We start from the raw sequence: 101748 nt of genomic DNA on the forward strand, positions 1-101748 counted from the left end.
GCCGGGCAAGGTGGCTCATGCCTATAATCCCAGCACTTTGGGAGGCCAAGATGGACAGGTCACCAGAGGTCAGGAGTTTGAGACCATCCTGGCCAACATGGTGAAACCCTGTCTCTACTAAAAATACAAAATTAGCTGAGCATGGTGATGAGCACCTGTAATCTCAGCTACTTGGGGGGTTGAGGCAAGAGAATCACTTGAACCCGGAAAGCAGAAGTTGCAGTGAGCTGAGACCCTGCCATTGTACTCTAGTCTGGGCGAAAAGAGCGAAACTCCATGTAGAAAATGAAAAAAAAATTAAAAAGAAAAAATATTGTCTGACACATGCCAATCAAAGGTTTTTTGTTTGTTTGTTTGTTTGTTTTTGAGACACGCTCTTGCTCTGTTACCTAGGCTAGAGTGCAGTGGTGTGATCATGGCTCACTGCAGCCTTAACCTCCCAGGCTCCAGGGATCCTCTTTCCTTAGCCTCCTGAGTAGCTGAGACTACAGGTACATGCCACCATGCCTGGCTAATGACTGGTTTGTTTTTTTTTTAATATAGAGACAGGGTTTTGCCTTGTTGGCCAGACTGGTCTCAAACTCCTGGGTTCAAGCAATTTTGCCTCCTAGGCTTCCCAAAGTGCTGAGATTACAGGTCTGAGCCATCCAGGCCGGCCTAGCAAAGTTTTAAAAGTTAGTAATCCCTGTTGTCAGGGAAGGTACTGTGAAGCAGTCCCTTTCAGCCAGTGCTGGTGGGAGTGTTAAATCAGTACAACTCGCTGGACGCGGTGGCTCACACATGTAATCCCAGCACTTTGGGAGGCCAAGATGGGCAGATCACAAGGTCAAGACATCAAAACCATCCTGGCCAACTTGGTAAAACCCCGTCTCTACTAAAAATACAAAAATTAGCCGGGCGTGGTGGTGCGCACCTGTAATTCCAGCTACTTGGGAGGCCGAGGCAGGAGAATCACTTGAACCTGGGAGGCGGAGGTTGTGGTGGGCCGAGATTGCGTCACTGTACTCCAGCCTGGGCAACAAAGTGAAACTCAGTCTCAAAAAAAAAAAAAAAAAAAAAAAAAAAATCAGTACAACCTTTCTAAAGAGCAACCCAGAAAAAAAACCATCAACAATCATAAAAATCCCATTGTTAAGAAAGTCATTGTGCAGGAATAGTCACAAATGAGCAACAAGGTGTAAGTACAAGGATTTTTATCACATCCTCACATCATTACTTATAAAGTAGAAAAAACTAGAACTAAAAAGATCTGATAATAAAATTATTAAGTAAATCATGGTTTGTTCATATTAAGGAATTTTATTCTGTTACTAAGTGCTCCCAGCACTTTGGGAGGCCAAGGTGGGTGAATCGCCTGAGGTCAGAAAGTCAAGATCAGCCTGGCCAACATGGCAAAACCCATCTCTACTAAAAATACAAAAATTAGCTGGGCATAGTGGTGCACACCTGTAATCCCAGCTACTCAGAAGGCTGAGGCAGGAGTATCACTTGAACCTGGGAGGTGGAGCTGCAGTGAGCCAAGATCCTGCCACTGCTTTCCAGCCTGGGTAACAGAAGGAGATTCTGTCTCGAAAATAATAATAAAATAAAGATTTTCTCCTCTCAATAAGAATAAATATGTAACTATGTACTCTAAGATTATTTTATGCTTAAGATATAATAAGAGGAGAAAAAGTTCCTTCAGCACCACCGGGAAATAATGAAAAAAAGAAAAAAGAAAAGAGAAAAAGGAAACATAAATGGTATAACCACACATTTATGGGAATGACAATTATATAAAACATATTTTTTGCCAGGTGTGGTGGCTCATACCTACAATCCCAGCACTTCAGAAGGCCAAAGCAGGAGGATTCCTTGAGGTCAGGAGTTCAAGACAAGCCTGGGTAACATAGCAAGTCCCTGTCTCTATAAAAAAATTAAAAAATTATCTAGGCATGGTGGTGGCTTGTAGTCCTAGCTGCTTGAGAAGCTGAGGCAGGCAGATTGCTTGAGCCCAGGAATTTGAGGTTACAGTGAGCTATGATTGAGCTGCTGCACTCCAGCCTGGGTAGCAGAGCAAAACCCTATCTTACACACACACACACACACACACACACACACACACACACACGGAGAGAGGGAGAGAGAGAGAGAGAGAGAGAGAGAGAGAGAGCGAGCATTTATTATATATACCGCTTACTGTGCTAGGTGCTTTACGTCCTTTATTTCATTTAGTCTGCACTGAAATTCTACAAAAGAGGTATTACTGTGCCAGTTTTTGTTTTATTTTGAGGCAGAGTCTCCCTCTGTTGCCCAGGCCAGAGTGCAGTGGTGGGATCTCAATTCACTGTAGCCTTCACCTCCTGGGTTCAAGTGTATCTCCTGTCACAGCCCCACCCCACACCCCAACCCAGTAATTGGTACCACGGGTGTGTGCCACTGCACCCGGCTAATTTTTGTGTATTTTGTAGAGATGAGGTTTTGCCATGTTAACCAGTCTGGTTTCGAACTCCTGGACTTAAGTGATCCACCTACCTGGGCCTCTCAAAGTGTTAGGATTATAGGCATGAGTCACACCCAGCCACTGTGCCAGTTTTAGAGAAGAATAAACTGAGGCTTTAGAGAGTTAAGTGACTCGCCCAACCTGCCCGAATCAGATTTTAAACCCAAATCTGTTTGATATTAACCGAGATAGAATGACAGAGATTGGGTTAGTTTTGTCTGTTCTTGAACTTCATGGAAACAGAGTTGTATACTAGATACTCTTTGCATCTGACTTCTTCTGCATAACCGTTTTTTGAGATTCATCCATATGTTACTTTCTTTATAGTTGAGTAGTATTCCATTGTATAATAATCCACCTGTAATCCCAGCACTTTGGGAGGCCGAGGCGGGTGGATCACGAGGTCAAGAGATCGAGACCATCCTGGTCAACATGGTGAAACCCCGTCTCTACTAGAAATACAAAAAATTAGCTGGGCATGGTGGCACGTGCCTGTAATCCCAGCTACTCAGGAGGCTGAGACAGGAGAATTGCCTGAACTCAGGAGGCGGATGTTGCGGTGAGCCGAGATTGCGCCATTGCACTCCAGCCTGGGTAACAGGAATGAAACTCCGTCTCAAAAAAAAAAAAAGAAAAAAAAAATCCACAATTTATTCACCCATTCTCCCGTTGATAGACACGGGTTGTTGCAAACTCAACCTCCTGGGCTCAAGGAATTCTACTGCTTCAGCCTCCTGAAGTGCTGGGATTACAGGCTTGAGCCACTGCACCTGGCTGAATCTATCATTTTCTTTCATCATGAGTGCTGTTAGTGGCTTGTTGAATAAATCCTTTCTTATTTAGAAGTCATGAAAATATTATCTTATGTTTTCTTCTAAAAAGTTGTAGGTTTTTGCCTTTCACATATTAGTTTTTATCCACCTGAATTTGATGTTTGCAAATAGTATGAAGCAGAGTCCAATTTCATTTTCTTTCTATATAGGTAACCAGCTATTCTAGCACCATTTATTAAAAATATCTCTTTTCCTTATTCTCTATAGGGCTACCTTTGTAACTATATATGTGTAGACTTGTTTCTAGGGACATACAGTTTTTCAAAATTATTATTATTATTTTTTTTTTGAGGCGGAGTTTCACTCTCGTTACCCAGGCTGGAGTGCAATGGTGCGATCTCGGCTCACCGCAACCTCCACCTCCTAGGTTCAGGCAATTCTCCTGCCTCAGCCTCCTGAGTAGCTGGGATTACAGGCACGCGCCACCATGCCCAGCTAATTTTTTGTATATTTAGTAGAGACGGGGTTTCACCATGTTGACCAGGATGGTCTCGATCTCTTGACCTCGTGATCCACCCGCCTCAGCCTTCCAAAGTGCTGGGATTACAGGCGTGAGCCACCGCGCCCGGCCTCAAAATTATTTGATGGAATATTCGAGCAAAAAAGTGTGAAGAAACCACTTGACTAAACAAACTGTGTGGCGTTTATCTGGTTATTTAACTTCTCTGAGTTTCCTGCACTGTTGGTTGGGAGCATCAGATGGGACCATGCAGTAAAGCAGCTAGGAGACACTTTACATGGTAAGTCTCTGGGACCAGAGGTAGTGTCTTTTTTCTTTTGTTGTTGTATTTCAAGTGCCATGCAGTTCATGGAAACACCCACTTGTGACAGGAGCTGCTTGGGAAAGAGCTCAGAGGACGTGACATTTGGGTGGGTCGTGAATGATGGTGAAATCTGTCATCTCTTTTTATGAGTGTCATCTGTTGGCTGTCCATGGCACATTTTGCATGTGGGTTTTATCTGCATATTTTAACTGGTGTAGTAGGGCCCAGAGGGAGAGGTCTGTACCCTGTCCCACATACCAGCTTTCGGGGAACCCCTGGTAGAAGTCACCCAAGAAGATCTAGCAAGGGTGCCAGCTTCATTTTTACTAGACATAGATACATGTCACTGAGAGCAGGGCTGGGCCTTTTAAAAATTCTGGGCACTGGAGTGCTGCAGGATTCCCAAGTTTCACCCACACACTGCTGCTTCCTCCCCAACCCCCAGCCAGGGGCCAGCAGGTACAGCAACAAACGCACCTACTCACCCCAACACCGCCACCCTTGGGAGTGAAGAAATCCACACCACACCCCCAGTCCAGTCTTGCCTCTGGGAGAGGGAGTATAGGGTCTTGCACTCAGCAGGCACCCGGTAAGCATAGAGTGAATAACATGTGAGTAACCTTATTAAGATTAGGCTATATGAGCGCATTCCCAGCTGCTACTGCATGGCAGGAAATGAATAGATTGTGTGGCCCTTCCCAGTCCTGGGGGAGCACCATTACATACACAGATTCCCCAGTGATGGAAAATCTGTATATTTCCAATTCTTCTCTTAATTGCTGAATTAGGAATGATTCCTCCCCTACCTGCTAAATTAGCATAAAGGGGGGTGTGCAGAAAGGAGCTTTTATTTATTTTTTTTTTTCACCTGAGATGGAAAAGAAAGATCACTCCAGGCTGGAGTGCAGTGGTGTGATCTTGGCCCACTGCAACCTCCGCCTCCCAGGTTCAAGTGATTATCCTGCCTCAGCCTCCGAAGTAGCTGGGACTACGGGCATGCAACACCATGCCCATCTAATTTTTTTGTATTTTTTAGTAGAGACGGGGTTTTACCATGTTGGCCAGGATGGTCTCAATTTTTTAACCTCGTGATCTGCCCATCTTGGCTTCCCAAAGTGTTGGGATTACAGGTGTGAGCCACCACACCCCACCAGCTATTTTAAATTAAACTCTCTGTGAGATTCTGGTTTTGATGCCCTGTCAGATAGGGAAATGATTGAATTACATCCCTCATCAAAAGTAACAATTTGGCAGTATCTAGCAAAACTTAAAATTCACATGCAAAAAAAAAAAAAATTCACATGCATTTTGAACCTACACTTTCTTCTAGCTTCATCCTATGCCAACAACATAGGTACAAAAATATTCAAGGCAGCAATTTTTTTTCTGTTGCTTAGATTTGAGATCCCAACAGCACAGCATTTTTTAAACGGACAAATATTTGAGAGTTGGCAAATGTCTGTTCATTCATTAGACACATTCTGTTGACATATTCCCATTACCAGGGACAGCAAAAACAAAGTACCTATAATAAAGTCCCTATTCTTACAGAGATGTGCTTTTTAATCCATCAAAACAGCACTGAATATATAATTTATAATACACCCAAGCAATGGAATATTGTGCCTCCATCAAAAGGAATGCTTTTTGTCACTATATACTGCTTTTAAAAGATGTAAAAGACAATTTTTTTTTTTTTTTTTTTGAGACGGAGTTTCGCTCTTGTTACCCAGGCTGGAGTGCAATGGCACGATCTCGGCTCACCGCAACCTCCGCCTCCTGGGTTCAGGCAATTCTCCTGCCTCAGCCTCCTAGTAGCTGGGATTACAGGCATGTGCCACCATGCCCAGCTAATTTTTTTTGTATTTTAGTAGAGACGGGGTTTCACCATGTTGACCAGGATGGTCTCGATCTCTTGACCTCGTGATCCACCCGCCTCGGCCTCCCAAAGTGCTGGGATTACAGGCTTGAGCCACCGCGCCCGGCCTGTAAAAGACAATTTTTTAAAACTTATGGGTCTTTTGAATGTATTACCTATTCCAGAAATGAAAATAAAATGAAGAAAAAAGAGAAAAGCAAGTTTTGGCTGGGTGCAGTGGCTCATGCCTGCAATCCCAGCACTATTGGAGGCTGAGGTAGGCAGATCACTTGAGGCCGGGATTTCAAGACCAGCCTGGCTAACATGGTGAAACCCTGTCTATACTAAAATTACAAAAATGATCTGGGTGGGGTGGCACACGCCTGTAATCCCAGCTACTCAGAAGGCTGAGGCAGGACAATTGCTTGAACCCAGGAGAAGTTTGCAGTAAGCCAAGACTGCACCACTGCACTCCAGCTTGGGTGACAAAGCAAGACTCTGTCTCAAAAAAAAGAAAAGAAAAGAAAGTTTCAAAACAGGGTGTACAATATTATCTTACTCATGGATAAAAATTATATACATATGCATATATATACATTCATATAAACATTGTGAAAAAATGTTTTAAAATTGCTAACGATAAAACTAGAAAGTGGAACTAGAAAGGTAAGATTTTGCTTTTCTCTTTATACCCTTTCATGCTGGTTCAAAATTTAATTAATTAATTAATTAATTTTTTTTTTGAGATGGAGTTTTGTTCTTATTGCCCAGGAGCGATCTTGGCTCACTGCAACCTTTGCCTCCCGGGTTCAAGCGAGTCTCCTGCCTCAGCCTCCTGAGTAGCTGGGATTACAGGCATGTACCATCACACCCGGCTAATTTTTGTATTTTTAGTAGAGACAGGTTTCTCCATGTTGGTCAGGCTGGTTTCGAACTCCCAACCTCAGGTGAACCACCCGCCTCAGCCTCCCAAAGTGCTGGGATTACAGGTGTGAGCCACCGCGCCTGGCCAATTTTATTTTATTTTAATGTATTTTTTGTAGTGGGGCGGCGGGGCGGCGGGGCGGCAGGGCGGGGAGGGTGGGGTGGGGGTGTCTTGCTATGTTGCCCAGACTGGTCTCAAACTCCTGGTCTCAATTGATCCCCCTGCCTCAGCCTCCCAAAGTGTTGGGATTGCAGGCGTGAGCCACTACACCTGGCCTAAAAATTCTGACCTAAGGAAAGCTGTCTAATTTTTTAAACCATTACAAAAATTCCTTATAACCTTGAGAGTCCATGAGATCTTAAACTTCCAGCAGGGGGCAGCAATGATTCTCAAATATCTCTGACGTCAGCGCAAAGCTGAGGATTAGTGTCCACAGGTTTCCGTAAGGCCCAAACACTGTCCTTGCATCACAAGACTGTGAAGGAAACAAAATGCAGTAATCACCGAAGGTTTAAAATGCTGCAGGAATTGTGTAACAAAATATTTCTGTATGGCTCTTTGTTAACATATCTGTGAGTTAAACTGCCTTTTCTCACTCTGGAGTTCAGAGTTTTCTCATCCATTAAATTGAGGGGGTTTGCTGAGATCATCTTAAAAGTTCTCTTTCCATCTCCATAATGCTAAGATTTTATGACTTAAAAACCCAGCATCAAGAAGGAACAAGCCCCAGTGCCTTCTGAAATTAACTGGCTTATCAAAGAATCTGCTTTAAAACCCTCAGCTGGTCAATGAATTATTGCTGGTTTATCTTTAGTATAGATCAAAGAATACTTTTTTTCACGGGGGGAGGATGTTGGTATTTACTTAACTCACTGATGGAGAAAAAGAACTCTCCCACTCTATAAATGTTTAGCATGTGTGTAAAGGTCGTGGGTCTGGTGTTCAGAAATTACACACAGGCTTACGAAAGAATCTTCACTGGGTTGGCCAAACTAAACAACAGGCAGTTGTAGGGAAATAAACACAAGTTAACATTTAACCACAACAAGTCTCTGTTCTTGCTGCTCAGTTGTTCTAAGAGGGGCCTTGAGAAGGTCAGAGAGCTCTGGCTACTCTAGCGAGAGGGCTCTTCTGAGAATGTACTCATCTATTAGCTTTGTTACATATATAAAATAAAAAATCTACAGTATTATAATAAAATAAGTATAGTCCCTGCCTCACTGAATTCTCAGTATATCTATCTATAGGCTGGGCACAATGGCTCACGCCTGTAATCCCAGCACTTTGGGATTCCTCATCTGTAAAGTGGGGATACCGAAAACCTCTAAGACTGTGAATTGCTGTGAGTGTTCAATGATATAATATATTGTTAAATTGCTTAGCATAGGACCTGACAACTGGCAAGACTTGTTAAAATATTAGTTAATAGTATTGTTTAATAAAGATTAAGCAAAATAATATTCATACATACAGCCACATTTCTGGGATGTAGACACCCCTTTCTCAAGTTATTCAGAATCTCCCAGCACCAAAAGATTAATTTCCTATATTTTATAAGAAATGTATTCTTCCCCTGACATAGTTATCTTTTTTGAGACAGGAGCTTGCTCTGCTGCCCAGGCTGGAGTGCAGTGGCTCTATCATGGCTCACTGCAGCCTTGACCTCCCAGGCTCAAGTGATCCTCCCACCTCAGCCTCCCAAGTAGCTGGGACTACGGACGTGAGCCATCCCACCTGGCCCATAGATATCATTTGATCCTACTAGAATGTCTTCAGGAAAGAATGATGCAAAGAGGCCCCAGCCCTCAAACCCCAGAAGCCTAGGCAAGGTCCCAGGGAAGGAAAGCTGAGATGGAGACTAGACCTCAGGACAGACAAATCAAGACAGCCAGACAGGTTATCAGTCACCTGGGGGCATTTGTTAAAAAGTTTCCAGGCCCTAGCCTCCAAGATTTCATTCCGTTCCAAACTGGATTTCAATACATAGTTTAATATTTTCATAAAACTATAATCACAGGAAGGGTTTCACATGATCTTATTCTGCCACCACCACCCCCTCCCCGCCACCCCATTCCCCACCAGTTTATTTATTGTTTTCTCCCAAACACTGACTCACTTCCTTTATCCTCCGTCAAGGGCACTGCTTTGATTTGCTGCAGTGGCTGCCCCTCTCAGCTTCTAAGCCTTGGTATGAGGGCGTGTGAATTCTTCCATCTGAAGTCATCTGCTTTCTCACAGCCTAACACTTCGCTTCTCTTCTAAAAGCAACTGACAATTCACCTCCTTCTGGAAGCCTTCCCTGTTGCATTTTTTCACTTTGGCACTATGTTCTGTGCCACAGATGCAAGTGGGGTTGTGGGAATGCAACCAGGCGGTGCCCTTCTGTCTTTGCTAGGGGTGCGTAAGTTCTGGTTCTTTCCATTGGGGGCAGCATGGTTTTAGGGAGAGAGCAAGGACTCTGGAATCTGTCTGTCATGAACATTCAACAGCACTACTCAGGAGCTCTCGGATTCCTCCTGGCTGTCCTTTGTCACCTTGGGATCAATGCTTTCTTCTCATGGGTCATCCCAATTTCTTCAGGCAGCTTTCTCTTCTCCTCTTTATATTACTATAAGAGTGGACAAGAAGGCTTTTTTTTTTTTTTTTTTTTTTTTTGAGACGGAGTTTTACTCTTGTTACCCAGGCTGGAGTGCAATGGTGCGATCTCGGCTCACCGCAACCTCCGCCTCCTGGGTTCAGGCAATTCTCCTGCCTCAACCTCCTGAGTAGCTGGGATTACAGGCACGCACCACCATGCCCAGCTAATGTTTTGTATTTTTAGTAGAGATAGGGTTTCACCATGTTGACCAGGATGGTCTCGATCTCTTGACCTCATGATCCACCTGCCTTGGCCTCCCAAAGTGCTGGGATTACAGGCTTGAGCCACTGTGCCTGGCAAGAAGGCCTTTTTTTAAAAAAAATTAAATAGAGACAGAATCTTGCTATGTTGCTCATCTTTATTTCTTTTTCTTTTATTCTTTTTCTTCATTTTTTTTGAGGCGGAGTCTCGCTCTGTCACCCAGGCTGGAGTGCAGTGGTGTGATCTTGGTTCATTGCAACCTCTGCCTCCCTGGTTCAAGCGATTCCTCTGCCTCAGCCTCCCAAGTAGCTGAGACTACAGGCATGCACCACTACAACCAGCTAATTTTTGTGTTTTTAGTAGAAACGGGGTTTCACCATGTTGGTCAAGATGGTCTCGATCTCTTGACCTTGTGATCTGCCCACACTGCCCTCCCAAAGTCCTGAGATTACAGGAGTGAGCCATTGTGCCTGGCCTATTTCTTTTTAAATAAAATGGAGACTGAGTTTTGCTATGTTGCTGGTCTTGAACTCCTGGCTTCAAGCAATCCTACTGCCCCAGCTTCCCAAAGTGCTGCGATTGCAGGTGTGAGCCACTGCGCCCAGCCAGTCCTCTTTTAACTCTCCAATGCACAACTAAGATCATACCGTGCACCCCACCATGAGTATTGTGTCTTCATCTGTCAAACGGGGATGATTATAGTTCCTGCCTCACTGAATTCTCGTAAGAATGAAATGAGATCAGGCGTTTTTCCAGGACCTGGCACCTGGCAAGTCGTGGCAGATGCTTTGGACTCGGTCACTCGACACCCATCCCAACCCTTTTCTAGCTTTGCTTCCTGGACTGCAGAGGATGGAAAGCTAAATACGACATTTCTCAAACATCCTTGCAGCTCTGGTTCTGTTTATGATTTAGATTCCACTGTGTGAGACTTGATAACTATGAGTTATGTCGAGGGAAAGAGAGTGGGAAGTGTCCACTTTGCTGGCACTGGTCAGGGCAGAGGCAGCGTTATTCTGGAGCCAACAGCCGTGGTGGCTGCTTAGCAATTCTTTTTTTTTTTTTTTTTTTTTTTTTTTAGACAGTGTCTCATTCTGTCACCCAGGCTGGAGTGCAGTGGCACAATTATAGCTCACTGTGGCCTCAAACTAGTGGCTTCAAACAATCTTCCTGCTTTGGCATCCCAAAGTGCAAGGCTTACAAGCATGAGCTACTGTGCCCAACGACGGTGTCACTTTGAAACTCACTGCTGGATATTTATCCTAGAGTCTATTTCTTCAGCTTCCCTAATGATTCCGTGAGCCATCCATACTCCTTAATGAACCCTTTTGTGCTTAAATTATCAAGAGTGAAATGTGTTTTCTGCAACAAAGAAAACTAACACATACATTCAATAAGGTTAGCTGTTAAAGGTTTAGTAATAATGGAAGTAATTACATTTCAGAAAAGGAAATTTTAAACTGGCTCCTAGATAAGACCATATAAAAGAACTTCTGGAGTAGTACTGTCCCACAGAACTTTCTCTTTCTTTTTCTTTTTGAGACAAAGTCTTGCTCTGTCACCCAAGCTGGAGTGCAGTGGTGCCATCAATGCAGACTTGAACTCCTGGGCTCAAGTGATCTTCCTGCCTCAACCTTCCAAGTGGCTTCCCAAAGTGCTGGGATTACAGACATGAGCTACTGAGTCTGAGATGAACTTTTTTTTTTGAGATAGAGTCTCGCTCTGTCACCCATGCTGGAGTGAGGTGGCACAATCTCAGCTCACTGCAACCTCCACCTCCCAGGCTCAAGCGATTCTCCAGCCTCAGCCTCCCAAGTAGCTGGGATTATAGGCACCTGCCACCACACCTAGTTAATTTTTGTATTTTTAGCAGAGCCAGGGTTTTGCCATGTTGGCCAGGCTGGTATCAAACTCCTGCCCTCAGGTTATCTGCCCGCCTCAGCCTCCCAAAGTGCTGGGATTACAGGCGTGAGCCACTGTGCCTGTCCAGAACTTCGTTTAATGATGGAATGTTCCCTATTTACACTCATTATAGTAGCTGCTGATTATATGTGGCTGTTGAGCACTTAAAATGTGGCTTCTATAACTGAGGAACTGAATTTTTAAAATTTGATTTAATTTTAACAAATTAACTTTAAAATTAAATAGCCAAGCCAGGCACGGTGGCTCATGCCTATAATCTCAGTACTTTGGGAGACTGAAGCAGGAGGATCACAGGGTCAGGAGATCAAGACTATCCTGGCCAACATGGTGAAATCCCATTTCTACTAAAAAATACAAAAAATTAGCTGGGTGTGGTGGCACACGCCTGTTGTTCCAGCTACTTGGGAGGTTGAGGCAGAGGAATTGCTGGAACTCGGCCAGCAGAAGTTGCAGTGAGCCAAGATTCACGCCACTGAACTGTGGGTGACAGAGCAAGACTTCATCTCAAAATAAACAAATAAATAAAATAGCCCCATGCAGCCAGTGGCTACTGTGTTAGATAGCACAGTCTTGACTATCTCAGCCCTACCTTCCACAAGGGTCTCTCTCTCTCTCTCTCTCTCTCTCTGGCCAGGGAAACATCTTCATTCAGTTCTTCCACGACCCCCAGTCTCAGGGCCACACCATAATAATCTACAGAGGTGCAAAATGCCCATGATGATGACAATTTTTAAATGGTAAATTTAGAGTTTCATTGTCTGTAAACCTCATTCTAAGATTGCATATTGGCTTTCTATTTGTAGGATATAATGTTTATTGACTACAAGGTACTCGTACATGTGTATAATGAGAACTGTACAAGAATGTTTACTGAAGCATTATCTATAGTAGACAAAGGTTGGAATTAATCTAAATGCCTCCTGTCAAAAGAGGAATAGCCAAGCACAACGGAATATTCTATAAAAGTTAAAAAGGGCTGGGCATGGTGGCTCACACCTATAATCTCACCACTTTGGGAGACCAAGACAGGCAGATTGCGTGAGCCCAGCAGTTTTAGACCAGTTTGGGGAACATGACCAAATCCTCTCTCTGAAAAAAATACAAAAATTAGCAGGGTATAGTTGCATGTGACTGTAGTCCTAGCTACTCGGGAGGCTGAGGCAGGAAGGTCACTTGTGCCCTGGAGGTGGAGGTTGCAGTGAGCCAACATCATGCCACTGTACTCCAACCTGGGCAACAGACAGAGCGAGATCCTATCTAAAAAAAAAAAAGTTAAAAAGAATGACTATCTATAATAATCATATAAAGTGTTCAATATTATATTATTGAGTGAAAAGAATCAAAAGATAATATATAGAATATAATTTTTCTTAGAACTATGCATGTAAAAATACTACAAATTTATTTTCTATGAGTACATTTATATGTATGTAAAAGTATACTGAAAAGTCGGTGAGGATAGCCTCAAAACTCCTAGAAATGATTTTTTTGAGGGAAATGGAGAAAGGAACTGGTGTTGTGGGGAGTGATTAAAGAGAACCAAAACTTTGTCTGCAATGCTCTAATTTTTTTCAAAACAGACAAATGTATTCCCATATATTCACTAGTAATTAAAAGCTAATAAAAATACAAGAAAAATAATGGGAGACTTTTAAAGGGGTAACTTACTGTGACATAAGATGAATAATGATAAACTTGTTATTCAAAGCGAACTTTTTTTTTCATTTTGGCTGACTAGTGGTCACAAGGAGACAGCAGTCATAGAGCCATCACCCAACAAGTCTAGGAACCTTCTGGAACATAGACATTCACAAAAAGAGTGTAGATTTCAGTGAAGCTCCTCTTCCACGTGCCACTTTTCCATTTTATATGCATAAACACACATAAAGGAGCATAAAAGTTTCATAGACATTCCTTTTCACACAACCAAGCAAATACGCAGCTCAAGAGAAACCAGGAAAAGAGACCAGAGGTATCCAAGTTCAGCTTCGGGAGGGCTCTTTTCTACATGCTCCCACACCCCGCTCTTCCTCTCACACAGATGTTCCCTATAAATGAGCTTGGCTCTATGCAGTTCATATCAGAATGGGATTGTCCAAAACAGTTTGAAGAGAGGAACTCACACTTCCTGAAATGATTCTCTCTTGACATAAATTCAAATTTAGGAAGGAACTGTCTAAGCCTTTTATAAATACCCATGATGCCCATATGTGACTCAAGAATGATTTTGTTTCCTCCGGTCCTCCTGGTACCTCTTTTATCTTACTAGAGTGATGCTATGGCTTTGGTTCATGACTACAGTGAGTGACAGCTGGGAGCTGGCCCTTTCCTCCTGCCCCAATTTATAAATGGTGGGTGTTTCTCAGATCTTAAGGGCCCAGGTGCTTGGAAATACTGCCAAATATCTCCTTCAACTTAAAAAAAAGGTAATTATACTGGATTAGGTCGTGTATTCACATAATTTAATTCAGAGGATACAAAAGTGAAATTTGTTTCCCCATCCATGTTGTCCAGTTTCCCAGTTCCCTTTCCCAGTTCTACCAGTTCCTAGTATATCTTTCCCTAGATATTTTGTGCATGTTTAAAATAACATGTTTCGTTGGGTTTCTTTCTTTCTTTTTTTTTTTCTTTTTTGAGATGGAGTTTCCCTGTTGTTGCCCAGACCAGAGTGCAATGACTAGATCTCAGCTCACTGCAAGCTCTGCCTCCTGGGTTCAAGCGTTTCTCCTGCCTCAGCCTCCTGAATAGCTGGAATTACAGGTGCCCACTACCATACCCAGCTAATTTTGTATTTTTAGTAGAGACAAGGTTTTGTCCATGTTGGTCAGGCCGGTCTCGAACTCCCGACCTCAAGTGATCCACCCACCTCAGTCTCCCAGAGTGCTGGGGTTACAGGCGTGAGCCACCATGCCCAGACAAAATAACATGTTTTAAATCCTTTTAGGGCTGGGCTCAGTGGCTTACACATGTGATCCCAGCACTTTGGGAGGCTGAGGCGGGTAGATTGCCTGAGGTCAGTAGTTCTAGACCAGCCTGGCCAACATAGTGATATCCCATCTCTACTAAAAATACAAAAAATTAGCTGGACGTGGTGGTGGGTGCCTGTAATCCCAGCTACTTGGGAGGTTGAGGCAGGAGAATTGCTTTAACCTGGGAGGTGGAGGTTGCAGTGAGCCGAGATCTCACCATTGCACTCTAGCCTGGGCAGCAAGAGCAAAACTCTGTCTAAAAAAAAAAACCTTTTCAGTAGGGACAGGTTTTCACCATATTGGCCAGGCTGGTCTTGAACACCTGACTTCAAGTGATTCTCCTGCCTCGGCCTCCCAAAGTGCTGGGATTACCGGCATGAGCCACCAGGCCCAGCTAATAAATACTTATTGACTAAGTGAATGAGCATACACACTGTTCTGTGTCTTGCTTTTCTTCACTTTGATTGTCTCATTTCTGTACATAAGGAACTTCTTCATTTTTTTCATGACTGTATAGTGTTCCACTGTCTGGATTCATTATTATTTGATTAATCAGACCCTAACAATGAACGTTCGTTAATTGCTTGCTGTGACAATAAAGCTCAAGTTCCAGGGCCTCTCAGAGAGTTCCAAGACCTAGGATGTGTGCCATTCACATCCTTGTACAAATGTCACACCACGCATGTGTGAATACATCTATCTGTAAGATAAACTCCGCAATGCAGAATAGCTAGGTCAAAAGATAAGGTGCATTTTGCCAGCTTCTTTTTTTTGAGACACAGTTGCACTCTTGTTGCCCAGGCTGGAGTGCAATGGCACGATCTTGGCTCACTGCAACCTCCGCCTCCTGGGTTCCAGCAATTCTGCTTCAGCCTCCTGGGTAGCTAGGACTACAGACACATGTCACCATGCCCAGCTAATTTTGTATTTTTAGTAGAGATGGGGTTTTACCAGGTTGGACAGGCTGGTCTGGAACTCCTGACCTTAGGTGATCTGCCCTCTTCGGTCTCCCAAAGTGCTGGGACTACAGGTGTGAGCCATGGTGCCCGGCTTTTCTTTTTTTTAAGAGATGGGGTCTTGCTATGTTGCCCAGGCTGATCTCCAACTCCTGGGCTCAAGCAATCCTGCTTCAGCCTCCCAAAGCGCTGGGATAAAAGATGTGAGGCACTGTGCCTGGCTGTACCTCAATTTTTAAAACTTGAAAGAACTACGCTGTGGGGTCACAGCATGTTACTGTCTGTAGGTAGTAGCCACACTGGTCTTTTTCATTTCCCCAAGCATACCAAGCTCTTCCTGCACAGCAGCTTTTGTACATGCTGTTCCCACTGCCTGGAACACTATTTCTTTTCTTTTGCCAACACACAACGGCATCCATTCACTCATACACACATGCACATGTACACTCTCACCAACTCCTTTTTTATAATTCACTGTGTGTGAAAATACATATTGTATAGAAAAGGGGCTCATGCTTGTAATCCTGGCACTTTGGGAGGCTGAGGTGGGTAGCTTGCTTGAGCCTAGGAGTTTGAGATTAGCCTGGGCAACATGGCAAAACCCTGTCTGTACAGAGAATACAAAAATTAGCTAGATGTGGTGGTGCACACTTCTAATCCCAGATACTCAGGAGGTTAAGGTGGGAGAATTGCTTGAGCCCAGGAGATTCAGACTACAGTGAGCCATGATTACATCACTCCAGCCTGGGTGAGCAAGACCCTATCTTAAAAAAAAAAAAAAAAAAAGATGGCTGGAATGATGCACATACTCTTATAAGCTGTATGTATGAATTACCCTGCAAAACTCAAGCATAAGAAATTGCCCTTTTCTCAATCTTGCAGAGACTCAGATTTAGATTCAGTTCTAATTCTACCTTCTTAGTGGTCCCTCTTGATATAATCCCAGTCAATTTTAGCCACCTTGACTATTGGCCTCCTGAAATCAGAGAAGTGGCCGGGCTTGATAAGCATATTTAAGGCCGGGCCAGGTGGCTCATGCCTGTAATCCCAGCACTTTGGGAGGCCAAGGTGGGTGGGTCACCTGATGTCAGGAGTTTGAGACCAGCCTGGCCAATATGCTGAAACTCCATTTCTACTAAAAATATAAAAATTAGTTGGGTATCGTGGCAGGTGCCTGTAATCCCAGCTACTTGGGAGGCTGATGTAGGAGAATCGCTTGAACCTGGGAGGCGGAGGTTGCAGTGAGCTGAGATCGCGCCATTGCACTCCGCCTGGGCGACAAGAGCGAAACTGTGTCTCAAAAAAAACAAACAAACTGGGATTTAGAAAGTTCAGAAAAAATCTGGAATTTAGAAAGTTTAGAAAAATTGGAGAAGGGCCTTTGGCCCATGCGGTGGTTACGGAGATGCTCGTTGTTTCTGTGTAGTTGACTTCAAGACAGAAGGTTCAACCTCATTACAAGCTCAACTTCCAGGACCCTCTTGGTGACTTCCAATACCTAGGAAGTGTTTAGCATTCAGAGCTTCAGGAGCTATGGTCCTTCTACCTGCTGGGGTTTTGTGTGGGACTAGGGTAGGGGTCTTGTTACTCAGGAAACTGCCCTCCCTTCCTCCCAATTATATTTGCACTTTATTACTTTTTTTCTCTAGCTTTTTTTTGAGACGGATTTACACTTAAGAAAACCTGCTCTTGGATAATGGGTGGCAGGTGGGGCAGAGGGGATTTGGGAAGACCTGGAAAATTCCCAGGTCTCCACTAAATAAGAAAACTGGGGAGGAATGGGACTGGAGGGGAACGGAGAAATAAATGTATTTTCTTTTCTTCTTTTAAACAAAACAGTAGCTTACTATATATATTTTTTTCAAGCTTCTAGGAGAGTTTTGCAAACAATTGGAGTAATTAAAAGTTCTCAGAAGTAGCCGATGGTGCCCTTTTCACCGAGGGAATGTGGGCCAAGCATGATATATTAAAAGAGAGGGAGCTGCTCTATTGAAGTTAAAAATAATCTGTCACATGGCTAATTTGTTGGAATGCAGCAATAAAGGGCTGTGGGCAGAGGGAGAGCTGGAAGCAGCTGGGAAGTTTGCAGGCGGAGTGCACGCCCTGGGGACTGTGTTTGTAGGGAGAAAAAACAGTGTCACAGCTGACTTAGGGCACCTTATCAGAAAACCCACAAAATAGGCAGGAAGAAGGAAAAGTAGGTTTGAGTTCAGAGCATGACCTTTTGGGCTTATCGGACAGTGAAGAGATGGGTCAGAACTTGTCACCTGTGCTCACGGGATGCTGATTCACTCAACAAAGATGAAGCCTTTTCAGTTCCCCCTGCCTTTGAATCTGTTTCAAAGGAATACATAACCCAAAGGAGCCCTTTGATCCGAAATCCATGGGAAAATCAATCTATAGGGTTTTGAGCAAAAAAAGTTCAAGCCAGATATACAAATCCTAGTTTGGGTGGTTGAGGATTGTTTTAAATTTTGAAATGTTAGTGTCAAAAGAGAGAAAAAAAATTAATATAATCCCTGAATTTTCTACATGAGGCAACAGGCTCAAAGAGGTTGATGTGCTCAAGATCACTCAGTCAGCAACTGACAGAGCTAGATTCAAACCCAGAGCTAGAAAGGAAGGGCATCGTGGTTAGCAGACGCAGGATTCAGACAGCCCGATGTCAAATCCTGGCTCTACAAGCTGCAGGCCCCTTGGGCAAGTTTCTGACTCCTCTGAGTGTTAGTTTCATGTCTGTAAAATGGGAATAACAACAGTACCCCCCAACCCAGAATTGCACTAATGCATGTGAAGTGCTTGGTACAACATCCAGCCTGGAGGAAAGGCTTAATCAAACATTAGCTGTTATCATGCCACAGCTTTTTCATCACCTTGTATCAAATTTCTAGAGCTTTCCGCAGGTTAACTTGTCCAAACATCCTCTTTGATTTGGGTGGGATTCTCTCTCTCTCTTTCCCACCTCCCACTCTCATGCATTATATATAAAGAAAAAGAGGATGGCTGAACTTTAAGATAACCTCTCTATCCTCTCTGGTAGACACTCTCGCTAGCATTTCCTATACTCCCATGAGATTTGTTTTCTCTTAAGCTACATGCCCTCCGGCCTATATTTTCAGTATGGTTTCCAAGTTGCTGACATGCAGAAACAGTGCCAGCATGAAGAAGCAAGTATTACTGCCCCAAATGCAGTAGCGAAATGTGTTTGAATCTTTTCGAATAAGTTGATCATTTTTCAAAATCATAATGGGCACTGCTCACAGAGGGGGCTCTTAATATCCAAGGCACATTTGGGCTCATAGTTGGCACTTTTGGAAAGTGGGAGGCCAAATTCTGTGTGTGCACATCTCAAAGAATAGGAGCCTACCTCCCACAGCTTGGGCAAAAGCAAGGGTGAATTTAGTGGCTCAAGTAACCAGAAGACCAGATTTCATTGATGACTAGATTCAAGTGTTCACTAATGTCCTTAGACACATTTCTGCTTTGTTGGGCTCCATTCTTCAGACTGATTTTGGGCTCACTGCAACCTTCACCTCCCGGGTACAAGCGATTCTCCTGCCTCAGCCTCCCAAGTAGCTGGAGATAACCGATGTGTGCCACCACACTCGGCTACTTTGTATTTTTAGTAGAGACGGGGTTTCAGCATGTTGGTCAGGCTGGTCTCGAACTCCTGACCTTGTGATCCGCCTGCCTCGGCCTTCTAAAGGGCTGGGTTTGTAGGCTTAAGTCAGGATGCCCCACCAGGTTAATATTCTTAAGCAAATTATGTCACACTGCCCTTAGTTGTCTTTCCCTGATTGGCTGCTTTAAATCACGTGCCCATTCCTGAAACAATAGGGCCAGGAAAACAGGTTTCTCTGATTGGACAGATTGGATAATATGCCTAACCCTTGCTGCCAAGGGGAGGTGGAGCATACTGATTGGCTGTACCATTACTTCACATAGAATGGAAGAGGAACAGTTCCTAAAAGAAAAATTGTAGCTACAGAAACCAAAAGATAGGGAAAGGGAGGTGAATGTAAACCATAAATACCAAAGTCCAAGACAAGACCTACCTGTATTTTCCTGGGATGGTGGTTCACAGCTTGCTTCATATCCTCAAAGTTATTCTGTAATCCAAAAAATAGTAAGAATTTTGAGGCCTAGCACGGTTGCTCGAGCCTGTAATCCCAGCACTTTGGGAGGCTGAGGCAGGCGGATCATGAGGTCAGGAATTTAAGACCAGCCTGACCAACATGGTAAAACTCCGTCTCTACTAAAAATACAAAAAATTAGCCGGGTGTGGTAGCGCGCGCCTGTGATCCCAGCTGCCTAGGAGACTGAGGCAGGAGAATTGTTTTAACCTGGGAGGTGGACGTTGCAGTAAGCTGAGATTGTGCCTCTGCACTCCAGCCTGGGCAACAGAGCAAGGCTGCTTCTAAAAAATGAAAAATTGTTTGGACAAGAAAACGCTTCCTTCCACTCCAGATATTTCCTTCAGTGTGGAGGGCCATCAACTACCATAACGCTCCAGCCTCCTCTTCAGCCCTTACTCATGCACATAGGGAAAGGAGAGCATTAGGAAAAACTGGGCATGAGTTGCCGTTTCTTCCTCTTCCTGATATCTGAGGATGAAGAAGGGAGCACAAATTCTCTCCCTCCACATGGGAGGGTGCTCCAGTCCACTGCTGCTTGGGACTGATGGGATAGTCTGTTTCATTAGAATAGGAAGACACACTCAGCCACATTCTCCAGCCTATACAGCCTTTATCAGAAGAGAATTCATCTTCTGACTTTTGTCCCCCAATCAGCTGATTTAGAGCCTGAGTAGGGAGGAGGTCTGCAGTTTATTTATTTATCTTATTTTTTTGAGACAGGATCTCATTCTGTCACCTAGGCTGGAGTGCAGTGGGGCCATCTTGGCTCACTGCAACCTCCATCTCCTGGGTTTGAGTGATCCTCCTGCCTCAGCCTCCTGAGTAGCTGGGCTTACGGGCATGTGCCACCACACCCGCCTAATTTTTGTATTTTTAGTAGAGATGGGGTTTTGCCATTTTGGCCAGGCTGTGTCTGCCATTTATTGAATCCCTTCTGAAAAGTTGAAAAGAACAACCAACTTAGAGCATCAGGGACCCATACATAGATTTATCCTCTCACCTCTCCCCTTCCTTCCTGTATCCCCAGCCCCAGGAGAAGAAGTTGTTCTCCTTGGGACTCCATAGAGATAGTGGAGTGCTAGGAGTATTCTCAGAGGGAAATTACAAGAAAGGCAGGGAAGTTAGATTTACTTAATAACAGCAGGTGAGAGGAACTGGATTATTTCACATGGAGCGAGGCGGGGAAAAATGGGGCAGTGATTTAATAGTGGACTTCACCAGCACCACGAGCAGGGTGTGGCATCCCTGGTATTTTTCCACAGCCTCACCCTGACCGGGACCACAGTCACATCTGTCCCCTACCTCGCCCAACCCACTTGTATCCTTTTACGCCCACTTCTTGGCAAATAAATTGTTCCACTTCCACAGAGAGGGGCAGGAGTTTGGTGCATACACACCAGCTTAAATAACAGGATATTTTATTATTATTAATTCTTAATTACAGAAGTCATATACAATCTTTAAAATAACTCAGGATATAGAGAAGCATAGAAAATTATAAAGATGAAAGCTAAAGTCAACTCCAAGCCCTCAATTCTGAGATAGCTATTGTTAACCTTTTAGTTTATTAATGTTCAGCCTTTTTTCTATACATATTTTTAAATTTCTTTCTTTTTTTTTTTTTAAAGACGGGGTTTCACCATATCGGTCAGGCTGGTCTTGAGCTGCCGACCTCAGGTGATCTGCCTGCCTTGGCCTCCAAAGTGCTTGGATTACATGAGCCACCATGCCTGGCCTATTTTAAAATGTCTTCATATTACTTAAAAATTTTATAAAAGTAGTTCAAATAATATAGAAGCACATGATGTAGACGATGAAAATGGTTTATTCTGCAATTTCTTCTAATACTACAATGAACTTGTATTATTCCATGGAATTTCTGTTGTTGTCACCATATCCTTTTATCTTTCCTGGCCTCAAGATAGTGGCACACATGGCCGGGCAAGGTGGCTCAGGCCTGTAATCCCAGAACTTTGGGAGGCCTAGGTGAGAGGTGCTTGAGCTCAAGAGTTCAAGACTAGCCTGAGCAGCACAGTGAAACTCCATCTCTACAAAAAATTAGCCAGGCTTGCTGGTGCATGTCTGTAGTCCCAGCTACTTGGGAGGAGGATGGCTTGAGCCCGGGAGGTAGAGGTTGCAGTGAATTGAGATCATGCCACTACACTCCAGCCTGGAAGACAGAGCCAGATCCTTTGTCAAAAAAAAAAAAAAAAAAAAAAAAAAAAAAGAGAGAGAAAGAAGAAAAGAAAGGGCACTGATGTGAGAAGAAGGTACTGGTATTATGACATCCACTGTAGAGTTGAGGAACGGAGGCTCCCAGATTTACCCACAGCCACACCCCACTCTTGGTTGGGTGGCCAGATCCCTGGGGACAGGAACAGTTTCCTTACTTAATAGGCAGCTTGGTTAAGAAAAGTTGGTAAGAGCCAGGCACGGTGGCTCAAGCCTGTAATCCCAGCACTTTGGGAGGCTGAGGCGGGTGGATCACGAGGTCGAGAGATCGAGACCATCCTGGTCAATGTGGTGAAACCCCGTCTCTACTAAAAATACAAAAAATTAGCTGGGCATGGTGGCGCGTGCCTGTAGTCCCAGCTACTCAGGAGGCTGAGGCAGGAGAATTGCTTGAACCCAGGAGGCGGAGGTTGCGGTGAGCCGAGATCATGCCATTGCACTCCAGCCTGGGTAACAAGAGCGAAACTCTGTCTCAAAAAAAAAAAAAAAAAAAAAAAAGAAAAGTTGGTAAGAGAAGTGGCTTCCATTAGCCGGGGCTCTCGGCCTTTCTTCTCTGCTAGAAATACCCAGCACATTTGCCCTTACTCACACTGGCCTCTCCAGTTCCAAGAATTTGACTCTGGGTTGGGCAAGGTGGCTCACGCTTGTAATCCCAGCAGTTTGGGAGGGCAAGACAGGCAGATCACGAGGTCAAGAGGTTGGGACCAGCCTGGCCAAGAGTGAAACCCTGTCTCTACTAAAAATACAAAAATTGACTGGATGTGCTGGTGGGCACCTGTAATCCCAGCTACTTGGGAGGCTGAGGCAGGAGAAACACTTGAACCCGGGAGGCAAAGATTGCAGTGAGCTGAGATCACACCACTGCACTCGGGCCTAGATGACAGAGCTAGACTCTGTCTCCAAAAGAAAAAAAAAGAGAATTTGATTCAGGGAACATATAGCTGCAAGTGAACAAAGAGTCAAGGGAAAGTTCTTTATCAACAGGAGAATTATTTTATTCAATGTGTTTCCTTACAGAACTTTGGACAATACAGGGAAAGAATTAGAAGAAATAAAAGGCCAGTTACTTAGGCCACTTTTAATGAATCACCCCCCAATGTCATTACCCATCCTTAGTCAGGAAAAGCTTGAGTTTTTCCATGCCAAGAAAAACAGAGGGCAGGAAGAAACAAATTATGACCTTGTTTGTGTTTTGTGTCTTAACTGTTTGATTTATAGGCCTTGATCCAGCGATTATGGATGAAAGAAAATATCCCAGTGTCCCAAACCTAACCTGAACTTAACCAGGGGTGGGTCTCACGTCCACTGCTCAAGTTAGCACGAAGTTAAAATGCCTTAAGAAGAAAGCATCAAGGTTTGGAGCTGCATGTGGGCATTCTTAACCCAGCGGCAAGGCCAAATTCCTTTCCCACACTCCAATTTCAAAAAAACTCTGTTTAGAAACTTTACCCCTTTCTCCTCATCCCAGAAGTCGAGCATTTATCTATTCAGCAGATAGTTATCAAGCACCTACTGTGTGCAATGCATGATGCTGGACAGCAGACACAGTGAGCACACAGATCAGTCAACACACAAATCAGAAAATGTCATGTAGGCCAGGTGCGGTGGCTCATGCCTATAATCCCAGCACTTTGGAAGGCCAAGGTGGGAGGATCACTTGAGGTCAGGAGTTTGAGACCAGCCTGGTCAACATGATGAAACCTCATCTCTACAAAAAATACAAAAATTAGCTGGGTGTGGTGGTAGTAGAAGCCTGTAATCCCAGCTGCTCAGGAGGCTGAGGCAGGAGAATTGCTTGAACCTGGGAGACGGAGGTTGCAGTGAACCAAGGTCTTGCCACTGCACTGTAGCCTGAGCAACACAGTAAGACTCCATCTCGAAAAAAAAAAAAAATGTCATATAGCCATGAGCAAATGGAGAGAAAAGAAAACAGAATGATATGTTAGAGAGACACTGGGCAACTGCCCAGGAGAAAGTGATGAGTCTTGATCTTAGGAAGGCAATGACATTTAAACTGACATTGGAATAAGATCTGTATATGAAGCAGGGGTTGGGGAGACCATTCTAGGCAGAGGGAAAATCCTCCAAGACAGGATTGTGCTTGACATATAGAAATTAAGCCATCCTGAGGCCAGGTGCAGTGGCTTCCGCCTGTAATCCCAGCACTTTGGGAGGCCAAGGTGGGTGGATTACCTGAAGTCAGGAGTTGGAGACCAGCCTGACCAACATGAAGAAACCTCATCTCTACTAAAAATACAAAATTAGCTGGGTGTGGTGGCACACCCCTGTAATCCCAGCTACTTGGGAGGTTGAGGAAGGAGAATCACTTGAACCCAGGAGGAGGAGGTTGCAGTGAGGAGAGATTGTACCATTGCACTCCAGCCTGGGTGACAAAAGCAAACTCCGTCTCAAAAAAAAAAAGAAAAGAAAAGAAATTAAGCCATCTTGGAGACACATATGATGGCTGGGTGACAGCCGCTGATCTCAGGCTCAGCCTAAGGGGACAGGTGTCCTCACTTTCTGAAGGACCTGTGCCCACCTTGGCCAGAGCCCCATGGGACTCCACTGTACTCAAGGGCATGGAGGATTGCCCCTGAGGCCCCAGCATGGCCCACCATCCCAGCACCCCTTGATAGCTGCTCAAAGATTGCATTTTTTAAAAATTCTATTGCCTCCGCCTCCAAGGAGCTGGGATTACAAGTACCCACCACCATGCCCAGCTAATTTTTTTGTTTGTTTGTTTTTTTGAGATGGAGTCTTGCCCTGTCACCAGGCTGGAGTGCAGTGGCCGGATCTCAGCTCATTGCAACCTCTGCCTCCTGGGTTCAAGTGATTCTTCTGCCTCAGCCTCTTGAGTAGCTGGGACCACAGGCGCGTACCACCATGCCCAGCTAATTTTTTTTTTTGTATTTTTAGTAAAGACAGGGTTTCACCATGTTGGCCAGGATGGTCTCAATTCCTTAACCTTATGATCCGCCCACCTTGGCCTCCCACAGTGCTGGGATTACAGGCGTGAGCCACCGTGCCCGGCCTTGTATTTTTTTTAAGAAGAGATGGGGGTTTATTTTTTTTCTTTTCTTTTCTTTTTTTTTTTTTAATCCTCGTATTTATTCTAATGGCAGTGAGACGTAGGTTTCACCATGTTGACCAGGCTGGTTTTAAACTCCTGACCTGATAATTTGCCTACCTCAGCCTCCCGAAGTGCTGGGATTACAGATGTGAGCCACCAAGCCAGGCTGCAAATACTGCATTTTAAGAGAACACCCAGGCCCTGTCTCTTAAGTTGATGTCATAGAAATTTGAAAGAAATGGAAGAAAAGGAGCAACGTGACCAATTCTGTTTGGACCTCCTACCTTGAGGCCTGGTTGGCGTTTTCCGAGAGGAAAATATGGCAAAATTGTATTTTTTTGGAGGAGGGTCGGAAGGGAGAGTAAGAAAAAGGAAACAAGGCTTCACGTTTTCTCTGACTTTCCAAAACTCTGCACGTTGACAATGATGGCAAAATAAACTAATGCCGAAGTTGTTTTTCTATTGAGAAGAAAGTGGAGGTGGGTTTCATTCCCTTTTGTTTCCAACCTTTTCTACCACTGACAAAGTATAAAACATGGACGCTAGAGAATAAGGTGAATCACAGAAAATACTGCGAAGCTTACCTTCTTCCTCAGGAGGGAAGAGGGGGATGTTTCTATCCCTTCCTGGAACCTAAAATGAAAAACACGAGTTGTGTGCGTTGGAATGGAGACAAGGCCGTATCTGAATCATCCGCATTGCAATCATGTGAACGTCATTATGGCAGCACTTCAAACAGAAGGCTATGAAGTGTTTGCGCAGAGCTGCAGGTGCCATTGATTGAGCTCACTAGCGGTATGGGCTCCATGGATATGGACTTCAGCGGTACAGGAGCTCTGAAGATGCCTCTCAAAAGGCTGCACCAGATCTGTGCTCCAGAGGAGGCTGGGGTCTGCTACAACCTTGACTCCAAACTCAAGATGCCTGGGTGGATTGGAGGCAGGAGTAAGCTCCAGAAGTTAATTTCTTTTGCTTTTCCTTTTTTTTTTTTTTTTTTTTTTTTTTTTTTTTGAGACGGGGTCTTGTTCTGTTGCTCAGGCTGGAGTGCAGAGGCATGATCATAGCTCACTGCAGTCTCAAACTCCTGGATTCAAGCAACCTCCTGCTTCAGCCTCCTGAGTAGCTGGGACCACAGGCAACTGCCACCATGCCTGGCTAATTTTTAAATATATTTTTTTTTGCAGAGATGGCAGTCTCATCCTGTTGCCCAGGCTGCTCTTGAACTACTGGCCTCAAGTGATCCTCTTGTCTCAGCCTTCCAAAGTGCTGGGATTATAGAGTGAGGCACCACATCCGGCAGGAAATTTCTACAACATTATTTGCAAGGAAAGGACTGCAACGTCGTGCTGGTTGTACCAGAAGAGGAGGAGGCTCACCAGAGTTGTGGGACTGATGTGTAACACATTTCTGCCCAACATTCCCCTTGTCTTGGCCCCTTCAGTCCTCTGTGATATGCTGGAGCCTCTACAGTGAGTGGTCTGCCCTTGCCACTTTCCCAAACAACTCATCACAGCTCATCAGCTTTTTCCCTTTTGGATCTGACAGTGAAAAGGTTAGATGTGTAGACTGTTTAAAAAACCACAGTGTCTTACTCCTGGGAAAGGAAGGTAGGCGCTCTGCGCACTTAAGGCCAGTGTTCACAAACCCTTGTTTTTTTTTGTGTTGTTGTTTTTTTGTTTTGAGACAAGGTCCTGCTCTGTTGCCCAGGCTGGAGTGCATACCATGAACATGGCTCACTGCAGCCTCAACCTCCTAGGCTCAAGCAATCCTCTTGTCACAGCCTCACAAGTAGCTGGGACCACTGGCGTGTGCCACCACACTCAACTAATTCTTTTTTTTTTTTTTTTTTTTTTTTTTTTTTGAGACGGAGTTTTGCTCTTGTTACCTAGGCTGGAGTGCAATGGCGCGATCTCGGCTCACCGCAACCTCCGCCTCCTGGGTTCAGGCAATTCTCCTGCCTCAGCCTCCTGAGTAGCTGGGATTACAGGCACGCACCACCATGCCCAGCTAATTTTTTGTATTTTTTGTAGAGACGGGGTTTCATAATGTTGACCAGGATGGTCTCGATCTCTTGACCTCGTGATCCACCCGCCTCGGCCTCCCAAAGTGCTGGGATTACAGGCGTGAGCCACTGCACCCGGCTCAACTAATTCTTAAAATTTTTGTAGAGATGGATTCTCTCCGTGTTGCCCAGACTGGTCTTGAACTCCTGAGCCCAAACGATCTTCTTGCTTTGGCTTCCCAAAGTGCTGAGATGACAGGCATAAGCCACCACAACCACCTCCTTGTTTTATTTAAAGGGAGAGGAGAAAGAACAAAAGGGGAGGTCCTAGCTTGTTTTCCCTTTTCTTTTTTTGAGATGGAGCCTTGCTCTGTTGCCCAGGCTGGAGTGCAATGGTGTGATCTTGGCTCACTCACTGCAACCTCCACCTCCCAGGTTTAAGCGATTCTCCTGCTTCAGCCTCCTGAGTAGCTGGAATTACAGGCAACTGCCACTGTGCTGGACTAATTATTTTGTAATTTTTAGTAGAGATGGGGTTCTACCATCTTGGCCAGGCTAGTCTTGAACTCCTGACGTCCTGATCCACCCTCCTCAGCCTCCCAGAGTTCTGGGATTACAGGCGTGAGCCACTGCACCCAGCCTTATTTTCCCTTTTCTATAAGTACCTGATGCAGGTTCTGCTTGACACGGTACATACAAAGCCCATGTGACTGGCTTGAAGGATCCATTGCTTTAAGGGACTCTCAGAAAAAACCTCACAGCGGTACAACAGACTGCCTCCAACTTTTAAAAATTTTTTTATTTTTGGAGACGGAGTTTTGCTCTTATTGCCCAGGCTGAAGTGCAGTAGTGAGATCTCAGCTCATTACAACCTCTTCCTCCCGGATTCAAACAATTCTCCTGCCTCATCCTCCTGAGTAGCTGGGATTACAGGCATGCACCACCATGCCTGGCTAATTTTGTATCTTTAGTAGAGATGGCTTTCTCCATGTTGGTCAGGCTAGTCTCTAACTCCTGACCTCAGTTATCTGCCCACCTCGGCCTCCCAAAGTGCTGGGATTACTGGCATGAGCCACTGCACCTGGCCTGGAGTTTTATAATGAAAATGCTCTCTAATTATTGCAAGCTGTGTGGCTGAATCCACATGTGACAGATTGGTCCCTAAGAGGATGTGGCTAATACCAAACTGGGGCAGTCATGGGGTGGCTTGTTTTCTTAATTCCAGTTTTGTCCCTACCATTTCACTACACTGATTAGGAGGCTCTGGGGCAAAAGACAAGTGGAAGAGCAGTTTTCACAATTGGCCCACTCTGGCAAAATCAGAAAAAAAAATTTGCCTTTGACATCAAATTCAACCAGTTTCGTCTGGGTTCCAGCATTCTGGGAGGCTGAGGTGAGAGGATTGCATGAGCCCTGAGGCTGAGACTATAATGAGCCGTGATTGCACTACTGCACTCCAGCCTGGGCAACAGAGTGGAGACCCTGTCTCAAAAAAAAAAAAAAAAAAAAAAAAAATTCCACTCGTTTGGGACAGAGTTGGGTAAGGAACGTACTGTGAAGAGAAGCTTCTCAGAAGTTAAGAGCAGCTGGAATCAATAGAAATCCTAGGCAGGGAGGCTGAGTTGCCATAGCGACAAACCCTCGAGTTGGGTGGCTATGTGCAGTGTTACAGGACATGGGTTTTTCATCTTTACAAATCAACTGAGGCTTGACCTGCCCCTACTTCTTGAAATAGTTGTGGGCCACTTTCCCCTGTAACTTTGGAAAACAAAAAAGGAGAGGAAATAAGTGTCATATGAATGCCATCCACAGGTTGCCAACATGGTTGTGGTTGCCTCAAGGCAGGTGGGCAGGTGGGGATGACCTGCTGGCCCTCCCAGATCAATGGTCTCGGTAGGTTTGAGGGCCAGACTTCTTTCCAGCAGCAAAGCCACCCCAGAATTTGCATGTGGATTCAGGCTTAACAGGGTGAAGCTGAGGCTTCCTCCCCACTGTGAGAGGAGTGCATGTTTACACCAGGACTTTTTCTGCATTTATATCTTCAATCCAACAAGGCCTTTTGTATGCCGAGTAACAGGCCATCAAGCAGCTACTGCATTGTGCCCTCTCAGCAGCTAGCCACAATCTCTTCTGCACTACTTTTTCTTTTTCTTTTTTTTTTTGAGATGGCGTCTTGCTCCGTTGCCCAGGCTGGAGTGCAGTGGCACGATCTTGGTTCACTGCAACCTCTGCCTCACAGTTTCAAGTGATTCTTTTGCCTCAGCCTCCAGAGTAGCTGGGACTATAGGTGCATGCCACCATGCCCGGCTAATACATTGTATTTTTATTAGAGACAGGGTTTCACCATGTTAACCAAGATAGTCTCAGTCTCCTGACCTTGTGATCCACCTGCCTCAGCCTCCCAAAGTGCTGGGATTATAGGTGTGAGCCACCGAGCCTGGCCTTCCGTATTGTCTTCTATACTGGACCTGTTTGGCACCACAGAGATCTCTTTGCCCCTGCACAATGACGTTTCAACCACCACTAGCTGGAAGAAATAGTCAACCTTGGTGATTGCACAGGCAGGACCTTGGGACCACTGGCACTGTCAGTGGTAGTAAGCCATATATTGGGAAGCGGAAGAAATTGCTCTTCACAAATCTGTTGGGGGATGGGTGCAGGGAGTCAGGTTTATAATCCCAGCACTTTGGGAAGCTGAGGTGGGCAGATCACTTGAAGTCAGGAGTTCAAGACCAGCCTGGCCAATATGGTGAAACCCTGTCTCTACTAAGTAAAGTACAAAAATTAGCCGAGTACAATGGCATAACCCTGTAACCCCAGCTACTTGGGAGGCTGAGGCAGGAAAATCACTTGAGCCCGGGAGATGGATGCTTAGTGAGCTGAGATTGTGCCACTGCACTCCAGTCTGGGTGACAGAGCAAGACTCCATCTAAAAATACCCCCAAAACACAAATCTGCTTGCCCCTGTGAAAAGGGCACATCAAAGAATCCCCATGCACTTGGAGTTGCTGAACCAATAGGTTGTGCAAAGATTCTTAAGCATTTCAGGGCCGCATTCTCTGTTCATGTCCATTTCTGGTGCTTAGGAACAGGAACCCAAGTTGATGCCCAACAAAAAGCCCTCTTCCTTTAAGGAAGGGGCAGGCCTGACTCTCATGTCCGATAAGGGGCACCCTTAGGCTTTTTGTTTCTCTTGCTTTTATTCCCCCCTTTTTTTGTTGGCCTGATGCTCAGTTTGTTTACTAAAGATGTATTTTGTTTAACCAAATATTAAAAATAGAAAACTCTATTAAAAACATTAAGCCATTTTAACTCAAAAGAAATTTTTGGCAATTAGGATAAATTTCAAGACTTGATGTGGGTAGAAGATTGAAAAATTCCTTTCTGACTCTAAACCATAAAAATAGATGATCATCGAGACCATCCTGGTCAACAAGGTGAAACCCCGTTTCTACTAAAAATACAAAAAATTAGCTGGGCATGGTGGCACGTGCCTGTAATCCCAGCTACTCAGGAGGCTGAGGCAGGAGAATTGCTTGAACCCAGGAGGCAGAGGTTGCGGTGAGCCGAGATTGCACCATTGCACTCCAGCCTGGGTAACAAGAGCAAAAAAACTCCGTCTCAAAAAAAAAAAAAAAAAAGATGATCAGGCCAAGCATGGTGGCTCACACTTAATAATCCCAGCACTTTGGGAGGCTGAGGTGGGAGGATCAAGAGTTTGAGACCAGCCTAAGCAACATAGCAAGATCCCATCTCTACAGAAATTTAAAAAATTAGCCAGGCATGGTGACACAGGACTGTAGTCCCAGCTACTCAGGAAGCTAAGGGAGGTGGATCTCTTGAACCCAGGTGTTCGAGATTGAGTAAGCCATTCATATCACTGCACTGCAGCCTGGGTGACAGAGTGAGACTTTATCTCTAATAACAACAAAAAAGAAATAGATGTTTAACCTCAAGCATAAGAACAGAAATGGAGGCTGGGTGCGGTGACTCACCCCTTCAACCTCAGCACTTTGGGAGGCCGAAGCAGGCAGAACACTTGAGGTCAGGAGTTGCAGACCAGCCTGGGCAACATGGTGAAACCCCATCTCTGCTAAAAATACAAAATTTAGCTGGGTGTGGTGGCGGGCGTCTGTAATCCCAGGTGCTTGGGAAACTGAGGCAGGAGAATCGCTTGAACCTGGTATACAGAGGTTGGGGTGAGCCAAGATCATGCCACTGCACTCCAGCCTGGGCGACAGTGAGGGAAAAAAAAAAAACCAAGAGAAGATAAATGGAAATTAAAACTACACTGCAATACAAGCTTTTAAAATGTAAGATTAGAATGACTTGAAAGCTTTGATAACCCACTCTATGTATTGGATTGGGTAAACTGGCACTTTGCCAGTGAGAATATAAATTGGTGCCATTGCTAACACTACCAAAAAAACACCTAGAAGTCCTGTTTCTTCTTGTATATGTGACTAATGATGTACGTTTAAGATTATTAATTACAGTATTGTTTGTAAATGCAAAAGCCTGGAAACAACCTAAATCTCCATCAGTCAGAGTTGAGTTAAATTATGGTACATTCTACCAAATTGTGAATACTAAACTGTGGAAAGATATGCAGTTGCAAAAATGAATGAGGGATTCCTCTATGTATGAATATCTAAAAATGTCTAAGATATGTCATTAAGTAAAATACAGAAGATATACAACTGTGTGTTGTTTGCTACCTTTTATATTAAAAGGGGATAAAATAAGCACATTTACAGCCCGGCAAGGTGGCTAACACCTGTAATCCCAACACTTTGGGAGGCCGAGGTGAGTGGATCACCTGAGGTCAGGAGTTCAGGACTAACCTGGACAACATGGTGAAACCCCATCTCTAGTAAACATACAAAAATTAGCTGGGCATGGTGGCATGCTCTTGTAATCCCAGCTACTCGGGAGGCTGAGGCAGGAGAATTGCTTGGACCCAGGGGGCAGAGGTTGCAGTGACCCAAGATCGAGCCATTGCACTCCAACCTGGGTGACAAGAGTGAAATCCTGTCTCAAAAATAATTAATAATAATAATAATAAGCACATTTACATTTACTTGCATTTGCAGAAAGCAACTCAGAAGAGTACAGAAAAAAATGATAGAAGTGATTACCTGGGAGAGATGAGTGAAAGGGGATGGAAACAGGACAGAAAAGGTGGGTAAGAGACACTTTATTGTATGTCTTTTAATTTTTTTTAAAGTTTTGTGCTATGTAAATGTATTATGTATTCAAAAAAATTAAACATTTAAAAACTGTTTCCTCTACCACTCCAATAACTTATTACATAATCCATAGCCACTTTCATTCCTCCAGCAACACCCTTGAGAAGGTTTCTCCTTGCATAATTGTGGATGATGGTTAATAAAAAATGCAGTAGTGCAAAAAAATGGTATCTTTTTTTTTTTTTTTTGAGACAGAGTTTCACTCTTGTTGCCCAGGCTGAAGTGTAATCTCGGCTCACTGCAATCTCCACCTCGCAGGTTCAAGTGATTCTCCTGGGCCTCAGCCTCCCGAGTAGCTGGGACTACAGGCATGTACCACCATGCCCAGCTAATTTTTTGTATTTATTAGAGACGGGGTTTCACCATGTTGGTCAGGCTGGTCTTGAACCCCTGACCTCAGGTGATTCACCTGCCTTAGCCTCCCAAAGTGCTGGAATTACAGGCGTGAGACACTGTGATGGGGTTTCACCATGTTGCCCAGGCTGGTCTTGAACTCCTGACCTCAGGTGATCTGCCCGCCTAGACCTCCCAAAGGGCTGAGATTACAGGCCTGAGCCACCTTGCTCGGCCTGTTTTTCTTTTGTTTGGTTTGGTTTTTTGAGATGGAGTTTTGCGCTGTCACCTAGGCTGGAGTGCGGTGGCGTGGTCTTGGCTCCCTGCAACCTCTGCCTCATGGGTTCAAGTGATTCTCCTGCCTCAGCCACCTGAGCAGGTAGGACTACAGGCGTGTGCCACAATGCCCAGCTAATTTTTTTTGTATTTTTAGTAGAGACAAGGTTTCACCATGTTGGCTAGGCTGGTCTTGAACTCCTGACCTCAAGCAATCCGGCCACCTCAGCCTCTCAAAGTGCTGGGATTACAGGCATGAGCCACCATGCCTGGCTGCAAAATTTTTGTGTGAACATGTTTTCAATTATCTTGAATATACCTAGGAGTGAAATTGGTGGGCTAAAGGTCACTCTATGTTTAACTTTGCAAGGAATGCCCAACTGTTTTCCACAGCAGCGGTTCCATTTTTCATTCCCGTTAGTAGTGTGTAAGTGTACCAATTCTTCTGAATCCTCATCAACACTTGTTACGGTCTTTTTTGATTGTAGCCATCCTAGTGGGTGTGAAGTGAAATCTTGTGGTTTTGAGTTGCATTTCCTTAATGACTTATGATGTTGAGTATCTTTCATGTGCTTATTGGCCATTTGTATATCTTCTTTGGAAAATGTCCATTTCAAATTATTTGCCCATTTAAAACTAGGCTATTTGTTTTTTGTTTTTTGTTGTTTTTTTTTTTTAACAGAGACAGGATCTCCCTATGTTACCCAAACTCCTGACCTCAAGCAATGTTCCCGCCTTGGCCTCCCAAAGTGCTGGGATTATAGGCAGGAGCCAGTCTGTCCAGCCCCTCTTTTCACTTTCTTTTTTTTTTTTTTTGGTGGGGGGGGGATGGAGTTTTGCTCTTGTTGCCCAGGCTGGAGTGCAATGGCAGGATCTCAGCTCGCTGCAACCTCTACCTTCCAGATTCAAGCGATTTTCCTGCCTCAGCCTCCCACATAGCTGAGATTACAGGCGTGTACCACCACATCCGTCTAGTTTTCATATTTTTAGTAGAGACAGGGTTTCACCATGTTGGTCTTGAACTGCTGACCTCGTGATCCACCCACCTCGGCCTCCCAAAGTGCTGGGATTACAGGCCTGAGCCACTGCACCCTGCCTTATTTTTATTTTATTTTATTATTATAATTATTATTATTTTTAGAGATGGGGTTTCACCATGTTGGCCAGGATGATCTCGATCTACTGACCTCGTGATCTGCCTGCCTCGGCCTCCCAAAGTGCTGGGATTACAGGCATGAGCCACCATGTGCGGCCTATTTTTATTTTTTAAGAGTGGGGTCTTGCCATATTGCTCAGGTTTGTCTTGAACTCCTGTGCTCAAGCGATCCTTCTAGCTAAGTGGTTGCCCAAAGAGTTGGGATTATAGGCATGAGCCACTCTGCCTGGCATATCTTCTATTCTTGTTATTATTTCTTTTGTTTCACTGGTTTATGGATCACATACATTGTTGGTAAGACTTTGTGAAAGCAGGGATTCTTATGCATTGCGGGTGGGTGTATAAATTAATACATTCCATAGGAAGGGCAAGTTGGAATATCTGTTACAAGTATAAAAGCACATACTCTTTGATTCAGCTACTCCCACTTATGGTAATATATCCTATAGATAGAATTGCACAAGAGCCAAAGGGCAAATGTAAATTTGTTATTCACTGAAGTATTGAAGTTATTCACTGAAGTATTGAAGGTGACAAAAGGCTGGAACCAATGCAAATATATACTAATAGAATACTGATAAAATAAGCTATGGTACAACTCTAAATGGAATACCATGTGGTTGTAAAAGAGAATGAGGAACTTCTCTTTATTTTTTTATTTTCTTTTTTTTTTTTTGAGGTGGAGTTTCACTTTTGTTGCTCAGGCTGGAGTGCAATGGCGCAATCTTGGCTTGCCGCAGTTCAAGCAATTCTGCCTCTTGGGTTCAAGCAATTCTCCTGCCTCAGCCTCCTGAGTATCTGGGATTACAGGCATGTGCCACCATACCTGGCTAATTTTGTATTTTAAGTAGAGACAAGCTTTCTCCATGTTGGTCAGGCTGGTCCCGAACTCCCAACCTCTGGTGATCCACTGGCCTTGGCCTCCCAAAGTGCTAGGATTACAGGTGTGAGCCACCATGCCTGGCCCTGGAACTTCTCTTTAAAATGATATTAAGGCTGGGCATGGTGGCTCACATCTGTAATTTCAGAACTTTGGGAGGCCAAGGGGGGCAGATCAGCTGAAGTCGGGAGTTTGAGACCAGCCTGGCCAACATGGTGAAATGCCATCTCTACTAAAAATACAAAAATTAGGTGGACATGGTGGAGTGTGCCTGTAATCCCAGCTACTTGGGAGGCTGAGGCAGGAGAATGGCTTGAACCTGGGAGGCTGAGGTTGCAGTGAGCCGAGATTGCGCCATTGCACTCCAGCCTTGGCGACAGAGACTCTGTCTCAAAAATAAAAAAATAAAAAATAATTAAAATAATAAAAGGAAAAAATGATATTGAGTCTGTAATCTCAGCACTTTGGGAGGCCAAGGTAGGCAGATCACTTGAGGCAAGGAGTTCGAGACCAGCCTGGCCAACATGGTGAAACCCTGTATCTACTAAAATTTAAAAAATTAGCCAGACATGGTGGTGTGTGCTTGTAATTCCTGCTACTTTGGAGGCTGAAGCAGGAGAATCACTTGAACCTAGGAGGTGGAGGTTGCAGTGAGCCAAGATTGTGCCACTACACTCCAACCTGGGTGACACGGTGAAACTCTGTCTCAATAAATAAATAAATAAACAAACAAAAATGTGGAATGACCTTGAAGAAAAATTGTTAAGCGAATAAAGCAACAAATAAAGCAAAACAATTTATCAATAATAAGCTATGCTTTGTATAAAAAGGGAAGAGCTGTGGAGAGGATAAATTAAAGTGAACTGTGTTGATTACCTATTAAAAATAAACTAACAGACACTGGAAGGAGGAACAGTGAGTATTCTGAAGCCAGGGAAACCAGCCCAGGGTGGAAAGCATCCTTGCCAATGGCTATTTGCATCAGCCCATAGTTTCTTTCACTTGGAGAAGCTGGGCTGGGCTGGTGGGAGTTGGGCCTCACTGGCATAAGACTGACTGGAAGGTCTTGGGTGAAACTCCAGAAGAGGCCACCAGCGGGCCAGGAAGTTCTGGCTGACCTGGGGGTGGGGTCTACTCCAGAATGTTGACAACCAGACACCCCCTGAGGCTATTCCCTGGAGGATATAGGTTCCTAACTTTGCACCGACTTTCTGAAGCCTCCCAAACACTAGATGACTCAGGCCTGGCTCTGGGAAGGGAAAGAGAGTGCTTTAGAAGTTTGTCTTCCCTCTGGCAGGGGCAGAGAGTAGGTTGCCAGGGAACATAATATCATGAGAAGGGCAAGAACGGATTGGAGGGCTACCTCATTGTATTTCATTCCTGGAAGAGGAAAAGGGAACACTCCTCCCCGCTGCCCCCTCAAAAGGGTATGAGAACACAGGGCACGCCTGATGGCTGCAAAAACTGGAACAGCATCCTTGCTTCTTGCTCTGTTCTCAAGGAGCATGCACAGTGTTTGCCTTGACCATTTCCTGTTTATACAAAAGCAGTAGAATGAGCTTGCAAGGTAAATAACAACTCCCCTGAAGCAGTGTCTGGCATGCTAAAATACTGTTACCTGAGATAAACTACAGAATACACACTGATTATCATCCAGCCTGGGGAGAGGATTTTCTAACTTGTAAAAACAGCAATAGTAAAATGTTCATGTTAAAATTGTTTTATATGGTAAGTGCTGTCTTCCTTGTAATTTTCCTTAAGAACTGGGTTTCAGTTTTCAGCATCTAGAAATATTAACCCCCCAAAGAGTCAGCATTTACGGGGGACTCTCTGTGACAGGTAGTGTGCTAAAAAGTTTGTTTCTCAGGCGACACAATGCTTTTCTGTAGCTACCCAGTAAATATTTGTCAAAGAGCTTGAAAAAAACTATCAAAGACCTTTGAGAGAAAATCACAGACCAATATTCTTCCTGAATATAAATGCAAAGATCTTTTTAAAATATTAGAAAATCTAATTCAATAAAAAAGATTAACATCATAACCAGGCTCGATTTATCTTAGGAATGCAAAGATGGTTAAGTTTTTGAAAACCATTTGGTGTAATTCACCATATTAACAGAATAAAGGAAAAAAATAATATGATCATTCCCATAGATGTAGAAAACATATTCAACAGGCCAGGAACAGTGGCTCATGCCTGTAATCGCAGCACTTTGGGAGGCTGAGGTGGGTGGATCACATGAGCTCAGGAGTTTGAGACCAGCCTGGGCAACATGGCAAAACCCTCTCTCTACAAAAAATACAAAACTTAGCTGGCTGTGGTGGTGTGAGCCTGTGGTCTTAGCTACTCAGGAGGCTGAGGTGGAAGGATTGCTTGTGAGCCCAGGAGGTCAAGACTGCAATGAACCTTGATGGTGCCACTACACTCCAGCCTGGGCCACAAAGCAAAAGACTGTCTCAAAAAAAAGAAGAAAAGAAGAAAATATTCAACAGGATTCAACATCTTTTCTTAATAAAAACAAAATACAAATAAAACAAACTCAGGAAACTATATCCTTAAGATTCTCAAGCTGATAAAAGGCATCTACTGAAAATTATATTTAATTGTGAAAGACTGAATACTTTCCTCCTAAAATTAGGAACAAGACAGGGATGCTCACTTCACTGTTTCTATTTAGCATTGTACTGTAAGTCCTAGCCAGTGCAATAAGGCAAGGAAAAAAGGCATACAAATTGGAAAGAAAATGGAAACAAAGCTGTCTCCATTGGCAGATGACATGATTGTTACATAGATAAATGTAAGAAATCCACAAAATAATTATTGGAACTATAAATGAATTTGGCAAGGTATAAGATACTAAGTCAATGTGCAAAATCAATTATGTTTATCTAGACTGGCAGCAAACAATTGGAAAATTCATTTATAGAGGCATTCAAAATTGAAGTGTTGGGTTGATCGCGGTGGCTTACATCTGTAATTCCAGCACTTTGGGAGGCTGAGGCGGTCGGATCACGAGATCAGGCGATCGAGACCATCCTGGGCAACGTGGTGAAACCCTGTCTCTACTAAAAATACAAAAAAATTAGCTGGGCATGGTGGAGCACGCCTGTAGTCCCAGCTGCTCCGGAGGTTGAGGCAGGAGAATTGCTTGAACCCAGGAGGTGGAGATTGCAGTGAGCCAAGATCACGACACTGCACTACAGCCTGGGTAACAGTGCAATACTCTGTCTCAAAAAACAAAACAAAGGGGCCGGGCGCGGTGGCTCAAGCCTGTAATCCCAGCACTTTGGGAGGCCGAGGCGGGTGGATCATGAGGTCGAGAAATCGAGACCATCCCGGTCAACATAGTGAAACCCCGTCTCTACTAAAAATACAAAAAAAAATTAGCTGGGCATAGTGGCACGTGCCTGTAATCCCAGCTACTCGGGAGGCTGAGGCAGGAGAATTGCCTGAACCCAGGAGGCGGAGGTTGCGGTGAGCCGAGATCGCGCCATTGCACTCCAGCCTGGGTAACAAGAGCGAAACTCTGTCTCAAAAAACAAAACAAAACAAAACAAAACAAAACAAAACAAAACAAAAAACAAACAAACAAAAAAACAACCCATAATAAAATCCCAAAGTATTTAGAAATACATTTAACAAAATATACTAAAGATGTCTACATTGAAAACTACAAATTAAAAAAAAAAACTGAAGTTAATGGATTATGAAAAGTAAGTTTTTAAGATGTCTGTTCCCTGTAAATTCATTTATAAGCCCTTTTGTAAAAATTAAGAAGCTGATTTTTTTTTTTTTAGAAACAGGGTCTCACTCTGCCACCTAGGCTGGAGTGCAGTGGCACAATCATAGCTCACTGTAGCCTCCAACTCCTGGGTTCAAGCAATCCTGCCTCAGCTTCCCAAGGAGCTGGGACTGTAGATGCCCATCACCATGCCCAGCTAATTTTTATATTTTTTTTTACATTTTTTTTTAGAGATGAGGTCTTGCTATGTTACCCAGGTTGATCTTGAACTCCTGAGCTCAAGCAATCCTTCTGCCTCAGCCTCCAGAGTGCTGAGATTACAGACATGAGCCACTATGCTCAGCAAAAAAAAAAAAAAAAAAAAAAAAAACAACCTTTATTTATTTATTTATTTATTTATTTATATATTTTTTTTGAGACGGAGTTTCGCCCTTGTTACCCAGGCTGGAGTGCAATGGTGCGATCTCGGCTCACCGCAACCTCCGCCTCCTGGGCTCAGGCAATTCTCCTGCCTCAGCCTCCTGAGTAGCTGGGATTACAGGCACGTGCCACCATGCCCAGCTAATTTTTTGCACTTTTAGTAGAGACGGGGTTTCACCATGTTGACCAGGATGGTATCAATCTCTTGACCTCATGATCCACCCGCCTCGGCCTCCCAAAGTGCTGAGATTACAGGCCTGAGCCACCGCACCCGGCTTTTAATTTATTTTTTAATTTTTAAATTTTTTTTTGAAGACGGGGTTTCACCATGTTGGTCAGGCTGGTCTTCAACTCCCGACCTCAGGTGATCTGCCTGCCTTGGCCTCCAAAGTGTTTGGATTACAGGCGTGAGCCACCATGCCCTGCCCAAAATAACCTTTATTTTATTTTATTTTGTTTTAGTCATCTATGAAATACATGGTAAGATTTTCATATCTTTAATAACCTTTATTTTTATAATAATTTTAGATTTACAGAAAAGTTGCAAAAATTGTACAGTGAGTTTCTGTATACTCTCTCAATTTCCTATAATGTTAACATTTTACATTATCATAATACATTTGTCAAAAGTATAAAATCAACACTGGTACCTTACTGTTTTATTTGGATTTCACTAGTTTTTCCCTAGTGCCCTTTTTCTGTTCTAGGATCCAGTCCAAGATACTACACTGCATTGAACTGGCATGTCTTCATTTACTCGAGTCGATGACAATTTCTCAGTCTTTCCTTTTATTTATTTATTTTTTAATGAGCGTGACAGTTTGGAGGAGTACTCGTCAGGCATTATGTAGAACGTCCCTCAGTTTGGGTTTACCTGATGTTTTTCCCATGCTTGGACTATGGTTATGGGTTTTGTGGAAGAATGCCACAGTGGCAACAAGGCCTTTTCATCACATCACACCAGGGGGCACACGCTGTCAACATGATTCATTATGGAGATGTTTTAATTTGGTCACTTGGTCAACAAGTTAATTTTAGAATGTATGTGGGGCTGGGCACGGTGGCTCACGCCTGTAATCCCAACATTTTGGAAAGCCGAGGTGGGTGGATAACCTAAGGTTAGGAGTTCAAGACCAGCCTGGCCAACATGGTGAAACCCCATCTCCACTAAAAATACGAAAATTAGCTGAATGTGGTGGTGGGGGCCTGTAATCCCAGGTACTCGGGAGTCTGAGACAGGAGAATCTCTTGAATCTGGGAGGCACAGGTTGCAATGAGCTGAGATCATGCCATTGCACTCCAGTCTGGGTGACGAGAGTGGGGAAAAAAAACGTATGTGGAAAATCAAAGGATCTAGAATAGCAAAAATAATTTTCAAAAGTTAAGAGGCCAGCTGTGGTGGTTACCCCTGTAATCTCAGCACTTTGGTAGGCCGAGGCAGGCAGATCACAAGGTCAGGAGATCGAGACCATCCTGGCTAACATGGTGAAACCTCGTCTCTACTAAAAATACAAAAAATTAGCTGCGCTTGGTGGTGGGCGCCTATAGTCCCAGCTACTTGGGAGATTGAGGCAGGAGAATTGCTTGAACCCAGGAGGCAGAGGTTGCAGTGAGCCGAGATGGTGCCATGCACTCCAGCCTGGGTGACAGAGCAAGACTTCATTTCAAAAAAAAAAAAGTTAAGAACAAAGCTATAAGACTTATATTACCTGATTTAATGCCTTACTACAAAGTTACAATAATTAAGACTATGGAATTGGCATAAGGATAAACAAATAAGTCATTGGAACAGAATAGAAAGTTCAGCTGAAAGAGAACTATACTTAATATGATCAACCAATTTTTGACAAAGACAGGAAAACAATTCAAGGGGGAATTATGTTTTTATTAAATGGTGCTGGAACAAGTGGGTGTCTCCATGGAAAAAAAGAGGCTGAGAAACCTGCCCAAGGTCACCAAGTTTGCGAGTGGCAGGGACAAGTATTCCAAGCCAGACTTTCTGGCTAACATGTGCTATAAATTGTGAATATGAATTTATAACCAAAACATGTAGGCCACAATAATTTTTCAGTATAAAATTCGATTTGAGGCCAGGCACAGTGGCTCACTCCTGTAATTCCACTTTGGGAGGCCAAGGTGGGTGGATCACCTGAGGTCAGGATTTCTAGACTAGCCTGACCAGCATGGAGAAACCCCATCTCTACCAAAAATACCAAAAATTAGCCAGATGTAGTGGTGCATGCATGTAATCCAAGCTTCTCCGGGGGCTGAGGCGAAAGAATTGCTTGAATGTAGGAGGCGGAGGTTTTGGTAAGCCGAGATCTCGCCACTGTACTCCAGCCTGGGCTACAAGAGCAAAACTCTGTCTCAAAAAAAAAAAAAAAAAGAAAGAAAATTCAGTCTGAGGCTATACTATTTAAAAATGTCAATGTCATGAAAGAAAAAGCAAGGTTAACAAAATATTCCAGATTAAAGGAGACTCAAGAGACACAGATAAGTGCAATAAATGATCCTGAATCAGATCCTGGATTGTACAGACACACTAAAATTCCACAAGGAACATGAACGTAATAATGGAAAATAATATGGAGAGTATGCGAGATAATAGTTTCATGTGAATGTTAAATTATCTGAATTTGAAGATCATACTGCAGTTATGTAACAGTATATTCTTATTTTTATAAGATATATGTAGAATTATTTGGCTGTAAAGGGTGGTGATATCTGAAATAGTTGAGCACTATTAACAACAACGATCAAAAAAGATCAAAATATATATGGAAGAAATCAAATATTGAAAAATATTAACAATTGGTAAACCTAAGTTGAAAGTATACAGTCATTCATTTTATTATTCTTGCAACTTACCTGTTTGAAATTCTAAAAAGAAAAATACAAATAAAATGTCACTTAAGTGCTAGAATTTGTAATTTTTTTTATTTTAATCATTTATTTTTTGAGACAGGGTTTTGCTCTGTTACCCAGGCTGGAGTACAGTGGTGTGATCATAGCTCACTGCAGCCTCAACTTCCCAGGCTCAAGGCATCCTCAGATCTCAGCCTCTCAAATAACCATGATTACAGGTGTGTGCCACCATGCCCAGCTAATTTTTGTATTTTTTGAAGAGACAAGAATCTCACTATGTTGCCCAGCCTGGTCTTGACTTCTGGATTCAAGTAATCTGCCCACCTCGGCTTCCCAAAGTGCTAGGATTACAGGCTTGAGCCACGTTCAGCTTGTGTTTTTATTTCTTTCAGAGATTTTGTTTCTTCCAGCTTATCATTAAGACTTGTAACAGTAAACAGTAAATGTCTGGAATAAATGTAAATATTTCAATCTAGAGTTTGTGGAGGATCCTAAGAATCTTGTGAGATTGTTCTCATAGTGTGTCCAACTAGGGAAGTAAAACATGTAAAGTTAATTTTTATTTTTTAAGACAGAGTCTTGCTCTGTTGCCAGGCTGGAGCATAGGGGTGTGATTTCAGCTCACTGCAACCTCTGTCTTTTAGGTTCAAGCGATTCCCCTACCTCAGTCTCCTGAGTAGCTGAGACTACAGACACACGCCACCAAGCCCGTCTAATTTTTTTTTTTTTTTTTTGTATTTTGGTAGAGATGGGGTTTCACCATGGCCAGGAAGGTCTGGATCTCCTGAGCTTGTGATCCGCCCATCTTGGCCTCCCAAAGTGCTGGGATTACAGATATGAGCCACCGCGCCCTGCCTGAAGTTAAAATTTATGGAGGTAGCAGGTTTCCCAAAATAGTAATACACTTCTTTATGTACTACAAAGGGATGGAACCCTGGAGCTCAGAGCGGTAGGAGAAGAGTTTGTGGAAAAGGAAGAAACTGAAGAGGAACTTGAAAGGCCAGTGGGCATTGGAAGGAAGAGAATATCTTAACTTGGTGGACCTGAGATGACCACTGGTGTGGTTTTACACCAACAGGTTTCGGAGTCAGGGCGGGTGCAACAGGCTTATAAAGGGAATGGTGGAAAATATTATATGTTAGTGAAAGAGGTTGCTAATGGATTGTGGAAAGCCCTGAATGGTAGACTGCGAGAGTGACAGGATGAAAATGACATTACAGGAAGAGCAATCTGTCAGTTACAATGGCAGTTAAAAAGTGGTGCACAACTGCGCATTAAACAAACTTGGAATTCCAAAGTGCTGGGACCTCTAGCTGGGGGCAGTTGAGTTCGATTCTATTTTAGATCACGTAGAGACTAAAATAGTGCAGATTGATCCTGATCATCAAAGAATTCGTTTGAAAATCGGATTCTGAATGGTGGTAGAAACCTGGGGTACTCCACACTCTACTCTCAATTGCTGTCCCAACTCGGGAAAACAATTGCCTTTCTGAGCGGCTACCATGTTTAGCGATTACTGTGCGTCAAGCGCTTTACGGGCACTCTCATTTAAATGGGCAAACCCAGCTGGGCACGGTGACTCACGCCTGTAATCCCAGAGCTTTGGGAAGCCGAGGTGGGCGGATCACCAGAGATCAGGAGTTCGAGACCAGTCTGGCCAACAGGGTGAAACCCCATCTCTACTAAAAATACAAAAATTAGCGGGGCGTGGTGGCGGATGCCTGTAATCCCAGCTACTCCGGAGGCTGAGGCAGGAGAAGCGCTTGAACCTGGGCGGCGGAGTTTGCAGTGAGCCGAGATCACACCGCTGCACTCCAGCCTGGGGGACAGAGCGAGACCCTGTCTCAGGAAAAAAAAAAAAAAAAAAGAAAGAAAGAAAAAAAGGCAAACTCCTTTGTAAGAGAGAGCTTATCAAGTCTATTTTACTGATGGGGAAACTGAGCCTTAGAGAGACGGGATTGGCCAGATCACGGACTGGAGGCAGCAAAGATGTAAAATCAGGGTTGGGATACAGGCTGCGCCGGTAGTGTGGGAGAAACGAGCTTCCTGAGACTCAGGAGAAACTTACAGCGATGGGAAGGAAAGCGGAGCACCGGAGACCCTGCAGGCCCAAAGGCTGAGCGAAGGGGAACCTCTCCTGAGGTGACACCTGTCAGCACGCCTCTTTTCGGCGCCAGTCCAAAAATCACGGTATCTGATTGGTGAGGTTGGAGGTTGAACGACCCTGATTGGTTAGTTGGACCTCGAACCACACTTTCACCTGGAGGATGGGGCGAGAAGTGGGCGGGATTTCGAACTGAGCCCCCTCGTTTCATTGGTGAAAAAAAAAAACAACAACGAACTAGGAACTATTCGGAAGTATGATTGGCTGTTGCTAGGAACCCTCCCAAGGCCTCATGGGCCCTAGCTACGGAAGCCGAGGAAGGCTGAGCACGGTGTCTCAAGGAAGGTAGTAGCGGAATCCCAGTTAGTTGTGGAGAGGCGGTATGTCCGGTTCCATGGCGACTGCGGAAGCTAGCGGCAACGATGGGAAAGGGCAGGAGGTCGACACCTCAGCCACCTATTACCGGTTAGAGGAGGTGGCGAAGCGCAACTCCTTGAAGGAACTGTGGCTTGTAATCCATGGGCGAGTCTACGATGTCACCCGCTTTCTCAATGAGGTGGGGCCCGGGAGGTGGGAGGCCTCTGGAGCTGCCGGGGCGAGGGGTGAAAAGGCTGTGTGGAGGGTATTTGGGAAGGAAGGGAGGCCTGACTGAGGGCGATAAGGCGTAGGAAAGGGACCACGACCCTCAGAGGGAAACTCGGGTGGGATTGGGGGGGAGGGCTTTAGTCTGCTTACATTTCCAGTCAGCTCCGAGTTCTGGTGCCTTACATAAGATCATGTATTACGTGTCGAGCACTTGCTGTGTGCTCGGCTAAACTCTAAGCCATCATTATCTCCATTTTACAAAAAGGGAAACTGAGGCTTAGGTTGAGGACTCTCAAGGTCATACACTTAACGGCCTAGATCCATTGAACCTGGGTCTGAAGTGCACCCACATCTGTGTTTTTTCCAGTGTGCCTTCTGAAGGAATAACCGCTTTTGGTTTTTGCCGTCTTGACTAGAAGCGGAGATTTCTCTCCATACCCCTCCCCGAACCTGGATTAAGCCTCCATTGGTTTTTATTTTTCCGTAATCTGAGTTGACCTTGACGCCAGAAGGTCTCAAAGTGACCCCCCCTTTTTTTTGTCATTGACTCATTGTTTTGTCACCCTCTTTCTTAACCCTTCAAGCCTGTTTTAATCTTCAAGCCTGTTGCATTAGATCTCATTTTAAAAATTATCTTTCAGATCATGGTGCAACTAATTTTTTTTTAAATTAAGGAAACAGGATAGACTTTTTAAAAAAAATTAAACTAAATTTATTGAAGTGTAATGTAAACACATAAATTGTGCGCATCTAAAATGTACATTTTGATGAGTTTTGAAGTATTCTTCCATGTGAAGACATAGAGCATTTCCATCACTCTAAAAAGCTTACTTTCCCTTTACAGTCATTCTCTCCCTAACCCCAGGCAACTAGTGATATGCAGCCACTAAAGATTGGTTTGAAGCTTTGATTTTTTTTTTCTTTTTTTGTATGTTTGATCAATTTATTTTGAGCAACAGATTAATGATTTTGTAAAAGTTCATTTCTATTTCTCTGAAGCAAATATACTAGTGAAATATTTTTTCAGTGAATTTGGGGCCTAGGTCTGCATCTTGATTTTTAATTCTGAATACTTTTAAAATTTAAAAGTTTCCCCTAAAGAACATTATTATTATTATTATTTTGAGACAGAGTCTTGTGTGCCCAGGCCAGAGTGCAGTGGCGCAGTATTGGTTGACTGCAACCTCTGTCTGCTGGGCTCAAGCGATTCTCCTGCCTCACCCTCCTGAGTAGCTGGGATTACAGTCGCACACCGCCATGGGTGGCTAATTTTTTTGGTATTTTTAGTAGCGACAGGGTTTCCCCATGTTGGTTAGGCTGGTTTCAAACTCCTGACCTCATGATCCACCCATCTCGGCCTTCCAAAGTGCTGGGATTACAGGCGTGAGCCACCACACCTGGCAAGAACATCATTTTTTTCTTTTCTTTTTTTGAGATGGAGTTTCGGTCTTGTTATCAAGGCTGGCGTGCAATGACGTGATTTCGGCTCACCGCAACCTCCACCTCCACCTCCACCTCCTGGGTTCAAGCAATTCTCCTGCCTCAGCCTCCCAAGTAGCTGGGACTACAGGCGTGCGCCACCATGCCCAGCTTACTTTTTGTATTTTTTTTTTTTTTTTTTTGAGGTGGAGTTTGACTTGTTACCCAGGCTGGAGTGCAATGGCGCGATCTCGGCTCACCGCAACCTCCGCCTCCTGGGTTCAGGCAATTCTCCTGCCTCAGCCTCCTGAGTAGCTGGGATTACAGGCAATGCCCAGCTAATTTTTTGTATTTTTAGTAGAGACGGGGTTTCACCATGTTGGCCAGGACGGTCTCGATCTCTTGACCTCGTATTCCACCCGCCTCGGCCTCCCAAAGTGCTGGGATTACAGGCTTGAGCCACCGCGCCCGGCTAACTTTTTGTATTTTTAATAGAGACGGGGTTTCACCTTGTTGACCAAGATGGTCTCCATCTCTTGACCTCGTGATCCACCCGCCTTGGCCTCCCAGAATGCTGGGATTATAGGCGTGAGCCACCGCGCCCGGCCGCAAGAACATCATTTTTAATCAATCTTACTAGTGGACAGTAATTTAACAACTCAAAATTTAGTAACTTCTTGCATTCGTATGGTGTGTGGCATTTTATGCTTTTAAAAGTGCTTTCCCATTATTTCATCTTCAAAACACTAGTCGAGGGTGACTTTGATAGGAGTGATTTTTATTTTAACAGAGGTACAAGTAACAGGTTCAGAGAGATCCAGATCATACAATTGATAGTAGCAGATTTGACAGATCCCTTGATTTCTCTTGTTGGCATAGCATTACTTCAAAATTCTAGCCTTAGCTATGACTTTTAGTACTTGCTTCGTAATAAGTTTTATGCTAAAGCATGGTTCATAATGGGTAGAAAATCATGTTTTTCCAACTGGGCACAGTGGCTTATGCCTATAATCCCAGCACTTTGGGAGGCAGAGGTGGGCGGATCACCTGAGGTCAGGAGTTCGAGACCAGCCTGGGCAACATGACAAAACCTCATCTCTACTAAATATATGAAAATTAGCCAGGCATGATGGTTCCTGTAATCCCAGCTACTTGGGAGGCTGAGATAGGAGAATAGCTTGAACCTGGTGGGTGGAGGCTGCAGTGAGCTGAGATGGCACCACTGCACTCCAGCCTGGGCAACGCAACAAGACTGTGTCTCAAGAAAAGGGAAAAAAAAAAAAAAGAAAATAATGTTTTTCATTTGTGGTTTTATTTTCTCCAAATTTCTTCTTGACTGATCAGTTTCTTCTTGCATATACAAGCCAAAGTGAATGTACTTTGTTTTTTTTACACAAAAGGTAGCATACTATGCACACTGATCTGTGTCTTGCTTTTTTCACTTAACTGTATCTCAGCAATCTTTCCATAGCAATAACTGGCATCCCTCCTCCTCCTTCACCACAGCTGCATAGGATATATTATATGGATCATAATTTATTTAAGCAGTATCCTATTGATAAACATTTGGATTTATCAATATTTTGCTGTCACATTTTTTTCTTTAAATTAACTTAATTGAAATCAAATGTAGGGACAATAAAATGTACAGATTTTGAATGTAGAGTTTAATGAGTTTTGACAAATGTCTCATCTGTATAATCAGCATCACAATCAATATACAGTCATGGGTCACTTCACAATGAGGACACATTCTGAGAACTGCATCATTAGGTGATTTTATCCCTTTACGAATATGATAGAGTGTACTTAATACAAACCTGGGTGGCATAGCCTACTACCCACCTCAGCTGTATGATACGGCCTCTTGTTCCTAGACTATAAACCTGTATAAACCTGCAGGCTGTTGTGACACACTAGCAAGTATTTGTGCATCTAAACATGGAAAAGGTGCAATAAAAATATGATATTATAATCTTAGGGGAACGCTATCATATATATGGCCCGTTGTTGACCATATTATGTGGCACATGACTATAGAACATTTCTACCAGTGTTGTCCCCATTCACATTGATTTTATTTCTAACACTATAGTAGGTACTCTTCTGTCTAGCTTATTTTGCTCAGTAGATCTGTGAGATTCATCTGTTTTTTTTGTTATCAGTGATTTGTAACTTCTAATTTCATTGTGTGAATATACCTACATTTGTTTATCCATTCACCTGTTGATTGACATTTGGGTTGTCTCCAGTTTGGGGCTATTATGAATAAAACTGCTGGTAACTTTCATGTACAAATCTTTAGGTGGACCTAGGTATGTATTCCTCCTGGGCAAATACCTACTAGTAAAATTGCTAGGAGTGAGATTATTAGGTTATTTTTCTATTTAACTTTTTAAGCTACTGCCAGAGCATTTCCCGAAGTGTTTATATCATTTTATACTCCCACCACATGTAGGTTTTCCAGTTTTTTCACATCTTCATTGACACATTGTAATCGTTAGTCATTTTACTTTTTGCCATTCTAATGGGTGTGTGTTGGCCAGGTGTGGTGGCTCACGCCTCTAATCCCAGCACTTTGGGAGGCTGAGGTGAGTGGATCACCTGAGGTCAAGAGTTCGAGGCCAGCCTGGCCAACATGGAGAAACCTCATCTCTTCTAAGAATACAAAAATTAGCCGGGTGTGGTGGTGTGTGCCTGTACTCTTAGCTACTTGGGAGGCTGAGGCAGGAGAATTGCTTGAACCTGGGAGGTGAAGGTTGCAGTGAGCCGAGATTGTGCCACTGCATGCCAGCCTGGGTGCCAGAGCAAGACTCTACCTCAAAAAAAAAAAAAAAAAAAAAGCCATTGTAATGGTTGTGGAATGGTATATAACTGTGGTTTTAACTCGCATTTTCCTGATGACTAATGATGTTGTATCTTTCCATGGGCTTATTGGCCCTTTACATATGTCTTTTTGTGAAGTATCTGTTTAATTTTGCCCTTTTAAAAATTGGGTTGTTATTACTGACTTGAAAGCATTTTTTCTAGTGCTGGATGTTGGCTTTGAGGTCCAAGTGTCTGGCTGAGGTTTCTACTTTACCACTTAATAGTTGTGGAACCTTGTGGAAATAAGCTCTGTAAAGGCCCTTTCTCATCTGTAAAATGGAGATAATAGCCCATACTTCACAGGGTAGTTGTAGTTGTGACAAGTAATTTAAATAGTTTATATATAGACTTATGGCATATTACCTGGCCTAAAGAACTCAGTCAATGTTAGTGATTATTTTTGTTTTTAAAACAAAATTGCATTGTTTTTTGCAGCATCTTTTGAGTGCCAAGTGGCAAGTGCTTTGAAGGATTGAAAGATAAATTAGATGACTTGGATTTGCAGGGAAGATCTGTGTACAAGTAATTGTCATGTGAGGTAGAGAGTGGCCTGGCCTTAAGACTGCTGAGAATGCAGGCTCTATTTGGTACAATCCTAGGGTATTTCTTGAAAGCTTTGGAGTTTGACTAATAATTCCTGCTGTATTTCTCCAAGGCTCGTCAAAAGGAAGTTCAGTTTGATTGTTGCTTGCCCAGTTGAATTAACATTACAATTAAATTAATTAATTTTTGAGAGGGATTCTCACTCTCTCCCAGGCTAGAGTGCAGTGGCGCAGTCTCAGCTAATTACAACCTCTGCCTCGCGGGTTCAAGCAATTCTCCTGCCTCAACTTCCCAAGTAGCTGGGATTATGGGCACCTGCCCGGCTAATTTTTAGGTGTTTTTAATATAGACAGGGTTTCACTATGTTGATGAGGCTAGTCTCGAACTCCTGACCTCAGATGATCCTCCGGTCTCAGCCTCCCAAAGTGCTGGGATTACAGGAGTGAGCCATTGTGCCTGGCCTAACATTATAATTTTATAGAAATAATGTTCTCTGCCAAGAGTGGTTCCAAGTGGTTAGTTCTAGGGAAGGTGAAAGATGAGGCAGAATTTAACTTCTAGCACTTTCATTTATTTATTCATTTCACACAGGGGCATGGCATGCACTCACACTTGTGTTCGCACTTGTGAGCAGTTTGTGTGCTCACTCCCTAGGTTCCGTTATGTTCCAGGTACCATGCTGTGTTCTAAAACAGCCATGAATGGGACAGATGTGGTCTCTATTCCCAATGGAATTTATCTAGTCTGATAGAGAAGAAAGATATTACATAAATAATTGCAATTGTGATACATAAATACCATGAAGGTACCTATGGAGTTGTGAGAATCAATGCAGTGGGACCTGATTGGGTGGGGATAAGGATGTGAAGGTATGTTTAGATCTATAGACCTGAACTTCAGACCCTGCTAAGGTTATACCATTCTATTTTTTTTTTTTTTTTTTTTTTTGAGATGGATTTTCACTCTTGTTACCCATGCTAGAGTGCAGTGGCACGATCTCGGCTCACCGCAACCTCCGCCTTCTGGGTTCAAGCAATTCTCCTGCCTCAGCCTCCCGAGTAGCTGGGACTACAGGCATGTGCCACCATGCCCAGCTACTTTTGTATTTTTAGTAGAGATGGGGGTTTCACCATTTTGACCAGGATGGTCTCGATCTCTTGACCTTGTGATCCACCTGCCTCGGCCTCCCAAAGTGCTGGGATTATAGGCGTGAGCCACTGCGCCCGGCCGAGGTTATACCATTCTTGGCAGCCTGCTAGTTTGTCTCTCTTAGGCTACAGCCTTTTCTTTTTTTTTTTTTTTCTTTCTTTTTTTTGAGACAGAGTCTTGCTTTGTCACCCAGGCTGGAGTGCAGTGGTGCAACCTCAGCTCACTGCAACCTCTGCCTCCCAGCTTCAAGCGATTCTCCTGCCTTAGCCTCCTGAGTAGCTGAGATTACAGGGGCACGCCACCATACCTGGCTAATTTTTTTCGTATTTTTAGTAGAGACAGGGTTTCCTCATATTGGCCAGGCTGGTCTCGAACTCCTGACCTCGTGATCCACCTACCTCAACCTCCTAAAATGCTAGGATTACAGGCATGAGCCAACGAGCCACTGTGCCTGGCCAGCCAGTGACAGCCTTTTCTTATCAGGCTCATTCTAATCCAGATGCAAGTACCTATAGACCTGTACCATTTCCTCCAGTTCACCCCCAGGTCTGCTATCTTTCTCTGCCCTGCAGACTGTTTTTTAGGAAGTAGTTTTTGTCTTCTCCAAAATTTAGCCTCCATGTTTTATTTTGATGAGGTAATGTGTTTGGCTAGAGGACTCTTTTTTCATCACCAGTCCTAATTTTGCACTTCCTTAATCTTAATGTTTCTAGATTTCCTTTTCCAAGTCATGTGGTCTCTAGTATATCTCCATTGTTATATTTTTATTACATCAGTATGGAATTTCCACCCACAGAAAATTTGTGTAATTTTTTTTTCTAATAAGATTTTTATTCCGTAACTGTCATTTTTCATATTCTCCTCTTTTCTGCCCATAAGTCCCCTATTTCCATAGAATTAGTAATCTGGAAGCATTACTTTCCATGAGGAATTTGTCCTCTTTCTTCTGTTGAAATACAGATTTTCTGTCTGCTCTCCAGTAAACTTAGTAAAGTAAACAAAACTAAGGAAAAGTCAGTTGATTTCCCCTCCTCCTATCACATATTCTTTGGACAGCTGAACTGGATAAAATTTTTCACAGGAGGACATTACGAAATTTCCGTAGTAGCTGTAACGTATTTCAACTTTATTATTATTGCTTGACTTAGATAGAAATGAATAGATCACAATCTTTGTTTTATCTCTTTTGGCAGTTTATAATCTTGGTTGTAGTATAGTTTATTTGAAACATTCATTTGTAATATTGTGTAACTGCATACATAATATTAAGTAGACACAGAGTCCATTAGTGTTAAAGTACAAAGGCTATTCAGGTCGGATGAACCTTTTTTTTTGCAAATTCATGTGAAATGTAAATACAAAGCAAATCCTAGAAAAAAAATGGGAAATATCTACTGTCTTATTAGGGTTACTTAATAAAAAGCAAGGAGGAATTTTTGAGTGTCTAATAGATTTGAATAGTATAAACAACTAAACTAGATTACTGAGCATAATCCCCCATATACTTCTGTCTTGTTTTGTTATGACTCAGACAAAAGCATATTTTTAGTTTATGTTAATCATAGATATATAAACCTAGTTTTACTCTCTTTTTTTTTTTGAGACAGAGTTTCACTCTTGTTGCCCAGGCTGGAGTGCAGTGGCACGCGATCTCAGCTCATTGCAACCTCTGTCTTGCAGGTTCAAGCGATTCTCCTGCTTCAGCCTCCCAAGTAGCTGAGATTATAGGCATGCGCCACCACGCCTGGGTAATTTTGTATTTTTGGTAGAAACGGGGTTTCTTCATGTTGGTCAGGCTGGTCTCGAACTCTTGACCTCAGGTGATCCTCCTGCCTCAGCCCTCCAAAGTGCTGGGATTACAGGTGTGAGCCGCCACACCTGGCAATTTCATTCATTTTTTTTTTTTTTTTGAGACGGAGTTTCGCTCTTGTTACCCAGGCTGGAGTGCAATGGCGCGATCTTGGCTCACCGCAACCTCTGCCTCCTGGGTTCAGGCAATTCTCCTGCCTCAGCCTCCTGAGTAGCTGGGATTACAGGCACGCGCCACCAAGCCCAGCTAATTTTTTGTATTTTTAGTAGAGACGGGGTTTCACTATGTTGGCCAGGATGGTCTCGATCTCTTTTTTTTTTTTTTTTTGAGATGGAGTTTCGCTCTTGTTACCCAGGCTGGAGTGCAATGGCGCGATCTCAGCTCACTGCAACCTCCGCCTCCTGGGTTCAGGCAATTCTCCTGCCTCAGCCTCCTGAGTAGCTGGGATTACAGGCACGCGCCACCATGCCCAGCTAATTTTTTGTATTTTTAGTAGAGACGGGGTTTCACCATGTTGACCAGGATGGTCTCGATCTCTTGACCTCGTGATCCACCCGCCTCGGCCTCCCAAAGTGCTGGGATTACAGGCGTGAGCCACCGTGCCCGGCCCGGTCTCGATCTCTTGACCTCATGATCCACCCACCTCAGCCTCCCAAAGTGCTGGGATGACAGGCTTGAGCCACCGCGCCCGGCAATTTCATTCATTTTTAAGGGTGAATAATATTTTATGTATATACCACATTTTGCCTATCCATCTGTTTATGGGCGTGGGTTGTCTACCATTTGACTATTGTGAACAATGCTTCAGTGAGCATTGGCGTACAAGTCTCTGTTTGAATCTGTTTTTAATTAATTTGGACATATCTAAGAGTGGAATTGTTGGGTCATATGGTAATTCTGTGTTTGGCTTTTTGAGGAACCTCCAAACTGTTTCCCACAGCAGCTACACTATTTTATATTCCCACCAGCAATGTATGAATATCCCATTTTTTCATATATATTTTTTATTGTAGCCATCCTAGCAGGTGTAAAGTGGTGTCTCATGGTTTGACTGTTTATTTGCTTTTTTTTGTTGGTGTGGGGTGTCCCTTTCTGACATAATTCATTTCCTTAATGACTACTGATAATTGCACATTTTTTCATCTTATTGGTTATTTGTATATATTCTTTGGAGAAATGTCTACTAGAGTTCTTTGCCTTTTTAAAAATTTGAATGTGAGAAGAAGGAGAGAGAGAGAGAGCTCTTTACCCACTTTTAAGTTGGATCATGTTTGTTAGGTTACAGTTCTTTATATAGTCTAGATATTATTCCTTGATTAGATATATGATTTGCAGTTATTTTCTCACATTCTGTAAATTGTGTTTTTACTCTTGATGTCCTTTGATGCTAAAAAGTTTTCATTTTGATGGAGTCCAGTGTATCTTTTTGTTGTTGTTGTTGCCCATGCTTTTGTGGTATCATATCTAAGACTCCATTGCCAATCTCAAGGTCATGAACATTTACCCTTATGTTTTCTCTAAGAGTTTTATGATTTTAGCTTTTATATTTAGGTTGTTGATCCATTTTGAGTCAATTGTTTTTAATATGGTATGGGGTAGGGGTTCAGCTTCTTTCTTTCGCATGTGAAAATCCAGTTTCCCAGCATCATTTGTTGAAAAGGCTGTTCTTTTCTCCACTGAATGGACTTGGCATCCTTGTGAAAAATCAACTGGGAACTGGGCATGGTGTTGAGCACCTGTAGTCCCAGCTACTCAGGTGAGTGATGCCAGAGGATTGCTTCAGGCCATCAGTTGGATACTGTAGCATGCAATAATTGTGTCTGTGAATAGCCACTGTACTCCTGCTTGAGCAATGTAGCAAGACCCCATCTCTCATGGACTCAAGTGATACATCCATCTTGGCCTCCCAGTGCTGAGATTACAGGCATGAGCCACTGCATCCAGGCTCTGAGTTTTTCTTTTTTTAATTGTGAAAGGGTGTTGTGGTTTTTTGTTTTCTTTTGAGAGAGGGTCATGCTCTGTCACCCACACCAGAATGCAGATTACACGGCTCACTGCAGCCTTGACCTGGGCTCAAGTAGTCCTTCCACTTTAGCTCTCAAGTAGCTGGGACTATGGTTGTGCACCACCATGCCTGGTTAGGTTTATTTTTTATTTTACTTTTTGTAGAGATGAGGCCTCACTATGTTGCCCAGGCTGTTCTTGAACTCCTGGCCTTAAGTGATCATCCTGCTTTAGCCTCTTAAAGTGTTGGGATTACAGGCATGAGCCACCGCACCTGGCGTTAAACTGATTCTTGAAGACTGTTGTCCACTTGTAAGCACATTACTTGATTGTGTGGATTGGGCTTCCATCCAAAATATTGCCTGAAGAAGGTATTCTGCAGCTAGAACAATTTGAAAAGTCTGCCTTGTGTCTAATCTTACTGATTACGTATTCAGGTGTCTCTTCTTTACAAATGTTAATTGCATGATTTTTAAGAAATATTTTTTAAAAACTGTAGTAGAAAAATATACCAAGCCTCAAAGCAATTTCAACCAACTTTGACTAAGTCAATGCATTTGTGAAACCACCATCCAAGTTGAGAAAGAATAGTGCTAGGACACTAGAAATGCTCCTTCCCAATCAAGACCCCTCACTTCCACAAGGTAACTATCCTGACTTCTAACTCTGAACGCCTTTTTTGTATAATATACTACATACGTAATACACTTCTTATATATATGTATTTATTAATATATGTAGTTAATTATTTTAAATGTAACAAGCACCTGTTAACTCACTATCCAAAATGAAAATTAAGATCTTAACCATAAGGCCTGGCGTGGTGGCTCATGCCTGTAATCCCAGCACCTTCAGAGGCCAAGGCGGGTGAATCACTTGAGGTCAGGAGTTTGAGACCAGCCTGGCCAACATGGCAAAACCCTGTGACTTCACTAATACTACAAAAATGAGCCAGGCATGGTGGTGCCTGCCTGTAATCCCAGCTACTGAGGAGGCTGAGGCATGAAAATCGCTTGAACCTGGGAGTGTTGGAGGTTACAGAGAGCAGAAATTGTGCCACTGCACTCCTGCCTGGGTGACAGAGTGAAACTGTGTCTCAAGAAAAACAAGACTGGCCGGGTGCGGTGTCTCACACCTGTAATCCCAGCACTTTGGGAGGCCGAGAAGGGTGGATCACGAGGTCAAGAGATCGAGACCATTCTGGTCAACATGGTGAAACCCCGTCTCTACTAAAAATACAAAAAATTAGCTGGGCATGGTGGCACGTGCCTGTAATCCCAGCTACTCAGGAGGCTGAGGCAGGAGAATTGCCTGAACCCAGGAGGCGGAGGTTGCAGTGAGCCGAGATCGCGCCGTTGCACTCCAGCCTGGGTAACAAGAGCGAAACTCCGTCTCAAAAAAAAAAAAAAGAAAAACAAGACCTTAACCATAACCTGGATCTAATCAAATGCTCTTTTACCTATGATTTTCTCTAGCCTCTTTCCTACTTCCTGCCTCCCAAAATAACCATCACTCTTGATTCATTATTTCCATCCTTTTCCTAGTTTTATAGCATCTAGATATATTCCTAAAAAGTATGTATATATAAATATTACATTTCTATTTTTAATCGTATTTTGCTTAAACATTTATATTGTGGTAGAAACATAGCATGATACCTGTATTTTTATTTTTATTTTTAGACACTCTCACTCTGTCACCCAGGCTGGAGTGGAGTGGTGTGATCTCTGTTCACTATAACCTCTGCCTCCTGGGTTCAATTGATTTTCTTGCTCCAACCTCCTGAGTAGCTGGAATTACAGGTGCGCACCACCACACCCACCTAATTTTTGTATTTTCAGTAGAGATGAGATTTCGCCATGTTGGCCAGGCTGGTCTCAAACTCCAACCTCAAGTGATCCGCCCGCCTTGGCCTCCCAAAGTACTGGGATTACAGGTGTGAGCTGAAATCTACCATTTAAACGCTTTTTTTTGAAGACAGGGTCTTGCTCTGTCACTCAGGCTGGAGTGTAGTGGTGTGATCATAGCTCATTGTAGCCTCAAATTCCTTGGCTCATGCAATCTTCCTGCCTCAGCCTCCCAAGTAGCTGGGACTACAGGTGTGCACCACCACACCTGGATTTCTTTATTTTTAATAGAGGTGGGGGTCTTCCCGTGTTGCCCAGGCTGGCCTCCAACCCCTGGCCTCTGGTGATTCTCCTGCCTCAGCCTACCAAACTCTGGGGATTATAGGCCCGAACCACTGTACCTCCCCCATCTTAAACTTTTTTTTTTTTTTTGAGACAGAGTTTTGCTTTTGTTGCCCAGGCTGGAGTGCGATGGCGCGATCTCAGCTCACCGCAACCTCTGCTTCCTGGGTTAAAGCAAGTCTCCTGTCTCAGCCTCCCAAGTAGCTGGAATTACAGGCACCCACCACCATGTCCAGATAATTTTTTTGTATTTTTAGTAGAGATGGGATTTCTCAATGTTGGTCAGGCTGGTCTTGAACTCCTGACCTCAAGTGATCCACCCACCTTGGCCTCCCAAAGTGCTAGGGTTACAGGCGTGAGCCACTGTGCCCAGCCAAACATTTTTAAGTGTACAATTAGATTGTACACTTAAAAAATTAAAACTTAATTTAAAAAATTAAATATTGAATATGGTTGTGAATCAGATCTCCAGAACTTTTACATCTTGCAAAAATGAGACTATACTCATTAAACAAATTCCCTTTCATTCCTTCCCCCAGTACCTGGTAATCACATTCTACTTGTGATTTTGAATGTGTTTCTATGAATTTGACTACTTGACATACTTTCTGTATTTTTGAGATTTAGCCATAAGATATCACTGTAGGAAGTGAACATACTTGTATCATCACCATCTGGTCCTTCGTCCCTAGAGGTACCCACTATATTACCGTAACAGCATAAGTAAATTCATTTTGCCTGTTTTTGAACTTTGAACATTTTTCTTTTCTTTTCTTTCTTTTTTTTTTTGAGACGGAGTTTTGCTCTTGTTGCCCAAGCTGGAGTGCAATGGTGCTGTCTTGGCTCACTGCAACCTCTGCCTCCAGGGTTTAAGTGATTCTCCCACCTCACCCTCCTAAGTAGCTGGAGTTACAGGCATGTGCCACCACGCCCAGCTAATTTTTTGTATTTTTAGTAGAGACCGGGTTTTACCATGTTGGCCAGGCTGGTCTTGAACTCCTGACCTCAGGTGATCCACCCACCTCAGCCTCCCAAAGTGCTGGGATTACAGGCATGAACCACTGTGCCCAGCCTGTTTGAACTTTTTATAAATGGAAATTTCACAGTATATATTCTTTTGTGTCTAGTTTCTTCACTTCAACATGTTGCATTCTTATGTGTTGTGTATGTGGCAGTGGTTCATTCTTTTTCATTGCAGATTAGGATTTCGTTGTATGATTATATCTCAATTTATACATACTCTGCTGTAGACAATTGAGCTATTTCCAGTTTGGGACTGCAATAATAATGCTGCTATGGCCGTATGTGTGTAAATACATGTATTTATTACATATTTGAGTATATTTTTAGGAGATCTCATTTGATTTTTTTTTAAAGAGATAGCATCTCATGTTGTCCAGGCTGGTCATGAACTCCTGGGCTCAAGCAATCCTCCCACCTCAGCCTCCCAAAGTGCTGGGATTACAGGCATAAGCTACCGTGCCTGGCCCTCGTTTGATTTTTTTTTTTCTCACTTGATTTTTTTAGTGGAAATTTTTTATTGAGATAATTGTAGATTCATAAGTAATTGTAAGAAATGATCCTTTGTACTCTTCTCCCAGTTGTAACATTTTGCAAGACTTTAGTACGATATCATAACCAGGATATTTACAGTAATACCATCGACAGATATTATTCTGATTTCTCCAGTTTTACTTCTCTTTGATTTGTTTCTTTTTTTTTTTTTTTTTTTTTTGAGACGGAGTTTCGCTCTTGTTACCCAGGCTGGAGTGCAATGGCACGATCTCGGCTCACCGCAACCTCCGCCTCCTGGGTTCAGGCAATTCTCCTGCCTCAGCCTCCTGAGTAGCTGGGATTACAGGCACGCGCCACCATGTCCAGCTACTTTTTTGTATTTTTAGTAGAGACGGGGTTTCACCATGTTGACCAGGATGGTCTCGATCTCCTGACCTCGTGATCCACCCGCCTCGGCCTCCCAAAGTGCTGGGATTACAGGCTTGAGCCACCGCGCCCGGCTGATTTGTTTCTTAAAGAGAAAATGAGATGGTTTAATTTGTAGTCAGAAGTGATTTCTTCTTGATTACAGTGCTCATTATGCAAATTTCATCTACCTGTTGTTACAGAAATGGTGTCCTGCCACTTCCCAGGACGTTTGCTCCAGACAGAAAAGTTCCTGTGCAAACCTTACTTACATGTCTGCCAGAAGTTGCTCTCTCTGCCTTCTTATAACGTTATGTAAACTCTAATCCAGAATATCTGGGGTCTTTAGTTCAAATGACTGGACACATAGAATATAGAAACTGATTTTCTTCAGTGGGTTTGATAATTTTCTCAACTCCATATCGAGAATTTCCCATTACTTAACCTGTCTTTGATGATCCTGAAAGTTCCCTTGATGGAAAATAGATCTAGCAGTATGTCACGGTCGCTAATTTTCTCTGGATAATATTAAAATATATTGAAGGTTTGCTATGTCTCCTGACCCTGGATAATCAGTCTGAAAGAGTTTGTTTGAATGAAATTTTCACACATTTGCTCTTTATGTCATTCTGTAGGCTCGAAATGAACAATACAGGGAGATTCATTTTGCTCATCTATCGTTCCTAAATTTTTGGTAATGAAAATTATTACTTTTGTAAAGATAATTATATAAATACTAATACAATTAAATATAAAAATGCAGGGTACTTGAATCTCAAGAAAATAGGCACTTTTACTGTGATTATAAGACTGCACATAATAATTAGTTATAATTAATAAGGCTTTTTCTTTTTTTGTTTACATGAAATCTTTTAGAAAATAATGCTTTTTCAGCCGGGTGCGGTAGCTCAAGCCTGTAATCCCAGAACTTTGGGAGGCCGAGACGGGTGGATCATGAGGTCAAGAGACCGAGACCATCCTGGTCAACATGGTGAAACCCCGTCTCTACTAAAAATACAAAAAATTAGCTGGGCATGGTGGCACGTGCCTGTAATCCCAGCTACTCAGGAGACTGAGGCAGGAGAACTGCCTGAACCCAGGAGGCAGAGGTTGAGGTGAGCCGAGATCGCGCCATTGCACTCCAGCCTGGGTAACAAGAGCGAAACTCCGTCTCAATCAATCAATCAATCAATCAATCAATCAATGCAGGGTACTTGAATCTCAAGAAAATAGGCACTTACTGTGATTAAAAGACTGCACATAATAATTAGTTATAATTAATAAGGCTTTTTCTTTTTTTGTTTACGTGAAATCTTTTAGAAAATAATGCTTTTTCAGCCGGGTGCGGTGGCTCAAGCCTGTAATCCCAGCACTTTGGGAGGCCGAGGCGGGTGGATCACGAGGTCAAGAGATCGAGACCGTCCTGGTCAACGTGGTGAAACCCCGTCTCTACTAAAAATACAAAAAATTAGCTGGGCATGGTGGCGCGTGCCTGTAATCCCAGCTACTCAGGAGGCTGAGGCAGGAGAATTGCCTGAACCCAGGAGGCGGAGGTTGCGGTGAGCCGAGATTGCGCCATTGCACTCCAGCCTGGGTAACAAGAGCGAAACTCTGTCTCAAAAAAAAAAAAAAGAAAAGATGCTTTTTCAAAGATTGAATTTTGGTAAACATTTATGTTATAATTTGCTTAAGTTTTCCTTTTTCTCTGCTTCTCATTTCTAGAGTCACCAGAAGGAAAATATAAAACATTTTTTAAAGGGCTCTTTCCCTCTAAATCAGACGTCCCCAAACTTTTTACACAGGGGCCAGTTCACTGTCCCTCAGACCATTGGAGGGCCGCCACATACTGTGCTCCTCTCACTGACAACCAATGAAAGAGGTGCCCCTTCCTGAAGTGCGGCGGTGGGGTGGGGGGGGCGGATAAATGGCCTCAGGGGGCCGCCGAGGGCTGTAGTTTGGGGACCCTGCTCTAAATCATCAAGCACATACTCTTCATTTTTTCTGGTTTCAGGCATAAAGGGAAACCCAGCTCAGATAAGAATGATCCTTGCTGCATGCTCAGTGGCTCATGTATCTTTCTTTTACAATTACTATTATTTTTAATTATTAAATATTTATTTTTATTTTTTTTTAGAAACAAGATTTCTGTTGCCCAGGCTGCAGTGCAGTGGCGCCACAGCCTTGAATTCCTTGGCTCCTAGGTGGTCCTCCTAATTCAGCTTCCTCAGCAGCCAAGACTACAGGCGTGAGCCACCATGCCTGGATAGTTTTTAAATTTTTTTGTGGAGAACGGGGTCTTGCTTGGTTGCTCAGGTTGGTCTTGAATTCCTGGCCACAAGCAATCTTCCTGCCTTGGCCTCCCAAAGTGTTGGGATTACAGGTGAGCCACTGTGCCTAGCCATCCTTTTTTTTTTTTTTTTTTTTTCAATTCTAAGACGCTCCAGCTCAAACATAAGTTAGCAGGTTAAAGGCCACTCCAAGTTCTGGTAGAGCTAATCTTTATTGCTTGGTCTTCAAAAATAGAAGTTTGTAACTATTTTTTTTTTTTTTTTTTGAGACAGAGCCTTGCTCTGTCACCCAGGCTGGAATGCAGTAGTACAGTCTTGGCTCACTGCAGCCTTGGCTTCCCAGGTTCTAGTGGTTTTTCCCAGTAGCTGGGATTACAGGCGAGTGCCACCATGCCTGGCTAGTTTTTGTACTTTTAGTGGAGACAGGGTTTCACGGTGTTGGCCAGGCTGGTCTCAAACTCCTAGCCTTAAGTGATGCACCCTCTTCGGCCTCGCAAAGAGCTGGGATTACAGGCATGAGACACTGTACTTGGCCTTGTAACTCCTGTTTGAACATATCTTCAAAGTGAAGGTCTTTGACCATGAGCTTTTCTTTGACATCATCTAGTGTCCGCTGGTGACCCATTAGCTCCAAAACTTTCTGCTTTGTCTTGGAAGCTTTGCTGGTGTTTGTGGGCATGGCCATGGCTGCTCTGGTCATCCGTTCAGGCCTCATTGTTTATTGGTCAGTTGCCATTAACTTGACCCAGAATCACAGTAAATTCTCTGAAGCCCAAGTACATTGAGGAAATACCAGGATGCAGAACTCATTCAGGGTGCATCTAATGTGAGAAGTTTGGTAACTTGCTGCAGCATAGGCTTAAAACTAGAGGGTCAGCCGGGTGCAGTGGGTCACACTTGTAATCCCAGCACTTTGGAAGGCTGAGCCAGGAGGATCACCCAAGGTCAGGAGTTCGAGACCAGCCTGGCCAACATGGTGAAATCCTATGTCTACTAAAAGCACAAAAATTAGCCAGATGTGGGGGGGGGGGGGGCGCCTGTAATCCCAACTACTTGGGAGCCTGAGGCAGGAGAATCTTTTGAACCCGGGAGGCGGAGGTTGCAGTGAGCCGGGATAGTGCCATTGCACTCCAGCCTGGGTGACACAGCAAGACTGTCTCATAAACAAACAGAAACAGAAAACCAGAGGGTCCCTGGAAATAGGACCTTGGTTGCAACAATGCCTGAGTATGTTATGTTGATCCATCTACCAGTAAGAATCACAGGGATGATGTTTGTTATATTTCCTTTCATCATGTCTGAAAGCATAGTGGGAGAAAGCGGTGATATTTTTATCCTCTGGGTTGTTGATGTAATATTTTTATGTCAAGAAAAGACTTTTTGGGAGTGTAATTTCCATTTTCCCTAAAGACTCTGCTTAAAATTAGGACATAACTGTCAAATACTTAGTCCTGTGAGCTTCTTGTTGCTCTGTAGCAGGGTGAACATGTAGTGGCAGATCATGTCTGAGAAGAAGCAAATGATAAATATGGGCAGGACCCTCCAGAAGCTGATGCTGGAGTTGAACAGTAGCTGCTATCCTCTGGTCAGAGAGCTGGTCTGGCTTCCTCTCCTGGGGTGCTGAGGCTCTTCTTTGGGTTCTTCTCAAGGCCTTCTCATGCCCCTCAGCCTGGGCACTATCTTGGCCTAGGACTGTCTAGGACCCTGCCACAGCCTTAGGCTTAGTGGACTGCTTCCAGTTCCTCCAGCTGCAGTGTCAGTGGCCCGCTGCAGCCCTGCATCCATTCAATTTTTCACTAATGATTCCTGAAGACTACAGAGTTCTAAACAGAAACTAAGAGCTCCCTGATGTCTTTTTGCTTGTTGTAAGCCATCTCTATTAAGATTACATTTTAGAATGAAAGTTGTTAAATCAAAGGATTTTGTTTGATCACTCTTACGTCCACTTGCTTCAGTTAAAAAAAAAAAAGCAGGCTATAAAACATTAGGTGCATAGGAATTCACTTTGTGGAACACAAAGAACTTTTATTTGTCACTACCTACCACACAAAGTAGTAAGGATTCAATAAAAAATTGTAGACTAATGGCTGAAATGATTGAAAGAATACGTAGGAAAAATGAAATTTTACACACCAAATTGTTAACTGCACTTATTTCTGTTCCAGAGACTCTAGTTGATTATTCTTTTTTCTAAATTTACCACAGTGAATACATAAGTTTTACTTAATGTTTTTAAAAAGTGTTGGGCTTTCTCTTGTTGTTTATAAGTGGTGAGAGATTGATGAAAGTGAAAGTACTTTGTAGAAAGAACTGTGTAGCAAGTTATAAATTCAGTCATTCCCTGAAACAAAGCTTCTAAGGAGTTCTGTTGCCCTTTTACTCTGAAAGGCAACACAATAGTTGGGATGTGTCAAAAGGAAAAAAATGTCTTCCATAGTTTAGGTACATAGAACAAATTGGGACATAATTCCAGAACTGATGACTTAGTTCCACAACAAAGAACACATCTGAGAGGCTTCAGATCTAATAACAAATGAATAGTGGCTGTCTTTCTCTTGCTTTAAAATAGCATGCTTAAATACTGGGTTGTGAGACCCATTCACTGGGTGGAGACCTTTTCAGAGAGAAAAATAAAAGTTATCCTTATCCTCAGGGAGCTCATAGGCAAATGACTATCACTGGGTAGTAACACTTAAGAGTTTTTATACTTCAGTTGAATTAATATTTATTTAAAATAGGAATGATAATTTATTCCTGCTGAAATTGTTATAAAAAGTAAGGAAAAAGCATTACTTAATATTTCAAAAATACAAATTTAGATAATATAAATTCTAAATTTGCTAATTGTAAGTAAATGTTTTTTAAGTCAAGGACTGTACTAAATATAATTTTACAAAATGATTTATTTTCTTTTTTTTGTCATCAGTCTCTTTTTATTTAATTAAATTAATTAATTAATTTACTTATTTATTTATTTTTATAAGGTGGAGTTTCACCATGATGGCCAGGCTGGTCTTGAACTCCTGACCTCAGGTGATCCTCCCACCTCGGCCTCCCAAAGTGCTAAGATTACAGGCGTGAGCCACAGTGCCTGGCCAGTTCTTTTATTTTTTTTTTGAGATGGAGTTTCGCTCTTGTTACCCAGGCTGGAGTGCAATGGCGCGATCTCAGCTCACTGCAACCTCCGCCTCCTGGGTTCAGGCAATTCTCCTGCCTCAGCCTCCTGAGTAGCTGGGATTACAGGCATGCGCCACCATGCCCAGCTAATTTTTTGTGTGTGTTTTTAGTAGAGACGGGGTTTCACCATGTTAACCAGGGTGGTCTCGATCTTTTGACCTTGTGATCCACCCGTCTCGGCCTCCCAAAGTGCTGGGATTACAGGCTTGAGCCACTGTGCCTGGCCCCAAAATGGTTTATTTTCTGAGTAAGTAATGCTTTACTTGGCAAAACAATTTCAGAAGAGTATATGGTAAAAGTCTTCCTTCTACCCTGCCTCCCAGCCACCAGGTTCTTTCACCATTTCCAGAGATATTTTATGCATGTGTAAGCATATATGTATCTTCATTTAAAAATCATAGATGGTATTATATTATGCCTACTATACCTTGCTGTTCTGGAGTACAAAGTGTTTTATATGCTTATCTCTTTTAACATGTACAATAGTTGTCACGACAGGTACTCTTGTTAATATTCCCATTTTGACATTTCAATTTCTTAATAACTTGTGCAGGGTCACATAGCTGATAGTTATAGAATCTACTTCCTGAGGCACTACTTATTTATTTAGTTAACTTATTTATTCATTTATTTTGAGTCAGAGTCTCGCTCTTTTGCCCAGGCTGGTGTGCAGTGGTGTGATCTTGGTTCACTGCAACCTCCCCTTCCCAGGTTTAAGTGATTCTCCTGCCTCAGCCTCCTGAGTAGCTGGGACTACAGGTGTGCACCACCACGCCCAGCACTTTTTGTATTTCTAGTACAGGCAGAGTTTCACCAAGTTGGCGAGGCTGATTTCAAACTCCTGACCTCAAGTGATCTGCCTGCCTCAGCCTCCTGAAGTGCTAGGATTATAGACATGAGCCACTGAGCCTAGCCTAGTTACCTTTTTAATTTTAAACAATTTCATACCTACAGAAAAGTTGTAAGAATAGAATAAAGAATTACATATGCCCTTTGCCTGGATTCCTCAGTCAGGTTTCTGCAGCTATCTCAATAATATTGGCAAAGGAACCAACCTAGAATCACACATTGTTCCCAGTTGCCATGTCTCTCTAGCCTCCTTCAATATGAAACAGTTTCTTCACTCTTTATTTGATTTTCATGACCATGGTATCTTTGGAGATCACAGGCCAGACCTGTCCAGAGAGATTTTGTAGAATATTTCTAAATTTGTGATTGTCCATATTTCCTCACAGTTACCCCCATATTGGGCATTTTTGACAACAGTACCACAGAAGTTATGCTATGTTCTTCCCATTGCATCCTATCAGGCAGCACCTAATGTTAATTTGTTCTATTATTTCTATTAAAGGAAAAAAGGGGTATGGGAAAGTAACTTGTTGGTTTGCTTTTCAGAGAACCCTTGGTTCAGCAAGTATCTTTTCCTTTTAGCACCCTGGAGGAGAAGAGGTTCTGCTGGAACAAGCTGGTGTAGATGCAAGTGAGAGCTTTGAAGATGTAGGACACTCCTCTGATGCCAGAGAAATGCTAAAGCAGTACTATATTGGTGATATCCATCCGGTAAGAACTATCACAGCTAGGAGCCCTTATGTAGAGAAAACTACTGAACAGCTGTGGAACAGGATGAAGAAATGAATTGTTGGCAGTGTGTGGTAGCTCATACCTGTAATCCCAGCACTTTGGGAGGCTGAGGCAGGCAGATCACTTGAGGTCAGGAGTTTGAGCCCAGCATGGCCAACATGGTGAAACCCCACCTCCACTAAAAAAATAAAAGAATTAGCTGGGTGTGGTGGTACACATTGTAATTCCAGCTATTTGGAGGCTGAGGCACAAGAATTGCTTGAACCTGGGAGGTGGAGGTTGAAGTGAGCAAAGATTGCACCACTGCACTCCAGCTTGGGTGACAGAACAAGACTCCATTTCAAAAAAAAAAAAAGAATTATTAAAATGAAAATTCATTCAACCTAGCCATCAGGGTAAATTTTCTCCAAAATTGTCTAGTCTTAACTGTGCTAGGATATAGCTTCTTTGCCAGGTAGCACATGTAATATCTCTAAAAAGCTAAGGGAACTGGTTTTGGATTATTTTATGTGTTGATTCATTTTTGTAATGCAGTTAATAACACCTCTACCTAAAATAGTGGTTTGCTTTTGTAAGCTCCTTGCTAAAGGTAGTAATTATGGACTTTAACACTATCCATATATGCCTTTCTAACGAGGGACCCTGATATGCTCACAGTAGGGGTCAGTATCTTTTTATAGATCCTTAAGTCTCCCAGGGAAATTCACTGTCACCAGAATATAGTCTCATGTTCCAAAGTTAGAAGCAAGCATATAGTAAGAGTTCATTTGGATATGTCTTAAAATATTTGTTTTTCTTTTTTTTAACAGAATGACCTTAAACCTGAAAATGGTAGCAAGGTAAGAAGTCACTGGTTTGTTTTGTGTTTTTATATTTGTTTATTCAAGTAGAACTGCTTTTTGAAACATTTTTCTTAACAAGGGTTACGAAAAAGTAAAAGTATTTACTTTTTCCCCAAGCAAAAATCCTATTTTTCGGGAATTTGGACTCAGTATCATTTCAGGAAAAAAAGAATAGCTGAGTATTGAACAGTAGGAAACATTTTGCCAACGCTTCTGTATGCTTTTTTTTAAAAAAAATTGAAACTCCAAAACTATGCTCTGTATGATTTTGAAAGAAATTAGTTTATGGGTTCAGTTGTAGCAAAATGTCTTACTTTTACATTATATACAACAGGTGATAATAATTGTTACTGTGTTGGAAAAAAATAATTGCAAAGTTATTTCGTTTCTCATAGGTTATCTTTATCTGTAATACAGAGGCCTTTCTATCCTTATTTTCCAAATTTAATTCTTTTATCCTATAGGATCAAATAGGCCCATACCCTTCCCAATTACTTAGTAATACAGTGAAAACAAAAGACTAAGTATTTGAGTGTTTGAAAACTTTAATGTGTACTGCACTGCATACGAGGAAGAAAGAAAATATGGAACCATTTTCTGCCTCCCACATGCTAGGTGGTTCATCTCACTTATTTCCTAACAAGTTTCCTTAACTTCTGTCCTTCAGATAGCTATTACACAGATAGCTGTTAAACTGTTGTAAAGGAACAACAGTTTAGGTGCTACTTAGAGTATATGAAAGTGATGCTGCCTCTCTCCCCTCTTCCTTCTCCTTGCTGCTCGCTTCCATTCCTCGCTGAGCTGGAATTACTGAATAGGTTTGACACAGCAATTAAAGTTGGCCTAGACACAAGAATTCTATCAACTCAAGAGATTGCTTGCTTAACAATGTCTGCCATCTGTTGCCCTGCAATCCAGAGTGTTTGTGTAAATTAACTCTTCCATCTTGCTAGACTGCTACTCTGAGCTATTGAATTGTTTCTGAAAAAAGGAATGAAATGGTTCTTTAAATTTGTGACAACTGTTGGTTTTTTGCCCTCTTCTCCTAACACATGTATTATCCATTCTTGAATCCTTAAAAAAAAATAGTTTAGAACCGTATTTTGTTAAAAAAAAAAAAAAAAAGTTCCCTCCTGTCTCCAGCTCAGTCTCTTAGTTCCTCTTCCCTGGAGGTAACCAGCCATTATTTTTTGTTGTTGCTTACTCTTTTTTTTTTTCTATTTTTTTTTTTTTTTTTTTTTTTTTGAGACAGAGTTTCACTCTTGTTACCCAGGCTGGAGTGCAATGGCGCGATCTCGGCTCACCGCAACCTCCGCCTCCTGGGTTCAGGCAATTCTCCTGCCTCAGCCTCCTGAGTAGCTGGGATTACAGGCACGCGCCACCATGCCCAGCTAATTTTTTTGTATTTTTAGTAGAGACGGGGTTTCACCATGTTGACCAGGATGGTCTCGATCTCTTGACCTCATGATCCACCCGCCTCGGCCTCCCAAAGTGCTGGGATTACAGGTTTGAGCCACCGCGCCCGGCCTGTTGTTTACTCTTAACTTGCGTTATTAAGGTAAAATTTGAACTAAGCATGGCCTTGATTAGTATATTGAACATGTCCAGAAAATACCACTCCCAGAGGTCAACATCTGCTTCAAGGGATAAGGAGCTGTAACTCATTTCTGCACAGCAACTAGGAGAGCATCTTTTATATTAAAACAATAGAAAAAATATTTTTGCAATTACAGTGTCTAGAACTCTACAAATTGCTTCTTGTTGCTGTTTTTCTTTCCTGGTAGTATAGTTAGGACCATTCTTAGGAATGTAGAACAGTGTTCCCAAAGTTCTGTTCTTGTGTCACCTCAATTGGAATCCCTTGGCATGTATATTAAAATGTATATGAAATGTTTATTTCTTGGGCTTCAACTCCTGCTGATTCGGAATCTCTGGAGACAGGGTTTCAGAATTTGCAATTTAGGTAATCTAGGTGATAAATAGGTAGCTAAGCCCAAACTTTTTGCTGAATGGTATGACCATATTTTCATTTGAAAACTTAGGAAAATTTAATTCTCTTCTGTGTAAGCATTATCTGCTTTTTATAGGCCAAAGAATTAGAGATTTTTTTTTAGCTGAATTAAAACCATTGAGCCATCCAGGTGCAGTGGCTTGTGCCTGTTATCCCTACACTTGGGAGGCGGAGGTGGGAGGATCACTTGAGCCCAGCAGTTGGAGACTGCCTGGCCAACATGGTGAGACTCTGTCCCCTGTCTCTGTTTTTCACAAATCATAAAATTAGCTGGGCATGATAGTATGTGCCTGTAGTCCCAACTACTGGGGAGGCTGAGGCTGGAAGACAGCTTGAGCCCAGGAATTTGAAGCTGCAGTGAGCTGTGGTCACACCATTGCCCTTCTGTCTGGGTAACACAATATGACCCCATCTCAAAAAAAAACAAAAAACAAAAAAACCCAAAAAACTATTAAGCCTTAGATTTTTTGGTAAGAAATATAGAATAAGAAAGCACTTAAGCTCACCAAGTTCTATAATAATTTGGAAGTCTCCAAATGTAGTTTAGCTCCTTCCTATCTGGGTTAAAAAGTGACTAAAGGCAGTGTGTTTTCAGTCCTGTTTTCCTCATGTTGCTGTACTCAAGGACTATGTCTTCATTAAGTGGAGAGTCTGGCTATTGTGTTTCTAGTCACTGTGCTCTACTTCAGGCAGGCAAGAAAAGCCTTTTGGAACATTTTCAAGACCACCTACATAGGTTTTTATAGAGCTATATTCCAACCTGACTTCAGTTCCAGGAAGAAATTCTTGCTCTCTCAGATTTATTTCTTACAGAGGTTTAAATAGGCACTTGGTGTCTAGGATGTAGGTGTCTCTTTTCTTCATATTTTGTCTCTGGTTTAAACATTCATCATTCAGAAATGGAAGTGGAGTTCATTTCATTGGTTACCTTCCTTCTCTTGGCCCAGCGTTTCTGAATCTTTATGAAGAAGTAATTTTTTAAAGTCTAATTAAAAGGTATCTTCAGCCTGTGGGAGAGAGCTTTCATTTCCATTTTCCTTCTTCTCCTTTCCTCTATTTCTCCATGTCTCTTCTACCTACACAGCCCCATAACTATTCCCTGTCTGAACCATACCTTCCCTATTGCCCCCCAAAAAAGAAACACTCAAAAATGTTGCTATTCCAGAGTATAAGTCAGTAATCATTCCCTAATTCTTTTAGAAAACACCTTTCGTATTACTTTTATAACACAGGTAAATAATTAATGGTCACCATTGTTTTATTGTTAGATGGATAGTACCTGAGTTGAAGGCCCAGAATTATTATACTAAAACTTAAAGGCTTAAAAACGTAAAGATCTGGCAACAGATGTTTTTCTTACCTGCTTCAATCAAAAATAACGAACTAGAATTAAAAACCATTTGTCTTTGTGAATCTCTTTCTTGCTGGGACATGCTGAAAGCTGTCAGTCTTCTACTTATATTTGACTTAACATTTTTCTGGTCTGTTTTTGGTTATGGAAATTGACCTTAGAAACAGACTTAGTGCTCTCTGTGCCAGTTTGCCTACTTGTTTGCCTCCTCTTTAACAAATAACCTATAAACATTCATGTCCATGAATTCTCTCTTTTGATGATATATTTTGGTTTTATCACTTAATCTGCCATCAGTTCAAGAGATAAAGTACATACAAATCCTAACCTGACTAAAAAAGTGGGCACCATCTCATTCATTTATTCAACAGATATTATCTGGATAATGGTTCAACTGCTTTACTAGTCAAATCTTGTAGTCAAATAGATCCAGTAACTTGACCAATTCCCCATTAAATTTTTTTTGAATGTGTAGTATAAAATGTACATGGTAAAAAAAAAAAAATTTAAATAGTTCAAAACAGTGTACTATAAAAAAAGTTCCCTCCTATCTTTAGCTCTTAGACTCTTCCCCTTCCCTGGAAGTAACCAGCCATCATTTTTTTATTGTTTACTCTTCCAAAGATTCCATGCATTCGGATGGATGGATGGATGGATGGATGGATGGATGGATGGATGGATGGACAGACCAACCAACCATCAGTTCCTTTAAAAAAGTAGAAAACCTCATATATACTATTCTTCACTTTGCTTCTCTTTACTTAAAAATTTTATTTGTTGATCAGTGGTGTGGCTCGCACCTGTAGTCCCAGTACTTTGGGAGGCTGAGGCAGACAGATCACATGAGGCCAGGAGTTCAAAACCAGCCTGGACAACATGAGGAAACCCTGTTTCTACTAAAAATACAGAAATCAGCTGGGCATGGTGGTGTCCCAGCTATATGGGAGGCTGAGACAGGAAAATGGCTGAGGTTGAACCTGGGAAGCAGAGGTTACAGTGAGCTGAGATTGTGCCGCTGCACCATAGCTTGGGTGACGGAACGAGACCCTGTCTTAAAAAAAATTTTTTTTTAAAAATTCGTTATTTCTTGTCAGTTTGAGAGAGCATGGTGGCTCATGCCTGTAATACCAGCACTTTGGGAGGCCAAGGTAGGTGAAACATGAGGTCAAGAGATCGAGACAATCCTGGCCAACATGGTGAAACCCCATCTGTACTAAAATTACAAAAATTAATTGGGCATGTGGCACGTGCCTGTAGTTTCAGCTACTCGGGAGGTTGAGGCAGGAGGGTTGCTTGAATCCGGGAGGCAGAGGTTGCAGTGAGCTGAGATCATGCCACTGCACTCCAGCCTGGCAGCAGAGTGAGACTCCATCTCAAAAAAAAAAAAGCTCTTTCTCATTCTTTTAAGTAGATATTTAGTATTCCATAGATGAAAGTGTTGATGGGATGACATTTGCTTTCAAAGGATTTGATCGGCTTTTGGAAACAAATAAAATCGTCTCCATAGAGGTTTAACGTGTTTTTTAAGCTTCATTTTTAACTTAAGAAGTTTAACTTTTGAAATCTAGTAAATTTTACGTGTTAGAAGCAGTCTATTAATTGCATTTAAAGTTACGTTTTTTTTCTCCCAGATGCTACTGAATTTTATTATACATACAGTTTTCTGTTATATAATATATTATGTAACATACAGTTTATGTCTTTTATGGGAGAGAAACTAAAAATATATTGTTTATAATTATGAAATATAGTTAGTTGATTAAATTAAAAATTTTACTTTTAGGTCAGACGTGGTGGCCCACGCCTGTAATCCTAGCACTTTGGAGGCTGAGTTGGGTGGATCCAAGGTTAGGAGTTTGAGATCAGCCTGACCAACATAGTGAAACCCCTTCTTTTTTTTTTTGAGACGGAGTTTCGCTCTTGTTACCCAGGCTGGAGTGCAATGGCGCGATCTTGGCTCACCGCAACCTCCACCTCCTGGGTTCAGGCAATTCTCCTGCCTCAGCCTCCTGCGTAGCTGGGATTACAGGCATGCACAACCATGCCCAGCTAATTTTTTGTATTTTTAGTTTACCATGTGGACTGGTATGGTCTCGATCTCTTGATCTCGTGATCCACCCGCCTCGGCCTCCCAAAGTGTTGGGATTACACGCTTGAGCCACCGTGCCCGGCCCTGAAACCCCTTCTTTATTAAAAATATAAAACAATGAGCTGGGTGTGGTGGCAGACACCTGTAATCCCAGCTATTTGGGAGGCTGAGGCAGGAGAATTGCTTGAACCCAGGAGGTGGAGGTTACAGTGAGCCACTGCACTCCAGCTGGGGTGACAGTGCAAGACTCCGTCTCACCAAAACAAAAAATGTTTTTACTTTTTTTTTTTTGAGATGGAGTTTCGCTCTTGTTACCCAGGCTGGAGTGCAATGGCACGGTCTCAGCTCACTGCAACCTCCGCCTCCCGGGTTCAGGCAATTCTCCTGCCTCAGCCTCCTGAGTAACTGGGATTACAGGCACATGCCACCATGCCCAGCTAATTTTTTGTATTTTTAGTAGAGACGGGGTTTCACCATGTTGACCAGGATGGTCTTGATCTCGTGATCCACCCGCCTCGGCCTCCCAAAGTGCTGGGATTACAAGCTTGAGCCACCGCGCCTGGCCTATGTTTTTACTTTTAAGAATTATTTAATATCCCTACCATACCTACAACCTAACTTATTAAAGTTTAGAATGGGATGCTGATGCCCTTTAGACAAGCGGCGATTTCTGTTTACCAAAGAAATTTGTCTGGTTATTTCCTGATATCCTGTGGTTTTCTTGTTTGTTTCTTTTTGGTAGGGGATGGAGTGTTGCTCTGTCACCCAGGTTGGAGTGCAGTGGTATGATATCGGGTCTACAACTTCCGCCTCCTGGGTTCAAGAGATTCTCCTGTCTCAGCCTCCTGAGTAGTTGGGATTACAGGCGCCCACCACCACACCTAGCTAATTTTTGTATTTTCAGTAGAGATGAGGTTTCACCATGTTGGCCAGGCTGGTCTCAAACTGCTGACCTCAGGTAGTCTGCCTGCCTGCCTTAGCTTCCCAAGGTGCTGAGATTACGCGCCCTGCCTGTTTCCTGTTTTTGTATAACACTTACATTTTGTAACATCATCTTTTGAAAGAAAGCATAGAATGACAAAATTACTCTTGAAAAACAAAATGCCCTTTGCTGAGGGTTCTCAAGGACTAATGTCTTCTATTGGTAAAGCTCTCCTTAGAAATGATGTATAGTTTTGCAAAATAAGGGATCAGAAGGGCAAGGAAACAGTCTTTTCAAATCAGCCCTCCAATGTTATAACAAATTTTTCACTTCTTAGATCCCGATAGAGATCATCTGTGAGTGTGTTAATTTTTTTTCTCGAGTGAGGTGTTATATATTTTATCACATTGAGTTCTTAAGAGAGTTGTATAGCAATTTGTTTTAGGGGCTGTTTTTAATCTTTGAATTTTGCCCTGTCTACAGGGAAATTTTTTTTTATATAACAGTTTGACTCTAGGGGTACATGCTTTGCAAGGCAGTAATTGTTCTATACTCACATTCAGAAAGAATTGGTTCTTGTTGACCATCTTAGTACGTCAGAGCTTCATGAGAAGGCTGTCCTCAAGATCCATACCACATGACTGTCATAGTTGGGACTAAAAAATGCTGAAATCATACACCTTCAATATGCAAACATTTTAGGTGGTAAAATGAATTTAAAATTCATTATAGGGCCGGGCGCGGTGGCTCAAGCCTGTAATCCCAGCACTTTGGGAGGCTGAGGCGGGTGGATCACGAGGTCAAGAGATCGAGACCATCCTGGTCAACATGGTGAAACTCCGTCTCTACTAAAATACAAAAAATTAGCTGGGCATGGTGGCGCGTGCCTATAATCCCAGCTACTCAGGAGTCTGAGGCAGGAGAATTGCCTGAACCCAGGAGGCGGAGGTTGCGGTGAGCCGAGATCGTGCCATTGCACTGCAGCCTGGGTAACAAGAGCGAAACTCCGTCTCAAAAAAAAAAAAAAAAAATAAAATAAAATAAAATAAAATTCATTATAGTATGGTTCATGTTATAAGGTTCATAGTATTATGGGGGAACAGTCCTTTCCAAGTTATTATTTCAAGCCAGAAGTTCCCAACTTGTTTTTCCTAAGTTACTTGCCGCTAATATTAAAATTTATATAGTATGGTTCATGTTATAAGGTCCATGGTATTATGGGGGAACAGTCCTTTCCAATTTATTATTTCAAGCCAGAAGTTCCCAACTTGTTTTTCCTAAGTTACTTGCCACAGAGATACCAAAATGTTGTAAATTCAAATTCAAAGCTTCACAATCTCTACCAGACCACCTAAATGCCTATTAAATTTGCCGAAGGTGTCCTGTAGCTTAAAATCTGCTTTTTCCAATTTTAAATGCTTAGAATCCTTATGGAATAACAATGTAGGAATTAAAACTTAAGGTCTTTATATACCTTATATTTGCCCTTTAAGCTGTTTCTTTTTTTTTTTGGAGATGGAGTTTTGCGCTTGTTGTCCCAGGCTGGAGTGCAGTGGCACGATTTCAGCTCACTACAACCTCTGCCTCCCAGATTCAAGCGATTCTCCTGCCTCAGCCTTCCGAGTAGCTGGGATTACAGGCATGCACCACCATGTCCAGCTAATTTTGTATTTTTAGCAGAGATGGGGTTTCTCTATGTTGGTCAGGCTGGTCTCAAACTCCCAATCTCAGGTGATCTGCCCGCCTCAGCCTCCCAAAGTGTTGGGATTACAGACATGAGCAACTGCACCCAACCCTTGGCTTTTGAAAGCCTAAATGTAAGCTATATAGGCGGAAGGTATAATGCCTAGTCTGTCTTAATGCATGATAACCATGATGCTGGTTCATTCTTTCCTACGTTTATGTCCTGAGGACAAAGTACTCTCCATTCCTTAAATATGTGCTGTTTTCTCATAAACAAAGTTCATAATGAAATCCATCCCCCTTGACCCCAATATCCTTTCCATGTGGTTGCATGTTGTGACGTTTCTTTGTCATTCTCTTAATCTTATCAAATTGGGTTAGTGCTTATGGTGCATTGCCTCTTGGATGAGTATCTGGGAAAACACTCTGGTGGAAGAGAGAAAAATCTACCTGTGGTAGTGCTTCTTCAACCTTCCTGGACATGACAGAATGGTGTTTTCTTCTCTCTACCGTTTAGAAGGGTGCTCCTTCCTGTAGGTTTCACCACAATGTCCTTGGCTCAGAACACTGTGTTGAGATAATTGAATACGACTTTATAATTCACATTTCTCTGATCTGAGCCTTTCATTTTACAAATGAGGAAACTAATTTATAACATTGGGCTTGAAGATATTTAGATATAATTTTAGTTATGAGCAGTTTTATAAAAATTAGATTCAGGTTTTATGAAATATTTCCTTTTTCCACAAAGTCCACCTCTAGTGTTTATATGTATATAAATATATGTATTTATTTTTGAAACAGGGTCTTGCTCTGTTGCCTAGGCTGGAGTACAGTGGCATAATCATAGCTCACTATAGCCTTGAACTCCTAGGCTCAAGCATTCCTTCTGTCCTCCTCCCTCATCTTCCCGAAAGTGTTGGGATTGCAGGTATGAACCAAAGCAGCCAGCCCCTACTTATTTATTTTAGTGGGGAATTAAAGCCTTTAGGAACAATTTTATTTAAATAGTTAATTTCCATGAGTTTTGAACTAAGGTCTGAGTAGACTTAACAATTTTTTTTTAGAACCTATAATACCAAAACTTACAGCAATTTTGTTAATTGCCAGCGTATCCTAAGCTTTTTGAAGAAAAAGAGGCATGTATATTACTTTCTTGGTAGGGTTTATGCTGGAGGAAGTTTGGATTTGATCTACTCTCTTGTAACTAAAATCATAGTATTGCAATTATTACTTTCCATGCCAAAGGTTGAGAGCATTAAAATCTGGGCATGGATATAACCAGCCAGATAATGCCTCAGCACCTGAAGGGATAAATTAAAGTCAGCTATGAACTGTAGGAATTTCACTTAAGCATCCATTAGATTTAGCCTACTGCTTAGCTGTGGAAATGAGGATTGGGAAACTGTGCTTAGGGGAAGGGAGGTTATATGTTAATAGAACTTTTTTCATTTCAGCTTAAAAATAATTGATTGGCTTACTTCCACATTTGGCTGAGAGTCTTGGCTGCTAAGAGCTGTGCCTTCAACATCTCTTTGATGATTACGTATTTGATTAAAAGTGGGAGTCACTATGGTTTGTCTCTACTTGGCTGTCAGTATCCTAAAGGGAGTGTATGCTTCTTTCTCTTCTCTTTCTTTTAGTGGGTTAGACAAGTTGGTCTTTTTTTGTTGTCCCTAGGGATGGATTGATCTTAAAACAGGTACACTTTGCAGTACTTAGTTCAAAGAATATCATACGTTTTAAATTATTTATTGTTTAGAAATTTTTACATTTCAGCATAGTACAGTTTTGGCTGTCTCTGTTCTCTCTCTTCTTCAGTTGCTTATTACCTTATTCAAAGGCTTACCCTACTTAGGAGGCATCAGGGCTTTTGATTGTAATAGGCGCTAAAAGCTTTGAAATCTAGACAATCCATTTATATGAAGTATATGACTTTTACTCGAATTATAGATTAAACATCATAATACATATATTATGCTGTGTTCCTCTCATATAAGCCTTTCAAATTATCCCTTTTAAAAATAGTAACTACATTTTTTTGTCTATAAATCATTGGTATTTAGATAGTTAAAGCATTAAAGACCACGAACATTTTCTTGATGGAATTCAATTATTTCTTGGCTACTGTGGTGGAATATTTATTTAAAAAGGCAACATTATAAATTAATTTGATAAATTAACACTCTACTATGGCTACCACTGCCACCTTCTGAATCTGTAAGGTATATAGTAACATTTGTTGTATTTTCCAAAGATTGACTTGTAACCCATTTTAATTAATCAGATCCTTACTAGACTAGCTAAAATGTCCCAGATAATGATAATCATTAAAGTCTTGAAGAAGTATATTATATGTTAATATGGTTTCTTTTAAACCTTTCATTTGACATTTTTCTTGCCTATGGGCTAATTTCTTTCAGGTTTGGGATATGTATTCATTTGCATGACAGTGTTTTGGATATATGAAATTAAAACTCATTTCATGGACTGCTCCAAAGTATATTGGGGCCAATTGATTGGTTTCTGGAAATTCTTGGAGATTAATTATTGAAAACAGTGGTTAAGCAGAGCTAATATTCATTGTTCATACCCTGATATACTTCTTCATTTTGCAAAGATCGTATTTTGGGCAGCAGCAACCTATCCTAAAGGGTTATTGTCCTCTGGCAGTAAGTTAGCAGCCCTTTTATACTGTATAGCTGATTAATGGAATCAGTAACTCATTTGATACTTACTTGAATTGAGCAAAAAAATTTTAATAACAGCTTTATTGCAATACAATTCACATACCATACAGTTTAGCTATTTAAATGTATAAGTCAGTGCTTTTTGGTGTATTTACAGAGCTGTGCAGTCTGTTCTAGAACAATTTCCTCACTTCAAGAAGAAACCCCATACCCATTAGCAGTTGTTTTCCATTTCCCCGCAACTCGTCCTCCTCATGCCAGCCCTAGGCAACTACTAATCTACTTCTACCTCTATTGATTGTCCTTTTCTGAACATTTTGTATAAGCAGATTTATATAATATGTAGTCTTTTGTGTCTGCTTTCTTTCATTTAGCATAATGCTTTGAAGTATATCAGTACTTCAGTACTTTTTATTGCCAAGATATGTTTTTTAAGGTTATTTTGTTGTTTTCTTTCCCTTGACTCCATTTTTTTCTCCTTTCATTGTAAAATCAATTCTAAGGTCTCTTGTCATAGTTATTGTGATTTCAAAGAATTAACCAGTTTCGTTTTGTGATCTACAAAGCTATCATCTGTATGATCTAGAGAATTTCACAGTTGAGCTATTATGTTAGAAGGCTTCATGAGCTTTAAAAAAATGTTTTTAGAAAGTGTGATGTTAGCTACTGCCAATGGCAAACCCAGCTCAACAAGGAACGTCATTGTGATTGCAAAGTAGTCCATTTCAATATAGTTTGTATCATTAATATTTATTAACATCTAAAAAAGTTTAGGTCATTTCTATGCTTTCATTAGTGATTCTTCACTAGGAAGGAACCTAGTGAAGTGCCAGTATGTTATCAGAAATAAAATTCCCAGTCCATCCATTGCTTATGTATTTATAAACACCAAAATGCATGAAAGATGAAGTTCTGGTATCAGTTACAGGGCTCATGTAGCTATTCAAGAAAATGTATATGTGCTATGTTAATCTTCTTTCTTTCTTTTTTTTTCTTTTTTTTTTTTTAATATATGTGGTTTTCAGGACCCTTCAAAAAATGATACATGCAAAAGGTTAGTATCTCCTTAACAGATTTCCTTCTTTCTTTTTCGTTTTTTTTTTTATCCTTTTTTTTTTTAACCGCTATACTAACAGGGAACAGATTTCCTTATGTTCAACATAATGTCTGGCAAGAGACTCTTCCATAAGTATATGTATGTAACATAACTATGAGTGCAGTTTGACAACTCTTTTTTGGCTCAAATCATTGCAAATTCAGTTGTTCCTTGACATTAGCAAAATTAATTTTTACAATTTCAGCCATTTTGAATAATCTAAAAGGTTCATGCCTTGAATAATTTTTTAATCTTATTGTGACATAAATTGGAATCATACTCAGTTAAGAGGCCAGTATGCATGGACAGGTAGCTGCTATTGGGTCAGTCTTCAGTCCCTGCAGTTCAACCCAGCTACATGATTCTACTTAAAACTTAATCTCATTTACTTGTCACAACCATTCTGTAAGGTCGGTGCAATTGTTACATTTTACAGGAGAAAAAAATATTACAGTCATATTTAGGAATTTGGGTTTTCTCAGGTTTACTTATATTTCTTGGCATTAATATTAGTAATTCATTAGTATTAGCTCTGAAAGTTATAAACTGCCTTCCCTTAAGAACCTCTCTCTAAAATGACTGGAATCCTTGGCTTGTACAGTGTCTTTGTGGAGATACATAGAGCTAGCCATTTTATGTTTGGACATCTCAAAGTATTTCAGAGAAACAGAGAAAATACGTCTTTTTCTCCCATAAAATATCAGATCTTTTATTTAATGTAATGGATGCAGTATAAAAAAGTACAAACAATTAGTAAATTTAGTTTCCTTAATATTTAGGGCTTAGGATCAGCTAAATACTGCATAAAAATTTTGAAAATACAAGCCACAGACTTACAGACTTTAAACATAAAACTTATGCTTATGCTATAAAGCTTAGAGTTTATACTAAACATAAAACTGATTAAGAATGATTAGGCAGAATATATAAAGAATTCCTACAAATCAGTTTTTTAAAACTTCAGTGGAATATGAGAAAAAGATTTAAGTACTTTACAGAATAGGAAATATAAATGTAAGCATATGGAAATAAGGTTTAATCTCATTCAACATTAGTGATATGTGAATTAAAATCATAGGTATATTTCATACCTAACCAGATTGGTAAAAATTCTGGCTGGGTTCAGTGACTCACGCCTGTAATCCCAGCTCTTTGGGAGGCCAAGGCAGGTGGATCATGAGGTCAGGAGTCTGAGACCAGCTTGACCAATATGGTGAAACCCCTCTCTACTAAAAACACACAAAAAAAGTAGCCGGGTATGGTGGCATGTGCGTGTAATCCCAGCTACTCTGGAGGCTGAGGCAGGAGAATCACATTTACCTGAGAGGCGGAGGTTGCAGTGAGGTGAGATCATGCCATTGCACTCCAGCCTGGGCAACAGAGTGAGACTCCATCACAAACAAACAAACAAACAAACAAACAAAAAATTAAAAATTGTGCAAATAAGAATTGGTTGGAAAGTTTATCCCCCGACTCTTAAGCACTCCTAGGGTAATGTGAATGAATATAATCACTTTGGAAAACAGGTTGTCATTATCTGGTAAATTTGATAGAATGAATTAATTTTTGACCCAGCAATTGCATTTCTAATGATATACTTGATAGAAATGTGTGCGCAAGTACACCCAGAAATAGGTACAAGAATGTTCATAGCAGCATTATTTGAGATATTCACACATCGGAAACAACCCTAATAAATTGTAGTTTATTCATACAATGGAATACTACAAAACAATAAAAATAAATGAATCACAAATACGTCGTAGTCTAGATGACTCTCCAAGAAGAAAAATCTGTCTTATGACAGGAAGTTATTGTTGAACCTGAATCTCTTTTGATGCAGCATAAATGTGTTTCCTCTGATTCTCTCCTCAGTGGCAGTTTAGTATTAGGAAAGATTATGTGAAGATTGGTGGTCAACCATTCTCAATCTTCTATACTAAAAAAATTCCCTTCTTCAGTGTTTTCTCAAGGATCCTACTTTTGGATTCTTTAGTCTTTTGTGATTGCCCTTCAAGGAATCTCAGTTCATTACTCTTAACAGGAGTTTACTTCAGAGTTCCCATGTGCATATTTCTGTTATACATGCCATCTTGCTTCATTTTTTCAACAAAGCTACCTGGCTGACATTCTAAACAGTAGCTTTCTGACATATGTAAGCATACAGAGTGCTAGGCATGTTTAGGCAAAGAGAATCATTTTTCTTATGAACTTCAGCTCGTTTTATTGACTTCAAAACCTTTTAATACAAAGACTCATCTGTCTTAAGTAGAAGAGCAGCCAGGTCATTTGGATCATGGAAGAATTAAACTTTAAAACTAGTGTGCTAATAAGTTCTATTAAATAATTATTATGTTAAGGAGAATGAGTACTGTTCTGAAGCTCCTAAGGAAAGTCTCTTGCAGTACTTTTTAAGCTGCCATTTGCCTCACCCTAATAGAACTGTATATGCTTTGTGTGTATGTGTGTCCTTATTAGTGTCCAAACTTAACTAGAGATTAAGAGGAAGGGTTTGGAATCAGACTGCCTGATTCCCTTACTAGCTTTGTGCTTTGGGCTGCAAAGCTTCTGTTTTCCCTTGTATGAAATGAGAATGCTAACCCTATTTCACAGGCTGTTGTAAGGATTAAATCTTTAAAATACATATGAAGCAGATAGGATATTTCTGGTAGTTATATTAGATATTATTGCTTCCAATTTATATTGGGATAGATACATATTTTTATATGTATATGAAATAACACATAATGGCGTTTTTTTCCTGTTTAAAAATGTTAATTGTAGAATATGTGTAAAGCAAAAGCACAAAGAAGAATATGTGAGACTATCCACAATCCCTAACCATAATCAGAAATAACTACTATATGACTTTGTGGAAACACATATAAAGGCATGTATATATCTTATTTGATGACATACTGTTGGTTCTGTTTTTAACCTTTTATAAAATTACTTTTTAAAATTGTCACTCCTATCCAAATATTTTTTCCCCAACTACTTTGTGATAAAAACCGTTAAACTTCCCAAATTAAAATTTCTTGCCCATATAAAAACATGTGAAAGCTGAAAGATAGTGAACATTTGGCTTGAAATATTAACAACTTTATTGCTTTTTCCCCCTACTCCTAGTTGCTGGGCATATTGGATTTTACCCATCGTAGGTGCTGTTCTCTTAGGTTTCCTGTACCGCTACTACACATCGGAAAGCAAATCCTCCTGAGGAGGCCTTGCTGAAGCCTGGAAAGCACATCCACATTGGAGTGAAAACTAGAGACTTGTTTGGGGGCTGCAGAAGTGCCCTCTCCTTGAATCCTGCCAGTTGCATTCTTCCCCCTTGGAGCCAAGACGGTTGGCCAGACATCCACTGCAGATCTGGGCCCAGTGTCCTCCATTTCTCAGAGCCTTACTCCCAGAGTACCTGCTCACTGTTCTGTGTCAAACGTTTGCCAGTCTTTCTTCTCTTCACTGGTTTCCATGAGTACCCTTATATTTCAGAACCTTCTGTTCATAATTATAGTTCATATGTTACAGTGACATTACTCTTTGGTAAAAATGCCTGCTTTCCAATACTTTGATCGCACATTATACATTCTTAACAGGGCGGCACTCCAGTATTGAAGCCTTTCTTTTTCCATTTTTAAGTAAATTTTTTTTTTTTTAAATTCTGATTTAGGGCTAGGTGCGGGCATTCCTGTAATCCTAGCACTTTGGGAGGCCAAGGTGGGAAGATCGCTTGAGGCCAGGAGTTTGAGACCAGCCTAGGCAACATAGCGAGACCTTCATCTGTATTTTTTTTTAAATCTGATTTAATTTTGTTATTTATCATAAGGGGTTTAATTCCTGAAGTAAAGGTATGTACTTATTAAACTTAAAACTGCCAAATGATTTTTGTTCCTTTTATGTGTGTGATAAAACTACAAAGAATGATATGGTCATCTCCTCCCTTTCAAGCTAGGGCCCAGGTAGCTCTCCCCACCCCCTGAGCCCAGCCCCTTTCCAAGTGGTGCTGGACAAAAAACTACGTTGCCCTTTTATGTCTTGGGGGTAGAAAGGGAGGGATGGATTGGGCTGATAGAACCCTGGTCAATTCAGAGTAAGCTTTCTTTAGAAAAATACTGAAAAGCACCACTTCAGGATAGGCGTTCGGGGAAAGCACCAAAGCTTTCACTTTGGTTTGGCACCGGTTTCTAGCCATCTGTTTTTTCTCCCTTAACTATCTTTTATTGGTAAAACATAAATGTATAATTATGTCTATAGAGCTTTACCAGGGATTTTCCCTGCTTTTTGGTTTATTGATTAGCAAATTTTTGATTCTTCATTTTCCAAAGATGAAAGTCTCCAACTTGGCCTTCTGTTTGCCCCTGCAAGTAAAATAACTTCCATATAAAATGGTATTTGAAAGTGAGGGTTCCTGACAAGAGACTGTTTTCCATTTCATCTGTTTTTTACCTCAATGACTCCAACTTGTGGGTTTGTTCAGTTTTTCCATGAGAATAAAATACTGGCAGGTTTTTTTCTCGGATGTGTGTTCATTGAGAAGTAGGTTACTAGAATTATGTTACTGTGTCTTAATGGTTCAGTGATGATTTCTCTGGCGTATTAGACTTTATTTTTCCCCTATGGAAGTACCTGAGGAAATAGTACACTGGCTTTTTTCTGCCAGTGACTGTGGTGATTTTTCTCCCTGTCCTTTGAGAATTGCCAATCTGCTTCTGAGCCATTGTCATATCCAGCAGGGAGCAGCTTGGTTCAAGAAGGACTATAGAGGCTGCTGAGCATCTCCTCCCTCCAAGCTTGCCAAGGACTTGACGAGACAGGAAGTTGCCCAGCAAACCAGTGTCTGCCCATGCAAACTGTTTAAGAAAAAGTTCAACCCAGGTCTTGTATCCTGTGATTTAGCAGTTGAATGAATACAGAATTCATCAAAATAATATTGACCTTGTACTTGCACACTTGGATATATTTTGGAGTAATTTTAGGAGATTTTTGGCTGACTTTTGTTATCAGGGATATAGGTTTAGTAAAACTTTTATCTTTAGAAAAATGTTTGTATGTATTATAAGATGCTACTTTTAAAACAATATTAGAAAAAACCTTTGGTTATTATTTAACAAAAGTGGTATGATTTGATGCTTCTCTATATAAAGGCAAGGAAGGATTGGTATATGATTGTAATAAATAAATTGTGTGACTTTTGGAGTACATTGGGTAAAAGTAAAGAACAAAGGAGTATTGAGGAGCTTGAAAGGGAACATTCAAGCTAAAACCGAGCCTGAGGATAACTTGAATCAGTTGTAAAAGTGTGCTGGCGATGTCCAAAAATTGAATGAAAAACATCTGGCTTATAAGAAATGTTAAAGAACTATCATCTTAAGTAAAATTAGTGTTTTTGTTATTTTTAAGGTAAATGCCAATGCAAAAGATGTTTTTCTACTTCACGTTGGTTTTCTTTTCCTGTTTACATCTGGACTTGTTGTTTTACTGAGAGGGAAAAGATAATTAGACTTTTGTCTCTCCCACCCATGAAATCCCTCCAGTGCCCAGGGTTTCTCAACTACTGCTGATATGATGTCACTTTGTATTAGGAAAACCACTTTTGGGTCCATTTACTATTATTCTGTTGCCTACAAAAACAGCCAGGTGAAAGGTAAACCTTGTGTGAGAGTTTGCAGAGGTTTTTCTAAACAATAAAGTAATATAGCACACTAGCCAAATCCATCCAAAAGGACTTCATTTTAGGAAGTAGATTTGAATTCTCGAAACAGTCTTGGCATGAGTAGGTGGTGAAAAATCCTCTGGAGAGAAGTGGAGCCAGTCCCCATTGGCTGACGGTGTGACCTGAAGCTGGTCTCGGGGTTTGGTTGTTTATTCCTGAGGAAGACTAGCTGCTGCTGCAGTAAACTATACTATACACATCATGGCTGCTGGACACGGAGGAGGTGAGGGAAGTGTCATGCCACCAAAATAGGGGGTGTGGCCAGGTGAGGTGGCTCATGCTTGTAATCCCAGCACTTTGGGAGGCCAAGGTGGGTGGATCACCTGAGATCAGGAGTTCCAGACCAGCCTGGCCAGCATGGTAAAGCCCCGTCTCTACTAAAAATACAAAAATTAATCAGGCATGGTGGTGGGTGCCTGTAATCCCAGCTACTTGGGAGGCTAAGACAGGGGAATCGCTTGAACCCGGGAGGTGGAGGTTGTAGTGAGTGGAGACTGCCAATACACTCCAGCCTGGGCAACAAGAGTGAAGCTCCAAAACTCCGTCTCAAAAATAACCAGGGTGTTGGTACCCATTTTCCAAAATTCCTTAGCGCCTATTCAGCAATTGGTTTTGGTTTCCAAATGACTTCTGCATTTGTAAAGATAAGAGAGTGGTGGGGTCAAAGTTTATTTTGTGTTTAGATCTCCTCAAGACTGCTTAAGCAAAAACAAAAATCCCTTGGAACCTATCATAGGAGCCTGTAAAGTTCTTTTAGCAGTTGTCGTAAATGCATATGTTGTGACTCATTTAGTTGCAATGTGGGGCAATGAAAAATGCTTTACAGGCCTGAAGTATCATTACTTATGGTATCTCCTGCTTAAAATATCAAGCAATACCTATCTGGTTAAATTCCATTTGAGGAGATTGAGATGCAGAACGTTAATGTTCATTACCTCCTCCTACCCCAAGAGAAATGGATTCAGACATGTCTTGTCTCAACAAGAAATTGATTTTTTTTTTTTCACTATCTTATTCCATTGCCAGATATCACAGAAGCAATGAGGAGTTTAGTCACATTTGGCTGTTGTGCTCTGAAAGAGCCAGGTTTGGAATTTGTGGGGGTGATCTAGGAAGAAGTTTCCAAAGAAGCAGGGAGGCATTTGTCAAGTTACCTACCCTATATCCAGCAGCCTACACATGAGCTTCAGTAGCTGCTCTTTGCCCACGCTTGGATCCTACATTTGCTATTTGAGCAAACCAAGACTTTAGTTATTTAACTTTCTTTTTTTTTTTTTTTAACTTCACCTTTGACCATGAACGAGTAACATTAACATTCCTTTTGTATATTCAATAATGGAGTATGTTTACCTATTTTATTTCAGAATATTTTGAACAAAGATCTTTGTCTCTGCTGGAATGCACACACAGTGAATGTTTGTTAGAACTACACACAATAAAGACACTGTTTTCCTTTTCTTGCCCTGACTACATTTTTTTTTTTTTAATTAAAAAAATGTTTTTTAAGTAGAAGTGTTGGCTTTGTAATCCTCAGGTGTTCTGGAAGAGGAGGATTTGAAAAGCGTAATAGTCTCCTGCATCTGTGCTAATGATGTGTTTAGCATAACTGGTAGAGAGTTCCGTGGTTCTCCAGGATTCTTCTCGCTGTTGTTTTCGTGAAGTGAATCGCTCATTTGATAACCGTGAGATGCAAAAAGCAAGGCTGTGTTTTAATGGATGTGAAGTGGGAACTGGGTAGCCAGATTTGGGGTTCTGTTTTTACTGAAACTACCTGCTGAAAGAGAAGCCAGTACCAGGCAATACTGTTTTGTTATCTGCAGTGCCAGTCTTCAGATGATTGTTTTTCTTGGAAATAGCTAAACTGTTGGGGAAAATTAAACACTGGGATTGAAGTTTAGTGACTGTGTTAATAAAACAAGGGAAGTAAACCATTTTTATAATTACCTTTAAAACATACTGATAGCCTTCTAACATTACTAACATGATATTGGATTTCTGTTGTGAGATCGTTCATTAGGGCTTGGCTGTTTCACTATCACAGGAACTGAGGATTACTGACAGGAAAGGATACCCCCATTCTTGTTACCAGCGTTTGAGTTTAATGTTTAATCTTCGATACTAATAAAAATGTATTATCCCAGTACTCTCCCTGATGCTGAGTAGTTGGTAGGTGCTTGACAAATCCTTGTTGATTCATGAAAGCCTAAGGTAGAAGATTGTGATTCCAATTACGTAAATTTAAGGGAAGAAATACCCACACAATCTGTTAAAGTGCTGGTAATTGATAGCATATATCTAACACTAATTAGCAAACTAGATTATTTATTTTCGAAGCCCACTCAGCTTAATCACATAAATACCAGCATTTTTAAAACAAAATCATTTGATGAAGCAGTGAGAGAGACTTAGTGTGGCTTTTCAGGTGAAACATGAGGATGCACTTGTAATGCTTTCGTTTCTCAGATACCTAGTATGTGCCATCCAATGTGGTTTACAGACCTTTCTGATGCTTACAATGTCCTTACAATGTAGACAGTGACTACCTTGTAAGGACATTTTTATGGTGACTCAGAGTGCCGCCTGACTTGACCACAGAGCTAAGAGGAGAGCCAGGGGTTTTGGTTGTTTTGTTTTGAGACAGAGTCTCACTCTGTCCCCCAGGCTGGAGCACAGTGGTGCATTCTCGGCTTACTGCAACCTCCACCTCCTGGGCTCCAGCAGTCATCTCACTCATCCTCCCAAGTAGCTGGAACTACAGGCATGCGCCACCACAACCAGTGATTTTTGTATTTTTTGTAGAGAAGGGGCTCCACCATGTTGGCCAGGCTGGTCTTGAACTGGTCACAAGTGATCCACCCTCCTTGGACTCCCAAAGTGCTGGGATTACAGGTGTGAGCTACCGCCCCTGAGAGCCAGGTAAGGCTTTAAACCTGCCTCAGTAAGGACTAGTTTGAAATGACCCTTGAATCCCATGCAAAACAGTTTCTTGAAGCCAGTTAATGAAAGTTTAGATCTGAACTATATTGCTAGAAACAACTTTTCCTAAGAGGCAGCCTATAAAAGATTGAGAATTGAGGATGACTGATGAAATCCTTAAGCCGCATAGATGAGAAGTCCATGCATAATTTCATCAGCCTAGGATCCTGGATAAAATTTAAATTGGAACTATGTATGGAAATAAATAGTTTTTGTTTTTTTTTAAAGAGGGTCTCACTCTGTTGCCCAGGCTGGAGAGCAGTGGCATGATTATAGCTCACTATAGTCTCAAACTCCTCGGCTCAGGTCTCCTCAGCCTCCCAAGTAGCTGGGACTACAGGTGTGTGCTACATGTCCTTGTGAGAGTTCCTTTCTGGCCGGGCTGGCCGGGCGTGGTGGCTTATTCCTGTAATCCCAGTACTTTGGGAGGCTGAGGCGGGAGGATCACTTGAGGTCAGGAGTTCAAGACCAGCATGGCCAACCTGGTAAAACCTCATCTCTACTAAAAATGCAAAAATTAGCTGGGCATAGTGGTGCACACCTATAGTCCCAGCCACTCAGGAGGCTGAGGCAGGAGAATCTCTTGAATTTGGGAGGTGGAAGTTGCAGTGAGCTGAGATCGTGACATTGCACTCCAGCCTGGGGGACAAAAGTGAAACTCCATCTCAAAAAAAAAAAAAAGTTCTTTTCAAAGTATACGTAAGTTCCCATAAAACAAAAACTCATTTTTTTTGTTGCTAATTTTTTTGAGATAAGGGTCTCACAATATCACCCAGGCTGGAGTGCAGTGATGTGATCATGGCTCACTGCAGCCTCTACCTCCGAGTCAAGCAATCCTCTTACCTCAGCCTCCTGAGTAGTTGTGACTACAGGTACATGCCACTATGCCCAGCTAATTTAAAAAAAAAAAAAATGTTTGTAGAGACAGGATCTTGCTATGTTGCTCAGGCTGGTCTGGAACTCCTAGGCTTAAGTGGTCTCTGGCCTTGGGCTTGGCCTCCCAAAGTGCTGGGGTAACAGGTGTGAGCAACTGTGCCCAGCCAGAAACTCATTTTTTATTCCATGACAAGTCTCAGTATCTCTGGAAAGAAGAAACATTTCTCACTTTAAAACACCTACAGATTATTGTCATAGAGATACAGAAACCCGCTTAAGCTCACATAGGTAAAAGAGAAATGACTTGGTGTGAATCAGTAATGAATGAGTATCTGATGGAGCATAAGGCAGAAAGCCCAGCTGGCCCTTCTGAGGAACTAGGAGCAGGAACCCAAAACCCATAGGACCCAAAGTGGTTACATTAGTTTTCAGTCTAAACTTCCAAAGAAAATTAATAATTAGAAGTGAAAATGTGGTTGGCTGGGTAATCTAAGTGTCCACTTCTGGTCCCATCAAGGGGATGGGGACCCATCCCCCAGCCTTGAGTGGGAAGGGGATCATAAGGAAAGCAGTTACCCAGGGGAGATGCTATAATCGCATGCTTCATGTATATTTGAATGTCTTCATTAACTAACTAAAAGCCCTCTGAAGAAAGACATTTCTGCATTTCTCAGGGTGCCCTGCATTAGCCTGGGCCAGAGAGAGGGAGGGCGAAGTGGATTCAGTATGGTTTATCATGCTGTGCCTGCATGGACATTACAGCAATGCTATAATGAAGGTAGTATAGGCCAGGCATGGTGGCTCACGCCTGTAATCCCAGCACTTTGGGAGCCCAAGGCAGGCGAATCATCTGAGAAATCAAGAGTTCGAGACCAGCCTGACCAACATGGCGAAACCCCATCTCTACTAAAAATACAAAAAAATTAACCAGGTGTGGTGACGTGCACCTGTAATCCAGCTACTTGGAAGGCTGAGGCAAGAGAATTGCTTGGGAGGTGGAGGTTGCAGTGAGCTGAGATTGCGCCACTGCACTCCAGCCTGGGTGACAGAGTGGGACTTCATCTCAAAAAAAAAAAAAAAGTAGCGTTCCCATGGCAGTTTCCCCTATTATTAACATCACATGTTTATATGCGACATTTGGTACAATTAATGAACTAATATTGATAAATTATTAAGTTCTTTATGGGCTGGGCATGGTGGCTCACTCCTGTAATCCCAGCACTTTGGGAGGCCGAGGTGGGTGGATGACGAGGTCAGGAGTTCCAAGACCAGCCTGACCTACGTGGTGAAATCCATCTCTACTAAAAATACAAAAATTAGCTGGGTGTGGAGGTACGCACCTGTAATCCCAGCTACTTAGGAGGCTGAGGCAGGAGAATTGCTTGAACCCAGGAGGCAGAGGTTGTGGTGAGCCGAGATCGTGCCACTGCACTCCTGCCTGGGCGACAGAGCAAAACTCCATCTCAAAAAAAAAAGTTCTTACTTGATGCTAGCCCCTTAGTTTTTGCCTGATGTCTTTTTTCTGTTGCAGGATCTCACCCAGGATCCCACATTACATTTAGCCATCATGTCTCCTTAGGTTCCTCTCTGCTGCTACAGCTTCTCAGACTCTCCTTGTTTTTGATGACCTTACAGTTTTAAGGAGTACTAGTCGGGTACATTGTAGGATGCCCTTTGTTAAAATTTGTCAGATGTTTTTCTCTTGATTAGACAGAGGTTATAAATTGCCATTTTCATTACATCATCTGCAGAGGACATACAATCAATGTGATCTGTGACGACTAATGTTGACCTTGATTACCTGGCTGAGGTAGTGTTTATCAGGTTCCTCCACTGTCTAGTCACCCTTTAGGAGAGACTTTGCATATTGTCCCACACTGTGGAAGGAAGTCACTGCACAGCCCACATTTAAGGAATGGAGAGTTATGCTCCATCTCCCTGAGAGCAGAGTGTGTACAGAAATTATTTAGACTCTTTCTGGATACATTTTTTTCTTTCTATTTACTTATTATTATTATTGAGATGGAGTCCTGCTTTGTTGCCCAGGCTGGAGTGCAATGGCATGATCTTGGCTCACTGCAACCACTGCCTCCTGTGTTCAAACGATTCTCCTGCCTCAGCCTCCCAAGCAGCTGAGATTACAGGCACGTGCCACCATGCCCAGCTAATTTTTGTATTTTTAGTAGAGATGGGGTTTCACCATGTTGGTCAGACTGGTCTCAAACTCCTGACCTCGTGATCCACTCGCCTCATCCTCCTAAAGTACAGGGATTACAGGTGTGAGCCACCGCATCTGGCCTACTTATTTGTTTTTAGAGACTGGGTCTCACCAAGTTGCCCAGGCAAGAGTGCAGTGGCTATTCACAGGTACAATCAGTCACTGCACACTGCAGCCTTGAACTTCTGACCTTGAAGTGATCCTCTCTCCTCAGCCTCCTGAGTAGCTGGGACTATAGGCACATACTACCACACCACACAACGCTCAGGTTTCACAGAATTGTATAGTGGATTGATACTTTTTTTTTTTTTTTTTTTTTTGGAGACAGGAGCACTTGAGCCCAGGAGTTTGAAGCTACAGTGAGCACACCACTGTACTCTAGCTTGGGTAAGAATGAGATCCTCTTAGTAAATTAAAATAATTAAAATTTAAAAATCTCATTTTTTTCCAAAGAATATTATGAATATGAGCATATGTGTGGATATATGTATTAATATTTATATTCTCATGGTAGCTGAGAATGTAACATTTCCATCTCTTTCTTTTCTCTCTTTTTTTTTTTGAGACAGGAGTCTTGCTCTGTTGCCCAGGCTAGAGTGCAGTGGCGTGATTTCAGCTCACTGAGCTTCCACCTCCCAGGTTCAAGCAATCCTCCTGCCTCAGCCTCCGGAGTAGCTGGGATCACAGGTGTGCACCATCACGCCCAGCTAATTTTTGCATTTTTAGTAGAGACAGCGTTTCACCATGTTGACCAGGTTGGTCTTGAACTCCTGACCTAGGGTGATCTGCCCACCTTGGCCTCCCAAAGTGTTGAGATTACAGGCATGAGCCACCGCACCAGGCCTTTTTTTTTTTTTTTTTTGATTCAGAGTTTCACTCTGTCGCCCAAGCTGTAGTGCAGTGGCACGATCTTGGCCCACTGCAACCTCCGCCTCCCAGATTCAAGCAATTCTTCTGCCTCGGCCTCCTGAGAAGCTGGGATTACAGGCATGTGCCATCATGCCTAGCTCATTTTTGTATTTTTAGTAGAAACGGGTTTCCCCATGTTGATCAGGCTGGTCTTGAACTCCTAATTTCAATTGATCCACCTGCCTCGGCCTCCCAAAGTTCTGGAATTCCAGGTGTGAGCCGCCAAACCTGGCTAATATTTATGCTATTTTTGATCACTCTAAGAAAACCTGAAAGGGATTTCTGATTCAATACAGCAGTTTGAACAAACTTGCTTATCTCTACTCTCCAAAAGCCCAGAATGATGAGAGTCAGAATAAAAAGGTATACATTTAACATCGGGTGTGGTGGCTCACACCTGTAATCCCAGCACTTTGGGAAGTGGAGGCAGGTGGATCACGAGGTCTGAAGTTTAAGACCAGCCTGGCCAACATGATGAAACTCCATCTGTACTATAAATTAGCCTGGCGTGGTGGCAGGCGCTTGTAGTCCCAGCTACTCAGGAGGCTGAAGCAGGAGAGTTGCTTGAACGGGGAAGGTGGAGGTTGTGTATTTTTAGTAGAAATGGTGTTTCACCATTTTCATCAAACTGGTCTTGAACTCCTCACCTCAGGTGATCCACCTGCCTCGGGCCTCCCAAAGTCTGGGATTACAGGTGTGAGCCACCGTGCCTGGCCCTCAAAATTTTTGAGTAACTTGCCTAAACATGGATAGCCAAAGGCCATCAATCATTTTTGGAAAGCCTTCCCATGAAAGACAGAGACCAAAACAAAATAGAGAAAAGAAAAAAAAGAAAGAAAAAACAATGCAGAAAGAAAACTTAAGGGGCATAAACAAAACAACAAGCTGATAACGTCAAAGAGATGAGAGATGACATTGTCTCCGTGCATACAGTAGGATGGTATTTTAGTACAGGAACATTCAGGCCCGGCGTGGGGGCTCATGCCTGTTATCCCAGCACTTTGGGAGGCCGAGGCAGGCAGATCACCTGAGGTCAGGAGTTTGAGACCAGCCTGGCAAACATGGTGAAACCTCCATCTCTACTGAAAATACAAAAATTAGCCAGGCATGGTGGCGGGTATCTGTAGTCTCAGCTATTTGGGAGGCTGAGGCAGGAGAATCACTTGAACCTGGGAGGTAGAGGTTGCCGTGAGCTGAGATTTCGCCATTGCACTCCAATAGTGCAGTGTGATAAAGCAAGACTCCGTCACAAAAAAAAAAAAAAAAAAAAAAAAGGAAAAGGAACATTCAGAGAATAAGACTTCTAGAAATTATAAGCAGCATTATAAAGAAATCTTTGAAAGCCTTTTCTATGCTTCTTTGCTTTTTGTTAGGATCAATTTCTTGCTCTGAAGTTATCTAGTCTAAAGATATGTATATTGTTAAGTTTCTGTTCTACTAACTACTTTCTAAGAGTTGCACAATTTCCTGTCCCACCAAGCAAGATCTAAGAATGCCTATTTCACTGTGGAACCGGATATTTTGCATCCCAAATCCATTATTGTGTACCTCTTCTTAGGTACCTGGAAAGTAGAAATCATTTTGGTCACATAATTCTTTACATATTTTAAAATGAATAATGTAATCCCATCACTTAAGAAATAATTTGCTCATAAGAATTATGAATTATCACTCTTAAGTCTATTCAGAGGTTTGAGTTTTTTCTAAATGAGATTTCTTTTTAAAAAGTGGATGCACCCAGGCGAGGCACGGTGGCTCAAGCCTGTAATCCCAGCACTTGGGGAGGCCGAGGTGGGTGGATCACGAGGTCGAGAGATCGAGACCATCCTGGTCAACATGGTGAAACCCCGTCTCTACTAAAAATACAAATTTAGCTGGGCATGATGGCGCGTACCTGTAATCCCAGCTACTCAGGAGGCTGAGGCAGGAGATTTGCCTGAACCCAGGAGGCGGAGGTTGCGGTGAGCCGAGATCGCGCCGTTGCACTCCAGCCTGGGTAACAAGAACGAAACCCCGTCTCAAAAAAAAGAAAAGTGGATGCACCCATATTGTTTTCTGTATTTGCTATTCATATTCCTTCCAAGCTTTTCTTTTCTTTTTTTGAGACAGAGTCTTGCTTTATTGCTCAGGCTGGAGTGCAGTGGCACGATCTTGGCTCACTGCAACCTCTGCCTCCTGGTTTCAGGTGATTTTGCTGCCTCAGCCTCCCAAGTAACTGGGACCACAGGCGCCTGCCACCACACTCAGCTAATTTTTTGTATTTTTGGTAGAGACAGGGTTTCACCATGTTGGCCATGCTGGTCTCGAACCCCTGATGTCAGGTGATCCGCCCGCCTTGGCCTCCCAAAGTGCTGGGATTACAGGTGTGAGCCACTGTGCCTGGCCTCTAAGCTATTCTTTATTAAACATTCTTTGAGAACTGCCTGTTTTTCATTATCTTCTATGAATTGACCCAATACTACCTATCAGATTTTATTACCTAGAGAACCTACTTTTGACTGGCTGCATCCACGGTCTTTCCTCCCACCATGTTCTTTCCTACCAGTTGTACTTTTGAGCATTGTTTTCCGTGAGCCAATATCCAACATCCACTCCCACCCATTTATATTGGCAAATGAGTTTTGTCATGAGTTCTGGTTGCAGTGGATGGGCCTGAGTTGCCTAGAGCACTGGATTGGATCTGAGCTCGGCAGAAAGTGGAGCCACATTGGCATGAAGAGAGTGGCAGTAGACAGGCAGCATAGTTACCATGTCGACCTAACTAAGTCATATCTAGGCCCCAAAGACCAGCCTAAGTCCCACGTTCTCCATGAAACCTCACATCCCTCTCATCTATCCCAACTGAATTCTCCCTTCCCTGAGTCCCTGTTACACATGTGCCATGTCATTCTTTGGCACCTGAATAGTTTTTGTGTTAGTCTTCCCAACTAGACTGGGAGTCTCTTTGAGGGCAGAGATTGGGCAGTATTCTTACTTTGTGTTCCTTCACTATCCCAGCATGCTTCATCTTCTGTGAATCATTATTTAAAGACCTCTTGGCTGGGCACAGTGCCTCACACGTGTAATCCGACCACTTTGGAAGCCAACTGGGGCAGACCCCCTGAGGTCAGCAGTTCAAGATCAACCTGGCCAACATGGGGAAACTCCATCTCTACTGAAAATACAAAAATCAGCCGGGTGTGGTGATGGGTACCTTAATCCCAGCTACTCTGAAGGCTGAGGCAGGAGACTTGCTTGAACCCGGGAGGCAGAGGTTGCAGTGAGCCAAAAACGCACCACTACACTCCAGCCTGGGCAACAGAGTGAGACTCCATCTCAAAAAAAACAACATATATATATATTCTGTATCTATCTATCTATATGTATGTACACACACACACACACACACACACACACACACACACAGTATGATGCCTTATCTTTGAAACCTAATTGTCCTATCATCTATAGATATATACAAGTTACCATTTAACACAAAAATATCACTATTGTACCTATCATTTTTTTTTTTTTTTTTTTTTTTGAGACGGAGTTTCGCTCTTGTTACCCACGCTAGAGTGCAATGGCGCGATCTCGGCTCACGGCAACCTCCACCGCCTCCTGGGTTCAGGCAATTCTCCTGTCTCAGCCTCCTGAGTAGCTGAGATTACAGGCACGCACCACCATGCCCAGCTAACTTTTTGTATTTTTAGTAGAGACGGGGTTTCACCTTGTTGACCAGGATGGTCTTGATCTCTTGACCTCTTGATCCACCCTCCTCAGCCTCCCAAAGTGCTGGGATTACAGGCTTGAGCCACCGCACCTGGCCCCTATCAATGTTTTGATTGCTTTTCACTACTCAGTGTGGCTTACGTATCCAGATCTTCTTCGGTGACAGATTCTTCCAATAGGAATTCATCTAGTGTTCAAATGATATGTGACTAGCACATTGATAAAAGAGATGGGTGTGACTAGCACATTGATAAAAGAGATGGGGTCTGGGCATGGTGGCTCATGCCTGTAATCCCAGCACTTGCAGAGGCGGAGGCAGGTGAATCACATGAGGTCAGGAGTTCGAGACCAGCCTGGCCAACATGGTGAAACCTCATCTCTACTAAAACTACAAAAATTAGCTAGGCATCGTGGTATATGCCTGTGATCCCAGCTACTCGGGAGGCTGAGGCAGGAGAATTGCTTGAACCCGGGAGGCAGAAGTTTCAGTGAGTTGAAATCACACCACTGTACTCCAGCCTGAGCAATAGAGCAAGACTCCATCTCAGAAAAAAAAGTGATGGAAGTGTGTTACATTCTCAGCTACCTTGAGAATATAAATAGTAGTACATGCATGAATATGACTTATTAAATATTGACATACTTAAATATTGATGTATTTAATAAGTCAAATATTAATGCATGTATTATTAAATTATTAAATATTGACATATGATTCATTTGATACATATATGACTCATATTTATAATATTCTTTAGAAAAAATTGATTTTTAAATTTTAATTTATGAAGAGACAGGATCTCACTCTCACCCAAGGTAGAGTACAGTGGCACGTTCATAGCTCACTGCAGCTTCAAACTTTTGGTTCAAGCACTCCTCCTGACTCAGTCTCCTGAGTAGCTGTGACTATAGATGTGCACCATCATACCTGCTAATGTAAACAAAATTTTTTTGTATGGTTTGTGTATTGCTATGTTTCCCAGGTTGGTCTCGAATTTCTGAGTTCAAGCAATCCTGCCTTGGCCTCCAAAAATGCTGAGATTGTAAGCGTGAGCCACCGTGCCTTTTTTTTTTTTTTTTTTTTTTTTCTTTTTTTTTTGAGTTGGAATTTCACTCTTGTCACCCGGGCTGGAGTGCAATAGCATGATCTCCGCTCACCACAACCTCCGCCTCCCAGGTTCAAGCGATTCTCCCATCTCAACCTCTCGAGTAGCTGGAACTGCAGACGCATGCCACCATGCCCACCAGATTTTTGTATTTTTAGTAGAGGCGGAGTTTTACCGAGTCATTCAGGCTGGTATCAAACTCCTAACCTCAGGTGATCCACCCACCTCGGTCTTTTAAAGTGCTGGGATTACAGGCATGAGCCACCGTGCCTGGCCATCACTGTGCTTTTAATGGTGGCAATTTTTAATTGTAAAAATTGGGCTTTTAATGTGAGAGAATATTCAAACATCTAGGGCAACTGAATGGCTGCTGGGTATTATCAAGCTAAGTGAAGGGACCTGGATTCTTTGGAGGAGCCATGGCTTGCACACCTTGCAGCATTTAAATGACATGCCCCATGTACACTGCATGTCATCATGTGACTTGTAAGGAGGTAGGACTTGTCCTAAATTGGACTGAAACATTATGTCCCATGCTTAACATGCTTAACACAACTGGTAACAGACACTGTGCCAATAATTAAAAGAAATAGATGTTTATGGCTGGGTGCAGTGGCTCATGCCTGTAATCTCAGCACTTTTGGAGGCTGAAGGGGGCAGATCACGAGGTCAGGTGTTCGAAACCAGGCTGGCCAACACAGTGAAACCCAATCTCAACTAAAAATACAAAAATTTGCTGGGCATGGTGGCAGGTACCTGTAATCCCAGCTACTTGGGAGGCTGAGGTAGGAGAACCACTTGAACCCGGGAGGCAGAAGTTGCAGTGATCCAAGATCGCGCCACTGCACTCCAGCTGGGCTATAGAGTGAGACTCCGTCTCAAAAACAAACAAACAAAAAATGAAACAAAAAAACCCCACAAGTTTATGATTCAGTACCCAAAGAGGCAATTCAGACAGGAAGGATCATTGACGTTCAGAGGAGAAAGAGCAAAAGCTGCTCTGTTTATTTTGCTGCCGTCAGTTTATTCTTTCATCACAGAGTTACTTTCTTGCCTCTAACCTTGAATCTCCAACAGTATGTTCAGCCACATATCACCACTGTTTATAACTCTTGTTACAAAGCATGCTTGTAAATGAAAGCAGACACTTTCCATTTAATTACATGACTTTCTCTGGGGAGCTTTGGAGTGGACTTCTCAATGTCCGTCCCACCCCCATGATAAGTCTAAGACATTGGGATAACCCCAGTCCCCGGTCTGACTGGTTGTACATGTGACCCTGTTCTCACCAGTGGAATGTGAGGGTCTGTCTGCTGAGGGACCTCTGGGAGAAGTTTCCTCTCCAAAGAGAGTGCCGCAAGAAAGAGCATTGGTGGCTGTTCTATCACCAGCCTGCGCATGAAGCAAATACTGAGGATAGCCAAGGCGGGAGGTGGAAAGAACATGGGTGTCTGTTGACTCAATCTGCTAACTCAACCCTACAGCATGCTCTGAAGCAGGGCTTCCATTTATGTGGAGATCATAAATTTTCTTCTTGTTTAAGCCATTTGAGTTGAGGTTTCTATTACTTGCAGCTGGAAGCATCCTCACTGATAAACTATTCCTAAGAGGAATGACTCACAGGCAAACAATCCTCCCAGCTTCTGATTAACTCTGGCCTCCAGAGATAATTATCTGGGCCATGAGATATATAAAAATATGGAGGTCAGAAGATTAAAGTTATAATGGTTGCTTTTAGGGAGACGGTGGGGACAGTGACTGGGAGGGGGCCTGAGAGGGGCTTCTGGAATGCCGGTAAATTCTTGATCTGGGTGGTGGTTATAGGAGTATGTTTACTTTGGGGTAAATTCACTGAGCTGTGCACTTATGATTTGTGTGTTTTTTGGTAAGTTTTACGTCAACTTAAAAAGTTTATTTTTCAAATATTATGTTGTAACCAGACCTCCAAACTGTTTATATCTTGCCTGGAAGGATATGGATGGCATATTGTGGTCATTTTACCAGGCAGCTGAATGAATCGGTGGATTCTGCTTTCTTTTATAAACTCCCAGAAGCTCATTGTAAAGCTTTCCTGTCACTAGTGTGTGGCCAACCCACGCTTATTTCAACTGAAGTATTTTCCCTTTTGGTTTGGATGGAAGGGCCTCAAAGCCTTGCAAATGAACAGCTTCATCATTTTTAGAACCCAGTCACAATTAATGTGAAAAACCAGAATAAAAACTACTGGACTGGCGTCGGTCCTTGGAGAACTTTGTCCAGCAACGTTTTGAAAGAAAGAGATTTTAGTTATGGGAGGAAAACTCCAAAGAAATCACTGGACTTAGAAGAAAGCAACTGTAAACCTTATGCTGTCTAGGTTATTGAGACCCCTAGTTTTTATTTATTTACTTATAGAGACCGGGTCTCACTCTGTCACCCAGGCTGGAGTGCAGTGTTGTGATCATGGCTCACTGCAGCCTCAGTCTTCTGTGATCCTCCTGACTCAGCTTCCACTAATTTTACTTAGTTGGACTTCCTCTAGTAGAGCCAGGTCTTTCTCCAGATAATTTGGTCCCCAAAGCCCATATAGTCTTCTTCCAAAAACAACAAAATATGTTACATTTCTTCCTCTGTGAACTAGAGATCTTGCTGGGAGTGGTGGCTCATATCTGTAAGCACAGTATGTTGGGAGGCTGAGGTAAGAGGATCACTTGAGGCCAGGAGTTCGAGACCAGCCTGGGCAAAATACCCAGACCCCAACCAACTCTACAAAAATAAAAATAAAAATTAGCTGGACATGGTGGTGTATGCCTGTAATCCCAGCTACTCGGGAGGCTGAGGCAGGAGGATCACTTGAGCTGAGATCGTGCCATTGCACTCCAGCCTGGGCAACAGTGAGACCGTCTCAAAAACAAAAACAAACCTTTCAGAATAGGGCATAAGTAGTACCTATATACAGTTATGAGTAATTCAGTATAAGCCCCTATGTATCCATCACGTAGGATAAGAACTAGAATATTGGCTATCACCTGGAAGACCTTCTTGTGCCTTGCTCTGAACTGCCTCCCTCTCTCCCTGCCAGAGATAACCATTATCCTGTTTTTTTGGTTTCATATATATATATATATATATATATATATATTTTTTTTTTTAGACAGAGTCTTGCTCTTGTTGCCCAGGCTGGAGTGCAGTGCCACGACCTCGGCTCATTGCAACCTCTGCCCTCCCGGGTTCCAGTGATTCTCCTCCTCACCCTCCTGAGTAGCTGGGACTACAGGCATGTGCCATCATACCCAGCTAATTTTTGTAGTTTTAGTAGAGACGGGGTTTTTCTGTATTGGTCAGGCTGATCTCAAACTCAGGACCTCAGGTAATCCATCTGCCTTGGCCTCCTGAAGTGCTGGGATTACAGGTGTGAGCCACCACACCCAGCCATTCTACTGTTAATGGACGTTAGGTCATTGTCTGCTTTTTTGTTTTGTTTTTTGCCAACAATACTACTATGAGCATTTTTGCTTCTCTAGGGTGGCTTGTGTGTGCAAGAATGTCTCCTGGATGTATATCTCAGAGTGGACCTGCAGTGTTTAAACTTTGATTCACATCCTTGTCTATTTGGGTTCTTTTCCATGCAGAACCATGGTACCACAGAATAAAGAAGATACTGGGTAACCCCATGAAAAACACAGAGATTGAAAACACAGTATCCTTCCTCAGAAAGTTAAACGTACACTTATCACATTACCCAGCAATTCCACTCCTAGATATGTACCCAAGAGTATTGAAAATATGTTCACACGAAAACAAGTACACTGATGTTCTTAGCAGCTTACTCATAATGACCCAAAAGGGGCAGAAATGACCCAAACGTCTATCACCTGATGAATGAGTAAACAAAATGTGTTGTTTCTATACACTGGAGTGTTACTCAGCCATAAAAAGGAGTCAAATAGGCTGGTTGTGGTGGCTTACACTTGTAATCCCAGCATTTTGGGAGGCCGAGGCAGGTGAATCACCTGAGGTCAGGAGTTCAAGACAAGCCTGACCAACATGGTGAAAACCTGTCTCTACTAAAAATACAAAAAGCTGGGTGTGGTGGTGGGCACCTATAATCCCAGCTATTTGGGAGGCAGAGGCAGGAGAATTGCTTGAACATAGGAGGCGGAGGTTGCAGTGAGCTGAGATCGCACCATTGCACTTCAGCCTGGGTGACAGGAGCAAACCTCTGTCTCAAAAAAAAAAAAAGGAATCAAATATTGATGCATGCCATACCGAGGGTGAACTTGAAGAATATTGTGCTTAAGTGAAAGAAGCCAGACACAAATGATCATATACTGTACCTTCCATTTGAATAAAAAGTCCAAAATGGGCAAGTTCATAGAGACAGAAAGTAGAGGCTGGCACGGGGGCTCACGCCCGTAATCCCAGCACTTTGGGAGGCCAAGGTGGGTGGATCACTTGAGGTGCCCAGCCAACTCTACATTTTGAGTGAGGAGACAGACAGAAAAATGAAATAATTATAGAATGTGATCAATAAACAGGCTGGCATGAAGGAGGAGATCTTGATGTGTAGGTGGGTGATGGGGTCGCTTCAGATCTGGTGCCTGGGATGATCTTTCCAAGGAGGAGGTGCTGGGTGGGTGATGAAGGCACTGTTTATTGAGATGAGAAAGCTTGGAAGGGAAACAGGTTTGGGGAAGGAAACCAGGAATCCCCTGTGGGGTATAGCAAAGATAGGACATATAGGCAAACACAGAAAAACAACTCCAGGCCGAGTGAGAATCCCTGGGGTCCTCAGAGAGGCTGAGCTGGAGCGGATGGCTGTGGGCTGACATGCAGGGCCTGCCTCTCGGAAGCCAGGACATGTGTGGACTGCGCCCTCCCTGGAGGTTACACGGAGTGCTGGCGCAGCACGCTGGCTCTGGGCCCTCCCGCCTGCTCTCAGGGCTCCTTCCAGCGTTGACTGGGACCTTTGCCACGTCCTAGGTCCTTCTCTTACAAAGGCAAGAGGGGCCAGGCAAAGGGAGTGTCTGCCGAAAACCAAATGTGACACAATCTTAAATGTGGGCCAGTGCTCCGATCTGATAGCACGGGTGGCCCCAGGGAGAAACAGGGACTTGCCAACCATGAAGGGTCCAAAAATCTACTTAGAAAAACACCGAGGCCCATGATTAATACTGAAGTGCCCCGGAGCACCAAGAGAGAAAAGCAGGCCCAACATTCTGGCAGGAGCAACATCAGGAGAGCAGGAGAGAACTGGCAGCCAGCACATGGCTCCTCCCGCGATGGGTCATCGCAGCATCTCTGTCCCGGCATCAGCCAGGGCCCACCTTCGGGTGCTTCTAGCCCGCTCGGATCGGCACTATTTTCTTCCATCATGGTCTCTCCCCTCTGGCTCCTTGCCCAGCCAGTTCCCCACAGACTGGAAAACAAAAGCTCACTGCGTTCCCTGGAGACCTGGGCTTAAGGGATGGGCCTTGGGCAGGCTGGGCGGATACTCTGTTGATTTTTTTTTTCCAAGTGCAGAGAATGTGACAGCCAATTCCTGTTGGAAGTGGCTTTTGTTTTCTTTGGAGCATGAAGCACTTTTCCTTTCTCGTGATTGTTTCAGTTCAGGTCATGTTTAGGATAGAGATGATTTGCTAGCCTAATTGCATGCCTTCCAGAATTGTGGTTCTTAACCATTTGGGACACAAATTCTATAGCAACTCTGATAAAAAATTCCAGACCAGTTCTCTGAAATACACACACACACACACACACACACACACCCCAAATTAAATTAAAAAGATAGGCCTGGCGTGGTGGCTCACACCTGTAATCCTAGCACTTTGGGAGGCCAAGGCAGGTGGGTCATGAGGTCAGGAGATCAAGACCATCCTGGCCAACATGGTGAAACCCCATCTCTACTACATATACAAAAATGAGCCGGGTGTGGTGTCACACACCTGTAATCCCAGGTACTCAGGAAGCTGAGGCAGGAGAATCACTTGAACCCGGTTGCAGAAGTTGCAGTGAGCCGAGATTGC

General features: G+C 42.5%; 1 protein-coding gene and 2 long non-coding RNA genes across 3 annotated transcripts; 1 reads left to right on the forward strand and 2 right to left on the reverse strand.

The window, feature by feature from the left end:
• Positions 1–1591: 1591 nt before the first annotated feature.
• LOC141585590 (uncharacterized) lies at positions 1592–9759 on the reverse strand. The gene is made up of 3 exons (XR_012519133.1): positions 8979–9759; positions 7202–7337; positions 1592–1905 (listed from the first exon to the last, which is right to left on the reverse strand). It is a non-coding gene; the product is annotated as an uncharacterized LOC141585590 (long non-coding RNA).
• A 1049-nt stretch (positions 9760–10808) lies between these two features.
• Positions 10809–44080, reverse strand: LOC120367207 (uncharacterized). The gene is made up of 5 exons (XR_005581634.2): positions 43979–44080; positions 25572–25620; positions 19605–19658; positions 13293–13417; positions 10809–11078 (listed from the first exon to the last, which is right to left on the reverse strand). It is a non-coding gene; the product is annotated as an uncharacterized LOC120367207 (long non-coding RNA).
• Positions 44081–44310: 230 nt separating this feature from the next.
• Positions 44311–85407, forward strand: CYB5B (cytochrome b5 type B). The gene is made up of 5 exons (XM_003939972.3): positions 44311–44570; positions 65398–65526; positions 66357–66386; positions 78161–78189; positions 81361–85407. The coding sequence occupies exons 1-5, from the start codon at positions 44397–44399 to the stop codon at positions 81449–81451; spliced, it is 453 nt and encodes a 150-aa protein (XP_003940021.1). The 5' UTR covers positions 44311–44396; the 3' UTR covers positions 81452–85407.
• The last annotated feature ends 16341 nt before the right edge of the window (positions 85408–101748 follow it).

This window comes from Saimiri boliviensis, chromosome 1 (genome assembly GCF_048565385.1).
Source record: "Saimiri boliviensis isolate mSaiBol1 chromosome 1, mSaiBol1.pri, whole genome shotgun sequence".
NCBI lineage: Eukaryota > Metazoa > Chordata > Mammalia > Primates > Cebidae > Saimiri > Saimiri boliviensis.

Coding starts and splice junctions, on each gene's coding strand:
- CYB5B (XM_003939972.3), top strand. CDS start 44,397: ATGTCCGGTTCCATGGCGACTGCGGAAGCTAGCGGCAACGATGGGAAA. Junction 65,527..66,356: donor ATATTGGTGATATCCATCCG/GTAAGAACTATC, acceptor TTTTTTTAACAG/AATGACCTTAAACCTGAAAA. Junction 78,190..81,360: donor AAAAATGATACATGCAAAAG/GTTAGTATCTCC, acceptor CCCTACTCCTAG/TTGCTGGGCATATTGGATTT.